General features: G+C 42.3%; 4 protein-coding genes, 1 long non-coding RNA gene and 1 other non-coding gene across 9 annotated transcripts; 3 read left to right on the forward strand and 3 right to left on the reverse strand.

Moving 5' to 3' along the window:
• Positions 1–8,514: 8,514 nt before the first annotated feature.
• Positions 8,515–13,240, reverse strand: MRPL51 (mitochondrial ribosomal protein L51). Of its 2 annotated transcripts, none has more exons than XM_060762653.2 (3): positions 13,075–13,240; positions 10,789–10,893; positions 8,515–9,161 (listed from the first exon to the last, which is right to left on the reverse strand). In XM_060762653.2, exons 1-3 carry the CDS (start codon positions 13,154–13,156, stop codon positions 8,965–8,967), a joined length of 384 nt encoding a protein of 127 aa, XP_060618636.2. In that variant the 5' UTR covers positions 13,157–13,240; the 3' UTR covers positions 8,515–8,964. The 2 variants fall into 2 exon arrangements, with proteins under 2 accessions (XP_060618636.2, XP_060618635.2); XM_060762652.2 differs by having other exon boundaries at positions 10,789–10,896.
• Positions 13,241–16,093: 2,853 nt separating this feature from the next.
• NCAPD2 (non-SMC condensin I complex subunit D2) lies at positions 16,094–60,083 on the forward strand. The gene is made up of 31 exons (XM_060762649.2): positions 16,094–16,442; positions 17,841–17,916; positions 19,060–19,118; positions 19,557–19,738; positions 22,083–22,216; positions 22,459–22,586; positions 22,871–22,994; positions 23,066–23,213; positions 26,675–26,872; positions 29,348–29,482; positions 29,570–29,651; positions 32,404–32,575; positions 32,849–32,970; positions 34,720–34,968; positions 36,141–36,315; positions 37,518–37,602; positions 39,198–39,331; positions 40,770–40,902; positions 43,046–43,130; positions 43,220–43,381; positions 43,605–43,825; positions 46,118–46,229; positions 46,745–46,868; positions 48,240–48,395; positions 48,577–48,754; positions 49,313–49,407; positions 51,653–51,733; positions 56,137–56,323; positions 56,488–56,629; positions 58,244–58,396; positions 59,804–60,083. Exons 1-31 carry the CDS (start codon positions 16,109–16,111, stop codon positions 59,884–59,886), a joined length of 4,449 nt encoding a protein of 1,482 aa, XP_060618632.2. The 5' UTR covers positions 16,094–16,108; the 3' UTR covers positions 59,887–60,083.
• On the forward strand, positions 19,169–19,483 carry LOC132769580 (small nucleolar RNA U85). The gene has a single exon (XR_009630904.2). It is a non-coding gene; the product is annotated as a small nucleolar RNA U85 (small nucleolar RNA).
• On the reverse strand, positions 48,509–78,543 carry LOC132767555 (uncharacterized). The gene is made up of 4 exons (XR_009630653.2): positions 78,281–78,543; positions 68,021–68,098; positions 65,413–65,583; positions 48,509–48,780 (listed from the first exon to the last, which is right to left on the reverse strand). It is a non-coding gene; the product is annotated as an uncharacterized lncRNA (long non-coding RNA).
• On the forward strand, positions 76,308–91,001 carry GAPDH (glyceraldehyde-3-phosphate dehydrogenase). The gene is made up of 12 exons (XM_060762651.2): positions 76,308–76,414; positions 77,773–77,818; positions 81,101–81,200; positions 82,462–82,568; positions 82,674–82,764; positions 84,909–85,024; positions 85,171–85,252; positions 86,576–86,727; positions 86,833–86,911; positions 88,594–88,677; positions 89,078–89,175; positions 90,779–91,001. Exons 2-12 carry the CDS (start codon positions 77,796–77,798, stop codon positions 90,846–90,848), a joined length of 1,002 nt encoding a protein of 333 aa, XP_060618634.1. The 5' UTR covers positions 76,308–76,414; positions 77,773–77,795; the 3' UTR covers positions 90,849–91,001.
• Positions 91,002–99,844: 8,843 nt separating this feature from the next.
• IFFO1 (intermediate filament family orphan 1) lies at positions 99,845–127,163 on the reverse strand. 3 transcript variants are annotated; one of them, XM_060762646.2, is made up of 9 exons: positions 126,322–127,163; positions 110,932–110,992; positions 110,578–110,673; positions 108,899–109,039; positions 107,909–108,069; positions 105,505–105,625; positions 103,951–104,046; positions 101,325–101,455; positions 99,845–100,659 (listed from the first exon to the last, which is right to left on the reverse strand). In XM_060762646.2, the coding sequence occupies exons 1-9, from the start codon at positions 127,110–127,112 to the stop codon at positions 100,557–100,559; spliced, it is 1,701 nt and encodes a 566-aa protein (XP_060618629.2). In that variant the 5' UTR covers positions 127,113–127,163; the 3' UTR covers positions 99,845–100,556. The 3 variants fall into 3 exon arrangements, with proteins under 3 accessions (XP_060618629.2, XP_060618628.2, XP_060618631.2); XM_060762645.2 differs by having other exon boundaries at positions 107,909–108,093; XM_060762648.2 differs by lacking the exon at positions 99,845–100,659 and adding an exon at positions 100,666–101,123 and having other exon boundaries at positions 107,909–108,093.
• Between the last annotated feature and the right edge of the window lie 8,741 nt (positions 127,164–135,904).

Raw genomic sequence — 135,904 nt, forward strand, 5'->3', positions numbered from 1 at the left:
CCTCCAGGTGTTTTGGACTTCAACTTCCACAATTCCTAACAGCCCACCGGCTGGGTTGTTGTAGGTTTTTCAGGCTGTATGGCTGTAAAAGGTAAATGTAAAGGTTGTCCCCTGACATTAAGTCCAGTCATGTCTGACTCTGGGGTGTGGTGCTCATCTCCATTTCTAAGCCGAAGAGCTGGCGTTGTCCGTAGACACCTCCAAGGTCATGTGGCCAGCATGACTGCATGGAGCGCCGTTACCTTCCCACCTGAGCGGTACCTATTGATCTACTCACATTTGCATGTTTTCCAACTGCTAGGTTGGCAGAAGCTAGGGCTGACAGCGGAAGCTCACACTGCTCCCCGGAATCGAACCTGCGACCTTTCGATCAACCAGCTCAGCAGCTCAGTGCTTTAACCCACTGTGCCACCGGGGGCTCCTGTATGGTTGTAGGGATCCTCAAACTAATCATCATCATCATCATCATCTATATAAATAAAAATGTAATGTTCGTTTGTGGGATTAACAGAACTCAAAAACCACTGGACAAATTGACACCAAATTTGGACACAAGACACCTAACAACCCAATGTATGTCCTTAACTAAAAAAAATTGATTTTGTCATTTGGAAGTTGTAGTTGCTGGGATTTATAATTCACCTACAATCAAAGAGCATTCTGAACCCCACCAATAATGGAATTGAACCAAACTTGGCACACAGTTCTCCCATGACCAACTGAAAATACTGAAAGGGTTTGGTGGGCAGTGTCCTTTGGTTTTGGAGTTGTAGTTCACCTACATCCAGAGATCACTGTGGACTCAAACAATGATAGATCTGGACCAAACTCTACCCGAATACTCAATATGCCCAAATGTGAACACTGGTGGAGTTTGGGGAAAACAGAATCTTGACATTTGGGAGTTGTAGTTCCTGGGATTTGTAGTTCACATATAATCACAGAGATTCTGAACCCCACCAACGATAGAATTGGGCCAAAACTCCCACACAGAGCAGCCATGTGGGCCACAGCAACGCGTGGCAGGGGACAGCTAGTAATAATAATAAAACTTTATTTATACCCCGCTACCATCTCCCAAGGGACTCGGTGTGGCTTACATGAGGCCGAGCCCACAATACATCAATACAAGCAATAGCAACCACAATACAAAGCAAAATACAAATACTAATACAAAGCAATTACAATGAATCTCATACACAAATAGCATAAACATTGAACAATAGCACAAAACACATTTAAAATCTATGGCTAGGCCAAATGTAATTAAAGTTTAAAAATAATTCTGGGCATGAACAAGATAGAGGAGGTGGGGCGTTGGTGGAAACGTACAAGCAGTCCTAAGGCTGTAGAGATCCTCAAACGAAGACCCTCCAAGGTCATTTACCCGGCCCTCGCTCAGGGTCAACCTAAGTCTGAAACAACTTGAAAGCATACAACAATCCTATCTCATCAGCCAAAAGCAGACCTACAGTTCCCATTGAAATACTAATAAGTTTATATTTGTTAAAATTGCTCTTCGTTTTAATTATTGTATTATTTTAAAGCAATTTTTTTGCACTACAAATAAGATATAGGTAATGTGCATAGGAATTCATTCATGGTTTTTTCAAATTATAGTCCGGCCCTCCAACAGTAAAGGACTGTAACCTGGCTCTCTGTTTACAAAGTTTGAGGACCCCTGTTCTAGAAGCATTCTCTCCTGACGTTTCGCCTGCATCTGTGGCAAGCATCCTCAGAGGTTGTGTGGTTTTTTTGGGAAACTAGAAACATTTATTTATTATTATTTATTTACTCACAATATTTGTATACCGCCCTTTTCAGCCCTTAGGCGACTCAGGACGGTTTACAATGGCAACAATTCAATGCCCAAAAACACAATTTAAAAACACATAATATTTTAATAATAAAAATTAACACATAATATAAAACCATAACAAGAATACTAAAAGCATACATCATTTGCATCTCCTAATAAAAACATTGTCCCATCTTGTCATCCAGTCGTTCCAATTCCTATGTCTTTTACCTTGCATTTTCAAATGCTTGCTCAAATAACCAAGTCTTAACTCTCTTCCGAAATGGGGCCTATCTCATGTCCTCAGGGATGGTGTTCCATGGCCGAGGGGCCACCACTGAGAAGGCCCTATCTCTCGTCCCCACCAAACGTGTTTTTGACACAGGTGGGATTGAGAGCAGGGCCTCCCTGGATGATCTTAAAGTCCTAGCAGGTTCATAAGGGAAGATGCAGTCAGACAGCTAAGTTGGGCCAGAACCTTTTAGGGCTTCATATATCTGTGGAAGGTCCAGGGTGGGAGAAAGAACTTTTGTCTGTTGAAGCTAGGTGTGAATTCCTAATCAGCTCTCAGGAATTGTGGGAGTTGAAGTCAAAAACACTTGGAGGGCTGAAGTTTGTCGATGGCTGCTTGAAAGTATAATACTAAAGTTATAAAATTTGAAAAAAATCTGTTCTTGTGTTGTCAAAGTCTTTCAGGGTCAGAATCACTGGGTTGCCGCGGGTTTTCTGGGCTGTATGGCCATGCTCCAGAAGCATTCTCTCCTGACGTTTCACCCACATCTATGGCAGGCATCCTCAGAAGTTGTGAGGTCTGTTGGAAACTAGGCAAGTGGGGTTCACATACCTGTGGAATGTCCAGGGTGGGAGAAAGCACTCTCGTCTGCTTGAGGCAAGTGTGAATGTTGCAATTGATCATTTTGATTAGTATTGAAAAGTCTAGCAACTTCAAGGTAATCTGTTCCTGGTTTGAAAGTGTTATTTCCTGTTTAATTTTGCAGTACTTAACCTTAAAAGTAGTTGTTCTACTCCAGAAACTTTGTTTTTGTGCCTGCCACAATCAATATTGAATTGGTTGAGGCTCAATGAGACATTAATTGAAAAACTATTTCAAAATGTGCTGCAAGACATCCCGGCAAAACAAAGTTTGTGCAGTTTAATAAACTTTTCCCATGTTTTTAATGACAGAACCAATTAGGAAATGACATTTCTAACCCAGGAACAAAAATCATGTTACTAGGTGCTCTTCCAGACAGGCTCTATAACCCAGGATCGTATTCCAGGTTTTCTGCATTAAACTGGATTGTTTGAGTCCCCACTGCCAGATAATCTGGGATAAACAGAAAAGCTAGGATCAGATCCTGGGACATAGGGCCTGTCTGGAAGGGCCCATACTTTCCAAGTCTAGATGGGCAGGATCGTATTGGTAAGGAGTGGATCCCAGCTTTGGCCCCTTCCACACTGCCCTATATCCCAAGGTCTAATCCCAGATTGTTTGCTTTAAACTGGTTTATATGTGTCTACACTGCCAGATAATCTGGTATCAGATCCTGGGATATAGGGGCAGTGTGGAAGGGGCCTTTCTCTTCCTCGACTGGATGGAACTGTGCCAAGTGAAATATGAGAATCATAGTTAAGAGACCTTCTTCTTCTTCTTCTTCGGCAATCCCTCATTGGCCGAGCAGGATAGTCTTCCAGGATCAGTGTTCTGGTGGGTCCATAGGTGACTGTGGAGCCCTATTCTTGATCTGCATCTTCTCCCTCAGTGAGGGCATTGGTTTCCAGGTGGAAGGCGGTCCCGGTAGGGGTTGGCTTGACATGCCTTCCTCTTGGCACGTTTCTCTCTTTTGCCCTCCATTCACACCTCTTCAAATTCTGCAGCACTGCTGGTCACAGCTGACCTCCAGCTGGAGCGCTCAAGGGCCAGGGCTTCCCAGTTCTCAGTGTCTATGCCAGAGTTTAGAAGAAACCACGTGGCAACTGTTCCAGCCCCCTGCCATAGTAGAAGACACAATCAAAGCACTCTTCACAGATGGCCACCCTATTGCTATTTAAAAACCTTTCTTGGGGCCCTTCCAGACAATCCCTCATTGGAATATAACCCAGAATATCAAAGTAGATAATCCACAATATCTGCTTTGAACTGGGTTGTCTGAGTCCACATAGCCACATAATCCAGTTCAATGTGCATTTTATACAGCTGTGTGGAAGGGGCTTGGGTAAGATAGTTAATGAATATTAGTTATTAGGTTGTCTAGAGTGACCCTTTTGTCTTTACACTGCTATAAGACGTTTTGTTGTGTTGGTGACAGTAAATTATCCGCTCAATGGGCAGAATTCAATAAGCCGTTCTTCCTATAGGCAAATTCCAAAATAGACACTTTAGTCTGGAGTATTAGTATACAAAGGGATCTCGCGGCACCTTAAAGACTGAAGCTACCTCTAGACCAGGCATGGGCAAACTTCGGCCCTCCTGGTGATTTGGACTTCAACTCCCACAATCCCTAACAGCCAGTAGGCAAGCAGCCCACAGTAAAGATCTTCTGTAAATATCATGAGCAACAACAGCAGATACCAAGTGTCCTAAATCTGCTTTGCTGCAGAGATTAGCAAGAAGAACAGCAGATACCGAGTGTACTAAATTTGCTTTGCTGCAGAAATGTGCAAGAACAGCAGGATTTTAGAAGAAAAATTAAAAATAGGACAAAAATCAGGGCAAGAAATTCAAAACCATATAGTAATCCAGGTTTAGACCAGCCCTCAACTCCTAGCCAATGCTGTCAAGCCCACTTCCCTCACTTACAGTGGGTTTCCTCTTCTTGTCTGAAATCTCAGGTTCTCCAGTATGCTAGAGCTCCAATCAGATCCAATGGACACACACAGATTGAAGACAGGACAGAAATTGTTTTAGTTAGCAATGGCCAAGATGGATACCAGCAAAATCCCAAATCTGGCCATGTTTTCACTTACAAGCATGGATATTACATAGAGATTTTTCACACATTTGGAAACAATTGGTGCAGTTCCAGGATCACTGAATGAAGGAGCTCATCCATTCCCAGCCACTGACTGGCTGGAAGTTTAAAGGTCTGTGAATCTCCGCCACTGATTGCTGGAATTTCAATTAACTTGTCATTAGTTGCATTTGAAGCTGTCTGCTGTCCTTTTTCTGTCAGTCCCTGGGAAGGCAGACGATTGGGAAAGAATGCAGCTGGATTATGGGGAACAAGGGTAGTTGATATTGGGAAAACTAGGAATCTCTACAGACTTTTGGAAGCGTGAGCCTTTGGGAGATTAGAATCATAGAGTTGGAAGAGACCTCGTGTGCCATCCAGTCCAACCCCCTGCCAAGAAGCACCCCCAATAGATGGTCACCCAGCCTCTGTTTAAAATTAATTAATATTCACACTATTTGGAAAAATCATAACCTTTTGGAAAGGCATGACCTTGTTAGACATCGTAATGAAGGGCTCCTTCAGTAACCTTTGGTAAAGTATGATCTTCCTGAGAAGAGTTGAAAACATGCTTGAGTGAATCTTCTCCTTAGTGGTAAATATCCACTAGTATCCATGCAAGGCAATTTAGGCTTCTCAGCTGTTAGACTGATATACCTGGTTATCTCTCTGAACTGTTAAGAACAAATATATGTAAATGCTCAAAATATATAGCAGATATTATTTCAGTTGTCCAAAAATATCTATTCTCCCATAAAATCATGCTCTCATGAGACCAAAATAATAAGTAGTCTTCGTTAAGTTTCAAAGGGTTTGGCGCAACCCCCAATGGGGCTGCAGAGTTTTTATTATTTCTGGAAGTAAATCGAATACACGTTTTCATTAGTTTCTTAAGACAAATCATTTCATTGGTCTTTCAAACTCAGTCTCATATCATTTCGGCAAACATACAAGTTAACCCTAAAAGTTAACATAGTTGATTTACTTACTTCATGTATTAAGCATACATTGTGTATTAGATTCATGTTAACTGAATGTATACTTGAAACTGTACAAATAACAAATAACTAATATAGGAGTCTTGTAGAAGGTTGCTATTTCTAACAGTTGATGAGTTTACTCCTGGGGACATGGGTCCAGCAAAATTCCCAAATCTAGGACAATAGGTGGTTGGGTGCCATGATTCGTTTCTGAGATTAAGACAAAAAGGGTGAGAAGGCTGTTTGATGGGGTTTTAGCTAATGTCAAGCCTGGGTCTTTTTATTTAGTGGTTGAGTGGGAAAGGCTTAGAAAAGATTTGTTTTGGTTCCTTAGGGAATTCTATAGTATTGAACGGGACACCTCCTTAGGTCATCTACTTGGGCCCCAACGGTTGCTCTATTTTTTTTATAACACACTTAAGATGTGTGGGTGTTTGTGGCAGCAGTCTGAAAATATTCAGGCTTCCCACTCCAGAGACAATTTCCTAACCACTCACCAATAGCAAGCATGCTGCATGGCCATAGCAGGTCATGATTATCCCTCATCTATATGTAACCAATCCCCAACAAAGGCTAAATAATAACACTGCACACCTCACAAGCCAAAGGACAGCACCACAGACAGCTAAGATGCAAATCTTGTTTGCAACAGGTACATAGAAGTCCTTATTTAGGGATTATACACTATCGTTGTTTATTAGACACTTGTTATTTGTTAATGTGTTGTGTTCCCTTTGATGCAGTCAAGAATTGAGCCCTTTGACAATAGGCATCTGCAAATCTTTGCACACTTTAAATTAACTATTACTGTAATTTTCATAGTAAAGACTGAAAATACCTGCTGTTGTATTAAGAACATGAAGAATAAAATTAGCCTCATTCTTTAAAAAAAAACAATTGAAGAATGTCTTAGCTGGATACAGTATGTTTGGCTTGGAGAAAAGAAGGCTGAGAGGATACATGATAGCCATGTTTCAATAATTGAAAGGATGTCACATTGAAGAGGGGGCAAGCTCTGCTGCTCTGGGGACCAGGACATAATGGAGCAATGTATTCAAATTGTAAGAGGAGATTCCACATAAACATTAGGAAGAACTTTCTGATGATAAGAGCTGTTCAGCAGCGGAACATGCTTCCTGAGAGCATGGAGGTTTTTAAGCAGACGCTGGATGGCCAGCTTTGATTGTGTGTTCCTGCATAGCAGTGGGTTGGAATGGACGGACCTTGAGGTTTTTTCATCCCAGTATCCAATGCTAGGTGCTCTCTAGAAAAACCCATTTCACTCACAATGGAAACATTTTATATTATAAAATGCCCATAGCATGGTCCCAGAATATTGGGGGGGGGGGGAAACAAAAGATCAATATAGTTCACTACAGAACAGATATTGGCAGTTTCTGGTCTGTTAAGTCAATTGAGTGCAATTTTCATTGGCCCTTGCCACTGATTGACAGGAGCTCCAGACCAACAATTTCTAAATGGTGTAAAAGTTTTTAGATGTATTTCTGATATGGAAACACTCAAGTCTGTATGATTCTTCCTTCCCTGCTGTTATTTCATACTGTGGGTATTCATATTTGTGGACCAGTTACTTCGATTCCCCCTCGATGGATTGTCACCTTGTCAAACTTGAAATGATTCCATCAGCATTGCTTCCGAAAAATCCTGCAAATCTGGTAAGATAGGTGGACAAATCTCAGTGTGCTAGAAGAAGCAAAGACCACCAGCACTGAAACAATTATCCTTCACTTCGCTGGACTGGCCACACTATGAATGCCCATCACCTTCTCCCAAAGCAGTTACTATACTCCCAACTCAAGAACAGAAAATGGAATGTGGGTAGATAGGAAAAGAGATTTAAGGATGGGCTTAAAGCCAACCTTTAAAACTGTGGCATAGACACTGAGAACTGGGAAGCCCTGGTCCTTGAGCATTCTCACTGGAGGTCAGCTGTTACCAATGGTGTTGTGGAATTCAAAAAGAAATGAATAGAAGGCAAAAAGGAGGAACGTGTCAAGAGGAAGGTGCGCCAAGCCAACCCTGAACAGGACCACCTTCCACCTGAAAATGGATGTCCTCACTGAGGAAGAACATGCGGATCAAGAATAGGTCTCTATAATCACCTAAGAACCCACTTTACAAGGAAGACAATAATATTTGGACACAAGTGATTGCTGATGACTAAAAGACTGCATAGAGAAAGAATTGAGGGTATTTTTAAAACCAAGACAAATTTGGTATTTGACTAGTTTAGTACTTCTTCATAAAATGATCCTGATATTATTATTATTATTATTATTATTATTATTATTATTACTATTACTATTATTACTACTATCTTTATACCCCACCTTTCTTCCCATGAGGACTCAAGGCGACTAACAATCCACAACAGACAAGTTTTAAAAGAGCTATACAAAAGTTAAAAAACTATTAAATGGTAACAGTGTGGTAAAAACAATTAAAATACAATGGCCTTCAAAACTCATTTCCTCCATAGGCTTATATATCCAGCATATGGCACAAAATGCTGGGGAAAGTGGAAGGTAAAAGGAAGAGGGGCCGACCAAGGGCAAGATGAATGGATGGCATCCTTGAAGTGACTGGACTGACCTTGAAGGAGCTGGGGGTGGTGACAGCCGACAGGGAGCTCTGGCGTGGGCTGGTCCATGAGGTCACGAAGAGTCGGAGACGACTGAACGAATGAACAACAATGGCACAAAATTGGATTCATGCTATGATCTATACATTCCTGCACAACTCAGAAAATTAGACACAGCATAGAGGCAGTGAAAGAGACAAAACTTTTATTTTTGTAACTTCATTACTGACACATTTGCAGATATTTGTATTGTAACAAAGTTGTCTTCTCTTTATAGAATATTTTTCATTCTGAAATAAGCATGAAGTAGAGAAAATCCAAGGAACAAATATTTGAGATGTAAATAATCACAGAAGACATATGTAGCAGCCACTGTGCATTCATATACCAAAAACATGAAAGAAACGGCAACAAATGTTATCTTGAAATCATTAAACAAATGTGGGTCTTAGGGATGATATTTCAGTGCATTACAAAATAATGCACTGGAGATGAAAGGAAACAGATATAAAATATTAAACAACCAAAAAACTGAATTAGGAGATAATTTGAACACTTCCCTCAGGTTATGCACAGTGTAAGAACAGTCTACCATGTACTCAGAGACGAATGACAGTTCTTTGAGAGCTACACTTAGCGATACTTTCCTGTACGATTAAAACGTTTGTACAAATATTTAATCCTCTTCTTCAGGTTGTGGTAATCCTCAACAAACATTCGGTCACCCACCATTTTCTTTTTGCGGATGCATCTTTGCAGCTCATTTCCCCTCCATCCACGCAACCATTTTGGGCCAACTATCAAGTCTTTGGGATGAGCCAAAAAATCCCCTACAAAATGAAGGAAAAAAAGAAATGAAATATAACAGAAAGGGAGGTCAATCTTGCAATCCACTGTTTTAGTGCAAATACTGTCTTTGCTTAGCAGCCAGATGATGGTTTTCTTGTTCTGATTTTTTTAACTGCTGTGAATCCACATACCTCCAAAGTGTTTCCCTTCTCCCAAAAACGCAAAGGTAATCATTGTATTTTTCCCTGACCACATTTTAGCAAAAGCTATAGCCCTCAATTGACATAAAAAAACCAAGATTTCTTATTTATTTTCTCTGCAATTCCCAAGAAAAGAAAAGGTTCTCTAAAACATTTTAAAACACATACTAGTAATATCAGGGAAGGGAGTAGTGCTCAACATCTTTATGAGCGAGAAGTGTCAGGGAGCAGAGAAGAGAAAACACTGGAATAGCAGAAGAAATCTGAGAGCGAGTTGAAGGTAAACTAAATGTGGAAGTGGAAGTCTCAAGGAGGAAAGATTCAAAGAAGAGACGAGAAAGGTTTGCTAACAATGAAAATGCATATTTAAGAAAGGGAGGAGAAGGAGAAATTATTATTTCTAAAGCTACACACCAGTTGACAAAGTAATCAGACAAGTAGTGCAACAAGCAAAGTTTCCTTGTTTCTAGAATGTTACTAGGAGATGAAATTTGGTAGAATTTGGAGCTATTCTGGTATCTGGGTTTTCTAAGCAACAAGCAAGCAACAAAGCGTGTTTCTTTTCCATGACAATCAATGGCAATTATTTACTTCAGCTTTTTTTTTAAATTGGGTATTTTCTTTTCAAAAGTAGTGCTGCAAGCTCTTCTCTTTTTTGCTTCTCTATAGTAGAACACCAGTCAACATGGCTGGGAGACATCAATTACATAGGACTTCCAGTCTGGATATGGAAACATGCAGACAGCAATGAACCAAGGGCTGTCAGTTGACTTTGTAAACTGACCAAGCCAGAAAAAATGCTGGGTGGTATTGCTACATTATTTCTCACATGCCATCACACTCATTTATCATATCAGGAGTGCACCAAGGATACAATTGTAATATATTTAAAAAAACATAGAGTTTAAAAAACTTAGCATTATATTAAATGTCCTTTTACCAGTAACTGGCTACTTGGAATGCTTCTGGTGTTGCTATAAGAAAGTTATCCATTGTGCATGTTGCAAGTTGCTTTTGCTGTGAGAGGATGGTATTTAGTCATCACACTGCAATTCCTGTACTTCTTATTGGCTGATGTGAGCCAGTACAATGCAGGGAATGCAAAGGTGAAGGGAGGCAAACTCCAATCTTTGGCCATGATCTGAAATCAGCTACTACCAAAAGGCTATACATCACAGAATGACGAATAAATGGAAAGGGGATAGGCAAAGCTCAGCACATTTGTGAAGATAAAGCTGGTCCAGTGGTTGCCTTTCTCTTCCTCCACCCATTCTTTTTCACTTTGAACGTTGTATTACATTGCAAGCCTCAAAATAAATGCATTTCTGGATTCTTCTCTCTCATTAAAACACCACATCCTAGTATTAAGTGATCAGTTCCTCTGATGTATAGTGGCCATCCTTTTTTTTTTTTTTGGGGGGGGGGGGGTCTTCTGTATGATCTGAACAAATGCCTACAAGATACTCACCCAGAATTCCAATGTTATCATAGACTCCAAATAGTGCTCGTTTCTCTGTCCATCGGTCAACCGGTTTGGGTCGCGGGGGCTCCTTCACCTTGAAAGAGTAAGGACCTTCTAGAAAATATAATCAAAAGTTAGCATAGTTGCTAGAAATGCCACTGTAAACCTTTACCTTTGAGAATCTCAGGTTGCTCATAACTGGAACTTTCACAGTGCTTATCTCCAAAAGAAGCCCTTAACCCAAATGTTGACAGTTGAAATATAGCATATGAGATTTGCTTCAGACATACCATATTGAAAGAGTAACTAAACCTAAAACTTTAAATATATAGCGATACACTTCACAAATTTGTTTGGAAACAAAATATAAAAACACATGAGGCATTTAGAAATATATTATTACAATATAATAAAAATGTAGTTGTGCATCTAAATAGTAGCCCGCCTAATTAGTATGGATTTTGAAGATATCAAGTTACCAAGCAACTATTGTAAATAGAGAAACATGAATTCATTTACATGGAAGGGGTTGCAACAACAACAAAACTTTATTTATATACCGCTCTATCTCCCCGAGGGGACTCAGAGCAGATTCCAAATAACATAATCAATACATACAAGGGAAACAGCATAAACATAAAATTAACAAAACAATACAAGCATTAAAAACCACAATAGCACATATATATTTAAAATAATTCTGCAATTTAAAAGACCGGGCCAGGGCTAGTGCAATTTTAGAGGGCCCGGGAAATTAGGTAATAATAATAATAATAATAACAATAATAAAACTTTATTTGTACCCCGCTACCATCTCCCCAAGAGACTCGGTGCGGCTTACATGAGGCCAAGCCCACAATACATCAACAAAAAAAACAACAGTAATACAAAACAATAAAATAAAACTCATAAACAAAAAATAGGCAGCAAACATCAACAATAACACAATAACATTTAAAAACTGGGCCAAATGTTGTAAATTAAAATATTTAAATAATGCTGGGCAAGACCAGGTGAAATATAACTAGGATAGAATTTCGGAAAAGAATGGGGCGTACAGACAGTCCTAGATCACTAATAAAGTGCAATTAGGGACATATTGCTGGTAGAGTCTATGGCTGTACATTTCCAGGGCCTAACAGAAGACTAGCAACAAAGATCCGCCTAGTCAAAGCCATGGTATTCCCTGTAGTCACCTACAGATGTGAGAGCTGGACCTTAGGGAAGGCTGAGTGAATGAAGATTGATGCTTTTGAGCTGTGGTGTTGGAGGAAAGTGCTGAGAGTGCCTTGGACTGCGAGAAGATCCAACCAGTCCATCCTCCAGGAAATAAAGCCCGGCTGCTCACTGGAGGGAAGGATACTAGAGACAAAGTTGAAGTACTTTGGCCACATCATGAGGAGACAGCAAAGCCTAGAGAAGACAATGATGCTGGGGAAAGTGGAAGGCAAAAGGAAGAGGGGCCGACCAAGGGCAAGATGGATGGATGGCATCCTTGAAGTGACTGGACTGACCTTGAAGGAGCTGGGGGTGGTGACGGCCGACAGGGAGCTCTGGCGTGGGCTGGTCCATGAGGTCACGAAGAGTCGGAGACAACTGAACGAATGAACAACAACAACAACAGAAGAAGAAAGTAACCTGGGTAATTGGTAGAAAAATATATGGCCAATTTCAACATTATATGGGGCTAAGCTAGAGCTAGTCGTTCTCAAAGGTTTGTTTAAATCACCAGGTCTTCGGGTCTTATGAAAGGAGAGGAGGGATTGGTCCTGTCTTATTTCTCTAGGAAGGGCGTTCCAGAGGTGGGGGGCCACCACCGAGAAGGCCCTCTCTCTCGTCCCCACCAACCGTGCTTGTGGCGGTGGCATTTTTTGAAGTTCCTGGGATACCTGTGACAGAATATTGTGGCATAGCAATCAATTGGGAAAGACTGCCATACAATGGCCAAAGGAAAAACAAAACTCACACAGTACCTGTGTGCCGGCAAAAAGAGGGGCACATCCATGGGAGACAACTCAAAAAGATACAATGCCTAACAGCATCAAGTGGGTAAGAGCACATGAAACCAATAGCAGTGTAAATCTAGATTCTGCACTAGTCCCACAAATATATAAACCTCACAACCTTCCAACAGAGCTCACAACCGCTGAGGAAGTCTGCCATAGATGTGGGTGAAAAGTCAGGAGAGAATGCTTCTGGAACATGGCCGTACAGCCCAGGAAACTCACAGCAACCCAGGCCTAAGAACCGCTTCCTCTTTTGTCCTTTCAGCCCAACCTCCGTTTCTCTTACTTGTTGCGATGAATCGGCAAGGAGCGAGCGAGCTGCGGCCCAGGAGACTCCGCCAGGCTCCCCACAACAGCGTGGCCGCCATCGAGCCCTTCAAACCAGCACAGACTCCTCAGAGAGCTGCCATCTTGGCGCCTTCCCACAATCCTGCGGGGCGGATCGGAAAGGACCTGCCACCGTAGAGGTAGAATAATTTAGAGGCAGCTAAGGAACAACACTTCCGGGTTCATTCTAGATTTAGTGGAACTGTGTAGCTGGGAGACATTGCGTTCCTTTGCGAGGAAAATATGTTTGTCCTAACTCTTTGCTGTGCACAGATCCTGTGAAAATACAGTTTATTAGTATTCCTATAGTTCAGGAAAGGGCTGTAGATGAGAAACGTAGTGTCGATTACGCTAGGTGGTATGACTTCCTCACTAGGAGTGCATCTGCACTGTAGAATGAATGCAGTTGGATGCCTCTTCAATAATAAATCTTTATTTGTAATAATAATAATAATAATAATATAATAATAATAAATCTTTTCCCCCCACAAAAGGGACCCATAGCACCTTACAACATACCGACACGGACATTAAGATCGTCCGGGGAGGCCCTGCTCTCGGTTCCGCCTGCGTCACAGGCACGGTTGGCGGGAACGAGAGACAGGGCCTTCTCGGTGGTGGCCCCTCGGTTATGGAATGCCCTACCAAGCGACATCAGACAGGCCCCTTCGTTGCTGGCATTTAGGAAGAAGCTCAAAACCTGGCTTTTTGAGCAAGCGTTTGGCTAATCAGCGCAATTGTACACAGAATGACGGTAAACTGAACATAGGAACGGTATAAGGATATGAGACTGGATCTTGGTTGCGATCGAGGCACTGTATGAACGGTTGTGTGTTTGTTATTGGGTATGCTGTGTTTTAATTGTTATTGTTGTGGTAATTAATATTGTGTAAACCGCATTGAGTCACCTATTATAGGTTGAGAAACGCGGTATAGAAATAAAGCAAATAAATAAATAAATAAATACTGAAAGCAATACAAGTTCAAATCTATCAGCATATACAACACATTCAAACCATCTATCAAATCTCTCATAAATAAGCATTTAAAACCAAAATACATTAAATGCGATGGAATCCTGAGATTTGTAGTTTGGTGAAGCACCAGCACTTTTCAGCAGATAAGAGAAATGGCCTGGCAAATTACAGGATTCCACAGCATTGAGCCAGGTAAAAGTAGTATCAATCTGCATTCGTTCAGTAGTGTAGACCAAAGTTACTCTACTCTGAACTCAAGAATGGGGAATGCAATGTTGGTAGACAGGAAAAGAGATTTAAAGATGGGCTTAAAGCCAACCTCAAAAACTGTGGCATAGACACCAAGAAATAGGAAGCCCTGGCCCTTGAGCATTCTAACTGGAAGTCAGCTGTGACCAGCAGTGCTGTAGAATTCAAAGAGGCACGAATGGATGGTAAAAGGGAGTGCCAAGAGGAAGGCACATCAAGCCAACCCTGACCAGGACCGCCTTCCATCTGGAAATTGATGTCCTCACTGCAAGAGAACATACGGACCAAGAATAGAGCTCCACTGCCACCTATGGACCCACTGCCAAGACACCACATCTGGAAGACAACCATCCTCAAGCTACGAGGGATGGCCTAAGTAAGTATAGACAAACCCTAGCCTTTTCAGACTACAGGCCGTCTTCAAGTTACAAACAAAGAGGTTTGTTCTTAAATTGAATTTGTTTGTGAATCAGAATAGATACGTTGTTTAAGTGTTCTGTTTTATATGTTTATGTACCTTCTGTATTGTGTGTGTTACCACACTATTGAGTGCTTTGTGAGGCCCTTTTGAGGATATGGTGGTAGGATACAAATAAAGTTTATTATTAAGTTAATTAAGCACAGTGGGTTAAACCGCTGAGCTGCTAAATTTGCTGAAAATCCAGAATTTCAAGCTAGATGTTCCACATTATTTGCTTTGAATTGGATTATTTGAGTCTTCACTGCCAGATAATCCAGTTCAAAGCAGATAATCTGAATTTTATACAGCTGTGTAGAAGGGCCCTATATTTTAAAAGATCCAGTCCCCATTTAGGGACCTTCCAGAGTATCAAGGCAGAAAACCCCACAATATTTGCTTTGAACTGGGTTATCTAAGTCCACACTACCATATATTCCAGCTCAAAGCAGATAATGTGGGATTTCATTCAGCTGTGTGGAAGGCGTCCTAGTTTCTCGCCACTAGCCCACTCCGGAATAAAGGGATAATTGTTTCAATTGGTGAGTGAATCTTAAATTTTTACAAAGAAGCAACACATTGATCAATGGCCCGTCTACACTGCCATATAATCCAATTTCTGAATCCAGATATTTGAACTGGCACTATGGATTCATATAATCCAGTTCAGAGTAGATAAACTGGATTCGGAAACGGGATTAGATGGCAGTTTAGATCCATCCACTATTTCCCTGTAAACCAGTGGTTCTCAACCTGTGGGTCCCCAGATGTTTTGGTCTTCAACTCCCAGAAATCCTAAGAGCTGGTAAACTGGCTGGGATTTCTGGGAGTTGTAGGTCAAAGCACCTGGGGACCCACAGGTTGAGAACCATTGCTGTAAATCAGTGGTTCTCAACCTGGGGTCCCCAGATGTTTTTGGCCTACAACTCCCAGAAATCCCAGCCAGTTTAGCAGCTGTTGGGATTTCTGGGAGTTGAAGGCCAAAACACCTGGGGACCCACAGGGTGAGAACCACTGCTGTAAATAAAGCATTACGTTTGTTCAAACATCCTGAGTTTTAATTGGTACCTTAACTAACTACTCTCACAAAAAGTGCGCCGAGAAAAAAAACCAAGAAAACATGCATCTCCAAATTCTCTTTCGAATTCGACAACCCGGAAGCTGGAGAAAAATTCGAATGAGTGCAGTTAGAGAACATCGATTGGTTCCTCAACTCTAAACTAAGAACCTGATTGGCCGAACCATCGCCATTTGAAATGCGGGCGCGCTTTTCCTCCCCTTCTGCTATTGGCCTGCGGGTCCGCGCGAGAATGGTCGAGTCCGGCTCGACATTTCCAATCGTTTCCTCCTCATTACCATACAGGAAAATCCCCCGTTCCAATTGGTCGGCTCCGCGTTCCGACGTCTGTGATAGGCTGTTCCTTCGTGGGCGGACTTTTTCCTCTGGGGCGCGAAGCGTTGAAGCTTCAGTTGAGTTTCCGGTCAAGGCGCGGAGTGGAGGAATCATGGCTGCCCCTCTTTCGCCGCCTGCTTGGGAGTTCCACTTGCCTTTGTCTCCAGACGACTTGCTTCGTAGCGCCGCGCCTTCACAGTATGCGGTGCAGGAGGTCCTGCCCGTCAAGCAGCTCCCGGGCCGGCTTTCAGGTTGGTGGGGAAAGGGGGGCGAAGAGGGCGGTAGGCCCTGTTCCGACAGTAGCCTCGAGTAGAAGACTGATGTGCTGTTATTCTCTCAAAGACCACCGATCGCAAGATCTTTCTTAATCTACAGTAGACATTTAGGTAGCAGAAGGAGTTGCTGCGCTACTCCAGAAAGACTCCTAAAAATGCAGATAGGTTAACATAGATGTCTAGATGGCTGGTAGTAGGTAGACTTGTATGTCCATATCTAGCAGTTTTCATCTGCATCAAGCAGATCTTTTGTAAAGCCAATGGAACTTAATAATAATACTAATATTGTGCTATGCTAATTATTATTATTATTATTATTATTATTATTATTTATACCCCACCACCATCTCCCCAAAAGGGAACTTGGAGCAGCTTACATGAGGCCAAGCCCAGCAATATATTACACCAAAATAAAATATAAACAACAAAATAACATCACAATAAAATAAATAAACCAATCAGGTAAAATAAACAGTGCAAAATAGCAGAATGGAAAATCAAACACAGTGGGCGAGCCAAATGGACAACATGAAATGATAAAACTCTGGATGAGATAGCAACGAAAAAGGTATATTTGTGGGGGAGTAAACTGGCTGGGATTTCTGGGCGTTGTAGGCCAAAAACATCTGGGGATCCCAGGTTGAGAACCACTGGTCTATACTGTTAAGGGGTTTTTGTCCCACTTTAAATTGTATGGCTGCCTCCTATTGAATCCTGAGATTAACAGTTTAGGGAGGGGCCTTTAAAATTCTCAGTCACAGAGGTTATAAGCCCCTGAATTTCACAGGAGGTAGCTATAGGTTTTAAAATGAAATAGCAGTACTTTAAAGTACAGTATGATCTGTTTAAAACTGCCAAGGCTAGAGATCCTGAACCAAAGCTGACCCTTGTTCTCTCAGCATTAACATCAATCAGATCACTAGCAGGTAAGCAGAACTCTGCTTCTAGTCATGGAAGAGACACAGGGCCTTCTCAGTGGTCCCCCCTCGGCTATGGAACACCCTTCCTAAAGACATTAGACATTAGATCGGCCCCTTCCTTGATAGCATTCCGGAGGAAAGTTAAGACCTGGTTGTTTGAGCATTTGAAAGGCAGTGTAACAAACATAGGGATATGGAACGATTGGGTGATGAGATTTGATCTTGATTTTAACTAAGAGACGCTGATGAGTTATGTTTTAATGACTTTGTAACGGTTGTATATTTATGCCATTGTTTTTAAATGTTTTATGATGTTTTTGAGCATTGAATTTTGCTACTGTAACCCGCTTTGAGTCGCCTGTGGGTTGAGAAAAGTGTTATATAAATATAATAAATAAATTTAGAGACAGGCCTCATCAGTTGTATAAAAGTTTGACTTTCTCTCCTTTTGCAGAATTTCGGAAAGCATTCAACACACAAGGAGCTCTTGCTATCCTGCAACATTTTGATACACTATACAGTATTCTACAGTGAGTTTTGCATATCAAAATACCTGATATTTTTTGGAGAGAGCTTTGCACTTTGAGGTTAAGATTCTCTTGGCTTTGCCCCTCTTCTTGATCGTGTTTATGTTAGTAGGAACTAGATACCAGTAAGTGGAAAACACGAAGGAATACAACTATTTCAAAGTCATGTTGCTTTTAAAGAGCCGTGGCAATTTCCTGTGACATGTTTTTAGATGATAAAAGGTTGAGATGAAAGACACTACAAAGCTCTTTGATATTTCCAATTCCCCAGATATTTGTGTGTACATGATAAGCAACCCAAATTAAGAGATGTTCAACTCAGTTCACAGTTGTTCTCAAATAGCACAACTTAAAAAAACGTGAGAGAAAATTCCAACACTGACAATTAACAAAGCTTTCTTTAAGTGTTGTAAGACACATACAGATGTATCTAAGCTTGAATCAGTGTTCCAACCAATTATTTAGGGACCAATAATTTCTGACTTGAACAAAAGTAAGGCCTGTTGTCTGTCTTCCATCTGTTTCTCACTTATGGCAACCATAAGGTGAATCTCTAAGGAAGTTTTCTTGTCAATATTGTTTAGAGGGGATTTCCCTGCTTTCCTCTGAGGTTGAAAGTATTATTTGTCAAAGATACCCACTGGGTTTCCATGGCTGAGCAAGAATTTGAATATTGGTGGTTCCCAACCTTTTTTTTAACCAGGGACTGATCTCCAATATTAGTACCAAAAGGGTTACGAATCAGTTTTTGGTCAACTTTAGATTTCGGTTGGGTTATTTGAAGTGCTGATTCAGAAAATTGCATTGGATAGACCACATAAGCTCTAGTTTCTGATATAGAACATAAGCCATTCAGCAGTTGCCATCTGCTCGTCCACAGAAAACCATATTTAATAACCCTCTGCACTATAAGAGAGTTTTGCAAGACCAATCACTCTCGATGCAATGGTGTAGTAACAGTGAGGCATATTTTAGTTCTTGCGGACCACTGGAGTTCCACGGGCCACAGGTTGGGAACCACTGCACTAGAGGCTTTGAAAGGTTTCTGCTTGAAGTTAGTCACTGAAAGCACAAACTGGTTGTGAACAGAACCACCTTATTAGTTACTCTTAAACTATAAAAGACCTTCATATTTCTATCCTGTAGCCACTTCAGAACTGTGGATTCTGTTGTCAAAGAAGATGCCCTGGAATTGATGGTGAAAGGTAAGTAAAACCTCTTGAGATTATAAACATGTTATTTTATTGTTTTGGCAGTTTCATGATGACATCAAGGCGAATGTGACCTCAATAGCAGGCTGCTCTCTCAATCTGTTGCTCATATAACGGTCTGTAATCTTGGTAGGCAATACATAGTCATGTTTGTTTGCTGTAAGGGCAGACCTACAGAATATCCCATTCTTCCTCCTTCCGTTTAGAAGGAAATGGCCATTCCTTTTCAAAGCATCATAAGGAGTGGTGATGGGAATGGGGACAGGGCCAGCTTCATACGCCTGGGCTATAGGTTGCTGGGTGCTGCCAGAATGTTGGCTGTTGGGGCATGAGCACAAGTCTTTGGTAATCTGAAAACTGCAGTGATTTTGCAAGTAGGACAGATACACAAAAAGCTGGTCTGTAATCACATCATCTTACATGTCCCTCTAGTTGTGATGAACCATTCCACTGCCCTGGCATCCATCCTGAGTACTGCTGACCTGGTGTCCTCGCTTCGTGCTCTTCACCTGAATGCTCTCAAGATGAACACTTATATACTAGTACGGCTGGGAGAGGCTTTCGAAATGGAGTCTGGCAAAAACAACTTGGTGGGCCTGAATTCCAAGATAAAGGTAGAAGGGTGAATACATAAACTTCATTGGTTTGAAATTATTTTTCTCCTTGAAGAGTGTTGACCAAAAGGAAACTGTCAGTTTTGCAATTTATATGAAAACTACAGAGTAAATATTTCAGTCTGAGTATTGTTGGCTGTTGAAGCATGCTATACTTTTGGATTAATAATTGGAAGGACTAGCTTCAGCTCTTTTGGCCCCTTCTACACTGCCATATAAAATCCAGATTATTTGCTTTGAAGTGGATTATGTGGCAGTGTAGATTCTCATACTCCAGTTAAAAACAAATAATGTGATTATCTGCTTTGATAATCTGGATTATATGACAGTGTAGAAGGGGCCTTAACATCACTCATCTAACACTCCTAGACCACGGCTTTTCTTCCAAAACTTTGGTAACTGGGAAGTTTTCTTTCCCTGGAGGGTGGTAAATTTGTGTGGTTTATTCCTCAAGTTTCATCCAATAGGCAGGGCTATTTTAACTGGGTTTTTCTTAGTCCTTTTTTGTGACGAGTCTGCTATTGGGACCCTCAGGGCCACAAAGGTTGCACAGCAAGTCATAAATAACTTCTGGCTTTTACAAAGAGGAAGCTTTTGGTGCTAAGCATTAACGTGCCTCAACCAATTTAGAAAGGCGTTTGCTGTTCCTGGAGATTTCTGGGCAAGACAATTCTGCCACTACTTTTTTTGTGTGTCAGGGGCGATATGAGAAACTGCAAGTTGCTTCTGGTGTAAGGGAATTTAAAGAGTAAAGCGGCAACAATAAGGCAGGAAAGGGGCAAAGTGGGGAGTCCAGAAGGGTGAAAAGATGGAATAGAAGGTATGTTTATCAAAATTGTTTGTTTCCTAAAGACTAGCCCTACAATTTAAAAGAATGGTGGAAGAATAAGCTGTACATACTGGCCCACCCAAACACCATTGTCCCTGACAGCTCCACTTACAAGCCTTTGTGCATTGTGTGGGAAGTCAACAGTGGAGCCTTCGTGTGTTTAATCAATTGTGTAAAGGTGTTACTGATTTGAACATGCAGCAGTGATGGTAGGGCTTGCAGGACAATGAAGTTACTGTAAGCAAGGCAAGTGAAAGAAAGGGATGAAAACCACCTGAGATATTGGGACTAAGGCAACAAAGGAAAGCGGGGGAGTAACCAGCTGAGAGAAATGGGTGAAACTTCATGTCTCCCCACTGGTTTCTTTTGTTGGAACTCCTGCTGTGTCTTGTTTGTTAAACTGATAGTTTTCAGGGAAATGCCTCTTTTTTACTCAAACTTTCTAGCCTCAGGCAAGCTTCCGAGTCCTCCATTGTATTCTGCTCCTGTTAGCATGGAGTGAGGCAAGATGTCTCCAGCGAGTTAGATAGCTAGGCCCTAACATTCCTATATTGAAATGAAGTTATTTCAATAGTTTTTTGTAGCTTGAATCTGCTCCTGTAATTACTGAAGATCATTCTCTCTACTGTTATGCTCAAGAAGCTTCTGATCTGCTAAAACGGTTATTGTTGCTGCTTTACTTTTTAAATGCTTTTTCCTTTTTGAAATTACACAACATTATTTCAACTTTTTGTGTGTGTCAGGAGCGATATGAGAAACTGCAAATCGCTTCTGGTGTGAGAAAATTGGCTGCCTACAAGTATGTTGCCCAGGGGCTGCTGGGATGTTTTGATGTTTTACCATCCTTGTGGGAGGCTTCTCTCATGTCCCTGTATGGGGAATTGGAGCTAACAGAGGGAGTTCAACCCGCTCTCCCCAGATTCGATCCTCTGAGCTGACAGTCTTCAGTCCAGCTGGCACAAGGGTTTAACCCAGGGGTCCTCAAACTAAGGCCCGGAGGCCGGATAGGGCCCACCAAAGTCATTTACCCGGCCCTCGCTCAGGGTCAACCTAAGTCTGAAATGACTTGAACGCACACAACAACAACAACCCCCCTATCTCACCAGCCAAAAGCAAGTCCACACATCCCATTGAAATGCTAGTAAGTTTATATTTGTTAAAACTGTTCTTCATTTTAATTGTTTTGTTTTAAAGTGTATTTTGTACTAAAAATAAAATATGTGCAGTGTGCATAGGAATTCATTCATTATTATTTTTCAAATTATAATCTGGCCCTCCAACAGTTTGAGGGACTGTGACCTGGCCCTCTGTTCAAAAAGTGTGAGGATCCCTGGTTTAACCCATTGCGTCACCGGGGCACCCCTACTGCCATTACTGATCCTCTTTAAATGCAACAATAAATGTGAATCTAGGATGCCACCAATTGTAAGATGCACCCCCTTTTTTAGCCCTGGCTACTAAATACATAAACAAATACTTGCTTTTCTCTAATGTTTTCCTACATTTGCCTTACAGGGCAAGAAAAGCCATGCTAAAGGCTTTCTGTGGGAAGAGGAAAGGCAGTCTGTCTTACAACTGCTCACACAGTTACTTCGGCTGGACCTTCGTCACTTGTGGAGTGGCTTGGTAGTGGAGGAAGAGTATGTCAGGTATGGGTACTGGATGGGAATATGCATTGGGTCCTAAAAGCATGCAATGCTGCATTGACAGAAATTGGCATGAATTTGAAAGGAAATAAGACTTGTTAAAACAATGTGGTGAACTTCAGCTAGTAGGACATAATATGGGGCTTTGCGGCTTACATCTGGGGTGGTCACCAAAATCATGCTGTTGTTATGATCCCAACGAATAACACACATTTCTTCTGAAACCTATTTTATTTTCCCTTCAGTTTAGTGACAGGCTGTTGTTACCGCATCCTGGAAAATCCTAGTGTTGGCCATCAGAGGCATCAGCCAACACGAGAGGCAATTATCCATCTATTAGGAGTTGCTCTACAACGATATAATCATATGCTCAGTAAGTCTGGTCTTTTTTCTTAGATTTATTTCAGTGACTGATCCTATGTGGCCTAGCTGCTGCTATGTGCCTCTAGCTCAGTGGTTCTCAATCTGTGGGTCCCCAGATGTTTTGTTCTTCAATTCCCAAAAATCCTAACAGCTGGTAAACTGGCTGGGATTTCTAGGAGTTGTAGGCCAAAACACCTGGGCACGCACAGGTTGAGAACCACTGCTCTAGCTAATGCCAGCCTCCCATCCTGTTCCTGAAAATGGATTTTCTCTCAGCACAGTTGTCTTTGATAGGTGCCACCCTGAGGCTCGTGCAAATGCTTCCACACTTTGAACATGTCGCTCCAGTGTTTGTAGAGGCTGTGGTTGTGTGGATCAAGGAGTACGGTATGAAGAGCATTGTGGGAGAGTTATTGAGGTGAGGGATGCTCTATTTCTTTCTAGCTGGGCCCTGCAGATTCAGCTACTGACTCTTGGCTCACTCTTCAGGGAGATTGGGAAGAAGTGCCCTCAGGAGCTGGCCAGAGACACGTCAGGGACGAAAGGTTATGCCACCTTCCTTGCAGAACTAGCAGAACAAACGCCATCCATTGTGTTGGCCAACATGAGTGTCTTGCTTCACCATCTGGACGGAGAGGTACTGTTTCCCAGACATCCTACTTTCAAAATACATTTTAAGGCATATGGTATATATCCTTTGTTTGAAATTTGTACACAAGAAACCTGATAGCTGAACTGGACCTGTAAGAAAAGAGAAGTGTTAAAATTGTATGAATTGCGGTCCATCTGTAGAATGAATGCAGTTTGACATTGCTTTAACTGCTATGGCTCATTGGAGCTGAAGTTTTGCAAAGTCTTTAGTTTCCTCATCCAAAGAGTGCTGGTGTCTCACCAAACTACAAACCCCATAATTTTATAGCACTGAGACATGGCAGTTTAAAGTGGTGTGAAACCGCATCAGTTCTACAATATAAATGCACCCTTGGATATTCAGCTGTCCAGGAGTTAATTGTTTTTTGCCTGACAGATTTCATAAAGATGCCCCAATGCAAATAATAGTAACTTTATTCTTATACCCCACAACATCTCCCCGAAGGGACCCGGGGCAGCTTGCATCTGGGTTAAAATGCCCACAAAACATAAAAGCAAAACAATCCATTAAAGCAAAAACACAATTAAAATAAAAGCATAGTAAAATATAACAATCCAGATAAAAATACAATTAATTCTATATAAATAAAAATGTAATGTTCGTTTGTGGGATTGATATAACTCAAAAACCACTGGATGAAGTGACACCTAATTTGGACACCTATCAGGCGATCAAGTGGCCATCACTCATAAAAACACTGAAAAACACAGCAGAAGACACTTGAAAGCCAAAAACAAAAAAAAATACAATGCATGCGCAAAACCACATATATACATGCAAACACACACATATACACAAATATATACACATATACACAGACTAGACCACAGTAACGCGTGGCAGTGGATGGCTAGTAAAAAATAAGAATATAAAACAGCAACGTTGAAACTCAAAACAATACTCAACAAAACCAATAACCAGTGATCCAATGGACATGGCCAGGCAATAAAAAGGGACGAGCATGGGATAGTGCAAAACCATAAGGCCGGGATATTATCAGGTGACCTAGGGACTGGACATTTATAACTTTGGACTAGCCATTCTCAAATGCTAGTGGAATCATCCAGGTTTTGAAATCCCTGTGAAAGGAGGACAGTGTGGGGGCTTGCCTAACCTCCCTGGGAAGAGAGTTCCAAAGTCAGGGGGCCACCACTGAGAAGGCCCTCTCCCTCGTTTCCACCAACCATGCTTGTGACTATTGTGGGAGTGAGAAGAGGGCCTCTCCGATGGATCTTAGAGCCCACGCTGCTTCATAGGGGGAGATGTGGTCACGAAGATAGGCAGGAGGACCTGAACCGTTTAGGGCTTTGTAAGTCATAGCTTGCACCTTGAATTGGGACCAGAAACTTATCATTGTGTGCTCCCTATAATTAGCTCCAGTTAGAAGCCTGGCTGCCGATCTTTGCACCAGTTGCAGTTTCTGGACTGTTTTGAAAAGCAGCTCCACATAGAGTCCATTGCAGTAATCCAATCTGGATGTAACCAAAATCAAAACAAAAGTAGCTAGAATGCCACTTCTGGTTTTGAAAAGGATGTATTGTTGAACTATAGAGGAAGAGGCTGACACCTATTTTAAACAGCCCATTACTATTCCTGATGGCTTCCAGGGGGGAAAATCATTTGAGTATATGTGTGCATGCACACACCAGAAAAAGGATGCAAGTAACCCCAAAGACACCCTTTGCCCACTCATGTTATGTATTCATCAGGCCTTTTGTGTGCTCCAGAGCAGCACATTGTTATTCTGAGAATTTGCCTGGTGTGCAAATTGTCCTTTGTTCTTGAGTGGGAGGAAAGCAGCCAGCAAAATACAGCTGCTTTGTGTCTCATCTTATACATTACCCCTTATTTGTTTTATGTAAATTATAAACCTGAGGGCACATCAACATATTGTAAGCCAGTCTGAGTTCCTTTGTGGCTGAAAGGGTAACAGTTTCCCTTGGCATTAAGTCTAGTCGTGTCTGACTCTGGTGCTCGTCTCCGTTTCTAAGCCAAAGAGCCAGCATTGTCTATAGACACCTCCAATCCAATGTCATGTGGATAGGCATGACTGCATGGAGTGCCATTACTTTTCTGCAGAAGTGGTACCTATTCAGCTACTCACATTTGCATGCTTTTGAACTACTAGGATGGCAGAAGCTGGGCCTAACAGTGGGAGCTCACTCTCCTCCCCGGATTTGAACTGCCACTCAGCAGCTCAGCGGTTTAACCAGCTGCACCACTGGGCCCACCAAAGACTGAAGAGTGGGATAAAAAATATCTAAATAAAATAAAGAAATCTCAGAAGGCCCAGTTTTCATTTCTATCTCTCAGATCTCTTACCTGCCTTCCAGGTTCCAAGGCAGAAAATAATAAGCATCTAGATGTCATTTTTTTCCTAACTTGTAATTGAGCACCCTGTACAATAATGAAATTTTAGTATTCCTAAGATTTAATTGGAGCCCCCGCTTGCGCAGTGGTTTAAATTGCTGAGCTGCTGTATTTGCTGGCTGAAAGGTCAGCGGTTCAAATCTGGGGAGTGAGCTCCCACTATTAGTCTCAACTGCTGCCAACCTAGCAGTTTGAAAACATGCAAATATGAGTAGGTCAATAGGTACTGCTTCTGCAGGAAGGTAACAATGCTTCATGCAGTCATGCTGGCCACATAACTAGACTTAATGTGAAAGGGAAACCTTTACCTTAAGATTTCATATGTATTTTATAGAAATGCATTTCAATGTATATCTTTTATACAAATACATTTTAATAGGTGTTTTAAAGGAATTTTTACAATGTTTATGTGTGTTAATTATGCTGTAACCCACCTGAAGCCACAAGGAGAGGTGGGTAAGAAATAAAATTATTATTATTATTACTATTGTAGTCTGTTTCTGCTTCATTCCTTATATGAAAGATCCTAGCTGTAATATAAATCGACTCTGATTCTCATTTAATGAAGTTATCTGTTGGTGTGACATCAATCCCGATTGTGCTTATTCAGAAATTAGTGGATTTGAGCACTGGGATTTTCTCCTGAATAATCATAGTTTGGATGAGGATGCAGTTCTGCCTTGAGCCTGTGGCACAAGTGGAACACCAAGGGAATGCAGCTGTGCCAGAGATGAAGTGCTTTTTCATCTCTTCAGAAAAGGCTGGTGGGTGGCTACTTAATTCTCTGAATGTACATCTGAGTTATGACTCACCATTAATTCCCAGGTATTACATCAGCAACTTCTGAATTTGGATTGGCTTTTCCCTGCAGTATTTGGCAGCCAATGACAAATAGACCCATGCTAGTATAGAGTTGCTGCCACAGAGGGCATTTGGCCCATAATTGCTGCATCAATGATGCAATCCAACCTATTTCATACATGAAGCTTCCTTCAGACATTTCTCCCCTGAGTATTGCGTACTCTTTGCTTGGCAAGATTTGGAAACAACTAAAAAAAAATATTACTGTCCTACAGAGCTATGGGATGCGTAACGCCATTTTGACAGCTATGGCGGAAGTGTTGCTGCAGGTCTTGAATGGAGAGCAACTGGAAGAAACTGCAAAAAGTACAAGGGATGACTTTTTGGAAACCTTGCAGGCACATGTGTGCGATATCAATGTCTTTGTACGTAGTCGTGTGCTTCAGCTCTTCACACGAATTGTGCAACAAAAAGTGAGTTTTGAGTAAAGTTGACCCCTTCTTTGTCAAGTCCATTCCATTCCCTTACCCAAATGGGTGGAGTACTGGGTGGCTATGAAGTTAGGGGTTTTTTAATTGTTGCTGTGTCAGAAGTGACTTGACAAATTGCAAGTTGCTTCTGGTGTGAGAGAATTGGCTGTCTGCAGAGACGTTGCCCAGCGGACGCCTGGATGTGTTACCATCCTGTGGGAGGCTTCTCTCATGTGGGAAGCTGGAGCTGACAGATGGGAGCTTACCCTGTTTGCTGATTCAAACCGCCTACCTTCAGGTCAGCAGTTTAGCTGGCACAAGGGTTTAACCCCTGCCTCTTCTTTTTACTTGGAGGCAGGATTTGGGCATTATTTTGAGCAAGAAAAGCAGGCCATGTACTATATGTGGGCTGCCCTTCTCCCCTCCCTTTGCCATCACTCCGAAGGGCTGGGGGCACTTTTTATGTGTTATCCATCCCCATGATACCACTTTAGCCCCAGAAGAGATCTCTTCAACAATAAGTGATGTGAAGATTGACTTCTAGATTCATTCCCTTTGGGAGAACAGACCTCTCCTTGAGCAAAGATGGTCTAAAGGAGGTCAAAAATCACCATATTTAACGGGACAAAATAAACTCATTAGAGCAGTGGTTCTCCACCTATGGGTCTCCAAGCATTTTGGCCTACAACTCCCAGAAATCCCAGACAGTTTACCAGCTGTTACGATTTCTGGGTATTGAAGGCCATCTGGGGATCCACAGGTTGAGAACCACTGCATTAGAAGGTTCATGGATGAACTGAGATCAACTCCATGGGAAATTCCCCATTACTTTCTTATCCTCTGATTTAAAAGCTTTGTTTAGATTAGATTCCTGCCCCACATACAGTAGTAGGCTCTAGAGCAGGCATGGGGAAACTTCGGCCTTCCGGGTGTTTTGGACTTCAACTCACAGAAACCACAGCCAGCTTCCTGGCTGTTAGGAATTGTGGGAGTGAAGTCCAAAATACCTGGAGGGCCAAAGTTTGCCCGTGCCTGTTCTAGAGATTGACAGAATTCGTTTGGTTTCCTGAGCAGTCCTGGTTGCTATACCCTGTTAATCTAGGGTGCATCTACACCAAGGGTGTCAAACTCTTTTTCATCAAGGGCCACATCAGCCTTTGCCTTCCAAGGGCCATTGAATCCATTGACATAGTGGTTGGTTCTCTTAATTTTACTCAGTTCAGGTCTCCAGGTGTTACTGAATGACAACTCCAATCACTTTCATTTATCTGCCATGCAAACTGCATTGCAACCCAACAGCACTTGTGACTCTCAGGTTGGGGAAAGGTTAAATGACATTTTAAAGTCAGCCTTGTATCTAAATCCAAGCCCCACTATCCTGGCTAAACAGAGCAAACTACTGACTTCCAAATATTACTGTATCACAACTCCCATCAGCTCTAGTCATGATGTCTAATGAAGAGGAACACAGCAGTTGTAGTCCAGCATCTGGAGGGCCACACAAAATGTCAGGGTGGGCCAGATTCGCCCCATGGGTCTTGAGCATGTGATCTGCACTGTAGCATTTGCAGGTTGATAGCACTTTGATTGGCTTACCCATAGCCCAATGCTATGGAATTAAAACAGTTGTAGTTTGGTGAGTCATAAGCAATTTGGCAGAGAAGGCTAAAGGTCTTGTCAAACTTCAGCTCCCAAGATTTCATAGCATTTGGCCATGACAGTTAAAGTAGTGTCAAAATGTATTAATTCTGCAATGTATCTGCACCCTAGAGGTTAAATTATGTTTTGGCTAAATAAAAGCAGATATGTCCTTGGCCTTCATGCTTTCTTCTTGAAAATCTACTTAAAGAAACAATTTAGAGAAGGCAGCAGCCTTGCACTTCCAATACATCTCAGTTGTTGTCCCGTCCCCCGTCCCCCCCGGGTCCCCAAATGCCAATCAGACCCAGAAGTCCTCCAGGATTGTAATTGCCCATTCAAATACTGCAGGACATATTGCTTTAGTCCCTAATAAGTCTCTATTTAATATTGAGGTATTGTTATGGTTATTTTGCGCTAAGGGGTCAGTGGGTCTAACATAGCCATCAGTTCACAATAGACATGCAGTAATCTGATAAAGATTCATCTTGCAAGATTTATTCCAAAACCTTTATCCCAACTTAAAGGGCAAAGATTGGCAAAATGTGTAGGTATGGCTCATCACATTCTAGTGAAGCATTTCTCAACCTGGAGATCAGGACACCGGGGGGGGGGGGGGGGGGATTGCAAGGGGTGTCAATTGTGTTGCCAAAGACCATCAGAAAACAAAATATTTTATGTTGGTCACGGGGGTTCTGTGTAGGAAGTTTGGCCCAATTCTATAGTTGGTGGGGTTCAGAATGCTTTCCTCATTATTCCTACTTAAGGCCTGATTTTGTGTCCCTCTTTGTTTGTTTGTTTTGTTTTGGGTTTTTTTATTTGTTTTGTTTTTTCCCACAGGCCCTGCCTTTGACTCAATTCCAGGCTGTAGTGTGTCTGGCTGTTGGTCGGCTACAAGACAAATCTATAAATGTAGTAAAAAATGCTATTCAGCTGCTAGCTGTCTTTCTTTCCAACAACCCTTTCTCTTGTAAGGTAAGACATCTCATTAGAAAGTTATTAAACACAGTAAAACCTTCATATATGCTATATCTAATGGCTGATGGATCATCTCGCCCACAGTTAAGCTGTGCAGAGTTAACTGAACTACTTGAAAAGGAAAAGCAGAAACTTCAAAAAATGAAGGAATGTCGAACCACAGCCGGTAAAATGCTTTCTTTTCCTATGGCAAAGTAGCTATCCAGGAATTGATTAATTCCCACATCTTTGCAGGCTCCCCCCGACAGAAAGGTTTCCCAGTGGAGGCAAATAAGAACTGGTAAACATGAGAGAGTAGCAAAAGAGAAGACATCCTCCTAACAGCTGTAGAGTTTCCAATAATAACTTCCAGTAGTTGTTCCTGAAAGCTCCCTCATTTAAAAAAATCTTTATATGCATATTTTAAATGCTTACAGTTCTCTCATTTGTTTGTATTGCCTCACATTAAGGAAGCTTTGACTTTATTTTATTTTATGTCAAAAGCATTGCTTAAATAAATAAGTTTAGAACCAATAAAATAAAGGGAGCACAAGCAGCTAAACAATAACCTTTGACTTATTTTCATATATACTCTGCTCTGTCGAAATCTATTGTGTTCTGTATTTCAAGTGTTCTCTGTACTGGTTGTTAAAGTCAATAATTTAAGTGACAGTTTGCCTTGGCACGGTGATTCATTTCACAAACAGGTTGTGTATGACCTGCTTGCTTTGCAGCACATTCTCCATATTTTTGCAGTTCAAGTGGCCCTTCTGTGTAGGACTGTGGTTATGTATGTAATCACGTGTGTGCTGGTTTATAAGCTGACCTTACATATAAGTCAAAGGGAGGGCCAAAATTATAGATTTTTATAGAAACTGAAAAAGTAAAGAGTAATTCCATGAAAAGGGGACAATCCCAATGCTGCCTCAGGGGCTCACTGCCCTTGGGCTACCACCATTTTTCTGCCCAGACATTTAAAGAGGTTTTTTGCCACTCCATTCAGAGAAATTGATGCTTCCCTTTTCTGACAAGCGTTAAGGTAATAGTATTAGTCGTTACTCAGAAAAGGAAACATCCTCTTTTTTTGAGTGGCAGAATGTGGGAGTTTAGCCTGCCCTTTAGCCTGTCCTTCTCAGTGGTGGCTCCTCGACTTTGGATCACCCTCCCCAGGGAGATTAGCCAAGCCCTCACACGGTCCTCCTTTCGCAGGGATCTGAAAACCTGGATGTTCCAGCAAGGATTTGAGAACGACTAGTCCCTGGCTATCAATGCCCAGTCCGTGGGTCACCCGATAGTATTCTTTTCTCTGCACCATGTCCAATTTCCCAGCCCTATGGTATGCTGTTTTGCACTATCCTATGCCCAACCCTTTTACAGCATGGTCATGCCCATTTTAGTAATTCTGGTCATTGGTTTTTGTTGAACATTGTCTGATAAAGCTTTAATGCTGTTGTTTTATTATCTTATGTTTAATTGTGTTTTATCTGGATTGTTGTCTTTTACAATGCTCCTATTTTAGCGATGTTTTAATTTTGTTTTAACGGAGTGCTTTGATTTTTTGTCTGTTGGACTTTCTGTCCCATAGGTAAGCCACCCCAAGTCCCTTCGAGGAGATGGTGGTAGTATATAGGAATAAAAATATTATTATTATTATTTTACTGACACAAAAACACAGTATGTCACAGCAAATGAGATATATTTGCTGGATTTTATATCACAAAATCACAAGTCAAACACTTCCCAAGCTGTGTGATGTATTTTGGAATAATGCATGCAGATAATAATAATAATAATCTTTATACCCCGCCACCATCTCCCCAAACGGGACTCGGGGTGGCTTACATGAGGCCATGCCCATCAATACAGAATCACAATATAACACAAAAAACAACAGAAAATCAGAATTATTTATTATTTACACCATTTCTACCCTGCCCTTCTCACCCCCTAGGGGGGACTCAGGGTGGCTAACACAGGCAACAATTCAATGCCAACAGTATCAATAACAACAATATAAACCAACAATATAAAATCCTATTACATAACAATTAAACAGTAATATTAATTAAAATTACATAATTACATAGAACAAATCACATCATCACAAGTCATATAGCCGTTTCCAATTTTAATAACAATCCTATTGTCCGAGTTCAGTGCCTAAAGTGCTGCTGTGCCCACTAGCCAAAGGCCTGGCTCCAAAACCACGTCTTTTATTTAGAAAATAAAATAACATAAAATACGAAATGTAAGGTGGCCTTTTGCAGTTGACAGATCGTGATTTTGTCAATGTTTATTGTTTCCAAATGCCGGCTGAGATCTTTTGGCATAGAACCCAGTGTGCCGATGACCACTGGGACCACCTGTACTGGTTTATGACAAAGCCTTTGCAATTTGATTTTGAGGTCCTGGTAACGGCTGAGTTTTTTCTGTTGTTTTTCCTCAATGCGACTGTCACCTGGTATGGTAACATCAATCAACCAAACTTTTTTCTTTTCCACAATCGTGTTGCCTGGTATATTGTGTTTCAAAACTTTGTCAGTCTGGATTCGAAAGTCCCACAGTATTTTTGCATGTTCATTTTCCACTACTTTTATTATTATTATTATTATTATTATTATTATTATTATTATTCTATTTGTTAAACAAATTAATGCAACTACTTGCCTAAATAAAATTCTGTGACATGACCTGGAGAAGAAAACACTTTCGAATTCACTGGCACAATTGCTAGAGAATGAGCATTAGTTTGTTACATTATCAATACCTCTGTGAATTACTGGGGAAATAAAAAAAAATGTTGTGGAAGACTGATAAAGTCATGATGGTATTGTTTCTCACTGTCCTGCCTCTTTCATGGCAAAAAAATTTCTGCAAGCTGTTTTTACCTCAGTGGAGATGGAAGGCTATATCTGACTCTTCCTGTCACTTTGTATCAGTGGTGATCTCTCCAGAGGAGGAATGGGAAGCAATGCAACCAGAACTCCAGGCTACTCTGAAGAGCTGCCTTACCTCACAGGAACAGGAAGATACAAGGCGCACATTCACGATAGAGAATCCAGAACAATTATCCAGAAGCATCGTCCAGCTTTTGAGAAAATCCAATTATAAGTGAGTGGACCTCTGAGGAGTATATTGCATTTTATTACAGTAAGGATGGGTTCATATTTCATATTTGTTTCATTATTCCTCCTCTTCCTCCTCCTCCTCTTTTGGAGGTAAGGCAGCTTTTTTAAATTATTTGATTAAAACATTTTGAAAAAGGATTAAAAGTGTGACTATTATGTAATGGCATGTGGTGCTTTGCAACTTCCAAAAGTACATTGGTGGTGGGGTGTGTGTGTGTATAGAACATGTTTAGCTTTACTGTGCTTGTCATTGTAGGGATGCCATCCATCTCGTGCAAGAAGGGATGCATCAGTTGCAAGAGGTGGAACCCTTCAAGCAAATAACAGAGAATGATCATGAAGATCTTATTCAGAGCATGTTAAGATCCTTTTATTTAGGTAATCATATTTATTATTTATTTACGACCTTTATATCCTGCCCTTCTCACCCCGAAGTTATGAGTTGTATGTACATGCAATATAGTATATTATTAGCATATCACAGTATTAGCATTATATATTACTATATTATACTATATCACTATACTATTATTAATATTAGATGTAATATAAAATACATAATTATTAGTATCATATTGTATTACAATATTATGATCAATATTATATGCACATATGTAGTGAATTTGGCTCACTTTAAAAAGTTAGTAAGAGACTTACTTTAAAGGGCTGGCGGGCGAACAGCCGTTTTGTGCTGCCCAGAGAATAGTAGCACCAGTGGGGAAGCCATTGGCATGCAAGCTACCTGATTAGTCGTATGCAAATGAGTGGATGCCAAGATTTGAAAGGGGGCAGAAGCAAAGATGACGGTTGGAGAAGCCCAACTGAACTTTCTATGGCAGTTAGGGAGTGAGCTGAAAGCAGACCAGGAGAGTCTGTCAGTGAGTCAAGGTCTGGAAGGAGGAGCAGCTGGAAAATTAGTTAAAGAAAGAAGTTAAAGATAGTTGGAAACCTGTTCTTATGAATTCACATAACAGTCCATTTGGAAGAAAGGAATACAATGAGAGAAACTAATACTGAAACATTGTTCTGCAAGCAATTGATCTTATGTAACCACTAAGCATGTACAATAAGAATTATACAAATAAACTAAGTAACTGTTTCACCATCAAACAAACTCTCTCTCTCTCCATGTATCACTTCCAGTTTGAGGAGTCTTAACAGGAAGGAGAATAAGAAAACAAACCTTTGCTCCTTAGTGTCATATTTTCCTCAGGCTATCAGCCTGTCCCCTTCCTGACCATTTTGCGTTTCTGATTAGATAAGAAAATAAGAGATCTCTTTAGCCAGGCCACGAGACCAGAGAGAGAATGTCCCATATTTATTGGTGGCAACGGGTGGGATTGAAAAATAGATTAAAAAATAAAAGGTCCACCCTGCCACGTGAAAGAACAAAGGACTGAGACAGAATGTGTCTCAAAATACAATATATTATAATTATTAGCATAGCACAATATTAGTATTATATATTACTATATTGTACTATATTAATCTAGGACAATACTGTATTGTACTATATTAAAACAGGTAATCTACTTGGTTTCCCATCACTGGTACTGTTGTTCATAGCAGCCAAAGATTTTGTTTTCCTGAGCCAAATTAGGTGTTACAGTGGCATCCGTTTTTTCTTTACTTATGTCTCTTTTCACAAATAAAGCAGATAGTGGGAGAGAACCAACTCTAAGGGCTTTTTTGGATGTGGAGAATTGGACCTTTTCTTCCTTCCAACCCAACTCCTTTGCCATTAGTCCATGTGAGGTCCTTTTGTCCTGTCACAAATATTCTGGGCTAAGTCAGGATGGAAGGAATTTTCCTTAAGGCATTAGGCACAGGGGAATAAGGTTTAGAAAATTTTATCCCTCCCACCTTATGTGACCCTTTGGGTTAAATTAGACCTACCCTACCTTCTCCCAATTTTGTACATGACTGAATTAAAGTGACTGCCACCATCACTGGTTTCTGATGGATGTTGATCTGGAAATACTACATTTTTCATTACTTAGCTGCAATGGATAAAAAATTAAAATAAAAAATCATTTCAGTATAGAGTTGTGTGTATCTGGCGTTGGTATGATTTCACATGAGATCAGAAAAATTAGAGGACATGTCTCCTCTGTTCCTGATGCATAGGTTCTCACAATGAAAACAGTATTCAAGAATCTGCAGATGGTACACAAAATACTGAGAATGAAGGGCAAGTGCAGAATGAGGAGCAAGTGCAGAATGAAGAGCAAGTGCAGAATGAAGAGGAGCCCCCAGAAGAGTTGGTGAAGCAGGAGATGCTTGTACAGTACTTGCAGAATGCTTACAACTTCTCTGAAAAAATCACAGAAGCCTTGAGGATGGTCTCCAAACTGATGTATGAAAGTTCTGTCTCCGGTAGGTATATGGAAGAGCTGTCACATCTGAAAAGGCAGGATATTCGTAACTTGAAATATGCACCTCCGAAAACCCGTTATTTAGACCAGTTTCTCAAATTGTGCTCCTTCAGGTGTTTTGGACTTCAGCTCCCAGAAATCCCAGCTAGCTTCCCAGCTGTTAGGAATTGTGGGAGGAAGTCCAAAACATCTCGAGGAACACAATTTGAGAAGCTCTGCTCTAGACACAGCTCATTAGAAACCTCTTGGACAATATGACTTCAGAGAATGGGTGAGGTTTTCATATAGTGTTTCCACCCACCTTCTGTAATAGAAAACAGAATCTCAAAGCAAGGTTCTGGTTTAGTTTTGTTAACTTGATATAATACTTCTCAACTTGTAGAGGCCAAGAGTAGGGATGGAACACTTCGAGAAGAGAAATATATTATGTGTATTGTCAATGCTGGGTCCTTCTCCAGCTTATAAAAGCTATCAGTAAGACACTGGTTGAGAAACGTGGACAATTTCATTTTTTGTTTTCTACCTTTGAACATTTCATGCACAATAACTCCATTTGCCTAAAAGTCATGGCACACTTTTCTCTGTCTTTTCCCTCACTGGTCAAGGAATCAAAACATTACCTCATTTCTGCTTGCCTGCTTTTCACATGAGAGTATCAAGTTGCTCTCAAAACAAATCTAAAAATCCTCCTGTCCATTATCAGTAGGTTTCTTGTTAAAGTGATAGGATGTAGCAGCCTCTGGCTGGGCTTCTAGTTTCAGCTGGCGTCTCCCAGTATCTGCACAAATTTCCATTAGCAATTTTGTTAAAAGCACATAGCAGTACAACTATTGATTTATAACATAACCATCTATAGGAGGGGTCCTCAAACTAAGGCCTATTTTTAGTCATTGTATTGTTTTAAAGTGTTTTTTGCACTACAAATAAGAGGTGTGCAGTGTGCATAGGAATTCATTCTTTTTTTTTTTCAAATTATAACCTGGCCCTCCAACAGTTTGAGAGACTGTGACCTGGCCCTCTGTTTAAAAAGTTTGAGGATCCCTGATCTATAACAAACTATGTAATACATAACAAAACATGCAGTTACAATATAATGCAACAGCATGAATAGATAAAATAAAGCAGACCCTAAGCATAAGATCCTGACACCTTCCTCATCTCTTCTTCCCGCAGTGGTACAAGAAGCCATTGAGTTCTTTGTGATAGTCTCTCAGTTTGGCATCCCTCAGGCTGTTCTAGGAGTCCGCCGAATGCTCCCCCTTATATGGTCTAAGGACCCAGGAATCAGAGAAGCTGTATTGGATGCTTACAGGAGGCTCTACCTCAACCCTAAAGGAGACACTGAAAGGTTTGGGTCACTTACTACGAACCATGTCAGAGTACAAGTGCATTCTCTTAGCTGGGGTATGGATGATGGTGGTAGTTGAGAAAATGCAGAATGCAATGAATATCATGTTAGTACACCCCACTGGTGAAAGCTAAGCTGTCTTGATTTGTTAGGCCGATTCTGTTTTCCTCAAAATAGGATCTTTAGTTTCACAGAACAAAAGGTGCAGATCCAGTCTCTGTGTAACAAAACTTAAAAATTTTCTATTCCTGCTTTGAAAGTGTTATTTTCTGTTTAATTGTGCAGTAATTACTTTGAAAGTAGTTGTTCTACTCCCAAAACTTGTTTTTTGTAGCTACCAGAAACTATTTTGAATAAATTGGTTGAAACGCTAAGACAAGCATGCGCAAATCCAGGCCGGACGCAGCTCTTTGGGCTTCTCGCCCCAGCCTCCCATCTGCTTCAGCCTCCCTTTGACTATGCAGATGCAGTGGCCCGCCACATCTCCAGGCTTAGAAGAGATAGCTGAGTCAGACACGCCTCTGCCAAGCACTCTCTGGAGAGCAGTCAGTGGCGTGTTTATCTTCCTCTAGGCCTAAGGAAGAAGGACCTCTACCTTCCCGGAGCCAGAGAAGAACCAGGGAAACACGCCATTGCCAAGCATGCTTGACAGTGGCATGTTTGTCTTCCTCCTCTGGGCCTGAGGAAAGCAGACTGCTGCCTTCCCCGGTGCCCAGAGAAGAGCCGGGGAGAGAAACACAGCCCCAGCCCTTCCAAGGCTCCAACCTCACCCTTCTAGCCATGACTCCACCTCTTCTGGCCCACAGCCCTGCCTCTTCTGTCCCCACCCACACTCTTTCTGGGCCCACAAGACAGCCTCAAGGCAGCAAAGTTTGCCCATGGCTGCTCTAGGAGATATGCATTGAAAAACTATAGTAAAATGGGCTGCAAGATGTCCCACAAATACAAAGTTTTTGCAATTTAATAAACCTTTCCCCATGTTTTTATGATAGAACCAATTAAGAAATGACATAACCCAGGACCAAAAATTGTGTTGTTGGCATGAGCTTTCAAGATAACTTATTCCCCAGAGAAGCTATTGATTATGGGCATGGGCCAAGTTTCCTGTTGGGTGTAACCAAGATGGTTGACAGTAGAGTAAAATCCCATAATAATAATGTTTTTAAAATAATTCCAAAATATTTTGCTCATCTTTTACATAGGAATAGAGCTCAGAACTTGATACAATCTCTCTTCCTTCTCATGATCGATGCATCTTTGGGGACAATTCGGTGCCTTGAAGAAATTGTGAGTATATTTTTCCTTGTAACAGGCTAGCTCACAGTCTTAGTTGAACCTAATTTTAGGTTTATGTTTAAGAATCTTGTACTTGCTGCAAAATGTTGTATTTGACCCAGGGCTGGGGGGGTCTCATAGTGACCTATTCCACCTACACCTGCAAGCTGACGGCATTGCTGTCTGTCTGTGACTTTTTTCTTGCAATTTTGTTAAATTTCTGTTACTTCAGAGATGCTTACTTGAATAGGAATGGTCCAAGGACCCCTGGAGAATAGTTTCAAGATAGTTGAGTACAGTTTTGTTTGTTTGATGTGTGTACATGTCTTCAAGTCACCTATGGAGATTAAGATATTCTGCAGTAGGTAAGGACAAGAGACAGGATTTTCTCAGTGGTGACTTCCCGACTCTGCAACTCTCCCCAGTGAGATTAGAACAGCACCTTCCTGACCTTTAGAAAGAGAACTAAGACTTGGTTATGGAACCAAGATTTTTACTAATAAAGTAAAGCAGTACAAGATTAAATATGGAATATGTATATTAACATTTGGAATGGCCCAGTCTATGAGTATGTTATGTGATTTGTATGTTTTTATTAGGTGTTTTTACTTCTTTATACTTCATGTTTAAATGTCCTATTACCTTATGATGAATCTGACCTATTGTTTTTTCTGCTTAGTCATATGCTGTTTGATTTATGATTTGGTTTATGTATTTAAGGCATTGAATTTTGCCATTATTTTTTGTAAACTGCTTTGAGTTCCTCCAGGGGTGAGATAAGGGTATATAAATACTGTAAATAAATAAATTAATATGGTGACCCTGTGAATTTAATAGGGTTTTCTTAGGGAAGGAGTATTCAGAAGATATCCTTCCTCTGAAATATAGACAATTGCATCTGGTATCCATTAGTGGTCTCCCATCCAAGTACTTACCATATCTGACTGTGCTTAGCTTCCAAGATAAAATATGATCTGGTGCCTTTAGAGCACCGTGTCTCAACCTGATAGGTCTTCAGTCTGATCCTGTGGGGCTCTCAGATTATGTAGGATCTACACTTGTTAAATAAACAGCGAATAAAAGTTGGTATGTTGCAGTCTTTTTGACCTACATGGCATCAGTTTTTAGAAGCTAAAGCCATTTCTTTGAATGCTCAGTACAAGCCTCAAGCTTCCTCCAAATTTGTGTGGATGCCTTCATATCCTGTATACAGGGACGATTTCTAGGCAGGATGCTGCAAAATAGGAACATTCATGGAGTTCCATTTTTACACCAGAGAAGGAAAAAGTGCGTGGAAATCCTGTTTCGTCTAACCAGAATGAGTTTGTAGTTCAATTTATTCTACACAGTGATTTCTCTTTTTAGTGAGATGTGGGGTTACTAAAGCCCCTTCTACACTGCCATATAAAATCCAGATTATCTGCTTTGAACTGGATTATATTGCCATCTAAATTCTTACAATCCAGTTCAAAGCAGTGGATTATCTGTTTTAATATTTTGGATTATATGGCAGTGTAGAAGGGGGCTTACTCTGATTAAGGATTTGCCTTTATTTTATTTTTTTAAGAAAAAATGTTTTCCTTCCCTGATGAACTTTGTTTCCCTAGATCTCTGAATTTGTTCAAAAAGATGAGATAAAACCTGCAGTGATCCAGTTGCTATGGGAGCGATTTGCAGAGAAATCACAGTGCTCAGTGCTGGAGCGCCGTGCCTCTATCATGCTTTTGGGGATGATGGCAAGGTGAGTCAGTTTAATTTTGAGTTTCCTTTCTACTCAATCATCTGACAAATGGAGCTCCTGGTGATGCAGTGGGTTAAATCCTTGTTCTAGCAGGACTGCTGACCGAAAGGTCGAACCCGGGAAGCGAGGTGAGCTCCTGTCTGCCAGCTCCAGCTTCTCATGCGGGGACATGAGAGGCACCTCCAACAGGGCGCCCCCTGGGCAATGTCCTTGCAGACAGCCAATTCTCTCACACCAGGAGCAACTTGGCAATTTCTCAAGTCTCTCCTGACATGGAAAACAAAATCTGAGAAACATAAGATAGCTTTATAGTAACTAAACCATGTACAGCAGGCCTTAAAGTAGAGTCAGGATTTCCATCCCCACTTCCCTCCAAAAACCTTGAATATAAGCCTATCTTTCTTTTTGAAGATTTGGAAATACAAGCATTCTTGTTTTCACAAATTCTCTGACAAATCTTTTTGCAAATCTTTTTTACACCTACCAGCCTTCTCCTCCTCCTTGTCTTCCCTCTAGCATTGAGAAGATGGTGGAGGGTGGCTGGAGAAAAATAGACTTTTGGCATCAGGTTGCAGTACTCACTTTGTATTTCATTGTGTGTGTGCGTGCGTGCATGTGCAGCTGTGCAGCTGCCTCCAGAAACCTTACTAAGCTTAAAAGGAACAAAGCAAATAACCTGGCCTCACCTCATTATTTTTAAAAAGCATAAGTGTTTTTTTTAAAAAGCATAGATTTTGCCACCAAAAGTAAAATCATGAGAAAAGAAAAAGTCTTCAAATGGTTTTTAGACCGTTCAAAATGTTTTTGTTTAAATATTCCGGGCTTAACTGTCTTAGTTGTTTTATTTCACATGTGCATTTTGTTAGTTTTTGAATAAACTTTTGCTGAAACTTTTTGTGATCTTGGAACCTTATCCCCTCTATTCTTTTCCTTTTACTTCTGCCTCTAGTATGTTAATGAATTGTTTATTCTACCAGCCATAAGCCATGACATCAAATAATATACATCCTTTCAAAGTGTACAACAATTACTTTCCAATATAAACATTAAGACATGTTCTATATACTGGCTCTTTAAATTTCCAGTAACAGTGACATGATAACTATGGACCCATCCACACAGCTGTATAACCCAGAATATCAAAGCAAATAATCCCCAATATCTGCTTTCAACTGGATTGTCTGAGTCCAAACTGCCATGTAACCTAGTTCAAAGCAGATAATGTGGGATTTTATAGAACTCTGTGGAATGGGCCAACAACAATGTCTGATTTGTATTGTCCCCAACATTTCCTATTAAAGTTTATCTCCAGGAATATCTGCTCTGTTAATTAATGTGTACATATATAAGACGTTGCTTTGGTCCGTAGCAGTCACTGATGTGCTACAGAATTTCTGTAGTGGGTTGAATCTAATGAAATTATTCTTGCCAACTGCAGGGGGAAGCCTGAGATTGTAGGCAGCAACCTTGATACCTTGATAACAGTGGGACTGGGTGACCGCGTGCATGAAGATTATCACTTTGCCTTGGAAGTGTGTAATGCCATCTCTAAAATTGGCAATAGCCATAAGGTCAGAACAGTTTCCCCCTTGTTTTCTTCACTGCCATAACATGTGTACCCAGTTTATTGCTGTATTTCTTCAATTCTAATATGCACTTTTCCCACTATATAAACATCTTTAAAAATGGGCTGTGTCTTAGACTCTCAGGTGAATCTTTATGTATTTTTGGTGGTGCTGCTGCTGAAATTAGGGTGCATCTTACAATCAGTGGTGTTTTACAATCGAAGAAATATGGCAAGTGATCTTCAAGGTGATGTGAGGACCTGCATACTAAATGGAGAAATGACAACTATTTTAGGTAGAAATAGGCCTAGAAACAGTATCCTTCAGAAAGGCCTTCGGTGAGTTGGTGCCTCTCATACAGAACTTGCTGAGAAAGGAAGATTAGATTAACTACTAAATGAAAGAGAGGTTAGAGTTTCCAGGGGGCTCCTTTAGTAGTGGCCTGTGCAGCTACGATCAGTCCCTCACAGACATTTCTCAAGCAGCTGGATATTCCATCAACACAGGTCACTATAGATTTTTTAGATTATATTTTTAAATATATATATTTTAAGAAGGATAATAGTCATTTTTAACAATGTTTAAAAATGGAGGGAAAGGGTAGGTATACGAAGCACCTAAGTAGTTTAAGAAAGGAAAGAAAATAAGGAAAAAATGTGGAAAGATATTGATGGAGTTAAAAAGAGTAGATGGGTGGAGAGAAGAAGAAAAAAATTGGCTTCCAATCTTCTCCGTGGGAGGTTTCATTGTCCTTTCCCCAGGTCATTCTATTGTCGCTCTTCCCTCTTCGTGTCACTCTTTCTTGTTTCATAAATCCATCAGAACTGCCCAATCTGTTGCATTTCCCCCCTGCAAATCTTGGCTCATTAATTAATTTGTCTATTTTCATTATGTCAATTACTTTAGCATTCATTGTTCTAATAATGGTAATTCTTTCGTTCTCCTTTTTTGGGCATATACTATTTGGAGCTGCAGTTGTTAAATAGTTGAAAAGTTTCCCTCTATTTTTGTCTATCTCACAACAGCGATGGCTTCTCAATCTGTTGCAGCCTTCTTCCGCCTTCACAGCTGTTGTAACATGAACCATGCTACAATCAGGGGTATTGTAACTTTGTTACCCCTCTATAGTGTATAGTAGTAATACTTATATATTTCTAAAACTTCAAAATTTAGTAACCTTTACAACTGCACATTAATGTAGATACAGTACCTGCATTTTCGAAGCTTCTGAAATCTATTCTGATCTACATGTGAAACTAGAAGGCTTTCCGTTCATGTCCTTGGGTCCTTCACTATGTTTGGTCCAAAAGCTTTCTATCCCCAGGCCCACATCCATCCTCGTTCAGCATGTTGTTTATTCGCTCAGTCATTTCCAACTCTTCATGACCTCATGGACCAGCCCACGCCAGAGCTCCCTGTTGGCCGTCACCACCCCCAGCTCCTTCAGAGTCAAGCCAGTCACTTCAAGGATCCCATCCATCCATCTTGCCCTTGGTTAGCCCCTCTTCCTTTTTCCTTTCATTTTCCCCAGCATCATTGTCTTCTGTAAGCTTTCCTGTCTTCTCATGATGTGGCCAAAGTACTTCATCTTGGCTTCTAATATCCTTCCCTCCAGTGAACAGTGAGGCATTATTTCCTGAAGTATTGACTGGTTGGATCTTCTCGCGGTCCAAGGCACTCTCAGAATTTTCCTCCAGCACCACAGTTCAAAAGCGCCTTTCTTTGCTCAGCCTTCCTTATGGTCCAGCTCTCACATCCATAGGTTACTACAGGGAATACCATTCAGCATACACTCTCAAATCATTAGAGATGGTGTGAATTAGAACATTCAGTGTGTGTGTGTATCAGAAGCTCAACATTTCTATAACATCATCAGGGGAGGGTCATTTCTGATGTTTTATCCTGTTTTGTATTGATGGCATTAAATTGTTGCCAACACTGTGAACCACCCTGCGTCCCCTTCAGGGTTGAGTAGGGTGGTATACAAATACTGCAAATAAAGAAAATAAAATAATACATCTCTAGTGGTTGGGTTCATTGTATAACCTTGGAAGTTGCTGTTTGCCCATCTGTAACTTGTAGGGAGGTTTTACAAAAAAGAAACAGAAGTTTCTACTGCGCAAAACTGAAATAATTTATTTCCCTGCAGCCTAGTCCTGGAAAAAGCAGCTCCCCATTCCGGCTTCCCCAGTCACACATGCTCTTTGAGCGTCTGCGTGAGGCCATAACTGTGGGTGAGTTACTGAAGATGAAAAAGGAAGGTGAAGTAGATGCAAGCCTTCTGCCTTGCCTAATGGTATGTCTTCTCTCCTACTGCTTTTAGGCTTTGGAAGACCTTGTGCACATTGGATCCCTTTCACCCAGGCAGCGGTTACTCTCATATATCAATTGGCAGAAGGGCCTGATGAAATATGTGCCCAGATCTTGCAGTCTTGTAGCCACCAGGCCTTGGAGAAGTTGCAGCAGGGGGAAGGTGCAGAGGCAGGTGAGCTGGAAGCACAAAAGTGTTCCTTTCTGGTAGAAACCCTTTGAAGTGGAGGTGGGAGGGGCAATCAGCTTGGAAAAGAAATGACCAAGTTATGGACAGGATGACAACACATTAAAACTATCTATCTATCTATCTATCTATCTATCTAGGGCCCAAAGAGAAGGGTAAGAAGAAGAAAAAACCTAAAGCATATTATAACACAGATTTGTTTGCTCCTCAGAGGTGACAGACTCCTCTCCCGATGAAGTTGCGGATGATTCTAGCACAATTGACACCACGGTGTTGACCCATTTGGTCTCTCTTGCGGGGGACGTGGCCTTACAGCAGCTAGTGCATTTGGAGTTATCAGTAAGCAGTGAGCTACGAAGGCGCCGGCTCCTTGGGGAAGAGCAACAAGCAAATGAACATGCAGCAAGGAATACAAAAACACCAAAGAAAAAGGTGAGAACTGGAGTTACTGTTGTCATACCTCATACCTGCAGCTTATGTTGTTTTTTCATTGGTTGCAAAATGCTGTGTGTTTGTAGTTCGGTTTTCATTTTTAAAAACTTTTTTGAACTCTTTCTTTATAACCCTTACTAGGAGCACTTGCTTGTCACTATGTTATTGAATGGAGAGATAAGCAAATCCGGCTGTGGCTAATGCTGTAGATAGGAGTAAGCAAAGTCCATGATCCATAGACTAAGTACTTAAACCTAATTTAGTGAGCATTTCATTATTTCTTTGGTCCCTTTGCCCAAAATTAATATGGAGCCATGCAGTGAACTTGAAAAATATCATAATTTTGCTTTCCCCTTGCTATACCCCTTCATTATTTGAAATCATTTCTCGCTGTTTATAAAGTAGTGTTCACATTATTACTTCTTTTGGGGGCGGGGGGAGAATTCATTCTTCAGACTGGTTTTCCCCATCTCTGAATGGTTTTCCCCATCTCTGAGTGACAAGCCAAGTCTCATTTCCTGCAGCACTTCCATGGCTGGAATTATGAGGTGTTGCATATTATGCTATGTAACCAAATTTGAAGATTTTTCTGTTCCTGGTTTGAAAGTGTTATTCCTGTTTAATTGTGTGGTACTTACTTTGAAAGTAGTTGTTATACTCCAGAAATATAGTTTTTGTGGCTGTCACAAACTGTGTTGAATTACTCGAGACTGAGATACTCGTAGTGAAATGTGCTGCAGGATATCCCACTATGTTGCCACACCCAAGCTGCTTTAAATGCTAATGTGTCTTAACTTTCTGTCCGCTTGAGGGATCCTGGTTTTGCCTGTCTGTTTGAGCAAGGAACCCCACAGAATCAATGTCCATGCTATTGCTTTATAGAAACGGTAACAATTTTTTAATTGGTCTTGGACCCATCTCCACCCAGGCACTGGTGGAGATGGGCACTGGTGTTTGTTTCCCCACAACGAAGTCCATACTTAAAATTTGAAGGGTAACTGATTGTTCCTGAAGCTGCCAGACATGAATGATTTCTGAGAAGAATAGATGAAAGTTTCCCTTGCTCACTTTTTCTGGTAAAGGTGCCTCTGAAGCACCCAATGCCCAAGGTGATCAGGTCAAAGGCTGAGAGAGCAGGACTCTCCTATTGAGGCCTGGCACATTGTTGAAGGCGCTAGAAATTCCACAGGTTGCCACTGACCAGCAGTAGATCAGTATGGTCAAATTAGTTCCCAGAAAAGTAGTTCGTATTGGCTTAAAATGGCTTGTCTAAGCCTGGATCTCGCTGAGACCAATAATAGACACGTCTTGCTTCCAAGATTCCCTGGTGGTAATAACTCTAATAAAAATGGCTTCCTTTCCCCAGGCAAAAGGGTGGGCAAATTTACTGATACAAACCAGGAAGGGTTTTCTTAAACTCCACCCTCATAAACTAACAGAAAAATGGCTACTCTCAAGCTGTGGGTGAGTCAGCCTAACAAAAGAAACTGGGCTTAAACAGTTCCAGCACACCCACAAAACAATGTTTTTTGCCACTTAATAAACTTTTTCCATATTTTATGATAGAACCAATTAGGAAGTAACATTTATGACCCAGGAACAAAAATTGTGTTGTTGTTTTTGTTTATTCGTTCAGTCGTTTCCGACTCTTTGTGACCTCATGGACCAGCCCACGCCAGAGCTGTGTTATCTGCCAAAAGTTAGGCATGTCTTTTAGGGCTGGGCGGTTTCGTTCGTTAATTTCGTAATTCGTTATTAATTCGTATTTAAGTTAGCTTACGATCCGATATTGAGCCATGCAGGAGCAATTAAAAATCGAAACAAAATTTTCAATTTATTTCGTAATTGTTTCAAAATTGTTTCGTAATTGTTTCGAAATTATTTCCGTATGTCTGGTGCAAGTTTTAGGGTGGTTGTTTGTTTTATCAGTGATAAAAAATAAATTTTATCACACCAACAGTCAACAGAGGGAGAGGGAAGCTTCAGAAGTTCCCCCTGTCCCATTTGGAGGTTTTTTTTTTCATATTGCGCAATCGTGTCCGCCATTAACGAATCGACTCGTAATTGTTTCGTAATTTACGAAATTTCGTATATTTCGAACTTTTTTAAAGAAACATTTCAGAATTCTTTTAAAAAACAAAATGCAAAAGCCCCCTAAAAACGAATCGAGTTTAGAAACAAATTTTTCCGTAGTTACCCAGCCCGTCTTTGTATTTGTTCCATTGACTCTGCCACGCTTCAAACTAGGCACTTGAATGAAAGGTTACCTTATAACATCTTCCTTATGCACAGAGCACTGGGAATGAGATCACCATGGAGGAGGACCTGGGGTTGGTTGGGGCCTCTGCGGAGGACACGGAAGCAGAACTCATCCGCAGCATTGAGGAAACAGAGCTCTTGGATGGTGAGCATACTAGTCTGAGCACAGGTTTCTCCTTCTGCCCCATAGTTTTCATGTTGCCAGAAAGAGGCATCAGCATTTTACCATGTCATGTCTCCATGAGTATTTTTTAAATTGTACTTTTAGACCTATGTTTGAGCTGGTTTGTAGCACACATAGTCAAAATATGGGCAGTTCTGATATTGCCAGATTTGGGGTTACTATTTTGAAGAGTACAATAGACTGACCCACTTCACCTCAGAACAGGTCGTGCTGTTGCTCTTGGCATGATTGGAAATGTCATCCCATATCTTCTGGCGCAAGATTGAGCATAATAATGGTTGATTTATGCAGTTTTTCTAGGGGGTGGTAAAGATACTCAATACTTTGTTTTGTTTAGTAGGTTAGATTATTTTGGGGTGTTTGGCTTGTGTGGGGGAATGGTGGTGTCAGGCCTGGGCTTGGGTCCTGGAGACTACATCTTCACCCCTACCATAGACTCGTCAGCTGTGACTTCTAACATTTCTTATTGTTTATAGGAAAACAGTTACTTTCAGCCTTTATCCCATTGGTGCTCAAGATTTGCAGCAACCCAGGACTCTATGGTGATCCAGTGCTGACAGCCTCGGCTGCATTGACCCTTGGGAAACTCTGTATGATCAGGTATTGCTTTGTTGCCCTCATTTTTTTGCTGCACCCCTCACATTGCCATGCATTATTCTGCCAATGAAAGGGGCCTCTTCACATATATACACATAATAAAAGTGAAAATATGTATGTGTGTATGTAGCTGGGATGTCCACTTCCACAGACAAGCTCTTCCCTCCACAAACAGCTATCACTCCCATTACTCAGGAGACACCAAAGGCCCTTCCTCTAGTGACATTGCAGGTTATAATGAGCACCATGACCATGTACAAGAGCCCGACCCATGCCCTCCCCAAGCACCATACTGCCCACCACCCAAGTGAAGTCTTTCAGACGGGGACCATTTCATCCTAGATTTCATGGATTTCCTCCATCACAGACATCCTAGTGTTTCTTACTCTCTCCATTGATGTGGAATTTGCATGACCCCACCCACTGCCTCTCGCTTAACCCTTTCCTATTCTTTTCTCTGGCACACAACAAACAGATGAATTGATCAGCAACTGAACATACTAGAGAGGTTTGGGGAGAATTCACCATGATTTACAGGAGTTGTAGGTACTGGAATGTATAGTTCACCTGCAATCCAAGAGCACTGTGAACTCCACAACGATGGACCTGGAATTAACTTGGCACACAGAGCCCCCATGACTGCGAAAAAATATTGGAGGTCTTTGGAGGGATTTATAGGAATTGTAGTTCACCTACATCCACAGCACACTATGAATATAAACAATGATAGATCTGGACCAAACTTGATATGCATACCTGATATGCCCAAATTTGAATAACCGTTGGTTTTGAGAGGAATTGGCCTGGACATTTTGGAGTTGTAGGTACTGGGATTTATAGTTCACCAGAAATCAATGAGCACTCTGAACTCCACCATAGATGGAATTAGAACACAGACCAACAAAAAATACTGGAGGTCTTTTGGAAAAATTCACCTTGACTGAAGGGAGTTATAGTTCAACTACATCCGGAGAGCCCTGTCAACCCAAACACCAATGGATCTGGACCAAACTTGGGACACATACCTGATATGCTGAAATTTAATTACTGGAAGGGTTTGGGGGACTGACTCACCATAGAGGGAGTTGTAGTTTATCCTACAGTCAGAGAGGACACTGAGCCCCACTGATGATGCATCTAGAGCAAACTTGCCCAACATAACAAACTTTAAGTACTGGTGGAGTTTTTTAGTCAACCTGGCATGATGTGAATTGTAGTTCACCCACAACCTTATGCATTTTGTACAATTAAAAATTGACTTTTTCAAATAACCTGGGCAAAGCCAGATACCCAAGCTATTATTTTCATTCATATTCATATTTTTACATACACACACACACACACCAAATTGATTTGCTTTGCCTTTCCATGCAGTACAGAGTTTTGTGATGCTCACTTGCGGCTTTTCTTCACAATGATGGAAAAATCCACCCACTCCAGTGTGCGTGCCAACCTAATGATTGCAGCTGGAGACCTGGCCATCCGCTTCCCCAACCAGGTGGAACCCTGGACACCTCACCTGTATGCCAGGTAAACCTTTGTGTACAAAAAATGGTGGGAGAAAGGGCCTAAGTCTGGATAAGGAAGGGCTGTCGTGGTCTAAAGTGTTGCTAGTAGTAATAACAAAAAAAAAAGCCTTCAGGTAGTCTTACATTAAAGCTGGCAAGATGGCTTTGATATTTATTATCATTTGGATGGCTTTGTTCCACAGGCTGCGTGATCCTTGTCAGTATGTGAGGAAGACGGCTGCTTTGGTAATGACTCACTTGATCCTGAAGGACATGGTAAAAGTGAGGGGGCAAGTGAGTGAAATGGCCACTCTTCTTATTGATCCTGAGGAAGAAATTGTTGGGTTGGCCCGGAACTTCTTCACTGAACTCTCCAGCAAGGTGAGGCAGCAGGCTGTAGTGTGAATCTGGAACACAAAACCTACTACAGTCAGCAATATGAGACTATACAAAGAATAAAACAGATAACTAGACTACCTCAACACAGACTTGCAGAAAGCAGTGAAAGAGAGAGAGAGGAACCACGCTGGGAGGGATGGAGATGGGCAAATCACAGCTTAGTATTTCAGTAATGCAGTAATAAAACCCCAGAAAAAGCATTAGATTCTATTTAAGCAGCAAAGTGGCTTTGGCTCTGGATTCAGTGCAACAATTGCAATGTGTGACTCCACCTGAAGCATATTTTTTATCCAAGAATTAAAACCTAAGAAAAGTGTTTTTTAGTCATGTCTTTTCAAAGCATGATTCCAAACAGCTATTTTCATGTTGGATGTTTGAGAAAGATTTGTCTGCATGCCTAGCTGAAGGTAAGAGAGAAGAAATGGGCTTGTGCCTTTGTCTAGTACCTGTATGTTAGCTCATAATTCCTAATGTTGTAGGCACCAGAGACCCTAAACTTGGACCACTGATATAGTTCACAATCTCGCTTTGTCCGTGCAGGATAATGCTGTGTACAACTTGCTACCAGATATTATCAGCCGTCTCTCGGATCCAGAATCGGGCATAGAGGAGCAGTCTTTTCGTACCATTATGAGGTAGCCTTGGTTTTTCATTATTCTCCCGAAGGCTGAGTGTTTCATGTACAAAATGTCTCGAGTGAAATTCTTGATAAATGAAACGGGACCCAGCACAATGCATAAGGCTGTGAATATGGGGCATCTGAGGACCAGAAGGGTTCAGAAAAAGTCAGGCCCTAAAAACTGATTTTGGTTATGCAATATTCCATTCTTGAAAGCTATGCTATTAAATAGTATAATAGATCGCGCAGACAAGACTACAAGCAGAGGCAGAACACCGTTGCTCAGATGATTCATTGGAACTTGTGCCACAAATACCATCTGTCTGCAACAAAGAACTGGTGGGATCACAAGCTTGAAAAAGTTACAGAGAATGAACACGTCAAACTCCTCTGGGACTTCCAAATTCAGACAGAGTTTTGGAGCACAATACTCCTGACTGCACAATTGTGTTAAAAAACAAAGTATGGATCTTCAATGTTGCAATCCCAGGTGACGGCAGGATTGAAGGGAAACAACTGGAAAAGCTGACACAATATGAGGATTTAACGATCGAACTGCAAAAACTATGACACAAGCCAGTCAAGGTGGTCCCAGTGGTGATTGGCACACTGGGTGCAGTGCCTAAAGACCTTGGTCTGCACTTAAACACAATCAACACTGACAAAATTGCCAGCTGCAGAAGGCCACCTTACTGGGATCTGCACGCATTATTTGCCGATACATCACATGGTCCTAGACATTTGGGAAGTGTCCGACGTGTGATCCAATACAACAGCCAGCAGAGTGATCGTGTTTGCTATGGACTCATCCTATTGTGTTAATAATAATAATAATAATAATAATAACAACAATAATAAATGTGTTACTTATACTTTTTCCCCCGGGGACTTGGGCGGCTTACAACAATGTGTGCATGTGTGTGTGCGTGTGTGTACGTGTCTGTGTCTGTATAGTATATATATATATACACACAAACACATATATATACATACATACATGCCGTATATGCTCAAGTATAAGCCAAGGTTTTCAGCCCTTTTTTAGACAGAAAAATCCTCCCATAGCTTATACTCAAGTCAAAGTTATTTATTATTGTACTCTGTTGTTGTTGTGTTATTATTATTTATTATTTTACTCTTATTATTTTTATTAAATTCACATTATTTTACTCTATTATTTTATTATATATATTATTTTACCCTATTATTGTTACAACTATTATTTTTCTCTATTATTGTTGTTATTACATTTACATTATTTTACTCTATTTTTATTTAAATTTATTATTTTACTCTATTATTATTGAAAGGATATGTAAGCACGTTTACATTGAAGAAGGGTAGAATAATGGTTTAATCAGAGTTGGACAGTCTTACCTTAAATTACAGTTTTATGTAAATATTCAAAAACATTAAGCCTCAATTAATGTAATTTTATTGGTATTTTATTTTTATTTTGAAATTTACCAGTAGCTGCTGCATTTCCCACTCTTGGCTTATACTCGAGTCAATACATTTTCCCAGCTTTTTATGGTGAAGTTAGGTGCCTCAGCTTACATTTGGGTCGGCTTATACTTGAGTATATACAGTACATACATACATAGTATCAATCACACTTACAATCCAAAAGGCAAAATCAAAGCGATCAGATCAAAAGGAAAAATCACATTACATAGAGAAAATAATCCCAATTAAATGACTGCTTAATTGGCTCAACCTCCCCAATCTTCAGCTGTTCCACTTTTCGCCAGTTCCTCCCTTCCCCATTAAAGCCTCATCCAGCTTTTAGGTTCCTTTCTTCCTCTCTCCTTTCCCTGAGCTTCATTGCCTTTCATCCCACCATAAACTGCAGCCTGAATTTCAAGCCATTCTCTGCCAATCCATCTCATCCCTTACTCCTATGGCTCACCATAAGTGCTTTAAATTCAGGCTGAGGCTTGTGGTGGGACGATAGATGATGGAATTTGGGGTGTCCTGGTGGCAGGAGAAGAGACAGTGAGAGATGTGGGGAGAAGGAGTGAGTGGGGAAGAAAATAGATTGATGGGGACAGCTTTTAAAATTAATCTGATGCCTCTAAGAAAGGGAGTAAAACAGTCAGAGCCAAACAGCGTCTGTAGGATATTTTTAGGAGAAGCCAGAATGATTTATATTTTGTTTCATTTCTGTACTGAATCCCTAACCACTGAGAATACTGTAGTTCCATTCACACTTTTACTCATGATAATCTTGTTTTAATCCTTTCCTCCATCCTGTCTCCCAGGCAACTTTTCTCTTATATCACAAAGGACAAGCAGACAGAGAGCTTGGTGGAAAAGCTTTGTCAGAGATTCCGGACTGCGCAGTGAGTAAAGGAATTGCTGAGTGGGTTTACTTTCTGGGAACAACACTAAATCCTTGGGTTCTAAATTTGGGAGCCATGATCTCTTGAATAAAGAATATGTTGGAAAAGAGTTGGGTGGAAGAATCTGGAGTCTGAGAACCAGCCCTTCCCTTGACTGAGAGGCCAGCCAGTCACAGCAGGAGGAGGGCTTTTGGTGGGAGGATTTATTTATTTATTTATGACATTTATATGCCGCCTTTCTCACCCCCAAGGGGACTCAGAGCAGCTTACACGACATACATACATACATACATACATTATATTATGTTATTAGCATAGTACAATATCAGTATTAAATATTACTATATTGTACTATATCATTATATTGTAATATTATTAGTAATATTGCATGTAATATAAATATATAATTATAATATATTATTAGTAGTAGTATTATATTGCATTACATTATAATATAAATATATGTATATACAAATATTATATTATATTATATTATTAGCATAGCACAGGAGACAAGATGGAACTGTCCCCTGCCCCCCCCCCCCCCCCTTCACTCTGGCCCAGAGCGGCAGTTGGGGGAAGGGGTGGCCATCTATTTCCAAAAAAAGGAAGAGAAGGGCAGTGGAGAGATCTTAACTTTCTCTCCCAAAGGGCTTTCTAAGACCATCAGAAATATATGTTTTCTGATGGTCTTTGGCGACCCCTCTGAAACCCCCTCGTGACCTCCCCCAGGGGTCCTGACCCCCAGGTTGAGTAATGCTGCTATAGCTTTTTCCAGGTTCTAGCAGTCTCAACTCTTGCGTCACCTACCATGAACAGCATAAGGTTTTTATTTCCCAAATCCTTATTCTCACTTTTGAATACGGATATAATTATTAGGGCACCCCCAAAATGTGCTATTTCCCCCACTATTTAACTTTTCCATGAAAGAACTTCATCCCAGAATCTCCATATTTTTGGGCACAATAGCCACATGTGTCTCCAATCCTCTATTTTTCCTATTTTAAAATCAAGGCTGTCCTGACTTTAAGGCTATCTCTACTCTGCTGGAAATAACAATACCTGCAGGGTTTTTTTTATTTATTTGTGTATTCTCAACTGCTTCATTCGAAGAGAGAGATTATGCCAGTTTGAATAGAGGCCCAGAAACTGAGTAGGAAGTTTTAGCCAAGGTGTTTTGTAAGGCTTCCTTTTGTTAAAGTGAATGAGCAGGCCAGGTTCTGATAAATTTGTATGCAGTGAGCTTTGCTAAACAACACTGTCTCTCTTTACTCTTTTTTGCCCCCATTCTAATCTTCCTTGAATGGCTCCAACTCCTTATGCTACCACTAACCTTTTTTTTAGTTTTGGTCGTGTCAGGAGTGACTTGAGAAACTGCAAGTCGCTTCTGGTGTGAGAGAATTGGCTGTCTGCAAGGACATTGCCCAGGGGATGCCTGGATGTTTTGATGTTTTACCACCCTTGTGGGAGGCTTCTCTCGTGTCCCTGTATGGGGAACTGGAGCTAATAGAGGGAGCTCATCCGCACTATCCCCAGATTCGAACCTGTAACCTGTCAGTCTTCAGTCCTGCCGGCACAGGGGTTTAACCCACTGCGCCATTAGAGGCTTCTGTTACCACTTACCATGCCGGCAGGACAGCTGACAGAAAGGTTGGTGGTTTGAATCTAGGGAGCAGGGTGAGCTCCTGTCTGTCAGCTCTAGCTTCCCATGCAGGGACATGAGAGAAGCTTCCAACAGGATGATAAAATATCTGGGCGTCCCCTGTGCAATGACCTTGCAGATGGCCAATTCTCTTACACCAGAAGTGACTTGGCAGTTTCTCAAGTTGCTCCTAATACGAAAAAAATATATACTTTGGAAATAGTTGGGGTACTAGTGCAGTCAGTACTTCGTCCCATGTTCTGTTACCAGTATTTCTGGTTTTGCTGTCCACATCCTATCCTTAACATGAAAGTGTTGGCCCACCAGTGTCCAGGCTATACTAGTTCAAACCTCATGTGGGAGCTCACAGGATGGCAACACTCCTAGTATAATTCAAGCACATACAAACCTAGCATTTGATCTGTCTTTTTCCAGGAAAAAGCCTGAGTCTGGTGAGCAAGGTGAGCCCAAGGTTTCCTCCAAGGCTCGCAACTACAAAGTAGCATGAACCTATCCTTGCTTCAAAAGCTCATCCTGCTTTTTCGCTTTCTGGTGTACATGATGAGCCATAAACAAGCCTTACTTTCATATCACTACCTGCAGACTAGACAAGAGGCACCAGTAAGACTTTTTTGTCAGTGTAGAGCAGAATCCCTCCCACCACAAGATAACTGGAGCAACATATGCTTCATGACGTGTTTCAGAGCCCAAAAAGGAGGCTAAGGACACAACCCTTGCCCTTGGAGGGGAGGAATCTTTGTTGCCGACAGGGTTTTAGTTGGCCAGCCAAACCTTTTTAACCATGAACATGGCTCCAATATCATAAGCTAGTATCATGTAACAGCGTTTCCTTAGTTAATGACTCTGCCATCTTCCTCTTTTCATTTCTGAAACTGTTTTCCTTCCTCTATTTTTAATGTGCGTTTGTGTAAATTAATTGCCAAATGCCTACTAACTCTTGTAATTTGGGAAACATTTGTGTTCCTGATCTTGCATAAATATGCTTGCTTCACAATTGAGAAACCTAGATATTTCCCTTGTCCCCTTTACTGATATACACATTGTTTACACTATTTGGGATAATGTGCATCTACTACAGATCAAAACCTTTTCAAAATTCCTTTAACGGCTTGAGTTGGAGGAGCAGGGGTAAAGTTGGAAATAGTCATGATGGTCTTGCTAGTAAGATATTGTCCCAAGAAGTTTGCAGTATTCCTTGGCTGGACAAGGGAAATCCTTGTTTGCTTCCAAGAATACCTTGATCTGTTCCAGGGTCCATTTTTCCTTCCAAAGATGGCATGCCTGCAACCATTTGCTTGGCCTTTGAGAGGAGATCGTTTTTGTTGTTGTTGTTCATTCGTTCAGTCGTCTCCGATGCTTCGTGACCTCATGGTTATTCTAACAATGTTATTGAAACCTTACTAGCATCCAAATATTTTTTCTTTACTTACTTACTTACTTACTTAGGCAATCCCTCATTGTTTGAGTATGATGGCCATCCAAGTAGATACGTAGGTGTCTGTGGAGACCTATTCTTGATCCGCATGTTCTTCCGCAGTGAGGCCATCAGTTTCCAAGTGGAAGGCCAGGATTGGCTTGACACGCCTTCCTCTTGGCACATTTCTCCCTTTCACCCTCCATTCGTGCCTCTTCAAATTCCGCAGCACTGCTGGTCACAGCTGGCCTCCAGTTAGGGCGCTCAAAGGCCAGGGCTTCCCAGTTCTTAGTGTCTATGACACAGTTTTTAAGGTTGTCTTTAAGCCCATCTTTAAATCTCTTTTCCTGTCCCCCAACATTCTATTTTCCGTTCTTGAGTAGAGTAACCGCTTTGGGAGACAGTGATGAGGCATTCGGACAACGTGGTCGGTCCTGCAGAGTTGATGACGTAGGAGCATCACTTCAGTGCTGGTGGTCTTTGCTCCTTCCAGCACGCTGACATTTGTCCGCCTGTCTCCCAAGAGATTTGCATGGTTTTTCAGAGGCAACACTGATGGAATCGTTCCAGGAGTTGAGTGTGACGTATGTAGACAGTCCACGTTTTGAAGGTGTACGAGGGTTGGTTGGACAGTAGCTTTATATATAAGGGCCTTGATATCCCTACGGAGCTCCCAATCCTCAAACACTCTGCTTCATTCAGAAAAATGCTGCACTCGCATACATTCTACCACAGTACAGATTTCATTGGACAGCTTCAAATGCACTGTTGTCAAAGAAAAATAATTACCATATTTCTTCAATTGTAAGACACCACTGATTGTAAGGCACACAATAATTTCAGTACTACCACCAAATATACATAAGATACACCTTTTTGGAGGATGCTTATATAGGGGGAAAGTATGTCTTTGAACTGAAGAAATGCAGTCATTATAAAGATGTTGAAATAAGGAGATGCTTGAATTCTTATAGAGGGCCTTAATATAGACTTGAAACTAAAAACATTTTGCAATGAGATTTTGACTTTTGTCTTTATCTTTACTGCTTTCTAAGTCTCCTGTTTTCGTTCATTTGTGTATTGGCTTGCCTGAGCAATATACCACCACCTCCCTTACATACTGGGCAGCCTCTGAAGTAATAGGAAGGCCTAGTTTTGCCTTTGTGATGTTTGTTTGTTTGTTTATTATTGTTTATTTTAAATTCATATTTTTATTTATTATAATAATAATTTATTATTTATTGAGTCCTTCGGGAGAGATAAAGCAGGGTATAATTAAACCTCATCATCATAAAATAATCATTGTCCCTTCTCCCCCTCTTGCAGAACAGAGCGTCAGCACCACGACCTGGCTTATTGCCTGACCTTGCTGCCACTCACAGAACGGGGCCTCCGTAAAATGCAAGACAACTTTGATTGCTTTGCTGACAAACTCCAGGACAAAGAGGTCTACAACTGCTTCCTGGCGATGCTGAGCCGACTCCGTAGGGTGGGAACAAAGCCTGAGATTAAGGTGAAGCTCACTGTTTCTCCCCAGGCTACAAAGGGAGTAGTTGCAACTTACCTGTTCTAAGAATCGAATCAGATTTTTTTTTACTGTTGTAGCCTAAGCCCACAGTATTTTTGTCCTTTGAGATGTAATTTCTGTTGTGTTGAGCTTGTGGTGTCTTTTATTAGGCTGTTACCGAAGAATTTGAGCAGAAGCTCAGGATGTGTCACAACAAGGGTCTGGACTCCATCACTGAAGCTCCTGGGGAGTCTGTGGGCCAAGAAGACAAAAATATTTCTGTGTTGCAGTCAACAAAAAAAACAGCAGCAAGTACGTCTATCACTTACACATTTGCATTAAAATATCCTCTGTGCAGCATTAAAATTCACACCTGATTCCTAAAGTTCGCTTCCAACATTTTCAACACTGATCGTTTTCTAAGTTTATAAATGTTTTCTACAACAGGAACGTTTAGTGGGCATTTATTTTCCACGGAACCGTAACTTTATCCCTGAGTTTTCTTGTGGAGAGAAAAAGTGGGATATAAATAAACATTATTATTATTATTATTATTATTATTATTATTATTATTATTATGTGTGGAATCAGAGTATTATAGAATCCTACAGTTGGAAGATGCTTCAAAGGCCATCCAGTCCCATCCCATTTAGCCATGCAAGAAAACACAATCCAGGCCCTCCTGATCCAGTTTCTGTTTTAAAATCTCCAAGAATATTTAGTCCACCACACTCCTATGTTTTCTGGATCGTTTTACACCAATTCACATGCATTTCCTAATTTATTTATTTTATTTTCAGTATTTATATTCTGCCCTCCTCATCCCGAAGGGAACTCAGGGCGGATTACAATGCACATAGACACAGCAAACATTCAATGCCATTTTTAGACATACCAGACAGATAGGGGTATTTAGGCATTTTCCAACTTCGGCGCCTGGAGGTTATGCTTGGTTATGCTGTCGCTTCATCCACTATGACACCGAGCCTCCTTGTTCTTTGATCACAAACATTTTAATGGTGTCGTAAAATACCACTTTAAGAGGTCCCTAATGTCTCTACTCACAGCTCAGCTGTTTTCATCATGCTTAGGTGGACAGTAAGCTAGGCTTGATAGTCGGGTGCTCAATCCGACTCGGGCTTTGAACTTGCCACCTTCCAGTTGGCAGTGATCTATTGTTGCTGGCGATTAATCAGCTGTGCTACAGCCCGGCCCATATATAATTTCCTATATATAATGTCTAGCTTTTAAATAAAGTTTACTCTTAATGTTGTATGACTTAGATCCCAATAACTTAAATCTTTCATCTCAAGAACTGTACAAGAAAGGACAACGATCAGAAAGAAATAAGAAATCACTGTGAAACTTTGCGTGCGAATCGCTCTTGTTATTAAATGTTGCAAAGTTGTCAGATAGCAATAGCTGCAGGACTAATTATCTATTCCAGAGACTAAATCAAATAGTTGGCCTCATATGGTTTTATTTTAAAATTCATTTTATATTTTGTTTTTAGGATTTTTTAATACCCCTGTGATGCTTTTGAAGAATACTAGGGTTCTGTGGAACACAGTTTAGGAACTGCTTGGTTAGATTATTAGGGAATGAAGGTACCATGAAGGAATTATGCAAAGTGTGAAATCATTGTCTTCTTTCACTCACTGAAATTGTAAAACTTTTTATAGAAAAACATACTGCGGCCTACCTTTCCTTTGGAGCAATACGAATTCAGCTCATATGTCCCTTTTTGGCTCATTCAGACCCTTCTACACTGCTGTATAAAATGCAGATTATCCACTTTGAACTGGATTATATGGCAGTGTAGACTCATAATCCAGTTCAAAGCACATAATGTGGATTATTGGCTTCAGCAATCTGGATTATATGCCAGTGTAGAAATGGTTTCAGAATTTCAACTCCCTTTTCCAGGCTCACGCCGGCGACCTCTGCGTACCAGCAATAAAGATGCAGACTCTTCCTTCATCACTCCTGAACCCCGTGTTTCCAGATCCCGCAGAAAGACTCCAAAGCCAAAAATTACGATTGTCTTTTCCAGCGATGAGGAGAACAGTTTTGAGGAAGGTGAGAATATATGTTCTGTTTGCCTGGTCGCTGTAGTAGTTTGGAGCATTTTGGAAGATTCTCATTTTGCAAGAGTGGTTTCAGAGTGATATAGGTAGGCTAGAGCAGGGCTCCTTAAACTTTTTCCACTTGTGGCCCCTTTTTGCCTAATAAATTTGTATGTGACCATAGGTATACCGGTATATAAGAAGGTATTAAAATCAAACAATTATAATACACCAGCATTTGCACGGCTTGCTCAACAGGCTGATTATCCTTTTTGTGGGGTACAACTGAAGTATTTTCTGAAGAGTCCACTGTAAACACTGACATCACTTTCATGTTAATGTCTAGACGGCATTCAGAAACCTTTTGCTGTAGCCAAATTTCTCATAACAACAACATTGATGTAAGGCAGCATATCTCAACCTGGGGGTCTGAACCCCTGGGGCGGGGGTCACAAGGGGATGTCAGAGGGGTCTCCAAAGACCATCACAGTATTTTCTGTTGATCATGGGGATTCCATGGGGAAAGTTTGGCCCAATTCTATTGTTGGTGAGGTTCAGAATGCTCTTTTATTGCAGGTGAACTGTAAATCCCAGCAACTACAACTCCCAAAAGTCAAGGTCTATTTTCCCCGAACGCCACCAGTGTTCACATTTGGGCATATTGAGTATTCATGCCAAGTTTGCTCTTGATCCATCATTGTTTGGATCCACAGTGCTCTCTGGATGTAGGTGAACTACAGCTCCAAAACTCAAGGTCAATGCCCAGTAAGCCCTTCCCGTATTTTCTGTTGGCCATGGGAGTTCGGTGTGCCAAGTTTGGTTCAATTCATCATTGGTGGAGCTCAGAATGCTCTTTGCTTGTAGGTTAATTATAAATCCTAGCAATTATAACTTCCAAATGACAAAATCAATCCCCCCCCCCCCCCCAACTCCACCAGTATTCAAATTTGGGTATATTGGGTATTTGTGCCAAATTTGGTCCAGTGAATGAAAATACCTCCTGCGTATCAGATATTTAAATTACGATTCAAAGCAATAGCAAAATTACAGTTATGAAGTAGTAACGAAAATAATTTTATGGTTGGGGGTCACCACAACATGAGGATCTGTATTAAGGGGTCGTGGCATTAGGAAGGTTGAGAACCACGATGTAAGGGGACACTATTTGTGATCGATATCCACAGTTTGAGAAACAGTGGCTAGACTCACCTCTTCTACATTTCCAAAATCAACTCTGGGTTTATTTAGTTGCCATGGCAAGGTTTTTGATGCAGAAAAGTCAGCTAAATATCCATAAAGTAAATAAAAAGGAACACAACATACTGTTCCATGAGACTGACTGTAACAGCTGCCCATCGTCATACCCACTATAGATTCAAACGTTGCTCCAAAGTGAAATGATTTTTCCATTCTCTTGCAGAACTCCAAACTGAACTGACAGAGGAGGAAACACCAAAGAAGACCACACCCATTTCCCGTAAATCATCCCGCAGTGTGCGGTGATAATACCACTTCCTACCCCTTCTTTCTCCTTGCCAGTAATCTATAATAGACTCGTCTTGCTTTTGATGACTTGCTCCTTTTGATGACTTGCTCCTTTCATATGTTTGTATAGTGTTACCTTCTTGTTTGTTTAATCTTTTTTTTTCTCTGTGGACAGTTTATTTGTTTGGAATAAAGCTTTCAGGGTTTAAGATGCACTGCTTCTCCTGGTTTGGTATGTGAAAGCAATGCAATGGATGTTTGCTTAGATGTCACAAATTATACTATGTAAATTGCTCTCTGATTACAATCTGTAGCAGATATGGATGCTGGTATGCAATGAAAAATAATAATAAGAATCACATAAACATATAGCATAAAGTCAGCAGCTTTAATCAAAACTATAGGAAACACTATAAGAATCCCCCGGTGGCGCAGTGGGTTAAAAGCTACTGAACTTGCTGACCGAATGGGTTTTTTTTTTTTAATCATGTCAGGAGCGACTTGAGAAACTGCAAGTCGCTTCTGGTATGAGAGAATTGGCCGTCTGCAAGGATGTTGACCAGGGGACGCCCAGATGATTTGATGTTTTATCATCCTTGTGGGAGGCTTCTCTCATGTCGCCGCATGAGGAGCTGGAGCTGATAGAGGGAGTTCATCCGCCTCTCCCTGGATTCGAACCTGCAACCTGTCGGTCTTCAGTCCTGCCGGCATAGGGGTTTAACCCACTGCGCCACCGGGGGCTCCAACCAAAAGGGTGACTTCAACCAAATTGGGACCTGTAGTAACACACACTATTGCTGACCCCATTTCCATTCATATTTACTTCAGAACAACATTTTTTTTTTCATGTCAGGAGCGACTTGAGAAACTGCAAGTCGCTTCTGGTGTGAGATAATTGGCCGTCTGCAAGGACGTTGCCCAGGGGACACCCAGATGGTTAACCATCCTTGTAGGAGGCTTCTCTCATGTCCCCGCATGGGGAGCCAGAGCTGACAGAGGGAGCTCATCCACGCTCTCCCTGGATTCGAACCTCCAACCTGTCAGTCTTCAGTCCTGCCGGCACAAGGGTTTAACCCACTGCGATACCACCTGTTTACCTTTTCTCCTCATCTTACCTTTTGGTGGTTGAGAACAGTTATGTACTGATCAAAATGTAAAATAAGCCTGCCCCAAACCATGCAACTGGTTATAGGTACTCTTATAGATAAAACCAGCTTGGGGCACCCATTCAATACAGAAAGCTTGGTCTCCTGTCACTGAAGTCCTTTCCACAAACAACGCGGGATGGCATGCCCACTCCGTTCTTCGTATGCTGTCTCAACACCCAGTGGGGATATAGAGAAGGGGTCTCCAAACTTTTAAAGCAGTGGTCTGGTTCACAGTCTATGCATTGTCGAAGGCTTTCATGGCTGGAATCACTGGATTGTGAGTTTTCCGGGCTATATGGCTATGTTCCAGAAGCATTCTCTCCTGATGTTTTGCCTACATCTATGGCAGGCATCCTCAGAGATTGTGAGGTCTGTTGGAAACTAGGACAATTTCAACAGAATGGAAGAAACCATGAAAATGAACCAAATCTGGCTACTAGTATTAAAAATAAACCTCTAAAATCATAACAGTAAATAAAGAACAACACTCAAAAACGGGAATTCCAGACAAGAAATAATCAGGGACAGCTAATCTTCTCCCAACAAAGGATTCTCCCAGGCAATAAGAAGCCAGACCTTGAAACTGCAAGGCTATTCAATGCTAATCAAGGCGGCCAATTGCAACATTCACACATGCCTCGAACAGACAAGAGCTCTTTCTCCCACCCTGGACTTTCCACAGATATATAAACCCCATTTTCCTAGTTTCCAACAGACCTCACAACCTCTGACAATACCTGCCATAGATGCAGGTGAAACGTCAGGAGAGGATGCTTCTGGAAAATGGTTTATGGTCTCGGATTGTTGGGAGGCCGGACTTTTTGAAGAAGCTTTCCCAAATGCAGTGTAGAAGACAAGCTCTGATCTTCGGAATGACTGGACAACGTGATTGGATAATGATTTTAGTAATGAGATGCGGAGGTTATATATTTTTACTGTTTTATTATTTATTGAACTTTACTTATGTTGAATGTTTTAATTGTTTTTATGTTGTTGCGGGCATCAAATTGTGCTGTTTGTAAACTGCCCTGAGTTGCCCTCGGACTGAGAATGGCAGTATAGTAGATAAATAAATAAATTTGTGATCAGATTTCATTCCCTTCCCCCTGGGGGGTCCCAGTGCTTTGCAAGGAACTTCCTTTCTAATTCCCCTCTGCAGGTTCCCAGGCAAGCTCCTCTGGTCTCATCAGCCATTAGTGATTGATTTTTCCTGTTTCTTTTTTCCCACCGTCAGCAGTGTTGCTGACTGCCATTTTGCTGGCGGCTGCAGGGCCTGCCATTTTGAGCTTCCTGAACACTGCGGCCTCCCTCCTCCCCATCCCCCAACCAAGCAAAAAGTCTCTAGGGGAGCTGCTGTGGAGGAAGATATGCAAACTTTGATGGCACAATTAAAACAACTTCTTACAGCATAATGCTTTTCTCAGTATGGCCGCAAGAGGGTTCTCCAGGGTAAATCTCAAAGTCTCCATGCAGGTTCTCATGCAAGCAGAAGGGGTTTTGCAGAAGCTTATTCAGCCTCAATCTTCCTTAATGGTCAGAATGTTTGCCAGCAAGAGAAATGCTGTTGTCTCTCATAAAGAGCAGATTCGGGTTTCAGTCGAGAAGAACCTTCTAATCACATCCTTCATTCAGAGGATTTCCTTTGTCATTTAAGATCTCTGCAGCATTGGGGCTCTCTTCGTGTAATTCTGTATTCCCAGTGTGAGAAGACTACTGAACTGAATGAAAGAAGTGCTCCATCTTTTGTGCCAACCAAAATCTTCAGTGAGAGAAGTGTCCTCATCAGTTTTTTTCTCTAGCTAACAAGATTGCAAAAAAATACGTCTTTGCAAAACAAAGACGTATACCCTGGTGACACAAAGGTGTTATTTACCAGGTAAACAGAATTTGCGGTTCTCAACCTGTGGGTCTCCAGGTGTTTTGGCCTACAACTCCCAGAAATCCCAGCCAGTTTACCAGCTGTTAGGATTTCTGGGAGTTGAAGGCCAAAACATCTGGGGACCCACAGGTTGAGAACCACAGGTTTAAAGGAACTCAAATTTGCCTACAGTGTCCTGACTCATGCACAGAGGAAGAACTGTTTAAAGCTACAAACAATGCAGTCCACCCAGAGGAAAAGTGTTTTTGCCATACATCAAGGGAACCACTGACCTCACAGGGAAGTTGATGGGGAAACACAACATACAAACTATCTACAGACCCACCAAGAAAATCCAACAAATGCTACGTTCAGCAAAGGACAAGAGGGATCCTCTCACCTCTGCAGGAGTCTACCGTATACCATGCAGCTGTGGACAAGTCTACATAGGGACCACCAAATGCAGCAATGCCCAAACACGAATCAAGGAACATGAAAGGCACTGCAGACTACTTCAACCAGAGAAGTCAGCCATACCAGAGCACCTGGTGAACCAACCTGGATACAGCATATTATTTGAGAACACAGAAATGCTGGAACACACCAACAACCACCACCATGTCAGACTACACAGAGAAGCCATTGAAATCCACAAGCATGTGGACAATTTCAACAGAAAGGAGGAAACCATGAAAATGAACAAAATCTGTATTAAAAAAACTCTAAAATTACAACAGCAAAAAAACCAGAAGAAAAACAATCTGGGACATCTAATCACCTCTCAACAAAAGATTGCCCCAGGCACTACCAGACCATCAAATGCTAATCAAGGTGGTCAGTTGAAACATTCACACCTAGCTCCAGCAGACAAGAGTTCTTTGTCCCACCCTGGTCATTCCACAGATATATAAACCCATTTTCCTAGTTCCAACAGACCTCACTACCTCTGAGGATGCTTGCCATAGATGCAGGCCTCTAGAACATGGCCATATAGCCCTAAAAAACCTACAACAACCCAATGCAGTCACTGTTTCGTTTTTGGTCTAAAGTTATTTAGCTGCTTGTGATCCCTGTATTTTATCAGTTTAAAACTTATTTATTTATGCAATGCTTTATTTATGCAATCGTTAGCTATTTTGCAGATGGGAGCTACAGTGCAGCAACAATTGGGTAGCTGCATAATTCCCACCCATCCCTAAAAATAATAATACAATGATCCTAAAAATAACCGTGAGCAAACCACAAGTGGCAACAGTTACTATGAGATTACTGGAGCTTGGCTTAGCCTATCCCCCTTAAGCCTAGTGGTAGAAATTAAAAATGTGGCGGAAGTTCTTAAATATACAATACTACAAATATTTGCGCTGCCTCGCCTTTTGATCAGGAAAAGGGTTGGGCATCTGAAGGCAGTCCTACGCAGCCCAATAATGTAGCCTGGAACTGTCATCCAAAATGCCATTTCCAATAGGGATGTGGCCCAATAGGGATGCCCTGAGCCCCCTTTTCCTCCTCTCCTCCTTCATGAATCATAAGACATGGAAGGAGGTTGACCGTGCCACTAAGATAAAGTAAGTTACCCTTTCACTGCTGTAGCCAGCGGCAAGACAGGAGGCGTTGGCTATCCCATATGCAAAACAATCATGCTTATACCATCTTGGTGCAGGTATACTCTGGCTATGTAAATGCCAGGTAAGCTGACATATTCAGGAAGACGGCTGGTTTGACCGTCTTTATTCATCTTTTTGTTTGCATTATAATAGTGGTCTGTAGCCTTTGAGACACTGCTGGACTCTCATCCTGCTGGTCCCAGCCAACAGGCCTAATAACCAGGAAAGGCTGCAGCACAATATCTAATGGGACGGACCTCTCACACCCTGTTTTATATACTTGCTTTGGATTTCAGTTTCCTCTCTCTTCATTCCTGGCTGCAGAGACAACAAGCTCAGACATGATACCACTCTCTCCTGAGTGCCTTCTCGCAGACATCTTCCCCAAATCATTTTCCTTTGTTATTTGGGCAATTGAATGGTGCTAAGTACTTTCTGAATGTTGCCTCCATTCTCTGACAGGTGAAAGTCGTTAAAACCAAGTAATACCATTTGGACCAGAATGCCCTGAATATTTAACTGAATACTATCTATAAGATTACAGGGAAAACTTAACTATAGCCATAATCTATGTTTAGGCTTCAACTACAGAGGCAGAAGAAGTAACCAAAAGATTCTATGCTGGAGCTGAGGGGGGAATTGAATGTTCTCCTAAACAGGATTTGTTCATCATAGGCAACTGGAACATAAAAGTTATGTTGCAGTTCCCATTATCTGCAGTCCACATAGTGAATAATCAATTGTTCAATAACCTTTGAAGACCCAAACGGTAAAAACTAAAGAGCACCGACTACTATGTAAAAATATTATAATTGGCCCTCTGTATCTGGATTCAGCAGCCCTTTGAAGGCAACCGTAAGACTGATGTGGCCCTTGAAAATAAGTTCGACACCCTTCTTGGAATGTTTTTAGAAAAAGGCTAGATAGCTACCTGCTGGAGATGTTCTTCTTATCTCTTCTCTTAGGCAATCCCTCATAGTCTGAGGATGATGGACCTCCAAGTGTAGTGACCTGGTGGTGGGTCCGTAGGTGGCTGTGGAGCACTATTCTTGATCTGCATCTTCTCCCACAGTGCGGGCACCGGTTTCCAGGTGGAAGGCAGCTATAAAAAGGGCTTTTTATTGCATGATTTTTATAAACAAAGTAGAGATGACAAAGTGAAGCCAAGACAAGATGTCGTTAATAGCATTTACTTGGGGAAATAGAGATAAACAGCCATAAACAAGGCTTTCTGTCTGACCAAACTAGGAGATACTAATTTACAACGAAGTGTGACAAGGTCATTCCCAATCCTGCTCTTCCGCAAAGGCACATAAACATGATTGTGTGCCAGAGCTGCAAAAGATGACATCCAGTTTGGTTGGGAAATTGAGCTGTTTCTCAACAAATGAAAACACTGTGAAGTAGAGTTTAAGTGTGAACCTGAAACAGTTATTTCATCTAGACAATAAGACACTGTAACCCTCTTTTATAGTTGGGCGTTGTCAAATTGTCTTTGACTTACAGCAACCCTATGAATGAGACCTAAGAGATCTTGTGCTCAGGGCCTGCAAACTCAAGGCCCTTCCAAACAGGCCCTGTATGCCAGGATTTGATCCCAGGTTTTCTGCTTTAAACTGGATTATATGAGTCTACATTGCCAGATAATCTGAGATAAAAAGAAAACCTGGGATCAGATCCTGGGGTATAGGGCCAGTTGGAAGGGCCCTCAGGGCTGTAATTTCCTTGGGTGAAACTTTACTCAGACCTTCCTCTTTTCTCACCCTTTCCAACAAGTCATGCAGCTCAAGTATGATAACCTCAGTTTTTAGTGAGAGTTCAGGATTGAAGTGCTCCAAATCCACTCATTCCCCTTTTCAGTAGTCTCTTCTCCAGCACAATTTGAAGGAACTGCCCATCCTTCTCCCCAGCTATCTTCAGTACTTCTTGATTTTGGTGTTCAGCAATACATCTTTATACTTGAGAAGTGTGCCTTTCTTGGTAGTTCCAAACCCAACACCATTTCTGACACAGGATGTTCTATATCAGTCATAATAGTATTAAGTTGAATAGATGGGCAAGACAGAATCATAGTGAGGCTGTTAAAGGCTCCTTCCCAAACTACAAATCCCAGAATTCTGCAGGAGGCAGCAACTGGATTTAAAATGGACTCATTCTCTAGTGCGATGAGATGATTTGTTGCAGCAAATGTTAGAAATCCCTTCCTGCCTTTTTGTAATCCAGTCTGAGTGAGATCATCTTCAGGACACCTCCAAATTTTATGAGTCAGTTGTTGGAAATAGTGATAACATAGGCCATGACGTTTCTGTACTCTAGAGTACATTTTAGAACAAAGAGAAAAGTGTGTCATCAGGACAAAGAGCATGTTTGGATTTGAGGGAGATGGAAAAGGGACAACAACATGGGCTGGCCATCTGCCATATGAAGGTTTTAGTGATGTTGTACTTAGACTTCTGGTGGATGACTCTGGTCCAGTGTAAATGGGCAGCAAATTTTACATTCTTTGCACCATAGGGTATGCTAAGACAGTGGTTCCCAACTTTTTTTTGGCCAGGGACCACTTGACCAGGGACCACTCGCCAACATTAGTACCAAAAGGGTTATGAATCAGGTTTTGGTCAACTTTAGATTTGGTTTGGTTATTTGGGGTGCTGATTCAGAAAAAGGCATTGGATAGACCACATTGCTTGGCTCTAGTTTCTAATACAGAACATATGCCATCCAGTAGTCACTATCTGCTTGCCCACACCCCCCCCCAAAAAAAAAACATTTAATAAGCCTCGACACTATAAGAGGGTTTTGTGAGACCAGTCGCTCTCGTTGCAATGGTGTAGTAATGGTAAGACCATGGACCATATTTTAGTTCTTGCGGACCACTGGTGGTCCATAGACCACAGGTCGGGAACCACTGTCTAAGGCATGAGCAAAATCCATACCTAGCTGGCTCTCATCTCTGCAGAGCATACACCCAGACTAACTACCTGGCATCCATTAGAAGGCATGAGAAAGGAACATTTCCATTCAGGTAGTAAGATAAGTGTGTTAACGGTCTGACTCTGTATAAGGCAGTTTCCTTTGCCTCTGACCATTGTGGTCCTCCTGAGATAAATGCTGTCCATTCCCTTTACAAAGTACCAGAGTAAACAAGGCCCTGGTGAACTTAGGGAAACATTTAGCAACTGGTGTTGTTCTCTCATCTTGTCCTCTGTCCCCAGCACAGAGTCCTTGCTGGCAATTGTTTGCTCATCAAACAGAGGGCTCTGGTTGTGCAAATGCTCCAACTGTCTCATTCTAAACTTTCTGTTCACTTTCGTTTATACTAGCCTTGAACAGCCTGGGGCCTAGTACTAAACTGAATGTGGTCCATAAGCAATATGCCCTGGTTTATCAGAATCCTACTCAACATCTTTTTGGTTTCAAATTATAAATCATACCCCTGGCCTTTCCTTAAAGGTTATAACCCCAGTCAGGGCTAAACTTAGTGCCTTGGTCCTTCAATACTGGTGGGAATAGCAGCTGGGTGAATAGAATCGGATTACCTCCTGAGCCAAATGAACTTTCTTCAGAGTCTCTTGGTATCCTCCATCTCCCCTTGCAAACTCCTCTGCCCTTCAATCCTGTTTTGCAAAATAACAGTGGGTTTTACTGCAAAGGCTAACATACTTTAATGATAGATTTCTTAATAAAATGCTCTAGTACTGCTCAAAATAACACATGGGGAGACCAGGTGTATTGTCTAAAATTGACATTTGGGGGAAATGGATATCAGTATATGGAGCACAAGGCAAGGCCTGCAACAGGCAACGATCACTCTAGATCCCATGTTCCAGTTAGCTTTTTTTTAAATAGTCATCTACCAGAGGTGAAACATACTATTTTGTAGGTAACAATACTCCTTGCCTTTAAAATGTGTTTTAGAGATTACTAGCCATCCTCTACCACGCGTTGCTGTGGCCCAGACTGGTGATCTGGAAGATAAAGTAACTGCAATTCCCAGATGTCAAGGTCTATTTTCCCCCAAACTCCATCTGTGTTCATATTTGGGCATACTGAGTATTCATGCCAAGTTTGGTCTAGATCCATCATTGTTTGAACCCACAGTAGTCTCTGGATGGAGATGAACAATAAATCCAGAACTCAAGGTCAATGCCCACCAAACCCTACTGTGTGCCAAGTTTGGTTAACTTCTATCGTTGGTGGAGTTCAGAATGCTCTTTGATTGTAGGTTAACTATAAATTCCAGCAACTACAACTCCCAAATGGCATTTATTTTAGTGATGGTCACTCCTTGGGTTAATAGGTGTCTTGTGGCCAAATTTTGTGGCAATTCGTCTAGCAGTTTTTGAGTTTATGATGTCACTCAAAATGAACAGAGCATTTTTTATATATATAGATTGATATCCCCAAATGTCGGGCCATTCAAATATGTATACTCTACAACAGCCCCTTGGTTCTGCTGGCAGGGGGTGATGGCAATTACAGACTAGAACTTTTTATGTATGGCACACTTTGAATTGCCTTGTGGAGAGAAAAAGCAGGGCAATAATAATAATAATAATAATAATAATAATAAGTAAAGGTAAAGAATTCTCCTTGACAATAAGTCTAGTGAAGTCTGTCTCTGAGGGGTGGTGCTCATCTTCATTTCACCTCCAAGGTCATGTGGCTGGCATGACTGCACGGAGCACAGTTTGTTTCCTGCAAAAGTGGTAACTATTGATCTACTCACATTTGCATGTTTTCAAACTGCTAGGTTGGCAGAAGCTGGAGCTAACAGCAGAAGCTCACTCCACTCCCTGGATCTAAACCACCAACCTTTTGGACCGCGGGTTCAGCAGCTCAGTGGTATAACCCACTGCGCCACCAGGGAGGCAATAATAATAATAATAACAACAGCAGCAGCAGGATTGAAGATAAACAACTGGAAAAGCTGAGACTATATGAGGATTTAAAGATCGAACTGCAAAGACTTTGGCACAAACCAGTCAAGGTGGTCCCAGTGGTGATCGGTACACTGGGTGCAGTGCCTAAAGACCTTGGCCTGCACTTAAACACAATCAGCACTGACAAGATTACCATCTGCCAGGTGCAAAAGGCCACCCTAATGGGATCTGCACGCATTATTCGCCGATACATCACACAGTCTTAAGACACTTGGGAAGCATCCAACATGTGATCCAATACAACAGACAGACAGCAGAGTGATCTTGGCTGCTGTGGACTCATCTTATGTTTCTAATCATCATCATAATCATCATCACCATAGAAGTGAATATGCTAAATCTTTACTAAATCTCCTTTAATTTTTAAGCACTAGTCTGAACTTCTCAGGACTTAAAAAATTACTGATATGTTGCAGTTTTTCAAGAGCAGTTGAAGCAAAACAAGAGTCATGTAGGAAGGCTTTAAAAATATTGCTTATATTTTAATGAAGACAAAGACCACTTCCATATAATAATTGTTACCCAAAGAGAGCCTAACGCTGTTATGAATGCCTGTACACATTTCCATTAGCCAAGCTTCTTTTCTTGTTATACATATGCCTTCAAATAGTTTCCGATTAGGATGCTTTTCTCGGCAAGATTGGTTTAGAGATGGTTTGCCTTTGCTTTCCTCTGAGGCTGAGAAAGTGTGATATTATTGGGGCCTCTTCTACACTGCCATATAAAATCCAGATTATCTGCTTTGAACTCGATTATATGGCAGTGTAGACTCAGATAATCCAGTTCAAAGCAGATAATGTGGATTATCTGATTTGATCAACTTGATTATATGGCTGTGTAGAGGGGGCCTAGGGTTACCCAGTGGGTTTCCATGGTAAAGAGGGAATTTGAACCCTAGTCTTCAGAGTCACAGTTCAGTGCTCAAATCACTACACCGCACTGGCAATGCAGACCAAAAATGGCATCTGAGTTGAAATTATCTCACTGCTTCTAGGGGAAAGCAAGTCTGAATGGTGCTAGTGCTCCTTAACATTTGTCAGTATCAGATACCCAATCTATATAAAGCTTTTAAAATAATTTTTATTGTTTTATAGTGTATATGGGGGGGGGGGGACAAATTAAGAAAAGAAAAAAACGAAAAAGAAAACAATATCCAATCTATATAAAGTTAAAAAGACTCCTAATCTGCGTCTGAACTTCAGCCAATTTACCCCAGGGTATTTTATTATTTATTTATTTATATTTATTTACTACATTTATATCCCACCCTTCTTACCCCCGCAGCAGGACTCAAAGCAGCTGTCTGGCCATCTTCCACAAGCATTCTCTTCTTACGTTTTGCCCACATCTATGGCAGGCATCCTCAGAGCTTGTGAGGTCTGTTGGAAACTAGGCAAGTTGGGTTTATATATCTGTGGAATGTCCAGGGTGGGAGAAAGAACTTTTGTCTGCTTGAGGCCGGTGTGAATGTTGCAATTGTCTACCTTGATTAGCATTGAATGGCTTTGCAGCTTCAAAGCCTGGCTGGTTGCTGCCTGGGGGATCCTTTGTTAGGAGGTGTTGTTTGTGTGTCGTGTCAGGAGTGACTTGAGAAACTACAAGTCGCTTCTCAAGATGTTTTATCATCCTTGTGGGAGGCTTTTCTCATGTCCCCGCATGAGGAGCTGGAGCTGATAGAGGGAGCTTGTCCGCCTCTCTCCTGATTCGAACCTGTGACCTGTCGGGTTTTCAGTCCTGCCAGCACAAGGGTTTAACCCACTGTGCCACCAGGGGCTCCGTGGGGAGGTGTTAGCTGGCCCTGATTGTTTCCTGACTGGAATTCCCCATGCTCAACAGTAATGAGGTCTGCTGAAAACTAGGCAAGTGAGATTTATATATCCATGGAATGTCTAGGATTGGAGAAAGAGCTCTTGTCTGTTTGTGGCAAGGATGAATGTTGCAATTGACCACCTTAATTAGCACTGAATTGCCTTTCAGCTTCAAACCTTGGCTGCTTCCTGCCTGGGGGATCCTTTGTTGGGAGGTGTTCGCTGGCCCTGGTTGTTTCTTGTCTGGAATTCCCCTGTTTTCTGAGTGTTGTTCTTTATTTCCTAATTTTACTTTTTTTTAACAATAGTAGCCAGATTTTTTTCAACCAAAGAGATACTTGTCATGCATGGTACAAAAATAAAACAATCCTTTGCAGAGGGCAGCTTGGTTAAAAATAATGCAGGGCGACATAAAGCATTGTTTTGGTTACTAAACGATGCAGCAGGCTGCCATTGGTGCAAACACAAGGAGGCCCACGAGGAGACGTGCAAGAGGCCACTCCTGTGGTGCCCGAGGGCACGAGGACACTAGGCGGAAGCAGGACCCGTCTCGCGCGGGGCTCCCAAGGACTGCCTTGGTCTGGCTCCGGGGAGAGAAGGAGAGCCTCCAGAGGGGCGGGGCTCAACCTGAAAGAGGAGGCGGGACTTCCGCTGTCACGTTCCATGAGTAGAAGCCTGGCGGGGCGCCCCTTCTCAGTCCCTATTGGGGGGAGGGGGGATGGGCCTCATAATAGGTTGGGGAAACCCAGGGGAGGCCTGCTCAATGGGCACAATGAAAAGAAACCCATCATGGAGCCAGGAAATGCCTCAAGCAGGGGGCGGGGCGGAAAGTTTGACAAAGTTGGGCTCACTGGGTGGCAAAATGGCCTTTTTATGGCTTTCTCAAACTAAGTGCACCTTTGTGCTTTTGATTGGAAATCAGTTTCAATGCAATTAGTGGCCCTTAATGTCCCAACAACCCAACTAGAACTCATACTACGAGGGTTGAATGAAAAGTAATGCCTCCACCTGCGTTACTTGGGTTTGGATGGGAATATTTTAATAAATCAAACGCAGAAATAATCCTTAGAATGTGCTCTTTAACTACCACTATTCACTGGGTTGCTGTAGGTTTTTTTCGGGCTCTATGGCCATGTTCTAGAGGCATTCTCTCCTGACGTTTTGCCTGCATCTATGGCAAGCATCCTATGCTTGCGAAATGCCTATTATGCTTGAAATTTCTCTCTGAGTGATACGACGATCGTCCTGAATCAATCTGTCAACCTTTTGCTTGGGAAACTCAGTGGTTGCTGTCACAGGACGTCCAACTCTTTGTTTGTCACTCAAGTCAGATGTTCCCACCTCAACATCTTTAAACTTATTCACCGAACGACGTACAGTACTCACATCAATACAATCACCATAAACAGCTTGCAATCTCCTTTGGGGTGATACCTATGCTGTCAATAATTCAATGACTGCACATTGACTGACCGTCTGCACAGGGTTCCATACTTCAAGAGTCCAAAAGTGGCAGGCTAAAACCCGAAACCTCAATCAGTGGCAGAAACTGAATCAGAAACTCCCCCCCCCCCCCCCGGGCATACAGTAGACTGGGCGACTTGAAAGGCACTGAGCAGGCTGTGCTCTGGCACTACGAAATGCAAAGCCAGTCTTAAGAAATGGGGCTACAAAGTGGAGTCCACAACATGCGCGTGTGGAGAAAAGCAAACATTCTACAATGCAGCCTGAGCACTGCCACATACACATTGCAGGACCTTCTTACAGCAACACCAGAGGCACTCCGAGTGGCCAGCTTCTGGTCAAAAGAAATCTAGTATGATATCAAGTTTTTAACTTTGTTTGTATTTTGTTTAATACATTATAACTGTATCCTCAATTCGCTTCTGACACAATAAATAGATAGCAGAGTTAATAGAGCAGGTCAAGAGAACTACTTCCAACCTCACCACCCCCCAAATAATTTCCACTTGTTACCCTGGCAACCGCTGACATCACTCTTGGAGGGATGGGAGGACTTCCCCTTGGTTGAGTTTTTAACAAAAGAAGGGGTTGTGGGAAAAATGCCTGGCCCTCGGCTTCTTTTGCTGATGCTGAAGGCCTCAAAGTGTAAAAGTTTCCTTCAGAAAGTGAAGTGTATTGAAATGTAGCGCCTCTGCATTATATAGCAGTGTGGACCCATTTATTATTGTTATTATGTAGGTATTTATTATTAAGTTATTATGTGTTTATTATTAGCTATATATTTATTATTGTGATTATTACATGTGTATTCTGTTAAAGGTAAAGGTTTCCCCTTGACATTAAATCTAGTTGTGTCTGAGTCTGGGGAGTGTTGCTCATCTCCATTTCTAAGCTGAAGAGTTGGTGTTGTCCATAGATGCCTCTAAGGTCATGTGGTCAGCATGACTGCATGGAGTGTCATTCCCTTCCTGCTGAAATGGTACCTATTGATTTACTCACATTTGCATATTTTCAAACTGCTAGGTTGGCAGACGCTGGGGCTAACAGCGGGAGCTCATCCCATCACTGGATTTGAACTGCTGACCTTTCAGTCATTAAGTTCAGAAGTTCAGCAGTTTGACTGGCTGTACCACCAGGGGTTCCTATGCATTGTGTTATATGTATTATAATAGTGTTGTGTTTCATCTCTCCGTTTTCATCCTGCTGTATCCACAAGGAGAGGCAGGTAACAATATTGTTATACTATGTAACAACATTTGATAAAATGTATCTTCCTGGTTTGAAAGGGTTATTTCCTGTTTAATTGTGCGGTACTTCCTTTAAAGTAGCTGTTATCCTCCAGAAACTGCCACAAACTTGAATTGGTTGAGATTTTATGAGGTATTCGTTGAAAAAACCAGGGCCCCTTCCAGAGAGCTGAATAAATTCCCACATTTTCTGCTTTGAACTGGGATATATGGCAGTGTGGACTCAGGTAACCCAGTTCAAAGTAGATATTGTAGGATTTTCTGCCTTGATATTCTGGGATATAGGGCTGTGTGGAAGGGCCCTGAGTCCACACTCAAATATTGTGGGATTTTCTGCCTGATATTCAGGGTTATAGGGCTGTGTGGAAGGGCCCTAGAGCAAAATGTGATGCAGAGTGTCCCACAAAAACAAAAGTTTTTTGGAGTTTCATAAGCTTTTTCTGTGTTCTTATGATAGAACCAAGTGAAAAATGAAATTTTTAACCCAACAAAAAAAATGTTACATATATAGGCCCTTTCCACACTGTCTTATATTGCAGGATCTGATTCCAGGTTGTCTGCTTTAAACTGGATTAGATGAGTCTCCACTGGCAGATAATCTGGGATAACAAGATAATTTGGGATCAGATCCTGGGATATAGGGGCAGTGTGGAAATGGCTGCCAATTCTCTTGAAAGCTTTGTATCAATTTGTTTTCTTTAACAAGGTCAGATACTTTATCTGATTCTGCCAAACTGAGAAGTTTTTGACAGACTCTGCTTCCCTGGAGACTACGACGTGGAGCAGTGACTTCAAACTACAGGAAAGGAGATTCCACCTGAACATTAGGAAGAACTTCCTAACAGTGAACACTTCCACACAGTCCTATATCCCAGAATAACAAGGCTAAAAATCCCAGAATAACTGCTTTGACCTGGGTTATCTGAGTTCAAACTCAGATAATGTGGGATTTTCTGCTTTGATATTATGAGATACAGGACTGTGTGGAAGGGCCCTGAGAGCACACTCAGATAATGTGGTATTTTCTGCTTTGATATTCTGGGATACAGGGTTGTGTGGAAGAGCCCTCAGAGAGCTGTTCAGCAGTGGAACTCTCTGCCTAGGGGGGTAGTGGCAGCTCTTTCTTTGGAGGTTTTTAAACAGAGGCTGGGTAGCCATCTGTCAGGGGTGCTTTGAATGCGATTTCCCTGCTTCCTTGGTAAGAGGTTGAATTGGATGGCTCCTGAGGTCTCTTCCAACTCTAGGATAATGTGATTCTATGACTCTAACTGGAGCTCCCGGTGGCGTAGTGGGTTAAACCGCTGAGTTGCTGAGCTTGTTGACCAAAAGGTCGCAGGTTCGAATCTGGAGAGCGGCGTGAGCTTTGGGTGTCAGCCCCAACTTCTGCCAGTTTACCTGTTTGAAAATATGCAAATGTGAGTAGATCAATAGGTACCACTCCAGCAGGAAGGTAACAGTGGTCCATGTAGTCATGCCGGCCACATTACCTTGCCTATGGACAACGCCGGCTCTTCGGTGAGTAGATGAATAGGTACCAGCGGGAAGGTAACGGCGCTCCATGTAGTCATACTGGCCACATGACCTTTAGAGGTGTCTATGGACAACCCTGGCTCTTCGGTGCATAGATCAATATGTACCACTCCAGCGGGAAAGTAACGGCGCTCCATGTAGTCATGCTGGCCACATGACCTTTGGAGGTGTCTATGGACAACGCGGCTCTTCAGTGAGTAGATCAATAGGTACCACTCTAGCGGGAAGGTAATGGCACTACATGTAGTCATGCTGGCCACATGACCTTTGGAGTTTTCTATGGACAACACTGGCTCTTTGGTGAGTAGATCAATAGGTACCACTCCAGCGGGAAGGTAACGGCGCTCCATGTAGTCATGCTGGCCACATGACCTTGGAGGTGTCTATGGACAATGCCGGCTATTCAGCTTAGAAATGGAGATGAGCACCAACCTCCAGAGCCAGACATGACTGGACTTAATGTCAGGGGAAAACCTTTACTATTGACTCCAACTTTGTAGACAAAGGGGTGAGCTAAGCCGAGGCGAAGGGCACCTTTCCTTCCTGAGTATCGATAGCCATGGCAATAAGGGGAGTCAGTCCACCCCCATTAGCAGCCTCGGAAAAGGGGCTCCCATGGAGGCCCCCGAAGTGGGAAGTCTGCCTTTCTATAAAGAAACAAAGGGGCGATGTGGGGCGAAAGGGGTGAGCCTGGGAGGGAAGGAGGGAGAAGGGAGGGAGGAGGGCCTTTGGGCCAGGAAAGGGGTGTGGGGTAGGGAAGGCAAGAAGGGGCGGGGAGGAGGCTGGAGCTGTGATTTGGGGCTGCGCCTTCGGGCCCTGATTCGGCAGAGCCGGGCCCCTCCTTTTCCTCAGCCAACTCTATAAAGGCCCCGACCGAGGGCCCCTTTCCTGCTTCACCTCCTCACTGCACCGCAGAGCTGAGTTCGGCCAGGATCCCAAGGGTAAGGCCAAGGGGAGAAGCAGGGAAACCAGAGGGAGGGAGGCCTGGACCCTCCTAGGGATCCCCCCAAAGCCAGGGCTCGCACAGTGATAGGGGTCGGGGTACGGCCTGAGAAGAAAGAGGGGCCCCAAAAGGAGGGCAGGCAGTGCCTAGATTGAGTCAAGAGCGCGAGGACAAAGTTGCAACAAGTTTCAGGCGCCCAGTTGGGGCTGATCGCCTTCCAGGAAGTGAGGCTTCCTTCCTTCCTTCTAGAAGGGGTGGGGTGGGTTCATTTCCCCTCTAGGAGCCTCCGAATAGGGGCGTGGCGGTGGCTGCAAAGTTTCCCCATCTAGAGAGCCCCTCTCTAACTTTAGGGAAAGTTTTATCTTTTGAGCCTCTTCCATACAGCAGAATATAGGGATATAAGGCTGTGGAAGGGCCCAAACTCTTCAAGGGCTCCCTCTCCCCAAAGGCTCTTCCACACAGCCCAATAATTCAGAATATCAAGGCAGGAAATCCCACGTTTTTTTGCTTTGAACTGGAGTATATGGCAGCGTGGACGCAGATAACCAGTTCGATGGAGATCTTATGGGATTTCCTGCCTTGATATTCTGGGATATAGGGCTGTGGGGAAGAGCCTTTGGATAGTCTGGTCCCTTCCACACAGCGCTATATCCATTAATATCAAGGCAGAAAATTCCACAAGATCTGCTTGGACCTGGGTTATCTGAGTCCACACTCAGATAATGTGAGATTTCCTGTGATATTCTGGGTTATAGGGTTATGTAGAAGAGCCTTTGGAAAGAGGAAGCCCTTGGAGAGTTTGGGCCCTTCCACACAGCCCTATATCCATTAATATCAAGGCAGAAAATCCCACAAGATCTGCTTGGAATTGGGTTATCTGAGTCCGCACTCAGATGAGATTTCCTGTGATATTCTGGGTTATAGGGCTGTGTGGAAGAGCCTTTGGGGAGAAAGAGCTCTTGTAGAGTTTGGGCTCTTTCAGACCACCCTATATCCCTGAATATCAAGGCAGAAAATACCACAAGATCTGCTTGAAACTCAGATAATATGGGATTTCCTGTGATATTCTGGGTTCTAGGGCTGTGTGGAAGAGCCTTTGGAGAGAGGGAGCCCTTGGAGGGTTTGGGCCTTTCCACACAGCCCTAATAACCCAGAATATCATGGTAGAAAATCCCATAATATTCGCTTGGAATTGGATTATCTGAGTCCACATTCAGATAATGTGGGATTTTCTGCCTTGATATTCTGGGATATAGGGCTCTGTGGAAGGGCCCTTTGTCTCAAGACTTTAGGGAAACCTCTGTCGGGAATCATCCTTGGTTTGAACCCTTTTCTTCTTTTTTCCCCCTCCTCCAGAATCACCTTTTCCAGAAAGCAAGATGGTGAAAATCGGAGTCAACGGGTGAGTGGGGAAAGGGGAAAGGCAGGCCGACGTGCGGGAGGGCAGCCTGGGCATGGCAGGCAGAAAGGGGCAGGACTTGGGATGGACAGGGGGGAAGCCCCTCCCTCTCTTAGGCCTCTTCGTCTGTCTCTGAGGGGTAGCCCTTGGAGACCTTCCCAGCCAATAGGGAAGCCTCCCTCCCTCCTGTTCTTGGCCGGCAGACAGTGCTGCCTTCTGTCCCTCACAAGGACATCTCAAGGTCACCTCTTGTGTCTCTCCCCCTCTCAAAGGGACCCTGCAGCTGTTTTCTTCCAAGAGAAGTCCCCTTCTTCTCCTTTTGCCCTGTGCAACAGCTGCCCACTTAAACAAACGGTCCACCTTTTAATCCCCATCTTCCTGGCTCCCTCCATTTCCTTTTGCCTACTTCTGGGGCAGGGAAAACACGTGGAGAAGAGCAAAAGGGCTGGTGACTCATTTACTTACTGACTTTCCGGAGCTGGGCTGCTGAGTCACAGCCGGCAGGAAGCAGCCCTAGCCGCAGGGACTTGAGAACTTTTTCTCCTTCCTTCCTTCCCCCATCCCAGAAAGCCTATGGAAAGGTCCACCCAAGAATGTGTGACCTTCTGCTTGCGATGTGCGGGAGACTCAAAGCTGTAACCAGATCAGGCTGCCACATCTCTGGTGCCTGGGAGAGAAGCTAAAGTTAGTGCCTGACCTTTCTGTGGCAGGAGCTGCGGGTGCCAAAGGGAAAGGTTCCCTGAGAGGGTGCTGCGGGAAAGGGAGGGCATGTATCTCAATGCTGCTCCCAGTAACATCGCCTGCAAACACATACACACACACACCGCAAACCACTGGCAGGAGGCATGCTTTGCATGTATGTAGCTCAAGCTTGGCGTCTCCAGGATCTCCGGTTGCAAGGCTGTGAGGCACCTTCAAAGCAACCCTGCGGGGAAGCTTTACAAGCAGATGCACTTGCTGCCAAGAGAAATGTTAACGCTGATCTAGTAGGGGAAATCCAAGCCTTCCCACATGTTGCCTTGCCCCTTAGATCTGGCAGTGGTGAGTTTCGCCTTTCAAAGGAAGGCCTTGAAAGGCCATCAAAAGCATAGTCAGATTTCACTTGTCATGCAAAGAAGCTCTTTGAATTCAGACACAAAACCATCCTCAGAAAAATAGTGCCTAGTCCACCCAAAAACTTTCAATTTCTTGCAATTGTAGGGCTCTGAAAGTGTTGCCATCCTGCAAATGTGAGGGTTTTTAACCTCTTCTCTACCTGCAGTCAGTGATGGCTGGTTTTATGTGAAAGACAGCCTTAGGGCACTTCCACACATCCCTATATCCCAGAATATCAAGGCAGAAAATTCCACAATATCTGCTTTGAACTGGATTATTTAAGGGCCCTTCCACACAGCACTGTACCCCAGAATTATCAAGGTAGAAAATTCCACAATATCTGCTTTGAACTGGATTATCTAAGGGCCCTTCCACACAGCATTGTAACTTGGGGCCCTTCCACACAGCACTGTACTCCAGAATTATCAAGGTAGAAAATCCCACAATATCAGCTCTGAACTGGGTTATCTGAGTCCACACTGCCATATATTCCAGATCAAAGTAGATAATCTGGGATTTTCTGCCTTGATATTCTGGAATATCCGCTTTTGGAATATATGGCAGTGTGGTCTCAGATAAACCCTTTAAATGCAGATATTGTAGGATTTGCACTTTGCCCACCTTACAGCCCTTCCACACAGCCCTATATCACAGAATATCAAGGCAGGAAATTGCTTTGAATTGGGTTATCTGAGTCCACACTCAAATAATGTGGGATTTTCTGCCTTGATATTCTGGGATATAGGACTGGTGGAAGTGCCTTCAGTCCACACTTGTATATATCCCAGTTCAAAGCAGATAATGTGGGGTTTTATTCTGGATATTTATTATCGCAACCGTGCAATGAAGCTTAACTGGGCACCCAATCCTGCAATTATGACATGAAACTAGAGTCAACTTTGTATCGAGAGATTGCATACACTGCAAAGACAGCAAATCTTTTTCATTGTGTCGGCCTCTATGTTGCCAATGTTGCTATTTTACAAGTCTAATTGGCTAGTTTTCATACCACATAGCTATGACATAGATCCAATAGCTGTTATCTGCATTTGTGGGTGATAGCTATTATAGCTATTTTTAGAAACAAATACAGGGTTAGTCAAAATGAATAGGCCAATAAGAAAATTAATTTTAGACGAATATATGTTTAATATAGTCAAGATATGCGATCTGGCATCCGCTTTAATCCAAAAAGGTTTCTGTCTGCTCTTCTCTACAGATCATTGCTGCTGATGCTAGATAGACAGATATTTCTGGAAGAGTTTGATATACATTCGGCTACAATTAATTTTCTTATTGGCCTATTCATTTTGACTAACCCTGTACTTTAAAATGTGGAATGGGCCTTAGCCTGAGGCAAGATAAAGGCCTGGATGTTCTGAAGGGCACAATCCTTTAGTGGAAGGTCTTGGCTGTAAGCCCCACTTGGAATGAGTGAGAGGAACGTCTTTCGGTGCACCCTCGTCTTTATACCCCTGTAAGTCGGTGGTTCCCAACCTTTTTTTGACCAGGGACCACTCTCCAACATTAGTACCAAAAGGATTACGAATCCGTTTTTGGTCAACTTTCTATTTGATTTGGTTATTTGGGGTACTGATTCAGAAAATTGTACCGGATTTACCACATCAGCTCTAGTTTCTGAAACAGAACATAAGCCATCCAGTAGTTGCCATCTGCTTGCCCGCAGAAAACCATATTTAATAATCTAGAGCTGATTTGGTAGTAGTAATCTTTCTTGGGTAGTCAGCCTCTCCCCTCCCGACATCCCTGTTGCCTCGGCACTATAAGAGGGTTTTACGAGATCAGTCACTCTTGTTGCCATGTGGTTTCGAGGCAACGGTGTAGTAATAGTGAGGCCACGGACCATATTTTAATTCTTGTGGACCACTGGTGGTCCATAGACCACAGTTTGGGAACCACTGCTGTAAGTTGCATCCAATTCTACTTTAAGGGATGGAAAAGAAAGAGGTTGGTCCGATATTTTTGCTCCCTTCGTCAGATAATCTGCCAAAATCTGCCTTGCTTTATCCTGAATGGAGTCAGAATCTACAGCTGGATCCACTACTTAGCCTGGTCTTTGCCATAGCCTTACAAGTTGTCTTCCACTTGCAGAACTGTGTAAACAATTAGAAGGTTTTGTTTTGCATTCTGGAGATTGTGACCATCTTATGATTGTCTTTATTTCTCTAGATTTGGCCGTATTGGCCGTCTGGTCACCAGGGCTGCCTGCATGAGTGGAAAAGTCCAGGTTACTGCAATCAATGACCCCTTCATTGACCTGAACTACATGGTGAGCTCCTTTCATTGTCTCCTATGAGGATGAACATGTGGGACAAAATTAGACTTCATTTTGTCTTACAACAACAACAATAACAACAACACTTTATGTATACCCCACCCGCTCTCCCTGAAGAGGCTCAGGGCAGTTTACAACAGTGGTTCTCAACCTGTGGGTCCCCAAATGTTTTGGCGTTTAAGTTCCAGAAATCCTAATTGGCTGGGTTTTCTGGGAGTTGTAGGTCAAAACAACTGGGGACCCACAGGTTGAGAACCACTGGTTTAGAACAATTCACACATAAAAATAATAAATGCTCCCAGAAAATTATTGGATCTGTTCCCTTATAGAGTTTTCCAGCAGGTTTGTCAAACTTACTGAGCTGGGTGTGGCAGGGCATTTGCCCCTAAACATTTTGGAAAGTTGAACCTTGTCCAGTCTGAGCCAACTGATATATGGTCAAAGCATTCATGGTATCCTGATATAAATGAATTGGAGTTGGAAAACTCTCTAGCTGCACATATCAAGTGATCAGTCGATACACCTTTTGGCATCAAAGTTGTATATATGTGCCTGCATTCAAGTTGCCTACTCAATTATTGTGATTCTATTATTTCATAGGACTTTGTTCAGTAAAGAGTACTCAAGAAGTGGTTTGTCATTTCCTTTCTCCAAAATAATAGCTTGCAGAGCCAGGCATTCCTTGGCAGTCTCCTATCCAAATATTTATCAGGGCCAACCCTGCTTAGCTTCTTAAAATCAGATATGATCAAGTGCCTTTTAGGATAATTAGAGCCCTGTGACTAAAATATCTCCATACTATTATCCTTGTGTGCACTTGTGTCTAGGGGGCCTTCCACCCAGCCATATAATCCAGAATATCAAGGTGGAAAATCCCACAATATCAGTTTTGTACTGGGTTATCTGAGGTCACACTGCCATATATTCCAGTTCAAAGCAGATAATGTGGGATTTTATTCATCCATGTGAAAGAGACCTAGGAGTGTATGACTTAAAACTTTTGAACAGTATTTAGATTTCATTTTGTGCAGCTTCCGCGATCGTAGCTGTTTTTTGCATCTTTTATTCCCAACTACACCAGTACCAAATTGTAATTTCAGTTCTCATACTTTCTCCATGCAGTTCTGTGTGTATGCATGTAGGTTTTGGGTTAAAAGTTGGATTTGAAAGAGGAAAGGTACACAAAAGCGAGAACAAAATCACAGCGGAATCCGATAATAAGGAACAAAGTTAACTTTGCATATTTTGCTTTCAGGTCTACATGTTCAAATATGACTCCACTCATGGCCGTTTCAATGGCACTGTCAAAGCCGAAAATGGAAAACTTGTGATCAATGGAAATGCTATCACAATCTTCCAAGAGTAAGTGACATTGCTTTGGTTTTAGGCACCTTTTGGGGGGGGGGGGTCAGGACCAAACTGCCACAAATGTATTGGTTCTTAATTCTTTCTCTTTTTCTTTTTAAGGCGTGACCCTGCCAACATCAAATGGGCAGATGCTGGTGCAGATTATGTTGTGGAGTCCACTGGCGTCTTCACCACCATAGAGAAGGCCAGCGTAAGTGTCTGGAGTTTCTGGAGAGAATGGGATGGACTTTGATTGCTGTTGGTGAAGGCACAGGCAACAAATGTAGATTGACACAGGAGGATTTATGTAATCTGCAAATGCTGCTACTTCACTCAAGCTAAAGATGGAGACCTGGGCACAAGCTTTTTAAATCTGTCAGAAATACGAAAAATCAACTAGGTATTTTTGATTATAAAGGTGTGAGTCAAGCACTGAAAGAGTTAGTAGGCTGAAGCCTATTAGAGTCAGTGGACCAAAGCTAGTGTCCTCCTGAGGACAGTCAGTAGACCGAAACATATTAGAGTTAGTGGGCCAAAGCTAGTGTCATCCTGAGGAGTGTGAGATAAACCTCAGTGTGAGAGAAGCCATAATAGTCAAATGCAGTGATAATCATCCGTTAGTTTAAAGTCCAACAAGACACACTTAGAGCTTTGAAAATTCAATTTTTGATTCACAACTCAGAGTTCCTCCCAGGCATTACAGCCACTGTCCATACTAATGGGGGATTCTGGGTATTGTTGTTTGAATAATTATATTTCCACATTCTGATACAATCCAGTGAAGAATGTATGAGTCTAATGCAGAACTTTTCAAACATTTCATGTTGCTGACATACTTTTTAGACATGCATCATTTCGTGACACAGTAAATTCAGTTTTACTAGCAAACCAGAGGTTACCAATCCCTTATAAGAGATACAAACACATGAATTGTAATAACAAAATGTATGAGGACACAATGTCCTCATACATTTCATACAATGTCTCTCATGAAAACTTTTCATTTATATTTTTAAAAATATATGATTTATTGCTTATTTCACATAGATTCAAAGGTTTCTTGTTACATTTCATGGCACACCTACACACTTCATCCAACACACAAACATGCCAGAACATACAGTTTGGAAAACTGGTCTAATGCTAGCCCTGATTCACATGTTCACATGCTTACCTTTGTGCACAGCCTTCACACTACTGTCACAGTACTCCCTTCTTATTATCAATAACTCAAGGACTTTCACAATATGCCTATATCTATGTGACCACTGTTAGGGAAAACTACCAAAAAAATACAGCAGAGCATCCAAAATACAAACAGGATACTAAAAGTTTAACAACAGCTCCTAGCTTACATAGTGTGAAGTGATGTGGCTGTAAAGAGTTAAGAGCTCAGGCAGGCAAAGATACAGAGTCCAATATTTACAAGTCACAAAAGGTTTATTTACCATAATAAGAAACAGTAGCTGCATTTCTTAATAGTAAAGAATTGGGTCTGAGCTACTAGCACCCATCTCTAAGGTTTCAAAGAGAGGGGAAACATCAATCACTACATCTCTCTGATAAACAGAGAGAGAGAGATCTCAACGCACACAGCATATACAACAATGTGAAAAAACTAAAGTAATTTTAAAAGGCTTGCAGTAGAAAAATATCCATTTTAAACAATCAATCAGAATGAGAACAGAAAGGGAGAGGAGAGAAGAAATTTGATACACTAAAATTGTCATTCAGGAGACACAAGGGAAGGGAATTCCCTCAGCATATACTAAACTAACTGCTCCTCGTTGAGGACGAGACGTGCATGTGGAGTTGAATTCCAACAACCACAAGCTTCCAAACATTGGCATGAAAGCGTGAGAAAACAACAATAAAAATTGGTTCCTGCTCTACTGCCTCTATAGTTAAACCAGGCCCTTTTTCATGGACCAACATGCCCTATTTGTCTCTGTGTCCTGAAACAACCCCTCCTGCATAATGTATGGCATGAGACCTGTCAGGAAAAGTTTTTTTTTCAGTGAAGCTGAATGGCTGGAGATCTGGAACAGAGAAGAGGGAAGTTATTTACTGTGTAGTGCTGGTAGTACTGGGAATGAATCCAAAGATGTCATTAAAAAGTGATTAACTATGTTGGACAGGCTGTGAATGGCTATTAACCATAGTGGCCCCTGGCAGTAGTACCAGGTCTTCCAGTACCAGGTCAAGTGTGCTCATGCCCTTTCCCTAAACATCTGGTTGGCCACATTGGAAACACAATCCTGGGTTATGTGTATGTGTACTCTAATCCACTGCAGACAAATTTGTCTTGTGCTCTTGAAATTTTGAAAAGTGCTAAAGTTTCTGTTCTCTTTCTAGGCTCACATCAAGGGGGGTGCTAAGCGTGTTATCATCTCTGCCCCATCAGCCGATGCTCCCATGTTTGTGATGGGTGTCAATCATGACAAATACGACAACTCCCTGAAAATTGTCAGGTGAATATGCAAGTGAGACTAATGATATCATGCAGGCCATCCTACTAATATGGGTCTTGTGGGATTTTGCTCGAAGATTTCTGGAGTAAGGGAATAAGAAGGAATCTGATGATCAGCTATTGACAATCCTATGTATTTCCTTGCAGCAATGCTTCTTGCACCACCAACTGCCTGGCTCCCTTGGCCAAGGTCATCAATGACAACTATGGCATTGTGGAAGGCCTTATGGTAGGTGAACCGAAGACTTGTAACTCCTCGGCCCAGTGGCCATTCTGGCAAGGTAGCAATGCAATATTTAGCATGGGAAGTGAGAATCCTCCCTCCAAAGACCAACACTGAAAAACTACTACAGGCAGTCCCTAAATTATGAACAGGATATAGGTTCTGTAGGTTTGTTCTTAAGTTGAATTTATTTGTAAGTCAGAACAGGCACATTTTAACTCCAGCCAAAAATATACAGTTTTTAATTTTGGATAGCACAGGGAAAGGTTAACACCCATGTGGCGTTTTTTTTTTTTTTTTTTTGCTGTCTGTGCTCCTGTTCAGAAGATTTCACCTCACTTTCTGTCCCTGTGATAACTGGACTTTGAAAATTGTCTTGTTATGGAAATAAGGATTGGTGATACATCTTGAGTGGAGACACCTTTCCCCTATGGTAACTCTTCCAGGAATTAATTTCCTTTCCAAGGGGTAGATTTCTCTCACTTCCTACTGTCTTGCCTCTGTTTGCAACTGAATCGCTTGTAAGTCAGATGTTTGTAACTTAGGGACTGCCTGTATATTTCTTAAATTTTAAGATGCCATTGGTTGTAAGACACACCCTAATTTCAGTACCACCACCAGCAATAAAAATACAAAAGATACACTGCGACTCTTAAGATACAACCCATTTTTAGAGATGTTTATATAGAAAAAGGTGTGTCTTAGAATTTAAATATATATATGGAGGTATAAGAAAAGTATGCTTGGAGCAATTTTTTAAAGTTGCTCACAGTAAAACAATACAAATAAATAACTATACGTAATAGTAATAATGATAAAAAACTTTATTTTTGTACACCGCCTCCATCTTCCTGAAAGGATTCAAGGTGGCTTACATATGGCACAACGTGCCAAGACAAAGCATAAAATAAACACCCAATACAATACAATAAAGTAAAAACTATAGCACATAAAAACCAAAGTTTAAAACTCATAACAGTACCCAATGACCTATGGTGACAACTACCATAAGGCATGGCCAAACTGTAAACAAGACAAGAGAATGGGATAGTGCAAATTGTAGCTAAGGAACAAGGCATAGGATAAAAGTTTATGTGCCTATATTAAAGATCATCTGTGATTTCTTGCTTTAAGCCCCCTTCAAAACCAAAATATTTGGCTATTGCTCTGCTGGGGAGCCTCAAGAACTAAAGCTAGGACTTTCCACACATTGCACATATTCAGTGACTTCATGGAAAAGGGGCTGAGGCTTTAAAATTGTTGTTGATGTGAAATATGTGCCTTGTGCTTTGTGATGTGAGGTTCATTCTTCTGCTCACTCTGCTCCAGACCACCGTCCATGCCATCACAGCCACACAGAAGACCGTGGATGGTCCCTCTGGAAAGCTGTGGCGAGATGGCAGAGGAGCTTCTCAGAACATCATCCCAGCATCCACAGGCGCTGCCAAGGCTGTCGGCAAGGTCATTCCTGAACTGAACGGGTAGGTTCACCCTTTTCCCCAGCAAAGGATTTATAAGAGCTGCTGGAGGGGGGAAGAGCAGGAGCACATTTGCCCGGTAACCAATATCATCTTGTAAATCCACAGGAAACTCACAGGGATGGCTTTCCGTGTCCCAACTCCAAATGTTTCCGTTGTGGACCTAACATGCCGCTTGGAGAAACCAGTGAGTATATGGACCCACAGTTGTAGGGAATACGTTCTTTGTAGCACCAAGAACCTGTTTCCATCATCCTGCCAGAAAAAGTTTGCCCACCCAGTGTGAAAATATTGGCAATGTGCATCGATCTTGCCTGTGTCTCAATCTTTCTATCTCAACTCAGAAAAATTATAGCAACCGAAACTTACGTTTTAGAGCTGCAACTACAGTAATCCATAGCATTATTTGAATCAATTGGCAACGACAAATATAATCAAACCAAAGGGTCACAGGAATAGACTGAGATTTGTATGGGAACTGGATCTAGAGTTTGTGTTGGAAGAGAAACAATGGAACTTCATCTAAAAAACCCAAGCATATAAATCAGTTTCAGCACAAGTGAGAGGAAATACTTTGAAAATTATGCACAAATTACCCACTTAAACTAGATAAAAATTAATAATGCAATTCCCAAACAATGTTAGAGAAATTGGAGCCACATGTGTACAAATAATGTTTGACCAAAAATGGACAACAGCAACCACATTGTCTGTGCATGAGGCAGGGCATTGTGGGCAAGCATACCAGTGCTGAGTTGTTTGTTTTGCTCCACAGTCACATAATAAAAAAATGGTTAAATAGGTTATGGGCTATAAATAATAATGATGATGATAATCCTTATTTATACCCTGCCACTATCTCCCCAAAGGGGACTCAGGGCAGTTAACATGAGGCCAAGCCTGAAGATACAATACAGCAAAAAAAAAAAAAAAACCACATGCAAACAACAAAAATTACATTACAATAAAATGCATACAGTAGCAAAATAAAATAAACAAGGCAAGCTAACATAATATAAAATCTAATATATATATAGCACTATCCAAAAAGCTAACTTATAAGCAAAGATGAGCAAAAGAAGAAATAGAAGTTCTATTTGATAATAGATGGCTGTCATTTATTAGCTTCATGTGCAAAACTGAATTCAAACCACCAAATTATCAACAAATACTGGGTGGACAGAAAATATATTACAAGAATGATATATAATTGATAAAACTAGAATAAGTAGTATTATAGAATTAGCAGTGCTATATTATATATAACATTATGTGAATGATGATGTGCAGGGAGAAATGATTGGGAATAGATATGAGGAATGTTTTGAAATTAGGAAAAAATCCTTTTTTAATTATTAAATAAAACTACAGTGATTCAGCCAGCATGCCTACTGGCTAAACTGTAGCAGGGGAAATCTGGGAGTTATCATCCCCAAATGTAACTTTTCCAAGCTCTGTCAGGAGCCATGAATGTCTAGCACAGATTGGTAACTTATTTATTCATATCCTGATCTTCAGAGCAGTTTAAAATAATTAGTTGGATAGTTCTGTGCCCTCAGTTTTAATCAGATTAAGAAAAGAGACAGAAGATGATGAGAGGAGACATTTGGGAGCATTTGGGAGAAAGAATTAAGTCTATAAGAACAGCTGCTCTTCTCTCCTTCAGAGGCCACAGCAGGTGGATTGTGGGGGAATTGCCCTTCATGGCAGCTTATATTGTGGTGAGCCTGTCCGGGAATAATCCTAAATCTCAAAAAAGTAAAGCTGGTTAGAGAAATGGAGGAGGAAAGCAACTGCATCAAGCCATCACCTATGACACTCAGGGACCACATTGTCATGCTTTGGTTTGTCTCTTTTTCCCCTTTATAGGCCAAGTACGATGACATTAAGAAAGTTGTAAAGGCTGCCTCTGAGGGGCCCATGAAGGGTATCCTTGGCTACACAGAAGACCAGGTAAGCTGAATTCTCCATGAATATCAACAGTAGAAATTGTCCAGAGGTTGGACTCCCAGGTCCCATCAGGCCTAGCTAGCATATCTAAGGGGTGAGGATACTAGGAGTTGCAATTCAGCGACATTGCAAGGGCAATACTTTGCCTGCTTCCAATGAGAAAGCATTGCCAAGAGACCTCTTTGCAGCAATTTCTGTTATACTGAAGGTACAGAATATTAGCTGAGTATATCTCCAAAAGAATGCTCTCTTGTATTTTTTGTGGAATGAAACTTCTGGCCATTATGCCGCCTAGTCTGCTCTTTTGCTTTAACTTTTTATCAATGCCCAGTGCCTGCTGTATTGTTGTTCATTCCTGTGAAACACTTTAACTCTGGCATCCTCACTTCTGTTCTCCCCTAAGGTTGTCTCCTGTGACTTCAACGGCGATGCCCACTCTTCCATCTTTGATGCAGCTGCTGGCATTGCTCTCAATGACCACTTTGTCAAACTGGTCTCCTGGTAAGAGACGGGGCTGGGTGAACTCTGCAATACAATATAATACTAATAATGCAATATAATAATATAATAATATATTTTATATTGCATGTAATATTACTAATGCAGTATAGTGGTATAGTACAATCTATATAATTAAAAATGTAATGTTTGTTTGTGGGATTAACATAACCCAAAACCACTGGACAAATTGACACCAAATTACACCTATAGGTGTATTAAACAATACAGCTATAGGCCAATGAGTGACCATCACTCATAAAAACACTGGAAAACACAGCAGAAGAGACTTAAAAAGCCAAAAAAAATTACAATGCATGCGCAAAGCCATATATATATATATATACACACACACACACACACACACACACAAACACAAATATGAACACATATACATACACACAAAGAATCTATACACAGACTGGGCCACAGCAATATGTGGCAGGGAACAGCTAGTAGCTATATAAATAAAAATGTAATGTTCGTTTGTGGGATTAACATAACCACTGGATGAATTGCCACCAAATTTGGCCACAAGACAACTACTAACCCAAGGAGTGACCATCACTCAAAAAATTGACTTTGTCATTTGGGATTTGTAGTTGCTGGGATTTATAGTTAACCTACAATCAAAGAGCATTCTGAACCCCATCAATGACGGAATTGAAACAAACCTGGCACAGAGGACTCCCATGACCAACAGAAAACATTAGAAGGGTTTGGTGGGCATTGACCTTGAGTTTGGGAGTTGTATATCCAGAGAGCACAGTGGACTCAAACGATGGATCTGGACCAAACTTGGCATGAATATTCCATTTGCCCAACTATGAACACAGATGGAGTTTGGGGGAAATAGACCTTGACATTTGGGAGTTGCAGTTACTGGGATTTATAGCTTGCCTACAATCTTAAGAGCATTCTGAACCCCACCAATGGCAGAATTGGGGCAAACTTCCCATACAGAACCCCCATGACCAACAGAAAATACTTAAGGCCATCCAATCCAACTCCCTTCACCAGGGCAAGAAAACGCAATTAAAGCCTTCCTGACAAAGTGCCACCCAGCTATAGATTTAGATTGAAATATATGATTCACACACACAAATATCGTATCATAGATTTGAAAGGGATGCCTGAAGAAGGATAATTATATGTTGCATGTTCCAGAGTAGGCCAGCCAGACAATCTCCACATCAACACTGACAAAGAAACAGCAAGAAATACTGTTTACCCACAAGCAGAAAGAAATTACATATATTAGAAATGAACACTTTCTCATTGCTTTATTTTCTAGATCACCAGACCTGGGCCACAGCAATGCGTGGGAGGGGATGACTAGTAGTAATATATAATACTAATATTGTTTAACTTGTAAGCCACTCTGACTCCCCTTTGGGGGAGAAGGGAGGGATATAAATGTTGTAAATAAATAAATAAAACACTTTTCTAGATTGCTAGACAAACAGGGAAGTTGCTGATGTTTCAGTAGGGTGATGCTGGTCATTTGGTAGCTTGAGTAATTTTGAGAGGGCAAATATATCTTGAGATGGTGGTGCTACATTCCTGCCGACTTATCATTTCTCAACAACTTTGATATCTCTTCCAGGTATGACAATGAATTTGGATACAGCAACCGCGTCGTAGACTTGATAGTCCACATGGCATCCAAGGAGTAAAGACGAGCGGCCACTTTGTCATCTCGGCTCTGTATACCTTGCAGTTAGAGGCTCCCAGTGTTCCATCTGCCTCTGAGGAAGTGGAGAGGCCGGAAGAAACTTGCGTTTCACTAACACCTCCCCTCTCAATAAAAGTCATCACTATTTCATGTATTTTCTGTCTTGTTTTTTGGTGTGGGGAAAGTGAAGGTGTGAAGACCAAAGCCACTTTCCCAAAACAGTTATGAGGATACTCCTAGTTCTCACTCTCACACACTTTCTTCAAGCACCGTGACCACTTCTGTATGAAGTTACTCTGTTATAGCATATGTAATAGCGGCAACATTTAATATGTTCTTTTCTGCCACATTTGCACTGCTGTGTAAAGTTTGAAAATTAATCTGGGATTTTCATTTCTGAGACAGTGAGGCCGCACTCTGGTAATTAATAAAATATAATGCTTTAGACATGCAAAAGTGAGTAGATCAATAGGTACCGCTCTGGTGGGAAGGTAACCACTCCATGCAGTCATGCCAGCCATATGACCTTGGAGGTGTCTATGGACAATGCTAGCTCTTCGACTTAGAAACTGAGATGAGTGACAAACCCCACAGTCAGACATGACTGGTCCGAATGACAAGGGGAAACCTTCACCTTTACCTAATGCTTTAGAGTACATTCTGTTCAATGCCCTCTGTCCCAATAGTGTTGTTTTGGGGCAAAGAGGGAGGGAAGGGAGGTCTCACCACCCCAAAGTTTCAAATTGCCTTTAGCTACAGAATTCAGTTGAAGGAGGGAACCATGTGGCCTATCTGAGATCCTTTTGCTCTATACAGATAGGACTGTGAGCTCACTTTTACCTGTCGTGGCTGCATCCTGTGGAATCCTGAAGTGTAATCTGACAAGGCATTTGGGCCCTCTGGCTTTCTAAACCTTTCCTCTGCAAACTACAAAAACATGGGTTCTATTAGATGGTGGTGTAGCAGGTTAAACCACTAAGCTACACAACTTGCATACTGGAGTGATGATTCGAATCAATGGGATGGGGTGAGCTCCCGTTGCTAGCCCCAGCTTCTGTCAACCTAGCAGTTTGAAAACATGCAAATGTGAGTAGATCAATAGGTACTGCTTCAGCGGGAAGGCAATGGTGCTCCATGCAGTCATGCAGGTCACATGACCTTGGAGGTGTTTACGACAATTTAGAAATTGAGATGAGCAACCTCCCCCTCCCCCTAAGAGTCAGACACAACTAGACTTAAAGTCAAGGGGAAACCTTTACCTTACTAAACCCCCAAAGACCATATCTTCACCAGAGTGAAGAGAGGGGCCAGGAAGACAGTGCCATCTTGTCTCCTGTACCATGCTAATAATATAATACGTACATTGTATATACATATAATGTTGATAATATTATAATGTAATACAATATAATACTAGTAATAATACGATATTATAATTATATTTTTATATTACATGTAATATTACTAATAATATTACAGTATAATGGTATAGTACAATATAGTAATATAAACTACTAATATTGTACTATGGTGATAATATAATATATTGTATTTACATATTGTAAGCTGCTCTGAGTCCGCTTCGGGGTGAGAAGGGTGGCATATAAATGTCGGAAACAAATAAATAAATATTCCTGGTGATCTTGAAAGCTAAGCAGGGTCAGCTCTGATTAGTATTTGGATGGTAGACCGCCAATAAATGCTAAATGCTGTAGGCTATATTCCTTGCCTAAGAATGTGCCTACTAACAGCTTAGAAATTGAGATGAGCACTTGACTAGACTTAATGTTAGGGGAAACCTTTACCTTATTAGATGTAGCCATCAGCAGTTAAAAGGGGAATAACACTATTTCTTCAATTGTAAGATGTCATCTATTGTAAGATGCACCCTCATTTCAATACCACCAACAACCTACGATTCTAAGACACCCCATTTTTAGAGATATTTATATAGGGGGAAAAGTGCATCTTGGAAATGAAATACAATGTGAAAGAGCCCCAATGTTTTTGAATGGGAACTCCCCTCAGGACTAGCTAGTATAATGCAGCCACTGGCAAGAATTATTGGCAGCTGCCATTCTCCCTGTGCTGCTGAACAGCAATTCCTGTTTCAAAGACAAGGTGTCTAGCAAAAGGATCCCGGTGATGTGAATTCCCATGGAATTATTTTAAGAACTGCTTACTAAGCTGTAGTATATTCAAATTTGCAATCTCAGCTAATTGATAGCTGTGGCAATAAATCTGGATAGACTGCAAATTAAGAAGAGTTTATTAAAATTATTAATAAACATGAGTTTGTGTAAACGATACACATTTTCTCTTTAACATTGTATGTAATACATGCATATGAAAGCAAAGAGAAAATAGCATTGACTTGTTGGTAGCCAACAAGTAAAAAAATGCAGAAAGAGCAGAAATCTTATGTGCTCTATAGTTTTTGCTAGACTCTGGAAACAATCATAAGTTTGCTTTTCTTTCTCCATGGGAAGTAGTCAAGTAGCAGCTGTTACCATAAGCAGACGCCCTGGGTATCAATGTCATTGAACACACACTGGTCCTTTTGACTTCTTTAATAACTGATGACAGCTGTGGCATGTAAGGCCCCAATTTGAGCATGGTCATTTGAGCATAGTCTTTCTCATCACTATTGAAATTTAACAGGGTTGAAGGAAGTATATGTGAGGGAGAATGTAAAAAAAAAAAATCAGTTGGTTGGTTACTGAAAATGCAAAACACGAAGCTGATTGATTGGGCCATGTCCAGGGAGCTAGCTGAGCCTGGGAGTTTTGGCAACAGTTGCATATTTGGGCCTTGAGCTGTGCAGATGCTTACAGAGACATTTCTTGCTTCATGAGCTGCTGGAAGGAGATCTTCCACGTGGACACATAAAGACCTTTTGAATCTCTCTCAAAGGACATTAGGTAATAGTATGAAAGCTGCATCAGGAAGCTCTGAGCGTTATGTTGTTTCTGCTTCACTCTTTGGGGAGCGCTGTTTGTGCAACGCAGAATGGAACATCAATATTATAGAAGGAATGTAAGAGTTCTTTCAAATATAAAACTTGATCCCTTACCCTTATCCTAAAACTTATCTTAAACCTAAGACTAACCCTTAACTCTAATCCTAACCCAAACCCTAAAGCTTACCCTAAACCTTATCCTAACCCTCCCCTCCTTTCTATCCTTCCACCAAATGCATCTACGAAGTATATTCCCATCCTCACTGTGCCGCTCTCCCCTTCCCTTATTCACATCCGCTGTTACAGAATCTGCGTAATGCTCGGAGCTTCTGGACCCAGCTATCATACTATCACCGGACATTATGTGAGTCAATGCAACTGTTTACATGATTGTATCTATGTTGCTCTGCATTACAAAGAATAAACTACTTGTTCTTTACTAATCATCTGTGTGGCATATTTTCTTTCTCTGGCAAGACAGTGTGTGGACTGGTAAAACATCAACTACATGTGATTTTCATTACACCACAATATGTGGACTTCTGTTTCTGTTATTTTATAAGGCATGTAAAGGAATGAACAAGTGGAGTCCAGTAAGGTGTGACAAGACACCATGGCTATGCACTGGACATATGTCCCATGAGCTGTGCACATAGCCTTTTTTAAAGCTATGCCTCCGTTTCCTTGCATCGATGCCTCTAGTAGAAAGTATATGTGAATCCCACATGCATGGGTTCAATCCTAGTATTATTGGACTCTGAGCAGCTGAACATCTTGCTACAGTTTCCATCTCTTTTATTAACCAGATGCAGTCCCAAGCGCAGTTTTGATCTGGAGCTACTTGTGACTGGGAAAAGCCACTTACCACAACAAACATTTTTTTTTTATGGGAACGGACACATGGACATTTTCTTCTGAATACCATAAAACACTACCAGATGCATGGCATGTATTTAAGGACAAGAAAGGCTCCTTTCCCCCACTGCAATTCCTTTGACTGTTGCTGTTGTGACAGATAATGTGGTAGCGCCAACCGATAACATTTTCTAAAAGCCTGTTATTGATTTCATGTGCTTTATAAATAGCCACAGAGCCAGCAGACCACAGACTTCTTTGCAGTGGAGCATGGAAAAGGGAAAAAAATGTGAATCCCTCCAGGGCAGTGGTTCTCAACCTTCCTAATGCCGCGACCTCTTAATACAGTTCCTCATGTGGTGACCCCCAACCATAACATTAATTTTGTCGCTACTTCATAATTGTAATGTTGCTACTGTTATGAATCGTAATGTAAATATCTGATATGCAGGATGTATTTTTATTCACTTCATTTGGCGCAAATACCCGATAACATCCAAATTTGAATACTGATGGGGTTAGGTGGGGGTTGATTTTGTCATTTGGGAGTTGTAGTTGCTGGGATTTATAGTTCACCTACAATCAAAGAGCATTCCGAACTCCACCAATGATGGAATTGAACCAAACTTCACACACAGAACTCCCATGACCAACAGAAAATACTGGAAGGGTTTGGTGGGCATTGACCTTGAATTTTGGAGTTGTAGTTCATTTACATCCAGAGAGCACTGTGGACTCAAACAATGATGGATCTGGACTAAACTTGGCACAAATACTCAACATGGTCAAATGTGAATACTGGTGGAGTTTGGGGGAAATAGACCTTGCAATTTAGGAGTTGTAGTTGCTGGGATTTATAGTTCACCTACAAAGAGCATTCTGAACCCCACCAACAATAGAATTGGGCCAAAATTCCCACACAGAACCCCCATGACCAATAGAAAATACTGTGTTTTCTGATGATCTTTGGCGACCCCTCTGACTCCCCCCCCCCCCCTTGTGACCCTCCCAGGGGCCCTGACCTCCAGGTTGAGAAACTCTGCTCCAGTGTTTTTTAAAGGCTGCAATGTGGAAGAATATAACTTTGGCCCAAACATGCTTGAGGGAGCTGCTTCTTGGCAGTACATTTAAGCTTAAGTTAAGTCAGAAAATGATGTGTTCATTTGGAAATCTGAAGCAATGCCATGTTAAGATGGAAAGAATCTTTAGAAATAGCAGGTTCTACTGCTCTTCTGCTCTTCACATTTCCAGATATATAGGAAACTTTTCACAAGGTACTTTAAAACAAAATATTGGATCTCACCTCGAGAGGGTGCTGCAGTCACGGCAATGAGCCATAGCTCCCAACTAATATGGCAGTTGCATGTTGCTGCCCACAGAATCCATGAAGTGACTTTTGAGCAACACAAATAACTTGTTTTGTGTGCCTTGGCTTGATGATGGTGTGGAAATACTGTATGCACTATGAAGATCACCTCAATGAATGAGACTGGGTATTTTAAGAGGAGGACAGTGATAAGATCAAGAACTGTCAGGCTGGTAGTAGGTAAAGGTAAAGGCATTAAGTCCAGTCGTGTCCAACTCTGGGGGTTGGTGCTCATCTCCATTTCTAAGCCGAAGAGCCAGCATTGTCCGTAGACACCTCCAAGGTCATGTGGCCGGCATGACTGCATGGCGCACTGTTACCTTCCCGCTGGAGCGGTAGTTATTGATCTACTCACATTTGCATGTTTTCAAACTGCTAGGTTGGCAGAAACTGGGGCTGACAGTGGGAGCTCACCCCGCTCCCCACATTCGAACCGGTGACCTTTTGGTCAACAAGTTTAGCGGTTCAGCAGTTTAACCCACTGTACCACCAGGGGCTCCTGGTATAGAACAGAACTTCAGATCTTAGGTCTAGAACAGTGTTTCTCAATCTTCCTAATGCCGTCTCCACTTAATACAGTTCCTCATGTTGTGGTGACCCCTAACCATAAAATTATTTTTGTTGCTACTTCAAAACTGTAATTTTGCTCCTGTTATGAATTGTAATGGAAATATCTGATATGCAGCATGCATTTTCATTCGCTGGACCAAATTTGGCACAAGTACCCGATAGGCCAAATTTGAATACGGGTGGAGTTGGGGGAGAGTTGATTTTGTCATTTGGGAGTTGTAGTTGCTGGGATTTATAGTTAACCTATAATCAAAGAGCATCCTGAACTCCACCAACGATGGAATTGAACCAAACTTGACCAACAGAAAATACTGGAAGGGTTTGATGGGCATTGACCTTGAATTTTGGGAGTTGTAATTTACCTACATCCAGAGAGCACTGTGGACTCAAACAATGATGGGTCTGGACCAAACTTGGCAGAAACACTCAATACGCCCAAATGTGAACACTGGTGGATTTTGGGGGAAATAGACCTTGACATTTGGGAGTTGTAGTTGCTGGGATTTATAGTTCACCTACACTCAAATAGCATTCTGAACCCCACCAATGATAGAATTGGGCCAAACTTCCCACACAGAACCCCCATGTCTTGAAGGGACTTGCTGGCATGAGCCTCCCTCCAGTCTTGGAAGCTCTCCCTTGCCTACACATGCACACCATGCTGCCATGCGCTGAGCATGCCTTCTCTCCTTTCCCCTTTTGGAATTTCAGAAACAGCCCTCCCCTTGGCTGAGAGGTTGGCCAATCACAGTGGAGGAGGGCTTTTGGTGGGAGGATTCACCCTCTGTTTCCAAAAAGGAAGAGGAAGACAGACGTTCTATGCCAAAGGGGTTCCTAAGAATATATTTAAATATATATATATTCAAGTTTAACCATAAATTTATATAAAATAGAAGATAAGAATATAAGATAGTAGGAAAGAAGAAAAAGAAGAAAAAGAAAAAAAGTGAAGGGGATCTCTGTTGACTTCCATTCTAATCCTTTTATTTATTTATTTATTTATTTATTAATTATGCAATCAATGCCATATATGAAAATCAAAAAGCTAAAATCTTAATTAATGGTCAAATATTAGAAGAATTTAATGTAAGTAAAGGCACACGGCAGGGTCTGGAAATTCTGTTAAGGAGTATTAGGGAAGATAACCATGTAATAGGGACAGAAACCGGGACACAAGAATATAAAGTAAGGGCCTATGCGGATGACATAATTGGAATAGTGAAAGACCCATGCTCTAACTTACAAAGAAATATGTTTTCTGATGGTCTTTGCCAACCTCTCTGACACCCCCCTTGTGACACCCCCCCCCCAGGGGTCCTGACTCCCAGGTTGAGAAACGCTGCTCTAATCCCATAATTATACTTCTTTACACAGAGCTGCATTTTCCACTACACTGTCCATTTACCTAGGGTTTTTTTTTTCCTTGAAGGGAGGATCTTGTTGGAGCGTCTTGCTATGATTTCACAACTCTGTCACAAAAATATCATTGCAGATTTGATAAATGATAAATGATGTGTGGGAATAACTGGAAGAATGGAAAGATGTATGGATGCAGTCAATAATTTTGGGAGCATGAGTAAAATATTAAGGCTTGCAAGAACTAACTACCTGCTTGCTGGACTGTAATTAAAAGTTGCTAATGAGATCTGAAAAGTAAACTCTGATAATAGATGTGGGTTTCTCGCAGGGGTTCCAGCAAGGTGTCATATCACTCCAATCTTACAGCAACTGCACTGGTTGCCGATTGAGCACCGGATTACCTTCAAAGTGCTGATTCTTACTTTTAAGGCCTTATATGGCCTGGGGCCGGAGTACCTGAGGGACCGCCTCACCCCCTACCAACCCCTGAGGTCACTCTGTTCAGACGATCAGAATTTCCTTGAAGTTCCCAATTTTAGGACCTTTCACGGTGGTGGCTCCTTACCTGTGGAATGTCTTGCCAGCGGAAACACGAGCTCTCTGAGACTTACTATCTTTTCATAGAGCTTGTAAAACGTATTTATTTAGGCTGGCATTTGAATCTTGTTGATTGAAATTTTTCTTTGATTTTAAATGTAATGTATTGCATATGTATATTGTAAACCACTCCGAGCCTTCGGGGAGTGGCGATATATAAAATTGATTAATAAATAAATAAATAATAAGAATTGGGACAGTGATAACAGAAATGTTTACAATGTTAAGAAGGAAGTCAACATAAGATCAACACCAATCAAGAAGACTCAACATATGGCCAGGAAACTGAGATGGATCGAGGATGGAAGACATCTATCATTAATTTACAACTTTGGGGCTACGTCAGCAGAATATTCCTATAAAAGACTCAATCTAATAATGCTCAAAGTGTGGCAGACCTGATGAGTCTGTTCCACCCGCTATGCTCTGCTCCATGTGAAGGAGGGAGGTAGTGTACCATGGAGTGGCAGATTTGCAAGGGAGCAGTCTGGTCACTTTGGGGCTTCTTTCTCAAGGGAAAAGGAAGAAGTGCTTCTCGATTCTTAGATTCTGTGCAGGGAGACAGGTTCTGCTGTATGAAAAACAGAGATCTGGTCCTTGGTATTGTTCTTAGGGAAAGAAGTTTTGGCATTTCGGCATCTTGAAGTTTTGGCATTATGGAAATACGCATTGGCAGGCTGCAGAGAAGCAGGGTCTGGCCTAACACAGGCTTCTCCAAGGAGGGAGAAAATGATATGGTAATATTTGAATGCCTGAGGATGAATGTATGTACATGTGGTATAATTGCTGACTGAAAATGTAATTCCCTTGTCCGTTTGTTAATCCAATGTAAGTTGTTGTACATCCAATATAGTTGCATGGAATCTGTATGTCTATATGTCTAAATCAGTGGTTCTCAACCTGGGGTCCCCAGATGTTGTTGGCCTACAACTCCCAGAAATCCCAGCCAGATCACCAGCTGTTAGGATTTCTGGGAGTTGAAGGCCAAAACACCTGGGGACCCCAGGTTGAGAATCACTGGTCTAAATGTTTTTCTGTAATCTGATATAACCTCTCACATTGGAAATTGCAATAAAAAGAACCTATGCTTTAAAGTCGTTGAAAAGTACTTATGACATAATTGGTGTCAGAAGTGGGATATTCTTTTCCAATGTGGGAAAGTTATTCATAACAACTCTGCACAGATCTAAAAAGTTGATAACCTCGTGCTCCATATAGTTTCTGGCTTAGGACACAATCTTTGCCAGCAGGCCAACAAGACACCCCTGTACATACACACATACACAATAGCTGTAGAAAAGGATTTTTTCTCTTTAATGTTCTCATTTCCAGACATAGCACATCACATAGGACTTTTCTGTGACTTAAGTGCACAACTAAGCAAAATGCGGGGAGACAGCTGAGGTGTAGGAAATGGTCAGCTTGTTCTTCTTCCCCACAAGGAGAGGCTCTCTCAGTGGTGTGTACGATGTGGCCTGGGCAGGGAGCATTTGCACAAGTCCTCTAAGAAGCAGGCAGAAATCACAGAGTCCAGCCTTCAAGCCCAATTGGCACCGAGAGAAGGTTCAAGTTTTGCAGAGGTAATCCGTTCCAGTTCTGCACGTAGGTAGGCAGTGTGGGGAGGAGTTACATCTATGAGGAAGCCACAATGGGTTGGGGGCATCGTAAGGCAAACCCTAGGGAGGAGCAGCTACAATAAGGCGGGAGCCTCCCCACTAAATTCCATCCCATAAAAAAGTATGGGGGAGGTGGGAGGTAAAGACCAGGGAGGCAAGGAAAGAGAGAGAGAGAGAAAAGAAGTCCCAGGAGGGCAGGTTCCCCTGGGCCTCTTTCCCTAGCTCCACCTCCAAAGGGTGGAGGGATTTGGCATGGCAAAACGCCTGCAGTGGCTCTTTGTCCCCTTCTGCCCCGCATGGCCATAGCTGGGATGTGGGCTCCTCACAGCCACATGCCCACTCCTGGACCACGAGGCGGGAGATGTAGATTGGGCAAGACCTCCCTCATTATCTTATGGAGGCATCATTTGGGAGGTTGTGATTGGACGCCTCCGCTTCCTCGTTTGGGGCCGATTCACTGTTCGGTACCGGAGTGAAAGCAGGAGATTTTCTGAAAGAAAAAGAGGGCGGGGGTCACATGGGCACTAGGTCTGTTGGACGGGGAGGCATCCATCAGGAAGGGGAGACACAAGGCTCACAGGGCAGAGAAACCACAGGGCTTAAGAAACTACACTGAGCAACCTATAGCAGAATTCTGCTGGAAGGTAGCAAGGATTGCTTGGAAGCTACACTGAAAGCCTGTTGGTGGGCACAGAGGCAATTTCAGGGGCAAAGGGAATGTCTGGATCTGGCCAAGCCTGGGGTCGCATGAGGATGAGGAGCGGTGCCGGGTGAACATCCACCCAGCCCAGTGCTGCACTGAATTCATGGTCCCATAAGCTAGTGCAAAAGCCCAGCAGGTCAGCGATGCTTCTTTTGTCCGGAGGATGGAGGTTCTCTTTCAACCGCGATCACATCTCTCAAAACTGCATCACGTTCTAGAGACACATGGCACGAAACACAACTCCCGCAAGTCTGCAAGGGGGGGTTACAGCCAATCACTCGGAATCCAGTCTAAATTTGCCAACCCGCTCTGATGAAATACTCCTCCCACAAAGAAGGAGACCCACAAGTCCCTAAGGCCAGCCCTTTACTCTTTTCTGCTGACCCCAATGATTTATTCCCCAATGCTCGAAGAACCACACTGCCAGTCCTTCCCTATCCCCAGGCACTCACCTATCTCCAGACTGTGTGATGAGCCGGCGACAGGTCTCCATCTGCACGTCCAGCCCACGCTTCATGCTACACATCTCCATGTACTCGTGAAGATGTCGGTTCATGTCATTCTTTGCCGTTGCCAACTCCAGCTGGGTCAAAAAAGAGTGACAGAAAGAGTGATCCTATTGGCCATATTCAAACTTCCCCATCAAGATTATCACCTACTCCTGCCTTGGTCTGCTCTGAGCAAACAATTTGCCAATCCCACCATGATGTTTTGATATATGGTGGGATGAAGCTTCCTCTGAGGATCCCTTTCATTACAGTCCTCTATTCTGCTTTGGTCCGACTGTCACGGTGACATATGAAATATGGTTTGAATGGAATTGTATGAAAGGAATGAATGAATGAATGAGAGCTAATAATTTGGCTGAATACATATACCATTCAAAAATATTAAGGCCTGCAATGACTAACTGCCTGCTTGCTGAACTGTAATTAAAAGTGCTCAACTGCTGACATTGATAAGAACTGAGAGAAATGATTAACTTGATGAACTTTTGGGGGAAAACATCATGTTTACCTTAATCAGAGACAATTGCTCTTTTAAGTTAAGGATGTTAAGAAGGAAGTCGATACAGAGCTGCTTGAGTTTATCAAAACCAATGACAAAGAGTCAACATCTTCCAGGAAACTGAGATGGAATCAACATGTTTCAGGCTGGCCAAGCAACCTATCAGTAATTTACAACTTTGGGACAACATCAAAAGAAATATTTCTATATAAGAGATCTTCTAACATTCCAAAAATTGTGACAGCAGACCTGTTAACTCGCCATGCTCTATGGAAAGAAATTGTGTGTGCCTCCTTTTCTCAAGGGAAGAGAATGGAGTGCAATTTTGGAGTGTTGGATTTTGTGCAGGGAAGTCGGTTTCTGCTGTATGGAAAACAGGGATCTTATTCTTGGAATCGTTCTTAGAAAAAAAAAAAGGAAAATGATATGTTTTGGTGTTTTGAAGTTTGGAAGTTTTGGAACTATGTGTTGACAGATTTTCAAGGAAGTGACCTGGCATAAGAGATGTTCTTCACGGAGAAAGAATGGTGATGTATGCATGAAGGTGAATGCAGAGTGAAAATGTAATTCCCCTTTGTCTGTTTGCTAGCCAATATAACCATAGGTTTGTGAATCTGTATGTCTGTATGTCCAATGCAGTTCTTTGTCTAAATGTTGTTCTGTAAAAGTTCTGATACCCTTTCTCTTACTGGAAAATTGCAATAAAATGAACCTATGCTTTAAAGTTATTCATAACATGACTTCATCTGGAATACTGTGCCCAGTTCTGGGCACAATTCAAGAGGGATGTTGACAAGCTGGAATGTGTTCAGAGAAGAGCAACCAAAATAATCAAAGGTTTGGAAGCCAAGCCCTATGAGGAATGGTTGAAGGAGCTGGGTATGTTTAGCTTGGAGAAAAGAAGGCCGATAGGGGTCATGACAGCCATGCTGAAATATTTGAAAGTATGTCACATTGAGGAGGGAGGCAAGCTTGCTTTCTGCTGCCCTGGAGACTAGGATTTGGAGCAATGGGTTCAAGTTACAGGAAAGGAGATTCCACCTGAACATTAGAAAGAAATTCCTGACCATAAGAGCTTATCAGCAGTGGAACTTTCTGCCTCGGTGTGTGGTGGAAACTCCTTCTTTGGAGGCTTTTAAACAGAGGCTGAATGGCCATCTGTTAGGGATACTTTGGGTTTTCTTGCATGGAAGCGGGGTGGACTGGGTGGCTCTTGTGGTCTCTTCGAACTCTATGGTTCTATTACTGTCACACACTAGTGCAGATGTCAGAATTGGGTAGCCCTTCAAGAGTCACTGAACTTTCAGTTCCCCAAACCCAATTTGTGTGGAAAAAGTGACCTACAATGGAATTAGTTGGACTTAGAAGAGAGTGGAACTGGTTTTAAATTGATTTTAATGTATATGGTGTGTTAACAGTATATACTTATGTTTGTGTTTTATATTGTGTGCTTTTTGCATACAATATATTATTTTGCATATGTGGAAACCACTCTGAGTTCCCTTGGGGAGATAGGGCGGTATATAAATAAAGTTTTATTGTTATTATTATTTATTATCACAATTGACTAGAATCAAAGAATCATAGAGCTGGAAGAGACTTCATGGGTCATCTAGTCCAACCCCCTGCCAAGAAGCAAAAAAATCATGTTCAAAGCAGCCCCAACAGATGGCCATCCAGCTTCTGTTTAAAAACCTCCAAAGAAGGAGCCTCCACCTCACTCTGGGGCAGAGAGTTCCACTGCTGAACAGCTCTCACAGTTAGGAAGTTCTTTCGGATATTCAGGTGGAAATCTTTTTCCTGTAGTTTGGAGCCATTGTTCCGCATTCTAGTCTCCAGCAGAATACAAACAAACAGAAACAATCTGCAGTCAATTAAAATGGGCGCATTCGTTCATGAGGTAGTAGTTGGTACTACTCATACATTCATTCATTCCAGCACCATGAATACTAAGTTGTAAGTCTAAAACCCCATCTTTCCTTGCTCTGCACCGTTCTCTCTCTCTCTCTCACACACACACACACACACACATATGTCTCTCTCTATTCCCTTATGTCACTCTTCTCCCACCTCAATTTGGCCGATGGTTTCTTGATATTCCTTCTCTCTGCTCTTGAAGAGTGACTCGGTATCCTTGATCACCTTCTCCAAACTGTCATCCGACTGCTGTCAGGGAAAGCAGAGGTGCCCCCAAAAAAGGGAAGAAGAAGGACTTGTTAGATTTGTTAGAACTAAAGGTTACAGAAGGATAGAGAAGGAAAAGGAGGGAACTGCAGAAGAGTTTGTTTTGAAAACCTTCTTTATAGCATATTCACTTAACTTACTGTCTTAATTTAATTGACCACTGCTGCAAAGTTAGAAATACAACTCTTGTCACTTCTGTATTGAATTCTGCCTCCACTACAGTCGTCCCTCCACATTTGTGAGTTTTACATTCACATTTGTGGGCTTGCCACGTGCCTCCAAAGCCCAAAGCCAATGTGTGGCACTCTGCTCCCAAAAGCTTCATGGAGCACCGCAGCAACCATCAGAACTGGTTTGTAGACTTTAGGGAAGTTTGTTGGGGTCTGAAATTGTTTCTATGCCACTCATCTCCCCTCACCCTAAAAGTCTACAAACTAGTAGACTTTGGTGGGCAGGAGAGGATGGCAATTGAAATCATTGCTACTCTACTCTCCATTACTATGGGGAAGCAAAGCAGTACCACCACCACCCCTGCACTTGCCATGCCTCACCCCTGGAGATATTCAATTTTTTTCCATATTCATGGGGATTTGTTGTTCCTACTCCACACAAAGGTGTATATTACTTAGGGAAGCCTCACTTTAGTATGTAGCTGCCCCAAACATGTGATGTAAGAATTAGCAATTTACTTTAGAGTCGAAATGCATGAGAGGTCCTTCAAACATTCATATACAATGGATTGCTGTGAGTTTTCCGGGCTGTCTGGCCATGTTCCAGAAGCATTATTTCCTGACGTTTTGCCTACATCTATGGCAGGCATCCTCAGAGGTTGTTAGGTCTGCTGGAAACTAAGTAATTGAGGTTTTGTCTGCTTGAGGCAAGTGAGAATGTTGCAATTGGCCACCTTGACCATACAACCCAGAAAGCTCACAGCAACCCATGAAAGCCTTCGACAACACATCACATACAATGTTGATCCCTATAGACTTATTCATGGCTTTCCTCTTCCTGTCCCTGTTCTCTTCTTCAAGTGAGTCCATGAAGGAACTATTTTATTCTTGGGTCACTGAGAGTGATTCTACACTGCAGAATTAATGACTTTAACTGCTATGTTTCAATGCTGTGGGATGTTGGAATTGCAGTTTGGTGAAGCGCCATTATTTGGGAAAGAAGGCTAAAGATGTTATAAAACTACAACTCTCATGATTTGACAACATTGATCCATGATGGTTAAAATGGTGTCAAGCTGTATTCTACAGTGTAAAGGCACTGAGTCCTTATCCGTAAGATGGTTTCCAAACATGATTTCCTTTCTTTGCAAGATTATAATGGGACTGAAACTAACAATATATGAGCCAAAAAGCTCCCTAGTAGTGCACTGGAGGATTCAAGAAATAAGTTGGTGAAGTAGGATTGGAAGGCAAAGAGTTCCCCAGTTACCTCTCCCTGGGCCTCAGCTGCAGCAATTGCGTAGCCAGAGAAGTCCTCCCAAAGCAGCAGCGTTTCCTCCGTCTCCTCCCAGGTGAGGCTGTCACAGTCATCTTCAAAGTCATACTCCCTCCTGGGGACATAAGAAGAAAATGTGTATCAGCACAAGAGAGCAGCAGGTAGGAGTTTCCTTGGAGAGAAGCATGTGAGGAACAGGGGAAGATCCCCCACTGCTAACTCGAAATATCAAGTTAGAGGAAGCTTCCCTGCATCCTTCAGTCTGGAATGGCCAGACTCTCTTGTCTAAGGGCTGGAATAGGTGGGAATCTTATCATCACCACCACCAAGAGTACCACTGGCAGCTGGTTCACTTCTATATATGTACTAGCCATCTCCTGCCACGCGTTGCTGTGGCCCAGCCTGTATATAGGTGTTTTGTGTGTGTATATATTTGTATATATGTGGTTTTGCACATGTGTTGGAATGTATTTTTATTTTATTTTATTTTTTGCTTTTTAAGTCCTTTCTGCTGTGTTTTTCATTGTTTTTATGAGTGATGGTCACTTGTTGGCCTGATAAGTGTATTGTGTCAAATTTGGTGTCAATTCGTCCAATGGTTTTTGAGTTATGTTAATCCCACAAACGAACATTACACTTTTATTTATATAGATTGTACATGTTCTGATGTAGGCACTGGAAAGCACAATAATGCAATTCTGGTTTTCAAAATGCACATGCAATAAAATAAGCAAGCGTATAGGAAATATAGAATTGTTCCTTCTTTATATACCCAACTACCCCAATAAAAACCCCACAGTGCTCTTGTTGTGTTCTTTCTGGTAATTTCTGAATAATGGTTTGTTAGATATATTAAAAATTAACTAGGCATTTTAATTACAAAAATGTGAGTCAAACACTGAAAGGGTTAAATGGATGCAATCACTCAGCAAAAGCTACAGTTCTATATAAGTAGGTGTGCTTATAGCTTAGTAGCTGGCAGTCTGAGGCAAACCTCAGTGGGAGTAAAGTCTCATTCTGTGAAAAGGCCTCACAATTTGAGGTAGACCTTAATTTGTGAGAGAAGGCCTGCTCGTCTGTGGGAGAAGGCCTCGCAGTGTGAGGTAGGCCTTAGTCTGTAAGAAAGTCTCACCATGTGAGGTAGGCCTTAGTCTGTGGGAGAAGGCCTCAGTGTGAGATGGGTCTTAGTCTGTGAGAAGGCATGGTGTGAGAAGTTTCAGTGAGAGAAGCTCCAGTGAGAGAAGATCCAGGTTGAAGGTCTCATGTGTAAAGCTGTGTATAAAGCTACTGTGTGAAGCTCCTGTGTAAATTCTGTGTGAGAAGAGGCTTTGTGAGAGAAGCTGTTTAGCTGCATAAGAAAGAAGCACAGTGTAGACGCAACGATGTATAAAGAACTTTATTTGTGTTATAGTGTAACGATATTATTTTACCACAAAGAAAAGCCTTCTATGGAAGTGATAACATTGGTCTGTGTGTTTTTGTTCTTTTTATCACTTTTGGCTACAGGTGCTGGGTTACACTGCTAATAAGTTACTTTGCTATACATTCATGGTGAGGGTCTTTTGTTAATAAGCCCATTTGCCCAACCTTGTTGCCCAACGGCAACTGTATCAAATGGCTTTCCTAGCAAGAGAAGTTTGCCTTGGTCTCCTTCTGAGGCTGCAAGAAGGTCACTCCACGTGTTTCAATGGCTGAGTGGGGATTTGAACCCTAGTTTCCAGAGTCCTAGTCCAACACTCAAGCCACTGGCTCCATACTGCCTCTTGCAAAATTACACCCATCACATCTTGATTAAAATCTGGAAGTGCCAGTGAGAACCAGTTAGGGCTTTTTTATAGAAGCTGGATTTGCAAATCTCCGAGACTGTGGCACAGCTGGCTGGGAGTCAGCTGCATTAAGATCACTACTGACCAAAAGATCATGTGTTCAAAGCCAGCCTGGGTCAGAGTGAGCTCCCGACCATTTGTGTAGCTTGCTGTCGACCTTTGCAGCCTGAAAGACAGTTGCATCTGTCAAGTAGGAAATTTAGGTACCGCTTATGTGGGGAGGCTAATTTAACTAATTTACGACACTATAAAATCTCCAGCAAGCATGCAAAGAATGCGGAAGTACTCCGTCAGTGTCACAAATGGACGGTGAAGTGACAGCTCCCCTGGTGGCCAGAATACCCTCATGAAAGCTGGAATGTTAAATAGCCTCTGTCTATATATGTTGTGTGTCTATGGCACTGAATGTTTGCCATGTATATCTGCATTGTAGTTCGCCCTGAGTCCCCTGCAGGGTGAAAAGGCTAGAATATAAATACTGTAAATAAATAAATAAATAAATAAATAAATCCTTGATCTGTTGCTTGGCTAATTGCTATCCCCCCCCCCCCCATGACTCAGACTACACTCACAGCTGGTTGAGCATCCTTTGCATCTCCTCATTGATGCTCATGGCTGTGGTCTCATCCTCCTCTTCCTCTTCCGGTTTTTTGGAGGCCTCGCTCTCAGACAGGGAGGTGTCTTCATCACTGACCAGCTTGCGCTCTCGCTTCCGCCCCACTGTGCTTGGGACCTTAATGGGAGATAAGTGCAGAGACTACAGAACGAGGTTGGGTTGGAGGCCAGAAGTGGGTGGGGGTGAGAAGAGATGTGAGGGGAAATGGGATGACATGGGATGATATGGAGACAGAGAAAGAGAGAAAGAAAGAGAAGGGGGTGGAGAGAAAGACAGAAAGTGGGGGAGGGAGAAGAAAGACGGGCTTATTATGACCAGGTTAAAGATGGCGTGTTGACTAAAATGCAGTTTTAGAAACCTCTATTTTTAAATTAAAAACTAAGCCGCTAAAGATGGAATCTGATGAGGGTTCACAACAAGGGAGCTCAAATCATACGTCAGAGATGGAGGCAGGAAGATAGAGCAAGAGGGGCGTAAGGAGGAGGAGAGGGAGAAGAAACGCCAGGGTTTACAGTTTAGTTCCATTTTACAGAAAAGCCTCTAACTTGCATATTTTTCCAGCTCAATGAAAAATAAAACTAACCAACTGCTTCTGTAGGGAAAGCAAGAGAAAGAAGAGTGAGAGCAAGTGCAAGATTGTGAGCAAGTGAATAAGACAAAGAGAGAGAGAAAAGGGGGCGGGGAGGAGAGGGGAGAGACGGTGTTAGAGAGAGAGACCCACACTTTGCTGCACCTCGTCTCCCTCTCTAGCAGCTGCTTCCCAGCGCTGGCCTTGTGCAGCCTGGTCCTCAAACACAAGCGGATTCCCACTTCTCCCGTCAGAAATGGAGGAGAACACAGGACATGAGGTGACAGCGACAACGGGTCTTTTCCCTTGGGAGGGACACAGCTTGGCTTTGCGATCTATCCCTTCTGCCCAGTGGGAAGGACATCTGGAGGCTCTCACCTGAAACATTTTGATCATGTCCTCACAGTTGCGCTGCTGGGCCACGTCACACAGCTTAGCAGTAATGTCTATACGCCGACAGATGTCCATGTCCACTTTCATGGCTTTCTCTTGAATTTTGGTATCCAGCTCAGTGAGGTTCTGCTCCGGCACCGAGGAAAGAAGAGGAGGGGGAATTATCTAAGGGCCCTTGCAAAGTTCTCAACAACAAATCATGACAACCATGATGCGACTGGAAAATGAGTTTAGTAAGATAACGCGGCTGATTTATGTTTTTAATGGTTTTTTGTATGGTTTTATATTATGTGCTAAATGTTTTTAAACTGTATTTTATGTAGCATCAAACTGCTGCCAAGTTGTAAGCCGCCTTCAGTCGCCTTCAGGCTCAGAAAGGCACAATATAAATACTGTAAATAAATAGATAAAATCCAATGTTTAATGTGAGCTGGCGGCACAGAGAGAAGTATGACCTATGGGTCACATGTGGCTCCCAGGGCTGCTGCTCTGGGTGCCAGCACTGTCCCAAAGTCGGTTTTCTGCCAACAACAGCAGCAACAACAACAACAACAATTTTAATATTATTATTATTATTATTATTATTATTATTATTATTTCCAACTGGAAAATTATTTCCAATTGGAAAAGCTGACACAATACGAGGACTTAAAGATCGAATTGCAAAGACTCTGACACAGGCCAGTAAAGGTGCTCCCAGTGATGATAGGCACACTAGGTGCAGTGCCTAAAGACCTTGGCCAGCACTTAAAAAACAATCAGTGCTGACAAAATTACTATCTGTCAGCTGCAAAAGGTTACCCAACTTGGATCTGCATGCATTATTCGCCAACACATCACACAGTCCTAGACAATTGGGAAGTGTCCGACGTGTGATCAAATATAAAAGCCAGCATAGTGATCTTGTTTGCTGTGTTCTGATCTTGTTTTGTAGCAAATAATAATAACAATAATCATAACACCAATAGTTAGAACACATTACCATAAAATATATAGTACAAAGATTAAAATAGAATGAAAATTTAAAATTCATAGAATCTTAATCATAGAGTAATAGAGATGGAAGAGACTACAGGGGCCATCTAGTTCAACCCTCTGCCATGCAGGAAAAGCACAATAAAAGCACCCCGAAAGGTGGCCATCCAATTTCTGTTTAAAAGCCGCAATATAAGGAGCCTCCACTGCACTCTGTGGCAGAGAGTTCCACTGCTAGATGGATCTTACAGTTGGGAAGTTCTTCCTAATGTTCAGGTGGAATCTAGACAGTATACTCCTTTTGATGCAGCCCAAAATAGTTTAAAATTGACTGGTTAGCCTGCTGAAAATGCCATGAGGACGCTTTTGCCAAGCTTTGGAGGCCTTCTGGGCCATTTTGAGCTCATTAAAAGCTTTTCATCAAAACTAGATAACTTGTTTTGAAAAAAAAAAGACATTCGTCTGGACCCAAATTGGCCCAGTGGCCTAAACACCTTCACAGCCCCAAGGGTGCATGTAGGTGTTTATGCAGTGGGGTGGGAATGTCTGTTGTGGAACCAATGTGCCCCTCTACATTTACTCACCCCTGCCCTTGAGTATCTTCCATGACTCATGTCAGTCTACAATCACTCAGCCGCCCTCTCCCTCTGGCAGTAAAATTAGGATACAGATGTAGAACATGTACTCACATTACTCATCAGCCCCTTGAAAACAACCAGTTCAGCCTTCAGTTGTTCCACCTTCATCGCCAGTTCCTCCTGACAAGCCTCCGACTCCTGAGCTTCCTAAAAGGGAGGCAGACATACAGGTAAGAATAGGGGAGAAAGGACCAGGACACGCAGAGACAGAATTTATTTATTTGTGTGTTTGTTTATTTCGAGCATTTCTACCCCGCCCACCTCAACCCCTTAGGGGGGTCTCAGGGCAGCTTCGAACCGGCACATATTTGATGCCTACAATTCAACATAGTAAAATATATAACAACAATAATTATAAATAATTAAAACATTAAATTAAACAGAAGACATTGAAAGTACCCTCACCTCATTTAGCTCAGCCACTCGGTCTTGAAGCTGAACCCGCAAGGTATACTCCTCTTCCCACCTGACAAGATAAATAGGAGGTGGGCATTATTCTTAAAGCAAAATGATTCCTGTTTACTGGTGCTGGAAGGTTCAATCAGATACATGCTACTCAAGAGAAACTTGTACGGAAGGCAGGACACCCTCCGGAATGTGTTCCATGTCAGAAATATTAAAAATTAACTAGATATTTTTGGTTACCAAAATGTGAGTCAAGCACTGAAAGGGTTAAATGGATGCAGTGACTTAGAGAAGCTGCGGTTCAATATAAGCAGGACTGCCTGTTGCTTAATAATGCCTCAGTCTGAGAGAGCTCTCAGTGTGAGAGAAGCATCTCTGTATGAGAGATTGCCTCAGTGGGAGAATAGGCCTGATTGTGAAGTAGGCCTTGGTATGAGGCCTTGTGCGTGAAGCTCCAGTGTGAAGGTTGAACTTTATTTCTGTTATGGAAACATTGTTTTTGTAAATAGTGCAAACATATTATTTTGCTCTAAAGAAAAGCCTCCTATGGAAGAGATAACATTGATCTCTGTTTTCTCTCTCTCTCTTCTTTTTATCACTTTGGGCTACTGGTGCTAATAAGTTACTCTGATATAAATTTATGAGGGTTTTTTGTTAATAAGCCCACCCACCCAACATTTCAATAACAGGTGGGAAGCTCTGCCATACAGATATAATTCCCCTTCTCTGAATTGGATGCCTGTGGTACACATCCTACCAGGCACAGATGGCAGAGAGTTAACCATAAACTATGTTTAGCAACTGCAGCACTCCCAGCCCCAGAATAAACTTCACTGAGAGATGACTCTGGCCTCTCCGTCTTGCTAAAGGATATATCTACCTTCATCCATTTTGGAGTAGCCAGAGGGAGCATTCTCTTTCTTCCTACACAACTATGCATGAACCTGCTGTTTCTAGTTTACAGTGGCATTTTCTTGTGCCAGACAACAAGACTCATCTTTCCACAAGCCATTAAATCGGTCACAAAAGTCTTTGCCATAGTCAGTATTCAAAGCAACTCCACTACCGTACACTGCCAACAAATGCATCACAAAAGGAATGCATTGAACACAGAAAACTAGTGAAAAGAGAACACAAGAACAGGTTCACTGGATGAGCCCCTTGGTTAGCAAAACGTGCATCCCAGATGCAGATCAGCACTCACTCTGCAATGCTAATGGACTTATGCTCCTTCCCCAATGAACTGAATGGATAGATAAAGCTCCACTTTGGTAGACAGCGTGGAAAGAGAAGAATATTGTCCGTGGAAGCATATGAAGTGGCATAAGGCCACATCCTCTTTCCTGCCTCCCATCTACAACAGTCGTTTTGTTTTGTCTTGCAAAACAAAGGACACTTAAGAACCTCCCTTCCTTCCAGATGCAACAGTTGTGTTGTCATTTTGTCTTGCCTAAAATAAGTGGCTCTTGCAAGCTCCAAGCCAAACAGTTTGTATGCCAGAAGAGTCTGTCTGCTCACCAAACCTTACAGGGCAAGAAGAAATTGGTGATTACTCATTCTTTGGAAAAGAACGCACAAAACTGAGCAGAATAAAAGGGGAGGGGGAGAGAATGACTCAGGCAGAAGGCATCAGGAAGGAGGGGCAGACTAAAAGTTTGCTAAGTTAAAATATGTCACTTCTGCAAAATAAAGTTGCCTCCCTTTGCTGCTAAATAAGGTCGCCTTCCCTTTAAAAAACCGGTTTTGAAACCACATTTCATCAAATCGTTTCCGGATTACGACAAACCTAAGACAAACCTATCACAGGATATTCTTAGGAAGATGTGCCTTCCACTGAGGCTGAGAGGCTGTGACTTGGCAGAGGGCACCCAGAGGGTTTCCATGGCCAAGCAGGGATTTGAGCCAGTTATAGTCCAACAATTCAAAGTACTATAATATGCTGACCATATCATGCATCAAAGAATCTTAAGGGCTGAAAGGGACCACAAGGACTATCTAGTTCAGACCTCTGCCATACTTCAGAATGGGTATGTGCAGTGACATCCTTCAAATCATCATTGCACATACCCATTCAAAAGTATGGGTATTGGCTCAATTTGAATTATGATTGCTTCTAGGTTTTATTGTTATATCCTTTTAAACATGCATGTGTAATAATCCATTATATTGTACAAATCACTTTGTTTCATTCTTACCGATAGAATCATAGAATCATAGAGTTGGAAGAGACCTCGTGGGACATCCAGTCCAACCCCCTGCCAAGAAGCAGGAAAATCGCATTTAAAGCATCCCTAACAGATGGCCATCCAGCCTCTGTTTAAAAGCCCCCAAAGAAGGAGCCTCTACCACACTCCGGGGCAGAGAGTTCCACTGCTGAACAGCTCTCACAGTCAGAAAGTTCTTCCTAATGTTCAGGTGGAATCTCCTTTCCTGTAGTTTGAAGCCATTGCTCCACGTCCTAGTCTCCAGGGCAGCAGAAAACAAGCTTACTCCCTCCTCCCTATGACTTCCTCTCACATATTTTTACATGGCTATCATGTTTCCTCTCAGTCTTCTCTTCAGCAGGCTAAACATGCCCAGATCTTTAAGCTGCTCCTCATAGGGCTTGTTCTCCATACCCTTGATCATTTTAGTCACCCTCCTCTGGACACATTCCAGCTTGTGAACATCTCCCTTCAATTGTGGTGCCCAGAACTGGACACAGTATTCCAGGTGTGGTCTAACCAAGGCAGAATAGAGGGGTAGCATGACTTCACTGGATCTAGACAATGTACTCCTATTGCTGCAGGCCAAAACCCATTGGCTTTTTTAGCTGCAGCATTACATTGCTGGCTCATGTTTAACTTGTTGTCTGCAAAGATTCCAAGTTCTTTTTCACACGTACTGCCCTCGAGCCACGCGTCCCCCATTCTGTATCTTTGCATTTCCTTTTTTCTGCCTAAGTGGAGTATCTTGCGTTTGTCACTGTTGAATTTCATTTTGTTAGTTTTGGCCAATCATCTCTCTAATCTATTCAGATTGTTTTGAATTCTGTCTTCTGGAGTATTGGCTATCCCTCCCAATTTGGTGTTGTCTGCAAACTTGATGACACCAAATTGGGAGGGATAGCCAATACTCCAGAAGACAGCAGAATAATCAAACCTAGTTGCATTAGGATCTGAATAGATTAGGACCTCAGAACTATTACAGTATGATGACACTGGGAAGCCTTCCAATGTCCTTCCAGATGGGTGGCTCTAGTGGACACTAATGAATCATGGCTTATATGCAGAATCCTACTTGATTTTCCACACTGTGAGGGACTGTTGTTTTTTGTCCGCAATGTCATCTGGTTCTCTTTTGTCCTCACCAATACCTTATAGATGGGGCAGAAAAATGCCCAAATCACTTAGAACACACCAGTAAATTCTGAGCAACAATACCATACCATAATGTGATGCTCACCACCCATTCATTTCAAGCATGACTACCCATTACCACCCGTGAAATGTCAACAGAAGCTTTTTTTCAACTGCGATCTACTCAAAAGTACTTCTGCAACACTGTTCTGAGTATAACTCAACACTTCTCCCCCTCCCCAATTTTCCTGGTTTTACTCTTCCATTGTTTTTCTTGGCACCATAGTAAGCTGGGGAGATCATTACCTTTGCATCAATGAAAAACCCAGTTCAACCCAACCTTTGTCTACCTAATTATTTACACACCATTAGCCTTTCAGCATTAACCCAGTATAGTGTTGTGAGTTGTACCTTCCTTTCATACTAACTGGTGAAAATGAATTAAGCACTAAAAGGGGGATAAGGTTGATCTGATTACCGGAAACTAAAATGAGGTGAAAATATCCAAGGCCTCCATCCACTCCATCCTTTCCCCCATTCTGCTGCCTTCTCTGCCCCCACCTGGCCGCCAGATTTCCCTTCACATCTGCAATGCACCATTTCCTAAGAATAGGCTCCCTGCTGCAAGATTCCCTCCTCCTCCTCCCTCTACAAGGCTCAGGCAAGGAGACAGCATCTAGCACAGTTTCCTTGACTGACCCCACAGGCAGTGGCTTTGAAGATGGAAGAGAAGGGGAAGCAAAGAAAGGATTTCAAAGAGGCTACGCCTCAAAAGAACAAAACAAGCACACAAACAAAAACAAAACAGCAACGAATCCTCTTTCCCTAAAGCAGGGATGAGTCAGACAGCCTTCCTAGTGCTATTGGGAAGTAGCTCATCCCTGATGACTGGTAACTGCAGTGCCACAACATCTTGCAAAGCTGTATGATTCCTATTGCAAGAAAAATGGTGGAAAAGGAGCCCTTCGAGGATTTCAGGAAGTAGCTTAATCTGGCCCAAGATGCCAGGTCTAAATCACCATTTCTCTGAGAGTCCTGCTTTTCCTACCTTTAGGGCAGGGGTCCTCAAACTTTTTGAACAGAGGGCCAGGTCAAAATCCCTCAAACTTTTGGAGGACTGGACTATAATTTGAAAAAAAAATGAATGAATTTCTATTCACACTGCATGCATCTTATTTGTAGTGCTAAAACACTTCAAAACAATACAATAATTAAAACGATGAACAATTTTAACAAATATAAACTTATTAATATTTCAATGGAAAGTGTGGGCCTGCTTTTGGCTGATGAGATTGAATTGTTGTTGTTGTTGTTGTGTGCTTTCAAATCATTTCAGACTTAGGTTGACCTGAGTGAGAGCCGGGTAAATGATCTTGAAGGGCTGTACTCGGCCCTCGGCCCTTAGTTTGGGGTAAACAGTGAGATTATCTGGTTTCCTGCTTTAGGGCAATCTGTGAGATTATCTGGTATCAGAGTGATAAGTATGGATCAATGCAGTACTGAATATATACAAACTGGTTCTAAGTCCACAATGCTATCCATAAGTAAAGGTAAAGGTTTGCCCTGACATTAAATCTAGTCATGTCCGACTCTGAGGGGTGGTGCTCATCTCTATTTCTAAGCCGAAGAGCAGGCGTTGTCTGTAGACGCCTCCAAGGTCATGTGGCCAGCATGACTGCATGCAGTGCTGCTACCTTCTTACTGGAGTGGTACCTATTGATCTACTTGCATTTGTATGTTTTCGAACTGCTAGGTTGGCAGAAGCTGGGGTTGACAGCGGGAGCTCACCCCGCTCCCCGGATTTGAACTACTAACCTCAGCAAGTTCAGCAGCTCAGCGGTTTATCCCACTGCACCACTGGGGGCTCAAAGCAACCCATATCCAACACAATCTTACAGTTTTTCTGCCTGGAGATTTCTGTTATGTCCTACTGACATGGATGCAATAAAACAAGGATGGGAATCATGTGGCCCTGTCATTTTGCTGAAGTGCAAGTCCCAATGTTCCTCACCACTTCCATGTGCTGGATGTTGTAGTCCAACACTATTTGGAAGGCTGCATGAATTTATTTATTTACAATATTTCTACCCCCTCTTCTCAACCCCGGAGGGGGAACTCAGAGCGGCTAACACTGGCAATAATTCGATGCCGCAATATCACAATATAACAACAATATAAAACCATAAATACACAATAGATCAAAAACAATAACAATAATTATACAGTAATATAGCCGTTTCCTTTATCATAACAATCATATGGTCCAGTTTAATGTCCAAAGTGCCATTGTGCGTGCTAGCCAAAAGCCTGGTTCCAAAACCACGATTTCAGCTTTTTCCTAAAGGAAAGGAGGGAGGACGCCGCTCTAAGCTCGCTGGGGAGTGAATTCCACCAGTGTGGGGTCACCACCGAGAAGGCCCTGTCCCTCATCCCCACCAGACGCATTTGTGAGGCTGATGGGACCGAGAGCAGGGCCTCCCCGGTGGATCTTAAAGTATGATGTGGACCGTAGAGGGAGATACGTTTGGACAAGTAAGCTGGAATTCCCATGAGAAGAGGAGATCTTGTGCTACATTGCATTATGGTCTACTAATATGTCACCTGCACATGTTCCTATGATGTTTACAAGTGAAACAGTGTCAAAGAGAGATCATGTTTTAAAAATACGTAACAAATGTGTGTTTTAAGTACATCTTTCACAATTTAAAGTTATGGAAACCAAACAAATGGGCCTTGCAATACCCTTTCCAGTACCCAAGATGCATTTTTCTGCAGCCATCAGTGCTGCTCAATAAAACTGCACAGTCATATTGTCCCTGCATTTGCTAATTCGACATAATTTCATTTCTGAAAATCCAAACCCTCTCTAAAACCACTTTTTTCATAACACTTATTGATTCCTGCAGTCAGGCTCCGTTTTGTCCCAAGGCACCTCCACTGGGGGGTTAACTGAGGAAGGGAAATGTAGAGGGGGACCTATTTCAGTTATGAGGATCCCCTTCTATTTCCAGAGCCACTTGCTCCTTGGAATGGCGGTGGCCTGTACACTTGTCAATTTATAGACTTAGCATTTAGCCAGATTCACATACCACAAACAGATTTTCTTCTGCACCCACAAGGCACATGCATCTGAATTCTCCACATACTTGATTTGGTTCCGTTTAGAACTGGCTCTTTTCCTGTATTTTAATAAAAGTCCAAACAAGGGGAATGTTTCCCATCATTTTTTCTCCATACTAAGAAAAGCTTCAGCCATTATTGTAACACAGTGGATCAGGCTGTTCTGAAGGACACCGGGAAAGTGGAATAAGCTGACTCTGAATGTGGTGGAGTCTCCTTCTTTAGAGGTTTTTAAAGCAGAGGTTACATAGCCATCTGTCATGAGTGCTTTGACTGTGCTTTTCTGCATAGCAAAAGGGGGTTGGACTGGATGGCCCCAGATCTCTTCCAACTCTATGTCAGTCTGGGGATTTATTTATTTATCGTGCCAGGAGCTAACCAAAACAGTTGTATTGCATTAAAAACAAACAAACAAACAAAGTTTGCAAACTTGGTATTCTATTAAATGTCCTTTGACCAGTAGCTGGCCACTTGGAGTGCCTCTGGTGTTGCTGCAAGAAGGTCCTCAATTGTGCATGTGGCAGAGCTCAGGTTCCATTGCAGCAGATGGTCAGTGGTTTGCTCTTCTCCACACTCGCATGCTGTGGACTCCACTTTGTAGCCCCATTTCTTAAGGTTGCCTCTGCATCTCATGGTGCCAGAGCGCAGTCTGTTCAGCACCTTCCAAGTTGCCCAGTTTTCTGTGTGCCCAGGAGGGAGTCTCTCATTTGGTATCAGCCATTGATTGAGGTTCTGGGTTTGAGCCTGCCACTTTTGGACTCTCGCTTGCTGAGGTGTTCCAGCAAGTGTCTCTGTAGATCTCAGAAAACTATTTCTTGATTTAAGTTGTTGGCATGCTGGTTGATGCCCAAACAAGGGGCACCGGAAATGTCACTGCCTTGGTCCTTTCACTATTGGAAACTCGCAACACTGAATCTGCAAACATTTGCACATATGTGCAAGCCTTGCTAACAAACAGCAGTGAGAACACAAAGCACACACTGACAAGATGAGGTTCTGGTTCTTTTTGTCCGTATTTGCAGTTTGCTGGTGTATTTTGTAGGTGAAAGTGTTACTAAGGGGTAGCCAGCCAGGGGCCCTTCCACACAGCCCTATATCCTAGAATATCAAGGCAGGAAATCCCACAATATCTGCTTTGAACTGGGTTACCTGAGTCCACATTCAGATAATGTGGGATTTTCTGCCTCAATATTCTGGGATATAGGGCTGTGTGGAAGGATCCCAAGCTGGATTTACACTGCCCTATATAGCAGGATCTGATCCCAGATTATTTGATTTGAACTGAATTATATAAGGCCCTTTTCACATAGCTGAATAAAATTCCACATTATCTGCTTTGAACTGGAATATATGGCACTGTGGAATCAGATAACCCAGTTCAAAGCAGATATTGTGGGATTCTCTGCCTTGATATTCAGGGTTAGATGGCTGTGTGAAAGGCCCCTGAGTCTGTTTATCTGGGGTAAACAGATAATCTGGGATCAGATCCTGGGATATAGGGCAGTCTAGAAAGGGCCCAGACACTTCCACACATTAAATCAACATTAAAGGAATGAAAGCAACAGTCCATTTCACCATTTTCACTGTTTGCACAGAACCCTACAACTACTAACTGCTGACAAATGCTGATAGCCACTGTCAGATCTTCTCTAAATTTGTTTATTCCACTTTAATATCTATGGCTTCTAATGGAAGTGAATTCCATCTCCTAAAGCACTTTGTTTTGCCTGTGCTGAATATGCTGCCCATTGATTGTATGACTCTTTAGCATCAGAGTATGGAAAGGAAGATAAAATTATCCACAATGTTAATGATCCTTTGCTAAAACCCTCTTCCAAAGAGATACAACAAGGGAGGTCCACAACTACATTTTACAGAAAGAAATTAGAAATGGCCCAACTTGTATCAGGGCAGTAGAGCTGGGAAGGACCCACATCAGTTAGGTTATCTGAGTCCACACTCAGATAATGTGGGATTTTCTGCCTTGATATTCTGGGATATAGGGCTGTGTGGCAGGGCCCTGAGTCCACACTGCCATACATCCCAGTTCAAAACAGAAAATGTGGGATTTTATTCAGTTGTGTGGAAGGTGCCCTAGTTACAAAAGAATTGTATCTGTTTAAGCCCTTTTCTTTTTCACAAGCGAAGTCATTCTCTCAAGATGTTATTGTTCCTGCTTCAACTGCATCATCATTTTGGCATTCCCCTCCTGCATCATTTTGAGCTCCAGTTCTGGGCAAGGAGAGTGAGGAATGCAGTACGGCAAAACCCTGCCATCTTTCTTCCCGTTTCCGAGGTTTCTTTAGAAAACTTTGTGCAAGTGACTCTAAGAAAGGAAATGTTGTTTCATTATTCTTCAACGAACCTCAAATTCTCTTCTGCTTTTAGCTACAAAATGTATACAATGTTTTGCTTCTTGCCCTACTCTAACTATGCTGACTGTGGCTTAGCAACAATGGTGGTTTTGTATGTTTACAAGGAAGTGGTGGCAACAGAAACATGAGTAGCTTTTGTGCACAAGGCAAACATCTCCAGGACAACATGATCCACATACACACATGTGCATATGCACACACAAAAGGAACCCCCAAACCTTTCCTTAAGAAACACATACATCTATATAAATAAAAATGTAATGTTATTGTCGAAGGCTTTCATGGCCGGAATCACTGGGTTGTTGTAGGTTTTTTTGGGCTATATGGCCATGTTCTAGAGGCATTTTCTCCTGACGTTTCACCTGCATCTATGGCAAGCATCATCAGAGGTAGTGAGGTCTGTTGGAACTAGGAAAATGGGTTTATATATCTGTGGAATGACCAGGGTGGGACAAAGAACTCTTGTCCGCTGGAGCTAGGTGTGAATGTTTCGACTGACCACCTTGATTAGCATTTGATTGCCTGGCAGTGCCTGGAGCAATCTTTTGTTGAGAGGTGATTAGATGTCCTGGTTTGTTTCCTCTCTGTTGTTGTGCTGGTCTAATTTTAGAGTTTTTTTAAATACTGGTAGCCGGATTTTGTTCATTTTCATGGTTTCCTCCTTTCTGTTGAAATTGTCCACATGCTTGTGGATTTCAATGGCTTCTCTGTGTAGTCTGACATGGTGGTACATATACACAGACTGGGCCACAGCAATGCGTGGCAGGGGATGGCTAGTATTACATAAAATGTAAGAAAGAATGCCTCTTTTATATATATATTAGCTCACCCTATGTTCAAATATATTCACTGCCGAAAGAATAAAGGAAGGTTTGTTTCCTTGTGACATGAAAAACCTCAGTTCTTTTCATGCTCAAATGAAAAGCTACTCCAAGGATCACAAAACTGGAAAAGATCCCAAAGACCACCTACTAGTCCAAAGGCATCATCGACAAACATGACTCCAAACTTAGTTTACAAATCTCCAGTGAAGAAGAACTCATCTCCTTTTGAAAAAGTCAGTTCCATAACTGAGTAGGGCTGACTGTCAGGAAGTTATTTCCAATGCTTAGTTGGAATCCCATTTTACTGGCAACCAGTATTTAAAAAAATTTAAAATCAGGACAGTAAATAAAGAGGAACACTCAGAAAACAGGGAAATTCCAGACAGGAAGCAATCAGTGCCAGCTAACACTCCCCCCCCCCCCCATCAAAGGATTCACTCATGTAGGAATCAGCCAGGCCTTGAAGCTGCAAGGCTGTTCAATGCCTTGCAGCACTGTTTTTACTGTTATTATGATGTTTTTATAATGTTTAATATTTTTTAACCGAAGATGTATATTTATGCTTTTGTTGTCAGCCACCCTGAGTCCCTGTGGGTGAAACGTCAGGAGAGACTGTTTCTGGAACATGACCATACAGCCCAGAAAACTCACAACAACCCTACTGCGAATACTGTTTCTTGGTAGCTTCTTGTTCACCCCCCACCCACACTAATTTCAGACTTTCACTAGCATTGTGTGATCATCTTTCCGATCTTTGTATTTTGTTTCAAAGCCTTTTTCGCTGTCAGAGCATCCATCATACTTTGTCACCAATCATGAACCTGAAAAATAATAACACTAGACAGCCGGGTGAAATTCAAGGGGATGCACAAGGGTATTGAGAAGGCTCTGTCTTGTGTCCCCATCAAGGAGTCTATGACAGTGATGGGACCAAAAGAAAGTCCACTTGTCTAACGAACTTTCAAGGTCAGTTTTTAAGCTCTTCAGACATTAACAAAGAATGAAAAAAAAGAAAAATTTGCCACACTATAAAACCAATTGATCTTTTTAAAATTCATTGTTAATGCCTGAAGAACTTTAAGATAGGAAGGTTTTTTTGAATTAGCAGTGACTTGAGAAACTGCAAGTCAATAATGGTGTGAGAGAATTGCCCGTCTGCAAGGATGTTGCTCAGGGGACGCCTGGATGTTTTGCTGTTTTACCATCCTTGTGAGGGGTTTCTCTCATGTCCCTGTATGGGGAGCTGGAGCTGACAGAGAGAGCTCATCCGCACTCTCCCCGGATTTAAACCTCCGACCTGTCAGTCATCAGTCCTGCCGACACAACGGTTTAACCCATTGCACAACCAGAAGATTCCTAGGAAGGTGGCAGGAAGGAAATCAGGCTCGCAAGCCTTCTCCATAGCTGAGATGCTGCAACAGAGAAGGCCTTTGTCTCTGGTTATTTCTGAAGATGGGCTGATTGGAGCTGGATCAACACTGCCATATAGTGCAGTTTAAGCATCATCATATGGCTCTAAATTCACCATATAATGCAATTCAAACTGCATTACGTGGCAGTGTAGAGCTAGCCAAAGGCCCCTGAGGTCATCCTAGTAGCTGGGTAGATTTGGAAGTGAGCATCTTGGCTAAAGTGCAGCTTTTATACTGCATTGCTCTCTCTTTTTTCACCAAAAGGAGATGCTGAGGTTGTGATTTCTAGAGAAACAGTACATGAAAGATCTTTCCGACTGCATTGGTTCGCACCCTACACTTAGACAGGTCCCAACAACCTGTCTAAAAGAAGGCTGTCAATCTAAATGTAGGTTGTCACCCCTGACCATCTGTTGGAGATACTTTGAATGCAATTTTCCTGCTTCTTGGCAGGGGGTTGGACTGGATGGCCCACAAGGTCTCTCCCAACTTTATGATTCTAATTTCTCCGGTCGAGAAATGTACGCTTTTGCTTATGTAGACTAAAACCATTTTTGTCTGCAGGGAGCAATGTGCGGCAACAGCACTTCAAAAATAATATGTTGCCGCCGCAAACACTGTGCCTATGCAGATCTTTAAAGGGCTTGGGTTTCTGGACCTCCTCCCCTTTGAGTCAGCTGAGTCAGCCTCAGAGATGTGACATGGGACTCGCCCAATACGGCAAAGAAGAAAGGAGGCAAACGGGTGGCAACGTGGATGCCATGCTTGGGGTCTCAAAATACATCTCTATATATGAAATGTCAAAGTATGTCTCTACTGGATGTCTTAACCATAGAATCATAGAGCTGGAGGAGACCTCATGGGCCATCCAGTCCAACCCCCTGCCAAGAAGCAGGAAAATTGAACTCAAAGCACCCCCAAAAGATAGCCACCCAGCCTCTGTTTAAAAGCTTCCAAAAAAGGAGCCTCCACCACACTCCGGGGCAGAGAGTTCCACTGCTGAACGGCTCTCACAGTCAGGAAGTTCTTCCTAACGTTCATAAAGGCTGTTGCCAGAGGAAGTGGCCCTTTGTGATGTTACTGGGAAGGAAAGGTGACTTATGTATGAGGAGAAGGGAGGGAGGAAGGAAAGAGTTACACAGAAAGTCATGTCACCACAGAGGCATTGTGATGTAAGCTACAGGAGAAAAGAGACAGGGAGGGGGGAAGGAAGGAAAGAAAGAAAGAAGAAAAGAAAAAAAGGAGGGGGAGGAAAGAAAAAGGAGAGAAAGAAAGCCAAAGGAAAGGGGGGAAAGGCATGAGGGGAGGAACAGAGAAAGAAGGGATGAAAGGAGGGGGCAGTCCCAAAGACTCCTGGACAATGAAGGGTATATGGCCGGGGTCCTCACACTTTTTAAACAGAGGGCCAGGTCACAGTCCCTCAAACTGTTGGGAGGGCCAGATTATAATTTGAAAAAAAAAAACATGAATGAATTCCTATGCACACTGCACATATCTTATTTGTAGTGCAAAAAAACAAACAAACCCCCACCTAAAAACAATACAATAATTAAAATGAAGAACAATTTTAACAAATATAAACTTGTTAGTATTTCAGTGGGAAATGTGAGCCTGCTTTTGGATGATGAGATAAGAATGTTGTCATTATTGTGTGCTTTCAAGTCGTTTCAGAATTAGGTTGACTCTGAGCAGGGCCAGGTAAATGACCTTGGAGGGCTGCATCCAGCCCCCGGGCCTTAGTTTGAGGACCCCTGGTATATAGGCTACTTGAACACTAAATTATGGGAAATTAGGAAAAAACTCAAAAGCCACAGGGAAAACGGACTCTTAGGTAGTGGCAGACTTCTTTCATAGAATCATAGAATCATAGAATCAAAGAGTTGGAAGAGACCTCATGGGCCATCCAGTCCAACCCCCTGCCAAGAAGCAGGAATATTGCATTCAAATCACCCCTGACAAATGGCCATCCAGCCTCTGCTTAAAAGCTTCCAAAGAAGGAGCCTCCACCACACTCCGGGGCAGAGAGTTCCACTGCTGAACGGCTCTCACAGTCAGGAAGTTCTTCCTAATGTTCAGATGGAATCTCCTCTCTTGTAGTTTGAAGCCATTGTTCCGCGTCCTAGTCTCCAAGGAAGCAGAAAACAAGCTTGCTCCCTCCTCCCTGTGGCTTCCTCTCACATATTTATACATGGATATCATATCTCCTCTCAGCCTCCTCTTCTTCAGGCTAAACATGCCCAGTTCCCTAAGCCGCTCCTCATAGGGCTTGTTCTCCAGACCCTTGATCATTTTAGTTGCCCTCCTCTGGACACATTCCAGCTTGTCAATATCTCTCTTGAATTGTGGTGCCCAGAATTGGACACAGTATTCCAGATGTGGTCTAACCAATGTTGTCTCTCTCCTTCTCACTCTTAAGAGACACAAAGAGAGAGGGAGAGAGAGGCAATACTTCTCTGCAACCCTGTTCCCAGACCCATGAAGCCAGGTTTGTGATATTTGGACAGGTTCTGATTCAAGAAATGCAGTGCCCCTTTCCCTTCTGAGAAGGGAAGCTCTCCAGTCAGAAGCCCTGAGTTTAGGCTGAATTTGCCCCTTTCTGGATTGTTGTGAGTTTTCCGGGCTCTATGGCCATGTTCCAGAAGCATTATCTCTTGATATTTCACCCATATCTATGGAAGGCATCCTCAGAGGTTGTGAGGTCTGTTAGAAACTAGGCACATGAGGTTTATATATCTGTGGAATGTCCAGGGTGAGAGAAAGAACTGCTTGAGGCAAGTGTGAATGTTGCAACTGGCCACCTTGATTAGTGTTTAATGGCCTTGCAGCTTCAAAGCCTGGCTGGTAACTGCCTGGGGGATCCTTTGTTGAGAGGTGTTATCTAGCCCTGATTGTTTCTTGTCTGGAATTCCTCTGTTTTTTTTGTTTTGTTTTGGGGTTTTTTTTAGTGTTGCACTTTATTCACTGTCCTGATTTTAGAGTTTTTCAATACTAGTAGCCAGATTTTGTTGATTTTCATGATTCCCTCCTTTCAATTGAAATTGTCTACATGCTTGTGGATTTCAGTAGCTTCTGTGTGCAGTCTGACATGGTGGTTGTGAGAGTGGTCCAGCATTTCTGTGTTCTCAAATAATATGCTGTGTCCAGGTTGGGTCATCAGGAGCTCTGCTATAGCTGACTTCTCTGGATGAAATAGTCTGCAGTGCCTTTCATGTTCTTTGATTTGTGTTTGGGCAATGCTGTGTTTGGTAGTCCCTATGTAGACTTGTCCACAGCTGCATGGACATTATAGGGATATATAAATCTCACTGGCCTAGTTTTCAACAGACCTCACAACCTCTGAGGATGCCTGCCATAGATGTGGGCGAAACGTTAGGAGAGAATACTTCTGGAAAATGGCCATGCAGCCCAGAAAACTCACAGCAGCACAGTGATGCTTGTGGATTTAAATGTCTTTTCTGTATAGTCCAACATGGTGGTTGTTAGAGTGATCCAGTTGTTAAAGATGCCCATTTCTTTTTCTCAGGCCAGATCTTTCAAAAAGTTTTCCCTTTTGGCCCCCCTTTTGACATTTCAAAATGACCTTAAGCTTAAGCAGATGAAAGGGAAAAGGAAAGGGCCCGAGGCTGTTAGGAATGGTGGGAGTTGAGGTCCAAAACACCTGGAGGGCCCAAGTTGGCCCATGCATGAGCTATCCCCGCCTACTAATTTGCATATGGGTTCTGATTGGCCAGCCTCTAACATTCTTAAGTGGCTGAGGGCCTGAGGCCCTTAGGAATGGTGGGAGTTGATGTCCAAAACACCTGGAGGGCCCAAGTTCGCCCATGCATGAGCGATCTCCACATACTAATTTGCATATGGGTTCTGATTGGCCAGCCTCAACATTCTAACATTCTTAAGTGGCTGAGGGGATGAAGATGTTAAGAATGGTGGGAGTTGGAGTTCCAAAACACCTGTAGGGCCCAAGTTGGCCCGTGCATGAGCGATCTCCACCTACTAATTTGCATATGGGTTCTGATTGGCCAGCCTCTAACATTCTTAAGTCTCTAAGGGCCTGAGGCTCTTAGGAATGGTGGGAGTTGACGTCCAAAACACCGTGAGGACCCAAGTTGGCCCGTGCATGAGCGATCTCCACCTATTAATTTGCATATGGGTTCTGATTGGCCAGCCTCAACATTCTAACATTCTTAACCGGCTGAGCACCTGAGGCTGTGAGGAATGATGGGAGCTGCAGTCCAAAACACCAAGCCTGCCCAGGCCTGAGCCTAGCTCCCTTCCTGTGCCCCGGATGCCACCCCTTCCAATCCCTCTCTTCCGTTCTCACCGTCGCTTGTACTCGTCGCGCTCGCGCTTGACTTTGGCCAGGACGTTGTAGAGGGCGCGGATTTCGGGGGTGATGGTGTCGATCTGGACGCCGACGCCGTCCGGGTGGAGCCAGGAGACGCCGGGCCCTTGCACCAGCGTGGTCTCCGGCCCGGGCCCCAGGCGCCGCGGCTGCGAGAAGGACCAGATGGTGCCCGGCAGGAAGCGCGTCGAGGCGGAGGAGGAGGAGGAGGAAGGCGAGGCGAGGCTGCTGGGCGCCAAGGGGGCTCCCGGGTGGCAGCCGGGGGAGGCCAAGCTCCGCGCGGGGTTGGGACTGGGGGAGCCCAGCACCCGCGGGGCGATGCTTCCCGCCAAGGGCAGCCCCAGCGGGCGGATGGGCCCCACGAAGCCCGTCTGGACGCCTTGGTCGCGCCGGGAGATGCTGGAGCGCCGCGCGCTGCCCCCTCCTCCTCCCCCTCCTCCGTTGCCTCCCCCTTCGAGGGCCTGTTGGAGCTGCTTCTCCAGCTGCCGGTTGCGGCGCTCCAGCTCGTGCACTTTGGCCAGGAAGCATCGGAAGCGCAGGTTGAGGGTCTTGAGCACGTTGATGTTGGAGCCCAGGTCGTTGCGGAGCGCCATGGCGGAAGAGGAGGAGGTGGTGGTGGTGGAGGAGAAAGGCTCCCCGAAGGCCGGGCCCCACTCTTCCTCCTCGTCCTCTTCCTCGCCCCTTCTCCCTCCGCCCGGGAAGAGCCCGAAAGGAGAGTCCTGCTCCGCCTGCGGCAGGAAGAAGAGGTTGGGCCCGAATAACGGGTTCATGGCTGCGGCGCCCGGCGGGGGGACTGCGGCGCCGGGCGGGATGGGGAGCCCAGGGGGCGTGGCCAGGACGCGGGGGCGCCCAATCCGGAGCCAGCTGCCTCCAAAGGGGCGGGGCATCCCGGGGAAAAGGGGGCGAGCGGGCGGGCGAGCGGTGCGGCTGCGGAGTGCGCGTGCGCACGGGGCTGGGTGGGAGCAACTGAGGTTCCCCATTGGGTCCACGACTGCATTGCTTACATCCCTTCTTGCTCTTCCTTTCTTCCTAGCTGTCAATATGGCCGTATAATCCACAATATCGGAGCCCCCGGTGGCGCAGTGGGTTAAACCCCTGTGCCGGCAGGACTGAAGACCGGCAGGTCGCAGGTTCGAATCCGGGGAGAGGCGGATGAGCTCCCTCTATCAGATCCAGCTCCTCATGCGGGGACATGAGAGAAGCCTCCCACAAGGATGATAAAAACATCAAATCAACCAGGCGTCCCCTGGGCAACGTCCTTGCAGACGGACAATTCTCTCACACCAGGAGCGACTTGCAGTCACTCCTGACACTACAAAAAAAAATTCCACATTATCAAAGCAGACAATCTATTATCTTCTTTGAGCTGGATTCAATGAGTCTGTGACAGAATGAAAATCATGCATTGCTGTTCATTCGTTCAGTCGTTTCCAACTCTTCGTGGCCTCATCGAACAGCCCACGCCAGAGCTCCCTGTCGGCCGTCACCACCCCTAGCTCCTTCAAGATCAATCTAGTCACTTCAAGGATGCCATCCATCCAACTTGCCTCTTCCTTTTTCCTTCTATTTTCCCCAGCATCATTGTCTTCTCTAAGCTTTCCTTTCTTGTCATAATACGGCCAAAATACTTCATCTTTGTCTCTACTATCCTTCCCTCCAATGAGCAGTCGGGCTTTATTTTCTGAAGTATGGACTGGTTGGATCTTCTGGCGGTCCAAAGGCGTAGTTCGCACCTTTATCAATCCACACATTGTCTTGCTAGAGAAAAGATAGGTCACACAGGTGATCAGTAAAACCAAGGTGTTTACGCTTTATTATGCAGAGCGACAGGCAAGTTTGACTTGGCCATGGTAGTCCATGCTCTTGTTACATCCCATATAGACTACTGCAATGCACTCTACATGGGGTTGCCTTTGAAGACTGTTCAGAAGCTTCAAATGGTCCAACGAACAGCAGTCAGGGAGCGTACAACTCCTCTGCTGTGCCAGCTCCACTAGCTGCCAGTTTACCACTGGGCACAATTCAAAGTGCTGGCTTTAGCCTGCAAAGGCCTACATGGGTTCGGTCCAACTTACATGTCCAAACACACCTCCCCTTATGACCTTAAGATTGTCTGTGGAGGCCCTGCTCTCGTTACCGCCTTCGTCACAAGTACATTTGGCGGAAACAAGAGACAGGGCCTTCTCGGTGGTGGCCCCTCGGCTATGGAATGCCCTCCCTATAGATATTAGATCGGCCACCCCCCTTTTAACATTCCGGAAAAAAGTCAAGGCATGGCTTATGAACAAGCATTTGTAAATGACTTCGTTTTTTAACGAGGATACACTATGAATTTATATTTTACTGATTTTTTTGGTTTTTATTATTTGTTATGTTTTTAATTGTATTTATGACATTGCAAGAATTGAATTTTTCCCTGATAACCACCTTGAGTCGCCTATGGACTGAGAAAGGCGGTATACAAATACAGTAAATAAATAAATAAAAGGTAAAGGCTTTCCCCTGACATTAAGTCTAGTCTTGTCCTACTCTGGGGATTGGTGTTCATTTCCATTTCTAAGCCAAAGAGCCAGCATTGTCCATAGACACCTCCAAGGTCATGTGGCCGGCATGACTGCATTGAGCGCCGTTACCTTCCTGCTGGACTGGTGCCTATTGATCTACTCACATTTGCATGTTTTCAAACTGCTAGGTTGGCAGAAGCTGGGGATGACAGCAGGAGCTCACACCACTCCCCAGATTAGAACCTGCAAACTTTCGGTTAGCAAGTAGAGCAGCTCAGCCGTTTAACCCACTGCACCACCAGGGGCTCCATATATACAGTCATGTGAGCATTGACTCACACAATGTCCTTTGAGGGAGATTCAAATGTTCTTTAGGTGTCCATTTGAATGACCTTCTTCCAGCAGCTCAGAAGCAGAAAATATACTAACGTGTCTTGGCAAGCTCCTGCACAGAGGAACCTAAAAATGTAACTGATGCCAAAACTCCCAGGCTCAGCTAGCCTCTCGGGTGTGTTGTGGGAGGGGGAGCAATTGAGGTCCTTTCTACCCTGGGTCCACTACTGCATTGCTTTCATCTCTTCTTTCTCTTCCTTCCATCATAGCTGTCGCTATGGCCATATAATCCATATTATTATCAAAGTAGATAATCCACATGATCTGCTTTGAACTGGATTAGATGAGCCTACACTGCCATATAATCCAGTTCAAAGCAAATAATCTGGATTTTATATGGCACCATAGAAGTGATTCGAATGTGGAAGGATGGGTGTTTGGTTTTTGTAATTCTTCATATATAATGCATATTGGGGGTGGCATTTCATGTGTGTGTGAATCATATCTATCTATCTATCTATCTATCTATCTATCTATGGCTGGATGGCTCTTTGTCAGGAGGACTTTGATTACGTTTTCTTGCCCTGATGAAGGGAGTTGGATTGGGTGGCCTTAAGTATTTTCTGTTGGTCATGGGGGTTCTGTGTGGGAAGTTTGCCCCGATTCTGTCGTTTGTGGGGTTCAGAATGCTCTTTGATTGTAGGTGAACTGTGAATCCCAGTGACTACAACTACCAAATGTCAAGGTCTATTTCCCCCAAACTCCATCTGTGTTCATATTTAGGCATATTGAGTGCTTGTGCCAAGTTTGGTCCAGATCCATCATTTTTTGAGTCCACAGTGCTCTCTGGATGTAGGTGAACTACAACTCCCAAACTCAAGTTCAATGCCCATCAAACCCTTCCAGTATTTTCTGTTGGTCATGGGAGTCCTGTGTGCCAAGTTTGGTTCACTTCCATCGTTGATGGAGTTCAGAATGCTCTTTGATTGTAGGTGAACTATAAATCCCAGCAACTATAACTCCCAAATGACAAAATCATAATTTTTTGAGTGATGGTTACTCCTTGTGTTGTAAGACATTTTGTTGCCAAATTTGGTGTGATTTCGTTCATTGGTTCTTTTGTTTTTAAGGTACTCATTATGCACAGAGCATTTTTATATATATAGATAGCAACTCAGCCCCGGTCCAGGGAGCCGTGGGTTAAACCCTTGTGCCAGCTGAATTGCCAGCTTCCCATGCACGAGAGAAGCCTCCCACAGGATGGTAGCACATCCGGGCATCCCTTGGGCAACGTCTCTGCAGGCGACCAATTTTCTCACACCAGAAACAACTTACAGTTTTCTCAAGTCGCTTCTGATATAATAAAACAAATCCCAGACCACATCAAGATCCTCTGAAGATGCCAGGCACAGATGCCAGGCAGAATGTTGGGAGAAAATTCCACTAGAACGTGGCCACACAGCCCAGAAACCACACAACACCCCTGCCAAAAGATCACCTTTAAAAAACGGTTGGATTTGAACATAAATCATTCTGGCTGATCTTGGAAGCCAAGCAGGGCCTGCTCTGGCTAGTACTTGGATGGGAATAACTCATAAATCCCAGCGTAGAAGCAAAACCACCTCTGAATATTCATTGCTTAAGAAAACCCTATTAAATTAATGTGGACAGGAGGCAGAAGGTACTTGCAGAGTGGGCAAGCTATAAGGGAATTGCGGATCTCCCACAGAAATCTCGCCAACGTGTGGAAACCTGGAACACAAGAGCTGCTCCAAGTAACTTTCTCCATATAAAAAGACTTTATGTATTAAAACGTTGGCCCACATACAACACTGACATAGCTATAGTGGCAGCTGCCCAGTGTTATGTAACAGCTGTGGAAAACATGAAAATCTGCCGGTAGGGATTTAGGACAGGAAAGGAATGTAAGTAAAACCTCACAATATGGTAAGGCTAACTTGGAAGACCATATATTATTAAATTATCATCTCAACCCATCACAGATGGGGATAATACAAGATCTGGGCTTTGCTGTTGTGTGCCTTCAAGTGTCATGACTTATTTCTAGTCAGGCCATAAACATCAACATGGGGCATACACAACTGCTGCATATCTATATAAATTAAAATGTAATGTTCATTTGTGGGATTAACATAACTCAGAAACCACTGGATGAATTGACATGAAATTTGGACACAAGACACCTATCAGGCCAACAAGTGACCATCACTTATAAAAACATTGAAAAACACAGAAGAGACTTTAAAAGCCAAAAACCAAAAAATACATTGCAACGCATACACAAAACCACATATATACGCATATACACAAATACACACACACACACAAAACACATATATACAGACTGGGCCACAGCAATGCTTGGCAGGGGATGGCTAGTATACTATATGAAAACATACAAGGTTCGTACTAGACCATTTGGCCAGGACTATCAAAGATTAATGTAAGAAGCAAGAAAAATCTGTTGATTAGGTTAGATGATTAGGTTATGATTAGGTCAGATGAGACTGGGCCCCCTGGGTGGTGCATTGGGTTAAACTGTTGAACTGCTGAACATGGTGACTGAAAGGTTGGCAGTATGAATCTGGGGAGCAGGGTGAGCTCCTGCTGCTAGCCCTAGCTTCTGCCAACCTAACAGTTCAAAAACATGCAACTGTGAGAACAGTTCAAAAACATGCAAATGTGAGTTACCTTCCTGCTTCTGTGGGAAGGTAACTGTACTCCATGCAGTCATGCTGACCACGTGATCTTGGAGGTGTCTACGGACAATGCTGGCTCTTTGGCTTAGAAATGGAGATGAGCATCACCTCTCAGAGTCGGACACAACTAGACTAGACTTAATGTCAAGGGGAAATCTTTACCTTTACTTTATTAGATGAGACTGGGAGATTGAACCTTCTCACATTAGAACCAAAGGGCTAATGGTACGATTGCTGAACCTATCATACAATTTCTAAGGTCTTCTATTAGGTTTATTCTGTATAGATCACATAGTTCTGACATAGGATGCAACGAGGAGGCTGATCTGCTTCTTAACAAATAAAGCACTGTTTGACAGAGAATAAGACACTTCTTTGAAGCAACGGTTTGAATGCCGGAGAACCTGAAATCAAGTCAGTCAGTCTTACGGTAATCCCAAGGCAACCAACCCTATTGCTGGATATTCTGGGGCTGAGAGAGTGTGACTCCCATAAGGTTTCCATGGCTGAATTAAAAAAAATCACAGAAATTCTGAGAGTGCCTTGGACTGTGAGAATATCAAACCAGTCCATTCTCCAGGAAATAAAGCCCGACTGTTCACTGGAGGGAAGGGTATTAGATGCAAAGATGAAGTATTTTGGTCACATAATGAGAAGACAGGAAAACTTGGAGAAGACAATGATGCTGAGGAAAATGGAAGGAAAAAAGAAGAGGGGCCGACCAAGGGCAAGATGGATGGATGATATCCTTGAAGTGACTGGCTTGACTCTGAAGGAGCTGGGGGTGGTGACGGCCAACAGGGAGCTCTGGCGTGGGCTGGTCCATGAGGTCACAAAGAGTCGGATGTGACTGAACAAATAAACTACAAATTCATAATGTGAAGAAAATTAGAATGTTCCTTCTTTTCATAAAACTAGAATTTATCCATTAAAGAAATTGATAAGAGATTCAACAGATACAGACAGCTTCTTCCCTGAGTGGATGATGCCAGAATATGCCCTAATGCCAATAGCATTAGCAGCTTTTAAAATGAGGTTGCACTAGGGCAATCAGGAGACATTATTTTTATAAAATAGATCATATTCCACTTTTCAACTCTAATAGAAAACTCCAAAGCACTAAAATCCAGATGACTGCTTCTCCAAATAAAGAAAAAATAAAAGAAAAAGAGAGTACAAGCCGATATCATAAAGACAGTTCACTCTGAACACCAGACAGAATTAAGTCTCTTACCCAGGGGTCCTCAAACTTTTTAAGCTGAAGGCTGATTCATAGTCCCTCACTTTTGCAGAGCAGAATAGTTTGAAAATAACATGAACTATGCACATTGCACATATCTTTTTTCTAGGGGATAAAACCCATGAAAGAACAATACAATATTTCAAATGAAGAACCATTTAAACCAACCAGTATTTAAATGAGAAGTGTGGGCCTGCTTTTGGCTGATGAAATAGTCAAGTTAATTAGGATTGCTGTTGTTGTGTGCCTTCAAGTCGTTTCAGACTTAGGGCAACCCTTAGTCTAAAGTTTAGGGTGAGGAACAGGTAAATGACTTTGCAGGGGCCTTAGTTTGGGGACCCCTGCCATAAACCACTTCTTTGAAGCTTAATCCAAAGGGAGCCAGGCAAACCATGGAAAACAGGATCTACATACCACTACACTTGCATCCTAACAGGAGGCTTTCAGATCAGGGATCCAACCAGACAGGCCCGTAGCCAGGATTTTGATTTGGGGGGGGGGGGGGGGGGCTGAGTTTGATTTGGGGGGGTGCTGAGTCTGAAAAGCGAGTCTACCCTAGCAAACCTTTTGTATCGTTACCCCAATACCCCATGCATATGGGACATATTGAGCATAGTGATCAAATCATGATATGAATAAACATAACAGTTTAAATAATGTACCAGTAAGGCCTTCTCGCGGACCACCATGAGAATTTCGGGGGGGGCAGGGGGGCTTCATGCCTGCAACCAGATGTAGCCTCTTCCAGGACTCTAAAGACCTGAAGCAAATCTATGCATGTAGTTTCGAAATGACATTTGGCATTGTGGCTCTTGCAGGAGAATCAGCAGTCCTCCCTCTGCTTGCCTGAGTTTTGTGGGTTTGTGCAAAGGGAAAAATCCCTCACAACTCAGGATCCCCCTGTTGTAGATCAACCAGAGGCTGATGGTTTCAGTTGATGATTTAGAGTCTAAATTTTAGACGAAAGATATAGCACCTTGAACTAGGCTTTCCACACAGTTAATCTGATGAAATGACAGCATTTTGAATTGCTGTTCCAGGAGGGAGGGTATGGGAGATACACATCTAAGAAATGTATAAAATGTCATAGAAGGTAAAGTGACTTTTGGAATAATATATATCAAGATAAGACTTGTATGGCAAAAGTTTGTTAATTGAATGGATGTATAAATAAATAGAACAATTAAAGGAAAAAAACTGATGATTTAGAGGATTGTGAGCTTTCCTTTGGCACAAGGTGATGGGCTCTAAAGTCTGGGAAATTCAAGTCTGGGAAATGATGGTTCTGTGAAAAACTGGCTTGGAAGGTACAGGGCCTCAAGGGCATTCAGGGGAGCCAGAAGTAGCAACAGCAGATAAGGAATTGAATGAAGAGCCGAGTTATAAGGAAAGTTCCCATGAGAACCCACCTGTAGTTATGGAGATCAACAAAAGTCTTCTTTTACAAATCAGAGCTGAAAATAGATTGTGTCATTTAGACAGGTTACACGGGACAGTTGTGAAGGACATTAATGGGAAACAGAATGATTTAATGGGTGCTTATTAGACAAGTTGTTCACCTTACAGTCAGCTCAGACAATACTGCATTAGAGTGAGAAGCTAAGCCCGAGTTCTCTTGTTCCTGGTTCAAGTCAAGCTTTGATTTTGGATTTAATATATCCTGGAAGTTTTCTATGTTCCTGTTCATGTACTCCTGTTCATGTTTTACAAGTTATAGCTTATGGATTTTGGACTTATGCCATATCTGTGATTTCTGGCTGTTCCTTGACTTTGTCACCTCTGGAACTTTATGAGACATTTGGATTATTGTCTGGTTATCACCTGTTGCTAACCTTTTTGGATTATATATCTTCATTTTTTATTTCTGATTTTTATATTATTTTTCAATAAACTTCTTTGCTTATATTTCTTGACTGTGTGGTGTGGTGGTCATAGGTGTTTCCAGGCCTAGAATGCAACAGATAGCTCCAGTCCTGTTAGCACCTCATCCAAGCTTGCTCTTAGAAGAATAAAGGATATATAAGCACCTCCACATTCAGAGGTAGCATATCTAATAAATATTATCTCCAAGGAAGGAATGCAAATATCCCTTCCCTCTGGCTCCCAGCAGAGGCTCATCATAAGACTGGTGTGACTACAAAGGTTTAAAAGCAATAGTGCCTTGCAGAAGTCTTCCTTTCAATGACAAAACATTATCACATCATAAGATGCTAGCATTTATAATACATAATTTAGCAATGGCTCCATTTTGAAACTAAGAACTAAGTGTCTCAGATTTCAGCCTTGTCACAGCACTTTAGAAAGCGCCAGCTCTTGCATTAAGCTATTTATGCAATTAATTCTTACTCTCTTTCCCCTCTACTGAAGACTTCAACACAATTTTTCCAGGGCTGAAAAAATAACCTACAGGCCACAGGGGGTGCCCTAAGGCTCTTTGTGGTAGTCTCTACCACACATATTGTTTGGGTTTTTTAAAAGAATCAAAAAGCGCTTTTGATTTACTTCCCTATTTAAAAAAATTATCCTGGACTTTAAAATAGTCTGCCTTTCCATGGCAGACTCATGTACTCATGTCCTCCACCAAGGGTAACATTTCAGGTTTAGTATTTTTAAAGTAAAATACTACAGAGCAGGAGATATGAAGCGCTCCAAATCAGGTAAGGGCCCTGGGCTTCAAGTAGGTGCCACTCAAATATCTAGTGAATTTAAATGAGGACTAATCTTTGTTGTGTGACCTTTCAGATGTTGGTGGACTACAAATCTCA

The sequence above is a fragment of the Anolis sagrei genome, chromosome 2 (genome assembly GCF_037176765.1).
Source record: "Anolis sagrei isolate rAnoSag1 chromosome 2, rAnoSag1.mat, whole genome shotgun sequence".
Lineage (NCBI taxonomy): Eukaryota > Metazoa > Chordata > Lepidosauria > Squamata > Dactyloidae > Anolis > Anolis sagrei.

Bases quoted from the DNA above. Each gene is read 5' to 3' on its own strand.
- MRPL51 (XM_060762652.2), bottom strand. From the start codon at position 13,156: ATGGCGGCCACGCTGTTGTGGGGAGCCTGGCGGAGTCTCCTGGGCCGC. The intron at 10,897-13,074 runs GTAAGAGAAACG...TATATTTTCTAG, and splicing joins TTGCCGATTCATCGCAACAA to AAGGTCCTTACTCTTTCAAG. The intron at 9,162-10,788 runs GTGAGTATCTTG...TTCATTTTGTAG, and splicing joins TGATAACATTGGAATTCTGG to GGGATTTTTTGGCTCATCCC.
- NCAPD2 (XM_060762649.2), top strand. From the start codon at position 16,109: ATGGTCGAGTCCGGCTCGACATTTCCAATCGTTTCCTCCTCATTACCA. The intron at 29,652-32,403 runs GTAAAATGCTTT...ACTTTGTATCAG, and splicing joins GGAATGTCGAACCACAGCCG to TGGTGATCTCTCCAGAGGAG. The intron at 43,131-43,219 runs GTGAGTTACTGA...TACTGCTTTTAG, and splicing joins GCGTGAGGCCATAACTGTGG to GCTTTGGAAGACCTTGTGCA.
- GAPDH (XM_060762651.2), top strand. From the start codon at position 77,796: ATGGTGAAAATCGGAGTCAACGG. The intron at 81,201-82,461 runs GTGAGCTCCTTT...TTTTGCTTTCAG, and splicing joins TCATTGACCTGAACTACATG to GTCTACATGTTCAAATATGA. The intron at 85,253-86,575 runs GTAGGTGAACCG...ACTCTGCTCCAG, and splicing joins GCATTGTGGAAGGCCTTATG to ACCACCGTCCATGCCATCAC.
- IFFO1 (XM_060762645.2), bottom strand. From the start codon at position 127,112: ATGAACCCGTTATTCGGGCCCAACCTCTTCTTCCTGCCGCAGGCGGAG. The intron at 109,040-110,577 runs GTGAGTACATGT...GTGCCGGAGCAG, and splicing joins TCAAGGGGCTGATGAGTAAT to AACCTCACTGAGCTGGATAC. The intron at 101,456-103,950 runs GTGGGAGAAGAG...TTTTTGACCCAG, and splicing joins AAACCATCGGCCAAATTGAG to CTGGAGTTGGCAACGGCAAA.